The 136,986-nt window shown below is 41.2% G+C and overlaps 1 protein-coding gene across 8 annotated transcripts; it reads left to right on the top strand.

Moving 5' to 3' along the window:
• The first annotated feature begins 23,015 nt into the window (after nucleotides 1-23,015).
• Nucleotides 23,016-121,122, top strand: AHCTF1 (AT-hook containing transcription factor 1). Of its 8 annotated transcripts, none has more exons than XM_031660225.1 (36): nucleotides 23,016-23,381; nucleotides 37,793-37,920; nucleotides 39,829-40,082; nucleotides 43,465-43,645; nucleotides 49,685-49,892; nucleotides 51,821-51,937; nucleotides 53,463-53,547; nucleotides 54,816-54,966; nucleotides 57,311-57,443; nucleotides 57,541-57,722; nucleotides 58,224-58,285; nucleotides 59,386-59,514; nucleotides 62,062-62,152; nucleotides 63,240-63,329; nucleotides 66,423-66,563; nucleotides 67,284-67,388; nucleotides 68,280-68,373; nucleotides 70,447-70,570; nucleotides 70,731-70,787; nucleotides 71,615-71,761; nucleotides 73,583-73,770; nucleotides 82,235-82,379; nucleotides 82,456-82,587; nucleotides 83,375-83,525; nucleotides 91,254-91,404; nucleotides 91,694-91,801; nucleotides 94,369-94,561; nucleotides 96,355-96,549; nucleotides 97,530-97,926; nucleotides 101,575-101,698; nucleotides 104,605-104,702; nucleotides 107,520-107,728; nucleotides 109,280-111,101; nucleotides 116,583-116,716; nucleotides 117,732-117,810; nucleotides 119,204-120,913. In XM_031660225.1, the coding sequence occupies exons 2-36, from the start codon at nucleotides 37,800-37,802 to the stop codon at nucleotides 119,242-119,244; spliced, it is 6,639 nt and encodes a 2,212-aa protein (XP_031516085.1). In that variant the 5' UTR covers nucleotides 23,016-23,381; nucleotides 37,793-37,799; the 3' UTR covers nucleotides 119,245-120,913. The 8 variants fall into 8 exon arrangements, 6 of the variants coding, with proteins under 6 accessions (XP_031516085.1, XP_031516086.1, XP_031516083.1 ...); XM_031660226.1 differs by having other exon boundaries at nucleotides 23,257-23,381; nucleotides 117,732-117,814; nucleotides 119,204-121,122; XM_031660223.1 differs by lacking the exon at nucleotides 23,016-23,381 and adding an exon at nucleotides 23,526-23,636 and having other exon boundaries at nucleotides 117,732-117,814.
• The last annotated feature ends 15,864 nt before the right edge of the window (nucleotides 121,123-136,986 follow it).

Below are 136,986 nucleotides of genomic sequence, written 5' to 3'. Positions count from 1 at the left end.
GTCAATAGTTTCTAAAAAGAAGTTGCTGAATACTGTTGAGGAATAAAAGGTGAATTAAATATGGAGAATAAAGGAAGCATAACACCAGCATGCTGGAATGCACCTGTAGCCGCAGCTGCTCAGGAGGCTGAGGAGGGAGGATCACTTGAGCCTAGGAGTTCAAGCTTGCAGTAAGCTATGATCACACCACTGTACTCCAGCCTGGGCAACGGAGTGAGACCCTGCCTCAAAAAAAAAAAAGAAGAAGAAAAGCATAACATTATTTATTCTAGTCATTCATTCAACAGATATTCATTGAATACCTAATATGTGCTGGATATATGAACTGTGAACAGAACTTTATAGAAGGTTTATAGTTTTTAATATCCTATGTCTGATTAAAGAGGAAAACAACTGGCCGGGCGCGGTGGCTCACGCCTGTAATCCCAACACTTTGGGAGGCCGAGACGGGCGGATCATGAGGTCAGGAGATCGAGACCATCCTGGCTAACACGGTGAAACCCCGTCTCTACTAAAAATACAAAAATTAGCTGGGCGTGGTGGCGGCGCCTGTGGTCCCAGCTACTCGGAAGGCTGAGGCGGGAGAATGGCGAGAACCCAGGAGGTGGAGCTTGCAGTGAGCGAAGATCGCGTCACTGCACTCCAGCCTGGGTGACAGAGTGAGACTCTGTCTCAATTTAAAAAAAAGGGGGGGCTGGGGAACAACTTGCAAACTGCAGGGCGACACAAAATAAATAAAAATGTTTAAATCACCTGTGCAAAATACAAAGCCCACTAAAGAAAATTTGAAATGATCATCTGTGGTCCCTGTTTTCACAGAGCTTCCACTCTGGTGGTAGAAGTGGTACTTGGGGACTGGGCACAGTGGCTCACGCCTATAATTCCAGCACTTTGGGAGGCCGAGGCAGGCAGATCACTTGAGGCTAGGAGTTCGAGACCAGCCTGGGCAACAAGGCAAAATCCTGTCTCTACTAAAAATACAAAAATTAGCCAGATGTGGTAACATACGACTGTAGTCCCAGCTACTCAGGAGGCTGAGGTGGGAGACTTGCCTGAGCCTGGGAGGTCAAAGCTGCAGTGAGCCAAGATCACACATTGCCCTCCAACGTGTGCGACAGAGCGAGACCCTGTCTCAATAAGATGTAGTGGTACTTGGGAAGCCAGACAGTAAATGAAGATAAACTGGTGCTATGAAGAGAAAGCAAGGTAAGAGGATAAAGACCACCCTAGGTAGGGTGGTCAGGGAACCTCTTTGACGAAGCCTATGGGGCTCATTCTGTCCGTTTCTAGTCCCAAAGGGCTGGCCGAGCTCTGCCAGCACCTGCCTTACCAGGTCTCAGCAGTTCCCACAGGAAGGCTCCTTCACACAGAACCTGGCTTTCCTGACAACTTGGATCTTTGTAGCTAAGGACCAGGCCTCTGTGGTTGACCTGAGACTTGCCTCTTTGTTCTAGTTTCTGGTCCAGGAGTGTGTAATAGTCTCCTAAGGCTGCTGTAACAAAACACCACAAACGATGTGCCTTCAAACATCAGAAATGTATTATCTCAATTCTGGAGGCTCAAAGTCTGAAATCAAGGTGTCTTCAGGGCCTGGCTTCTGCCAACGCCTCTAGGGAAGCATCCTTCCTTGCCTCGCCTGGCTTCGGGTAGCCCCAGACATTCCTTGACTTGTGGCCGCATCACTCCAACCTCCACCACCGTTGACGTGGCCATCTCCTCTCCATGTCTCTGTTTTCCCTTCTCATTGGATTAGGACCCACCCTATTCCAGCATGACGACTTAACTAATTGCACTTGCAATGACTCTATTTCCGATAAAGGTCACATTCTGAGACCGGGGGCTAGGACTTCAACATACCTTTTTGAGGAACACAGTTCAGCCCATAACAGAGACCAAGGGTCGAAGCCCAAGGGCTAGGGTGATTTCTAAAATGATGACATAAGGACACATACTGAGGGTGTCTTGGTGCCTCCATTTCAGACCAACTATATGACAACAGTTAAACTGAGTAAAAAGCACAATATTCCTACAATATGAATTGCACTCATTCTGTAATAAAAGGAACATTAAGTCATACCTTTGTTTTATTACTAACTGTATATTGTTTGGTAGTAAACAAGTCGACATGACTTTGGAGAAATAAGGTATACCTGTTTAATATTTTTCAATTTGGAGTGGTCATAAGAATAGCTAATACTTCCTGAGTACTTGCTAGGTGACAAGTACTGCTTTGTTTTACACGTTTACTCATTTAATTTTCACAATAATCCTAGGAGGATGAAACTACTGTCTTTTTGCATTTTACAAATGAAGAAACTGAGACATAGAGTGGTCAAGTACCTTGTCCAAAGCTGCTCGACTAGGAAGAGACAGAGCCAGGAGAGCAATGAAGTGTTAATAGCTTTACAAATCCCTGTAATTGTCATCTGTTTCTATATTGGGTGGATTTGGGGTTTTGTTTGTTTGTTTGTTTGTTTGTTTATTTTGAGATGGAGTTTCACTCTTGTTGCCCAGGCTGGAGGGCAGTGACAAAATCTCTACTCACTGCAACCTCCGCCTCCTGGGTTCAAGAAATTCTCCTGCCTCAGCCTCCCGAGTAGCTGGGATTACAGGAGCGCGCCACCACGCCCAGCTAATTTTTTATGTTTTTAGTAGAAATGAAGTTTCATCATGTTAGCCAGGCTGGACTCAAACTCCTGACCTCAGGTGATCTGCCCACCTTGGCCTCCCGAAGTGCTGGGATTACAGGTGTGAGCCACCACGCCTGGCTTGGGTGGATTATTTTTAAAGGATTATGTATAATCAAAAAGAATGACAAGTCTGAATCTTTTCAGTAATTATTTTTAAACCATTTGAGAGGCCTTCCTAGTTGTATATTCAAGCACAGTCCTTGGTCATAAGCACACACCAATTTTGTCTTTCTCAAATTATGAAACTAAGCAAAAGCAGGAGGCAACCAGTGGGGAAACATATTCTCCTTTTAATCCATAGACTCTTTTATGAGTTACATCAAGAGCTCATGAACTAATTTGGCTTTCAGTAACTGAAGCCTAGTATACGACTTTAGTACAATAAGATTTTATTTCGTAAAATGGGGCACGTCGCCACTTTAAAAATAAAGACACAAATGTCTCTTCTGTGGCATAAGATAATAAAAATATTACTTAAGCAGTAATCTGAAGCCAAATTAATTCCGTATACATTTTCCTGCTGCAGAATGTTACTTTTATATGATTATATTTAAAGACAAAATTGTATGTAATTGATGGTTATACTATATAATAGAGAAGTAATTAGTCTTTTCCGTTTGTTTGCAAAGTAAAAAAATAATATCTCAAAAAGTCACACTGACCACAAACTCAATAGCAAGAAGGTGTGGGGAAGTAAGGGACCTTTGATGAGGTGGAACGATCAGTCACTTTTGGGAACCTGTAAGAATAGAACATGCAGCTCAGTCAGGGAGGAAAATCCAGGGTTCAAGAGATGGAGCTGGAGTGCAGTAGCACGATCTCGGCTGACTGCAACCTCCACCTCCCTGGTTCAAGCGAGTCTCCTGCCTCAGCCCCCCAAGTAGCTGGGACTACAGGCATGTGCCAGCATGCCCGACTAATTTTTGTCTTTTTAGTGTGGGTGGGGTTTTGCCATGTTGGCCAGGCTGGTCTCAAACTCCTGACCTCAGATGATCGGCCTCCCAAAGTGCTGGGGTTACAAGTGTGAGCTACTGGGCCCGGCCGAAGAGATAGAGCTCTTTAGGAGATATTAGTCTCATTAGAGCCAACATAAATGGATTCAACCAGAGCTAAAAATTCCACCTGCCTCTCACAGAATTACTTTTAAAAGAAAATACCATAATATGGTGTTCCCATTTTCGTTGTAGCAGCAGGGCCCTTCTGTTTCATTACTCCAATCTTTAATTATTTTCTGGAGTTCTGGAGTTGCTGTTACCATTAGAAAAGTTTTGCATGTGGTAGCTGTTTCCCTAAACATCATGCAAATATTCTTGAAAGCATCTCAATGCCGTTGAAGTGCAAAAAGGAAACTAATATTCATCAAACACTTACTACTAAATATCTGGCAGTATTCTAGGTGTTTTACATAGGGTATGTAATTTTGTTCTCAGAACAGCTCTGTGAGGTGGGCGCTATTATTATTTCAGTTTACAGATGAGGGAATAGATGCTTAGGGAGAGGCAAGGCTTAGGGTCTTCAGAGCAATGAGGCAAATGGCAGGGTATAAAGCCCTTAGACTCTTACCTCTCTTGTCTTATGAACCTGTTGCTGGTTTTAAACTTGCTTGAAAAGTTTGCTCTTAGTGCTAAATTGTACAACTCAGGCACACTAAAAAAAAACTATTTATTGTACACACATCGTGCCAGACACTTTTCATGGATCACCATTAATTTAATCTCTACAGCAGCCGCCCTGTGAGGTTAGTCTTATTTTCTAATTTTATTGCTAAGGAGCCTGGGACAGAATGTAAATCGAGGTGCTGTTTCCTTCATTGAGAAAGTCTGACTTTGGAAAAAAAGTCAGCCAAATTAAGCAGTGTGTTGAGTGACATGAGTGATTTTATTTTCTGGTATAATCTCCTTATCTCCTTGCAGACTTGTACAGACAGTTTGGGAACCACACTTGGAGTGGCACTGGCTGAGAAAAGGTCAATTACAGCCGGGCACAGTGGCTCACGCCTGTAATCCCAGCACTTTGGGAGGCCGAGGAAGGTGGATTATTTGAGGTCAGGAGTTCAAGACCAGCCTGGCCAACATGGTGAAACCTCGTCTCTACCAAAAATACAAAGATTAGCCGGGCGTGGTGGTGCACGCCTGTAATTCCAGCTACTTAGGAGGCTGAGGCAGGAGAGCTGCTCGAGCCTGGGAAGTGGAGGTTGCAGTGAGCCAAGATCACGCCACTGCGATCCAGTCTGAGTGACAGAGTGAGGTCCTGTCTCAAAAAAAAAAAAAAGAAAGAAAGAAAAGAAAAGGTCAACGATGTCACTCATCGCCTCACAGGTAATGAGTGGTGGAGACAGAATTCCAACCAAACTGTGCTCTTTCCCAATACCACATTGTCTTTCCAGTATTCAAGGAATGACTCTGCAAACGACTCTGCAGAAGTTTCTCCTGCCATAGGGCTTTCCTTGTCCCGTTCCTTGCAATAATTTTGCAGCATATATGTTATATTAGAAAAACAAGAGCTACTTGTTTAAGCGTTCTATTAGAATTATAGAAGGCTGTGATACTGGTACATAGTAATTCATGGAGGTGAGCATGAGAAATTAAAGTAAGGGATAAGATTGTCCTCTGAGGCCGGGCACGGTGGCTCAAGCCTGTAATCCCAGCACTTTGGGAGGCTGAGACGGGCGGATCACGAGGTCAGGAGATCGAGACCATCCTGGCTAACACGGTGAAACCCCATCTCTACTAAAAAAATACAAAAAACTAGCCGGGCGTGGTGGCGGCGCCTGTAGTCCCAGCTACTTGGGAGGCTGAGGCAGGAGAATGGCGTGAACCCGGGAGGCGGAGCTTGCAGTGAGCTGAGATGCGGCCACTGCACTCCAGCCTGGGCGACAGAGCCAGACTCCGTCTCAAAAAAAAAAAAAAAAAAAAAAAAAAGATTGTCCTTTGAAAATAAAACAAGTGGTGTCCGTACCCATTATGGATAGAATTATCCCTCCGTGGGATTAAATCAAGAGATTGTGTGAATAAACATGTGGTTGAGATGCATGGAAACACCACTCACAGTGTCCCAGAAACCATGCCAGGGAGAAAAGCCTGATTGTAGCTTCATCAGCAAAACCCCAATCTGTTGTACTGCGCCCTATGCGGAATGACCTTGTGCTTAGAATGGCAGTCGCAGCTCCAGTGTGGGAAAGGAAGTCAGAGACCCAGAGTTGGCTGTGTTGATCTAGAACAGGCTGTTCTCTGTTGAGAGGCAATTGTGAGTCACCAGGCTTCCTAAACCTTCAAAACAATCCCTACCCCATGTGCAGTGGTGCAGGCCAATAGTCCCGGCTTCTGAAGAGGTGAAGCAGGGGGCTTGTTTGAGCCCAGGATTATGAGGCTGTGCTGCACACTATATGACAGGCATGACAGTGCCTGTGAACAGCCACCGCACTCCAGCCTGGGCAACAAAGTGAGGGTCTGTCTCCGGGAAAAAAAAAACAACCAACCCCCCCCCCCCCAAAAAAAAAACCTTATCACCCCTTTTACTCCTTGATTTCATGTTCACCAAGCAACATTTTGATTACTCAGTTTCCCGCATATCTCACTATCTGAAAAGAGGGTTCTCTGGATCGAGCATACAGGAATCCCAGTTAAGGCAAAGAAGTGTCCACTATTATAAATCAGTAAGTTAGAATTTTCATTTCTAGATACACTTCTTAGGATTGTGGTTCCCCCAAGTCAGTCTCCTTGAGACAGATGAGCTCTAGGAGTCCTGGTATGACCAAGTTTTCTCCAAGAGCAAGACTGGAGCCAGGTTTGTGGTGTCCCCGGGAGAGGGCCTGCCTGGCTGCCAGCCAGATGCCATCTCTCTCATCACCCCTCCTTTCAGCCTTCACAAATGAGTGCAGTTGTTGGCTATATAAAGTGCCAGGAAGTAAGTAAAAGTCCGAGAGGGCATGAAAATTTATCAGAAGGCTAAAAATGAGTAAGAAATCAGATGGCATAAGAATTGAGAACGTAATAGGGACCGTGTGGTTCAGAAAAGACAAAAGGCACACAGGCAAAGGCTTTGGAAGAGAATGAAAGTACATTCACGTTGTAGGGAGAGATTGTCATGGTGTGGATGGGAGACACTCTATCATATAGTGGTAGATAGACTCAAGAAAAATCAGCAATCAAGATGGGGTGGGACGTGGGGATTAGGAAGGTCAAGAGACTAAAATGCAGTGACGGGAGGATGATAGCCTCATCAGGTGTGACGGGCGGAGCATTTTTATTGTTCACTCTTTTGGAGAACGACAATGAGCTGAAAAATAAAAGCTCAAACCTCCCATATTTATGGAACTATTGTATAACCTTAGAGTACTTCATCTTTTTGCCACCTAAAACCTCTCAGAGGCTGGGCACAGTGGCTCACACCTGCGTGAATTTGAAATGGCAAGGGACAGAAAGACTTCTCCAATGGAAACGAGTCTTCAATCAGAATCGGTTTAACACCTCAGCGTAAATCATATCCCAAGGAGCTACTCAGAACCTTAAGCTGCTTTTCTTTCTTTTTTTCAGGGTCCATTTGTTGACCATCGAGCTGCTTTGAAGACCCTGCGGAGGTTCTGTCGCTTCTTGAATACAGTGCCTGGACTCCCTGCTCAGGCGAATTTCCACCAGGTCCAGCTGAGTCAGCCCGAGCTCTCAATTAAAACATGCCTCTCACAGAATCTATTTCTAATGGATGTAAAGGGAAGATTGTTCTTCCATGTTTGTTTCTATTGAGATATCTCTTTTTTTCCCCTTTTGTTTGGTTGTCCTAACTCCATGAATAGAAAAGAAAATGTATTGGCCGGGCGCCGTGGCTCATGCCTGTAATCCCAGCACTTTGGGAAGCCGAGGCAGGCGGATCACAAGGTCAGGAGATTGAGACCAGCCTGGTCAACGTGGCGAAACCCCATCTCTACTAAAAATACAAAAATTAGCCGGACATAGTGGCAGGTGCCGGTAATTCCAACTACTCAGGAGGCTGAGGCACGAGAATCACTTGAACCCAGGAGGTGGAGGTTGCAGTGAGCCGAGATCGTGTGACTGCACTGCAGCCCTGCAGCCTGGCAACAGAGCAAGACTCCATCTAAAAAAAAAAGAAAAAAAAAAAAACGAGACCAGCCTGGTCAACGTGGTGAAACCCCGTCTCCACTAAAAATACAAAAGTCAGCCAGGCATGGCACGCACCCATGATCCCAGCTACTTGGGAGGCTGAGGCAGGAGAATCGCTTGAACCCGGGAGGGAGAGGTTGCAGTGAGCTGAGATCGTGCCATTGCACTCCAGCCTGGGCGACACAGCGAGACTCCGACTCAAAACAAACAAGGAAACAAACAGACAAAAACAGCTGAGTGTAGTGGCTCATGCTTGTAATCCCAGTGACTGTGGAGGCTGAGGCAGGAGAATCACTTGAGGCCAAGAGTTCACAACCCAGCCTGGGCAATATAGGGAGACCCTGTCTCTACAAAAAATTTTTAAAATTAGCCAGGCATGGTGATGCGTGCCTGTAGTCCCGGCTACTTGGGAGGCTGAGGCAGGAGGATCCCTTGATCCCAGGTGTTTGAGGTTGCAGTGAGCTATGATAGCACCACTGCACTCCAGCCTGGGTAAGAGAGTGAGACCCTGAGTCTAAAAAAAAAAAAAAAAACTGAATGCCAACTCTATGCTAGTGCTTTGCTAAACATTGAGGAGAAAAAGATGACGACTTTGTTTGTTTGTTTCTTTGTTTTTTGTCCTAATAAAGCTCACAGTAGTCAGGAAAATAATTTACAAAAGGTAATTAGAACATAGCATGATAGATGCTGTAATGGACCCTTGTTCCATTTCCTATTTCAAGGCACCAGGCTTCTCAAGCATGTGCAGAGAGCACCATGATTCATTAACTGCCTTTGTCTGGAGTGCTTCTTCCATTAACTTGGTGCTAACACATCAGATAATAGTAGCAATTACAGTGTAAGATTTTATTTCTAGTTCATTAAGCTGGAAGTGTTTTGTTTCTCTTTCATATGTAAACTATGTTTTGTTTCCTATCTAATTATCCATGTTGATGTTTTAAAGTGGGCGCGATAATAGATTTTGTTTGCAGTTGTATCATAAGGGTAATTTCTTTTCTTCTAAAGAGGAAAAAGAGAGACAGGGACTGAGGGACCGCTGGTGGTTGTCTGTCTAGGTTTACCAAAAACTAAAAATGATTTTGAGCAAAAATCTTCCCACTGAAACAAGATGGAGTAGGTAATTTTTGTTTGTTTGGTTGGTTTTTTTTTGAGACGGAGTCTCGCTCTGTCGCCCAGGCTGGAGTGCAGTGGCCGGATCTCAGCTCACTGCAAGCTCCGCCTCCCAGGTTCACGCCATTCTCCTGCCTCAGCCTCCCGAGTAGCTGGGACTACAGGCGCCGCCACCTCGCCCGGCTAGTTTTTTGTATTTTTTTAGTAGAGACGGGGTTTCACCGGGTTAGCCAGGATGGTCTCCATCTCCTGACCTCTTGATCCGCCCGTCTCGGCCTCCCAAAGTGCTAGGATTACAGGCATGAGCCACCGCGCCCGCCCTAGAGTAGGTAATTTTTAAGGGCCTGACTCTGATAATCTATTATTTATATACAAAATTATACATTAGTTCGACTAACATTCAAAACCAGTGACCAGCAACTCGAAAGAAAAATCATAATACAGTGACGGACTATAGCCTGACATTTATGTAGAATAATTCATCCACACCAATGGAGAAATATCTTCCATACTATCGCAGTTTGTTGCGTATCAGATAACTCATTGAAGCTATAGAAATAAGAACAATATTTGCTATTGCACATGTTTGGTAGCAGTTCAGCTTACTATGTGTTTTCACACATAATCCTCACAATAGATAAGGAAACTGAGGTAGCTTAAGGTCTTTATCTATGGATGCACAAGTTGCATAGGATAGCATCAGAGATCAAAATTCAAATTTACATCTTTTTTGCCCAAATTTAGGACTTTTCATATTTCAATACACTGTTTCCCAGCTGTTTGAGTGACTCACACCTGTAATCCTTGTGCTTTGGGAGGCTAAGGTGGGAGGGTCACTTAAGGCCTGGAGTGGAGTATGAGATCAGCCTGGGCAACATCGTGAGTCCTTGCCTCCACAAAAAAGTTTGTAGGCCAGGCGCAGCGGCTCATGCCTGTAATCTCGGCACTTTGGGAGGCCAAGGTGGGCAGATCACCTGGGGTTGGGAGTTCAAGATCAGCCCAACCAGTATAGTGAAACCCCGTCTCTACTAAAAATACAAAATTAGCTGAGCATGGTGGTACACACCTGGAATTTTTTTTTTTTTTTTAATTAGCCAGGTATGTTGGCATGTACCTGTAGTCCTAGCTATTCAGGAGGCTGGGGTGGGAGGATCACTTGAGCCTGGAAGTTCCAGGTTACAGTGAGCTATGATACAGCCAGCGGGACAACAGAGCAAGACCCTCAATCTAAAAACAAACAACAACAACAACAAAAAACAATACTTCTCAAAGTGTTTCTTATTTTCAAGGAAAGTATCAGGAGAATACTGCTTTTAAATAATGTGTTGGCCGGGTGTGGTGGCTCATGCCTGTAATCCCAGCACTTTGGGAGGCCAAGGCGAGAGGATCACCTGAGGTCAGGAGTTCGAGACCAGCCTGGTCAACATGGTGAAACCCCATCTCTACTAAAAATACAAAAATTAGCCGGGTGTGGTGATGGGTGCCTGTAATCCCAGCTACTTGGGAGGCTAAGGCAGGAGAATCACTTGAATCCAGGAGGCGAACGTTGCAGTGAGCCAAGACTGCGCCACTGCATTCCAGCTTGGACGACAGAGCGAGACTCCTTCTCAAAACAAATTTTAAAAACTAATGTGCTAATGGGGTTAAGCCTATTGCATTTGTGTTAGGAGTGTGGTCTAGAATAGCACATGGCCCACTCTGAATGTTCTTGGCCTGTGGGCGCCTGATGGTCTTAGGGGAATTGAAGGCTGACAGGAAGTTGGAGATACTGTTTCAGATCTTCTCCATTCCAGGAGGTTGACAGTGTGCAGGTTTGAAGCATGTCCCCCAAAATACGAAGAGAAAGAAATGATTCTAATTAAATAATGTTTACAAAAGCACTTAATTCTTAAGGACTTCACCAACAACTGTCATTGAACATCTTACTGAGATTGATACTATTAAAATGGTTTCTATGATACATCAGCTGGAATTACACTCAAGTTTGCCAAAATTGTTTTTCACACATCATTTTATCCTTTAGTGTTTCTGCAGCATGACTCCATCTGAGTCTCACAAAGTGCGGGACCGTATTTCACTCTTTGAAACCTTCATGATCTTCAAACTGAAAAACTCTGGATTTTTTTTTTTTTTTTTTTAGCAGAGTCTTGCTCTGTCACTCAGGCTGGAGTGCAATGGTGCGATCTCGGCTCACCGCAACCTCCACCTCCTGGGTTCAAGCGATTCTCCTGCCTCAGCCTCCCAAGTAGCTGGGATTACAGGTGCCCGCCACCACTCCCGGTTAAGTTTTGTATTTTTTGTAGAGATGGGATTTCATCATGTTAGCCAAGCTGTTCTTGAACTCCTGACCTCAAGTGGTCTGCCTGCCTCAGCCTCCTAAAGTGCTGGGATTACAGGCGTGAGCCACCATGCCCAGCCAAAACTCTTCATCTTCTTTTCTTATCTTTGAAGACTGTAACTCAAAGAGAACAATTCATAGACTATGGTTCTGGTGTATTTATCTCCGCCCTTCTTTTTTGGAGGTTAAATTTTCCCACTCTCTACTCTCTATTCCGCTGGAATGCCATCTTCCCAGCCTTATTTACTAAAGATTTATCAAGTGTCGGCCGGGTGTGGTGGCTCACGCCTGTAATCCCAGCACTTTGGGAGGCCGAGGCAAGTGGATCACGAGGTCAGCAGATCGAGACCATCCTGGCTAACACGGTGAAACCCCGTCTCTACCGAAAATACAAAAAACTAGCCGGGCGAGGTGGCGGCGCCTGTAGTCCCAGCTACTCGGGAGGCTGAGGCAGGAGAATGGCGTGAACCCGGGAGGCGGAGGTTGCAGTGAGCTGAGATCCGGCCACTGCACTCCAGCCCGGGCGACAGAGCGAGACTCCGTCTCACAAAAAAAAAAAAAAAAGATTTATCAAGTGTCTATTTTCCAAAAGCTGCTCCACTGAAGAGGCAATTTATATTTGAGATAGAATTAAAAGATTGCATAATAGACTGGACGTGGTGGCTCACACTTGTAATCCCAGCACTTTGGGAGGCAGAGGCAGGAGGCTAGCTTGAGCTGAGGACTTCCAGGGCAGCCTGGATGACAGAGTGAGACTCTGTTTCCAGAAATAATAAATAAATACAATTAAATTTGCCAAGTGTTTATGTCGGTGTTGTGGGAAATTAAAAAAAAATAAAAATATTTATTTTTATAGGTTGCAGTGAGCCAAGATTGCACCACTGCACTCCAGTCCGGGCCACAGAGACAGACTCTGTCTCCAAAATTAATAAAAATAAAAATATTAAAATAAAATAAAATTTGCCAAGTGCATTAAACTTTCATGATCTGTAATGAAGGTAATGAAGGGTAGTTACCTAACTTTAAAATTAGGCCCTTTTAAAATAAGAGAATTCAGGGGCTGGGCATGGTGGTTCACACCTGTAATCCCAGCACTTTGGGAGGTCGAGGGGAGGATCACTTGAGCCCAGGAGTTCTAGACCAACCTGGGCAACATGGTGAGACACTGTCTCTATGATTTTTTTTTTTTAAAGAGGTCAATTGGATGTGAAAAAAAAAATTAAACATTATCTCTGACTGTGAAAAAAAAAAAATAAGGAAATTCAGAATCATATGAGTAACAGAAGTCTAAAAGATGATTATAGAGCTGTCATTTGAAAAAGTGCCGCCTTTTATTCAACTGGTGGGGAATTACCCAACCACTTCTAGTGAATTAATGGCTGAACCAAAACCAGAATGTGGGGTTAGAACATTTCTATGACTGACCAGAATGCTGAGTGTTTGTTGTAATTATCAGTAAGATACTTATGAGAGAACTGTAGCTCTCCTTAATTTTAAAGTTGCCTTTATAAAAATATGTCAAACAAAAAAATGTTTTTTAAAAATAAATCAAATTTAAAAGAAGACAAAATGTTTTCATTGAATTATATTGTTCTGATTACTTTGCTGAGGGACACAGACACTGGTCTTCTTAAGCTGTGGCTTGAATGATGCCGACCCCAAATATTCAATAAATATTTGATGGATGAACCACTGAACAAATAATGATATGCAACTGAAACAAAGTAACACTGTACTAAATAAATACTACTATAGAATCATGATTTAGGCTGGGCGTGGTGGCTCACGCCTGTAATCCCAGCACTTTGGGAGGCTGAGGTGGGTGGATCACCTGAGTTCAGGAGTTCAAAACCAGTGTGGCCAACATGGCGAAACCCTGTCTCTACTAAAAATACAAAAATTAACTGAGCGTGGCATCAAGTACCTGTAATTCCAGCTACCTGGGAGGCTGAGGCAGGAGAATCGCTTGAACCTAGGAGGCGAAAGTTGCAGTGAGCCAGGATTGCATCACTGCACTCCAGCCTGGGAGACAGAGCAAGACCCTGTCTCAAAAACAAAAAAGAATCATGATTTAGAGTTTTAACCATGTAATTGTAGTTTCATTAAAGTTCTTTATTGTTTTCTGTACTAATCATGTGGTCTGCTAATAAATAATTCATTTCTAAATCCTAAAGATCTTTAACTCATTTTCAGAAGAGTGGTTTAGGGCATACCAAATTTTATTTGATACATTCCATTGCTGGCTCTCCACATATGGCATCCTAGTTAACGTCTTGTTTTAATTTTGGTCTGTGCACCATCACTCATGCCTATAATCCCACTGCTTTGGGAGGCCACAGCAGGAGGATCACTTGAGGCTAGGAGTTCAAAACCAGCCTGGGCAACATGATGAGACCCTATCGCTACAAAAAATGAAAATGCATACAAATTAAAAATAATTTTTTTCAGAAACAGCACATAGTGAAAAATTGATACTACATCACCTACACTTATGCCTCATCAAATCCGACAAATCTACCCAAAGTTTATTAAAGAACCATGTAGAGGACCCAAGAAATAAACATCAGAAAAGGCGAAAATCAAAAGAAGCCCTACCCCGTCACAGTACAATTTAAACCAATTAGAGATATTGTTTTGACAAGCAATTTAAAATGCATTGAAACCTTAAAACACCATGCAAACACCATAATTAAAATAAGCTGTGTAAGCTCAATAAGATTAAAATAAATTCACCAGACTGGGTGCGGTGGCTCACGCCTGTAATCCCAGCACTTTGGGATGCTGAGGTGGGTGGATCACCTGAAGTCAGCAGTTCAAGACCAGCCCGGCCAACATGGTGAAACTCTATCTCTACTAAAAACACAAAAATTAGCCAGGCGTGGTGGCACATGTTTATAGTCCCAGCTACTCGGGAGGCTGAGGCAAGAGAATCGCTTGAACCTAGGAGGCAGAGGTTGCAGTGAGCCAAGATAACACCATTGCACTCCAGCCTGGGCAACACAGCAAGACTCTGTCTCAAAAAAAAAAAAAGAAAATTAAAATAAAATAAATTTACCCAACAAAATAAGACTGGGACTCTTACCTAATAAACGTGGCACAAAGCATTTGTTAAAATGGGTGACCTGTTCCCTCAACGGAACGTCAGACTTGACTGTCCTCATTTCCATCACTTTCTACTACAGAACCAACTTGTCTTTTTTTTTTTTTTGAGACGGAGTCTTGCTCTGTCGCCAAGCTGGAGAGCAGTGGCGCGATCTCGGCTCACTGCAACCTCTGCCTCCTGGGTTCAAGTGATTCTCGTGCTTCAGCCTCCCGAATAGCTGGGATTACAGGTGCCTAGCGCCACGCTGAGCTAATTTTTGTATTTTTAGTAGAGACAGGGTTTCACCATGTTGGCCAGATGGTCTCGATCTCTTGATCTTGTGATCTGCCCGCCTCGGCCTCCCAAAGTGCTGGGATTACAGGCGTGAGCCACCGCGCCCGGCTGGAACCAACTTTTCTTACCTGGGTTTCCTTAGATAGAGGCAGGGAGCCTCAGGCAGGTGACAGATTTGCAGCTCATGAGCAATGCCTGCAATACCATTGACTGAAAGAAGCTTGTAACTCCCTTGTGCCCTCTGGAATCTAACATAACAATGCCAGAAGGCAAGCATGAGTCTTGAGGTAAAGGTTGAAAATAAATAAAAACCGCAATGGTATCAGAGTACACAGTTTATAGTCAGCAACTGCAGGGCAGTCATACGCTATGCCACTAGGTTTTGGTCAACTACTGACTGCAAATGTAACTATGGTCCTCGAAGATTATAAAGGAGCTGAAAAATTCCTGTTGCCCAGTGACATAGCCATCATTGACGCCGTAGTCTAATTACTTGATTTCTTTATAAATGTAGTGTAGCCTAAGCGTATAGCGTTGATAAAGTCTACAGTAGAGTACAGTAGTGTCCTAGGGCTTCACATTCACTTCCCACTCCCTCACTGACAGCAACTTCCTGTCCTGCAAGCACCATTCCTGGTAAGTGCCCTAGACCGGGGTACCATTTTTTATCTTTCATACCACATGTTTACTGTATCTTTTCTATGTTTAGATACACAAGTACTCACCACTGTGTTACAAGTGCCTACAGTATTTGGCACCGTAACGTGCAGCACGGGTTTGTAACCCAGGAGCAACAGGCTGTCGCATATAGTCTAGGTGTGTAGTAGGCTATACCATCTATACCATTCAGGTTTGTGCAGGTGCACTCTGATGTTTGTACGACAATGAAATTGTCATTTCTCAGAATGTTTCCCCATCATTAAGTGACATGTAACTGTATTTCAAGAGCTGTCATTAAGGGTGTTTGTTGGGTTTAAGTAACGGAGAAATCAGAACCTGGATGGTTTTAGCTAAAACACACAGATTTTTTTTAAAGTAACATTTGAAGAAAATAATATGAAAAAAATGGAGAAGTAGAAAGAGGAAATATTTTAAAGAACAGATTAATTGTGATGCCTGTTTATGACAAATATTACCAGTGTTTGGAAAAAGAAATATAATCTGTGGCTTTTTGGGGAGTACCAACCATGCAAACAATTTTAAAAATGCATAAAGACTATGATGAACGGCCAGGCGTGGTGGCTCACGCCTGTAATCCCAGCACTTTGGGAGGCTGAGGCGGGTGGATCACCTGAGGTCAGGAGTTCGAGACCAGCCTGACCAACATGGTGAAACCCCATCTCTACTAAAAATACAAAAAAAAAAAAAAAATTAACTGGGCATGATGGTGCATGTCTGTAATCTCAGCTACTTGGGAGGCTGAGTCAGGAGAATCACTTGAACCCAGGAGGAGGAGGTTGCAGTGAGCCGAGATCATGCTACTGCACTCCAGCCTGGGCAACAGGGCCAGAGTCTGTCTCAAAAAAGTTTTAAAAATTTTAAAATTTTAAAAATTAAAACTTGGCCGGGCGCGGTGGCTCAAGCCTGTAATCCCAGCACTTTGGGAGGCCGAGACGGGCGGATCACAAGGTCAGGAGATCGAGACCATCCTGGCTAACACGGTGAAACCCCGTCTCTACTAAAAAGACAAAAAACTAGCCGGGCGAGGTGGCGGGCGCCTGTAGTCCCAGCTACTCGGGAGGCTGAGGCAGGAGAATGGCGTGAACCCGGGAGGCGGAGCTTGCAGTGAGCTGAGATCCGGCCACTGCACTCCAGCCTGGGTGACAGAGCGAGACTCCGTCTCAAAAAAAAAAAAAAAAAAAAAAAAAAAAAAAATTAAAACTTAAAAATGTTGAAGGGTGGCAGAGGATGCCACCCCAAAATATGCCACTTTGGCATAAGGATTATTTTGAGCTAAAGGCACTTGAGAAACAGCTGATACAAAAGGCACACGTGGCCTTCCTTGTCCCGGGAGAGAAGAAACATTCTGGTCATCAGAGATGCGGCGTCAAGGCTGAGAAAAATCTGAAAAAAGTTCATTGTTAAATTAACTTGTATCTTTAGCCTCATGACACATGTCCACAACCGTCACTCTTAGTTCAACCTACCATAGAAGCATTTAGTTTTTGTTATGTCTTTGAATCTTCATTTTCCTATGGGGGCTCCCATGTACATGTAAAAATCTGTATACTTTTCTCTTGTTTTGAGACAGGGTCTCACTCTGTTGTCCAGGCTTGAGTGCAGTGGTGCCATCATAGCTCACTGCAACCTCAAACTCCCAGGCTCAGGCTCAAGCAATCCTCCTGCCTCAGCCACCCACGGTATTGGGATTGCAGGTGTAAGCCACCTTGCCCAGCCCTTTTTCCTATTACTCTCACTTGTATCAATTTAATTCTCAAACCCAGTCAGAGAGCCTAAGAGGGTAAAGTTTTGCTGCCCCTACAATGTTTTTTGTTGTTGTTGTTATTTCTTTGTTTTGAGATAGGGTCTCTTGCTCTGTCACTCAGGCTGGAGCGCAGTGGCACAACTACCGCTCCTGCAATCTCGACCTTTCAGGCTCCAGTGATCCTTCCACCTCAGCCTCCCAACTGGCTGGGACTACAGGCATGTGCCACCGTGCCTGGCTAACTTTTGTATTTTTTGTAGAGATGAGTTTTTGCCATGTTGCCCAGGTGGTCTTGAACTCCTGGGCTCAGGCGATCTGCCTGCCTCATCCTCCCAAAGTGCTGGGATTACAGCTGTGAGCCACTGCACCCGGCCTATTTTTTAAACAAAACAAAAAATCCATCCCAAAAAATTTGTAGCAAATCATTTGACAATTCATTTCCCCACCTATAAAATAAGGTGTTTGGCCTAGAATATCTCTAAGGTTCCTTATAATCTAATATTGCATATTTTGCTCTTTTTTTTTGCATATTTTGCATATTTTGCTTTTCTTGCATATTTTGCTTTGAATGATGAATTATTATTTACTCAGTCACTAGACAATTATTTTAGTATGTATTTATGCTCTGGCCATTGTGCCATCACTGGACATATAGTGGGGAACAGGAAAAATATGATTGTTCATTCACCCAGTTTATGGTCAGTTGGAGAAGTCAAGGGTGGGCACTGCTTGCTACAACCAGTCATCTCCACAAAAATGATGAAAATGTACCTGTTAGGACAAAGACAATTTTCTCTATTTGAGACAGATAAACTCCATTTTTTCTGTTGTTAAAGTAATAAGGCTTTTCCTGTTACTTTGCAAAACAATTGGAGATCTAATTCAGAATGCTTCAATGAAGTCCTGAATTCCCTGAAATCAGATGGCTGCTAGTCACTCCCAGGATGCTGGAATGGTATTAAAATATTGCCTCTTGGCCGGGTGCGGTGGCTCATGCTGTAATCCCAGCACTTTGGGAGCCCAAGGCGGGTGGATCACTTGAGGTCAGGAGTTCAAGACCAGCCTGGGCAACATGGTGAAACTCCATCTCTACTAGAAATACAAAAATTAGCCAGAAGTGGTGGCACGGGCCTGTAATCCCAGTGGGAAGCTAAAGCAGGAGAGTCGCTTGAAACCGGGAGACGGAGGCTGCAGTGAGCTGAGATCGTGCCACTGTACTCCAGCCTGCATGATACAGTGAGCTGAGATTGTGCCACTGTATTCCAGCCTGGGTGATACAGTGAGATTCCGTCTCAAAAATCGATCAATAAATAAAATTTAAAAAAAAATTACCTCTTTAATCAAACATTCCAGATGGAAGCATGAGGATTCTTACCAGTTATTATCCATTTCTAGGCCTTTTACCAACATAACTTAGGACCATATAGGTGAAAACGGAATGAGGTTCTAAGGGAGGCACATACTTCCCTTCCATCTTTACAAGAATTCTGCAAAGTGACATGATCTTTTCTTCTTAGCTGAGAAAAAAGGCTCAGAGAGTGAAGTAATTTAATAAAAGTCATGTTGCTAGAAAGTAGTGAAACGCATTAAAACCCAAGTTTGTCTGGCTCCAAATGATTTCATTCTTTTCACCACACCATGCTTCTTCCAGTGCGAGAAAGCTTGGAAGCTGTGTTTACCACAGTCTATTCTCTGGAGCACTAATAAGGCAAAAGATGTTACACAAGCGCAAACGGATGCCATGGTCATGGTCAAGCAACTCTGGGGAATGCCAAGCATAGTGGAGCACTAACAAGGCAAGATGTTACACAAGGGCAAATGGATGCCACGGTCAAGCGACTCTGGGGAATGCCAAGCATATTAAAGCCAGTGAAGTCTTACAAAAAATACATTTGTATTTTTATTTAATCAGCTTTTCCCCCAAACTCATTTGATTACCAAATCTAGATTTTTCTTCATTTAACACTTATTAACATCTCTTGAAACCAATTAAAATAATCTGGTATTGGCTTAGTTAAATGACTGAAAGAGGAAAAAGGGTTGAATGAGAGCTTTAAATTGGAAATTCAGTTTGCGAAGCAACTAAAATAAAAAACTAGCAGTTATGGGGGAAGCATGTTAAGAAGATACAGTCTGTGCTCCCAGCGCAGCTGGGAGATGGAGATAGTGGGTGGATGGAGAGAGTCAGAGGCAAAAAGGGAAACAGACGTGAAATAATTCAGACAGCATATTTTCACTCAAGTTTTTAGTGATTCATGTGGGCTGAAGCTGAAGAAAAGATTGGGAAGAGAAAAGAGGCTTGAGCTGGCCCCTGAAGGATGTTAAGATTTACTCAGGGAGAGAAGAGGCTGGGAGACACTGAAAGAGAAAACAGGTTTGGAGAGTTAAAAAAAAAACAAAACAAAGCGCTCAGGAAGTATATAGGGAAATAAAATAGGACAGGTAGAGCTGGTCTAGATGATAGACAGTGACACAGGCCGGGCCAGTGGCTCACGTCTGTGATCCTAGCACTTTGGGAGGCCCAGTCCAGCAACGTCTGTAATCCCAGCACTTTGGGAGGCCGAGTCCAGCAACGTCATGAAATGTACTGGGAGGCCCAGTCCAGCAACGTCTGTAATCCCAGCACTTTGGGAGGCCGAGTCCAGCAACGTCTGTAATCCCAGCACTTTGGGAGGCAGTCCAGCAACGTCTGTAATCCCAGCACTTTGGAGGCCGAGTCCAGCAACGTCTATGTCAGCTTTGGGAGGCCGAGTCCAGCAACGTCTGTAATCCCAGCACTTTGGGAGGCTGAGTCCAGCAGATCACTTCAGCCCAGGAGTTTGAGACCAGCCTGGGTAACATGATGAAACCCTGGCTCTACAAAAAATGCAAAAATTAGCTAGGAGTGGTGGTGTGCACCTGTAGTCCCAGCTACTTGGGAGGCTGAGGTAGGAGGTCAAGGCTACAGTGGCCCGAGATTGTGCCACTGCACTCCAGCCTGGGCGACAGAGCAAGACCCTGTCTCAAAATAAGTAAACAAATAATAAAAATATAGACGATCATACAGAAATCATCCTGTCGATAAAGATGGAAAGGATTAAAATCTGAAAGACTATGTAGACAGTCAATCTGGATAATATGTGCAATTGAAATAGATTTTTTAATTTCACAACTGGAAGGGCTCTTAGAGCAAAGTTAATAAATGTCTGTCTAATGAATCAGTCAATCCCTTGCTCTACACATCTGATAACTGAAGCCCAGAGAGGTCACTTGATTTTCCTGATGTCACACAGCTCACTAGCAGCACACCTGAGTTGATAATTCATGTCTTCTGACTACCGAGAGGTATAATACTCATGAACTGGGCATAAAATAGTGCCAAAGAAAGTGTAGACGCCGGGCGTGGTGGCTCAAGCCTGTAATCCCAGCACTTTGGGAGGCCGAGATGGGTGGATCACGAGGTCAGGAGATCGAGACCATCCTGGCTAACATGGTGAAACCCCGTCTCTACTAAAAAATACAAAAAACTAGCTGGGCGTGGTGGCGGCGCCTGTAGTTCCAGCTACTCGGGAGGCTGAGGCAGGAGAATGGCGTGAACCCGGGGGGCGGAGCTTGCAGTGAGCTGAGATCGGGCCACTGCACTCCAGCCTGGGTGACAGAGCGAGACTCCGTCTCAAAAAAAAAAAAGAAAAAGAAAAAGAAAGTGTAGAATGTGGAGCATGTGACATAAATCAGCACATCCAACAGAGGGTGGTTTCTGTTTGAAGAGGCCTCTTTAAAAATAATTAAGACAACGAACCCCAAACCTCCTACTGCAGAAGCAGTGCTCTTTTTAACTGTTTCTGTCACAACTTGGTCCAATACCTTGTGCAAACAAATAGGATATGTATGCAGGTTGCTGTTACTAAAGAAACAAAAATTAGAGAAAAAAGAAAATTACATTTCCAAAAAGCAGCATTATCTCCAAAAGCATATGGGCCAGGCATGACATCCATGCCTGTAGGCCCAGGTGCTCGGGAAGCTGAGGTGGGAGGAGAGCTTGAGCCTAGAAGTTGGAGGCAGCAGTGGCACTGATGAGGCCATAGTGCCTGCGAATAGCCATGCACTCCAGTCTGAGCAACATAGCAAGACACAGTCTCTACAAAAATAAAAATAGGCTGGGCATGGTGGCTCATGTCTGTAATCCCAGCACTTTGGGAGGCTGAGGCAGGTGGATCTCAAGGTCAAGACATGAAGACCATCCTGGCCAACATGGAGAAACTCCATCTCTACTAAAAATACAAAAATTAGCTGGGCGTGGTGGCACGCACCTGTAGTCCTAGCTACTCTGGAGGCTGAGACAGGAGAATCGCTTGAACTTGGGAGGCAGAGGTTGCAGTGAGCCGAGATTGCGCCACTGCACTCCAGCCTGGTGACAGAGCGAGACTCTGTCTCAAAAATAAATAAATAAAATAAAATAAAATAAAATAAAATAAATTAATAGGGCGTAGTGGGGCATGGTGGTCCACGCCCATAGTCCCAGCTACTTGGGAGGCTGACGTAGGAGGATCATTTGAGCCCACGAGTTCGAGGCTGCCATGAGCCTTGATCACACCACTGCACTCCAGCCTGGGCAACAGAGTGAGACACTGTCTCAAAAATAAAATAAAAATAAATAAATTTAAAAAGCGTATAGGAAAGGTAACAGAAAAGTAGAAACTTTCTTGATAAAAGAGCATCTTCTTAAAATCCCCACTCTACCTCATGTTATAATCCTTTTATTTACTACTTAGTATTTTTTGTTTTTTTTTTTTTTTTTTTTTTTTTAGACGGAGTCTCGCTCTGTCACCCAGGCTGGAGTGCAGTGGCCGGATCTCAGCTCACTGCAAGCTCCGCCTCCCGGGTTCACGCCATTCTCCTGCCTCAGCCTCCCGAGTAGCTGGGACTACAGGCGTCCGCCACCTCGCCCGGCTAGTTTTTTGTATTTTTTAGTAGAGACGGGGTTTCACCATGTTAACCAGGATGGTCTCGATCTCCTGACCTCGTGATCCGCCTGTCTCGGCCTCCCAAAGTGCTGGGATTACAGGCTTGAGCCACCGCGCCCGGCCTACTACTTAGTATTAAGGACATGTTCCCTATGTGTTTGAAACATGTTTGGCGCTGGGATTCGCTTCAAAGGAAGATACTAACAATAAGAAATTCCACAATGAAAACCCGCAGTGACCAAAAAGATAATAGTGATTTGGGGTATAATTTTGACTAAAAAGATTAGGTTAGGCTGTGCGAGCATTTTTGGCCATGAAAGTACAGAAGGATGCTAGAAAAAACACAGTACGGTGGAAAAAGCGTTTCCCCGGAAGTCTGGGAGCCCACCTTTGGCATGAAAAGCGGGAGCACAGGTTGTAGTGAGCCAAGATCGTGCCATTGCACTCCAGCCTGGGCAACAGAGCAAGACTCCGTCTCCAAAAAAAAAGAAAAAGAAAAAAAGAAAGTGGGAGCACAGAACAGAAAATACAGAATGCAAGCTGCCAATTATGGGAGAAAGATTATCACTCGGCCCCAGCTGGCAGGGCCACACGATAACGTGACAAGAGAGTCCGCCTGCAATCGCAGCCCTGAGGCTGCTGGTAGAGCCCGGCGCGACCCCCCGCGAAGACTACCACTCCCAACTGCGCACGGGGCGCGCCGCCGGGGCCGCCAGGGCGGCTTCACGCGCAAGGCACTGTGGGACTCGTAGTCTTTCTCCCCACCAGCTCCTCGGAGCGGGAGAGACCCGAATTTTTGTAAATGATCCGCCCTTCCAGGCCCTGCTGCTCTTTCCTCCCTTTCCCTCCCACCTCCTTCTTTCACCGAGAGTTTGAAAATTCCCGCGGAGCCAGCGCTCGAGCGCGGAACCATCGCGAGAACTCTGGTCCCTGCAGCCGCGATCTCCGCCGGTTCTCCCCTCCCTCTCCGCCCTTTTCCTCCGCTCCCTCCCTTCCGGGGCGTGTGGAAGTCGGTCTGTCGGCCCGAGGTAATGCGCAGAGCGGCGCCGGCGCTGTTCGAGGCGACCAGGCAGCGTTGCAAGGGGAAGGACCCAGAACCGCGGCGGGAGCAGCGACTGCGTGTTAGCCGCTGAGCGGTCTGCAGGCCCACAGCCCGCGAAGGCACCCTCGGGGGCGTGTGGCGCTCAAGTGGCCGGGGCGGTCGCAGGCGGAGGCCGGCGCGCGGAGGAGCGGCTTCAGCAGGGCGGAGGGGTGTGAGCCCGGCCCGTGGCGGCCACGTCTCCCGGGAGATGCTGTGACGGACCCGCACGGGAGGAGCTCGCGCCTGGCCTGGCGACCCGGTGGACTCGGCCCGCGGCGGCGCGCTCACCCGCCCTGCTCAGGTAGGGGGAAGGGAGGGAGGGGGTTGGGCCCGCGCCGCGGAGGGCGGGTCGCTCGGCCTGGGCCCGCGGCGGCGGCGGCGGTGGGGCTTCTGCTCCGCGAGCGCCGGGCCTAGGCCGGGCGTGCGCGGGGCCAACGGATGGGGCTCGAGGGGGCGAGCGCTGGCGGTGGCGGGTACGGAAGGCTCGGGGGCGCCGGGCTTCGTTACATAACCTCGAACCGGAGGAGCGGCGGCACATGGCGGCGGAGCGGCGCTGGTGGGTTCGCGTCCTGCGCCGGCAGCCGGGTCCTTTCGCGACCCGGGAGGGCCGGGGCCGCGACCCTTTCCCACTGTCCTCCCACGCGATGCACTCGCTGGCGGGCCTTTCCCCGAGGGAAGTGGCCGGCGTGCTGAGCCTGTCCTGTGTTGGCGCGTGTTCCACATGCGCCTGGGCCTGGCCGCAGTGAGTAGTCCGGGCGGGGAGAAGTTGGACTGGGGGCCCAGATGTGAGGCTCCAGCTCACCGATTGGTCGGATCAGGGAGATTTAAAATAAAAGCACATCTTGGGGTGCTTATTAATTTGCCTTCCTTGTTCCCACTTGGGAAGCTGAGGGCCATTACTTTTGCCACTGGTTGCCTGTTTTGGTTTGGGTGTTTTGTTTGGAGAGATGGGTAGATTTTGTTCTCAGAGCTTACGAGGTTCACGCTATCTGTGAGCAGAGTTTTGTGAGATGAGCGTTTATTTCCAAATCATCAGTTGTAGAAATTTTTGGAAGAACTGGGTTCTTCGTAGAACAAAACGTAGATCCTTTGGGGACATCCTAAACGATAGTTTATTCTCAGAATACCCTAAAGAGCCTGTAGATTTGACAACTGTCTTTGGGCGCAGTGGCTCGTGTCTGTAATCCCAGCACCTTGGGAGGCCGAGGCGGGAGGATCGCTTGAGCCCCGGAGTTTGAGACCAGCCTGAGCAGCATGGCGAGACCCCAATTTTTTTTTTTTTTTAACTGTGTGTGTGTGTGTGTGTGTGAGCTTTCACTGAGAGAGTCCCTTAGGAGAGAAGAAATTAGTGGTTTACTCATTTCGGAGGATTTGACCAGGGATGACAAGCCCAGTTAAGCTTAATACTTGAAGGGATGTTTTAAGTGTGCTAAGCGCTATGGGAAGTCTACGTTGTCTCTGTACTGTGACTTTTGGATCCTCATCCTTCAGTAACGTACTACCAAACTGTCACGAGTTTGCAAACAACAATAATTATCTTTAAACACAATTTAAAACATCATGTCAACTGGGCGTGGGTGGCGCCTTTAGTCGCGCGGCTACTCGGGAGGCTAAGGTGGGGGGAACATTTGAGCTTCAGCCTCAAACCGAGATTTCCAGGATTACAGTGAGCTGGGATCGCGCCGATGCACTCCAGCCTGTGTGACACAGCGAGACCCTGTTGCTAAAAAAATAATAAAAATAAAAAAGATCGTTATACGTCAGTTTTGAGACTTTTTTTTTTATGCCTCTCCTTTTTTATAGGTACAGATACATCTTAAGAGGACAGAACATTGTCTTTCACGCCTACCTTTAATATTTTCAGGGACTTCTCTTTCTTCCCAGAATGAAGTCTGACTTCCCTAAGTTAGCTCAAAGCCCTCTACAATAAGTGTATGCTACTGTCTATCCTCATATATTCACAAATTTTATGCTTTTGCTATTCCGGAATCATCACCAGTCCTGGGCCCATTCTGTGGAATGTTTCTTTGCTCATGTTTTTCATCCTGGAGTGCCATCTTTCCTTTTTTAAATTCTCAAATTTCAGGACCTCCTTCGAAATCCCATGTGTTCACTATATTCTTTTTTTTTTGAGACGGAGTCTCACTCTGTAGCCCAAGCTGGAGTGCAATGGCGCGAATTTGGCTCACTGCAACCTCCGCCTCCAGGGCTCAAGCAGTTCTCGTGCCTCAGCCTGGTGAGTAGCTGGGACTACAGGAACTAGCCGCCACACCTGGCTAATTTTTTGTATTTTAGTAGAGAGGAGGTTTCACCATGTTGCCCAGAGTAATCTCGAACTCCTGAGCTCAGGCGATCTGCCCACCTCGGCCAACCAAAGTGCTGGGATTACAGGCGTGAGCCACGGCACGCAGCCCACTGTACTCTTTTATTTCCCTTTATCCCACTTTTTTACTGGGATCTCACAGCATATGCACCTCTATTGTGGCATTTATTCGTTGTGTCTGATATTCTGATAATTGACTATGTATCTCCTTTTCTAGATTGTAAACTCCTTAAAGTCAGGAAGTAGGTTATCTTCTTGCCCTTGCATTCCTTTACTAACACGGTGTTTTAAAAGTAGTTCGTGATTTAAAAATGTTTGAATTAAATTGGAAAGAAATTTCTGAAAGGCTTGAAGTTTCTGGGTCCACTGGTAGTTTACATTTAAATGACAATTTGTGGCCGGGCGCGGTGGCTCAAGCCTGTAATCCCAGCACTTTGGGAGGCCGAGGCGGGCGGATCACGAGGTCAGGAGATCGAGACCATCCTGGCTAACATGGTGAAACCCCGTCTCTACTAAAAATACAAAAAACTACCCGGGCGTGGTGGTGGGTGCCTGTAGTCCCAGCTACTCGGAGGCTGAGGCAGGAGAATGGCCTGAACCTGGGAGGCGGAGCTTGCAGTGAGCCGAGATCGCGCCACTGCACTCCAGCCTGGGTGACACAGCGCGAGACTCCGTCTCAAAAAAAAAAAAAAAAAAAAATGACAATTCGTCTTTTTATTAGTCAAAAAGAAAAAAAGTAAAATTGCATACAAAGTGGTTTATGGAAATGCTTGCTTGGTACAGGTTGCAATATAATTGTTGAACTAGATTAGAGTTCCATTTTCTGTGGTGGAATTCAGTTACTGCAGGAATTTGTGTATTTCACACAGAAAACTGATTTATAGTATTCTGTTTTTAACATCTGGCCTAGTAATTTTAATAATTTTGTTTTGCTTAATACTGAACCAGTGTATACTTAAAAATAATTGGGCTCAATCTTGAGTTTTAAAAAATTGATTTTATTGTTTAACATGGCTATTCCTTGTCCCTGCTAGTGTCCTAATATCCTGCTACACAGTATCCTGTTATCCTAATTTATTACATTTAGGACCTATTAGTCCAAAGGCACTGTGACCTTGTCGAATGCCCAGGAATAAGATTTGGTGATTTTTGCGTTTTAGGAATTCGTAGTGTAGTGGAGAAGACAGGCAAGCAGAAGTAATGAATTTTTTTTTTTTTTTTTTTTTTTTGAGAGAGAGTCTCGCTCTGTCACCCAGGCTGGAGTGCAGTGGCGTGATGACAGCTCACTGCCAGCTCCGCCTCCCTGGTTCACGCCATTCTCCTGCCTCAGCCTCCCGAGTAGCTGAGACTACAGGCGCCCGCCCGGCTAAATTATTTTTGTATGTTTAGTAGAGACGGGGTTTCACCATGTTAGCCAGAATGGTCTCGATCTCCTGACCTCGTGATCTGCCAGCCTGGCCTCCCAAAGTGCTGGGATTACAGGCCTGAGCCACCGCGCCCTGCCGAACATTATTTTATTTAATTAATTAATTTATTTATTTTTCTGAGGCAGAGTCTTGCTCTGTGCCAGGCTGGAGTGCAGTGGCGTGATCTTGTCTTTTTGCAACCTCTGCCTCCCGGGTTCAGCGAATCTCCTGCCTCAGCCTCCCAAGTAGCTGGGACTATAGCCCGCGCTACCGCACCCAGCTAATTTTTGTGTGTTTAGTAGAGACGGGTTTCACCATGTTAGCCAGGATGGTCTTGGTCTCTTGACCTTGTGATCAGCCTGCCTCGGCCTTCCAAAGTACTGGGATTACAGGCTTGAGCTACCACACCTGGCCATGAAAAGCCGTGTTTTCATTCAAAGCCGGTAGAATGTTCCTGCTCTGCCTATCTAGACTTTGGAAAGGAGTTGAAACTTTGTAAATTACTTTCTTTCTTTCTTTTTTTTTTTTTTTTGAGACGGAGTGTTGCTCTGTCACCCAGGCTGGAGTTCAGTGGCCGGATCTCAGCTCACTGCAAGCTCCGCCTCCCGGGTTCACGCCATTCTCCTGCCTCAGCCTCCCGAGTAGCTGGGACTACAGGCGCCGCCACCGCGCCCGGCTAGTTTTTTGTATTTTTTAGTAGAGACGGGGTTTCACCGTGTTGGCCAGGATGGTCTCGATCTTCTGACCTCGTGATCCGCCCATCTCGGCCTCCCAAAGTGCTGGGATTACAGGCTTGAGCCACCGCGCCCGGCTGTAAATTACTTTCTATAGGTTGCGAATGTTGGCATGTCATAAAAGGCTGAGACTCTATTTAATTTTGTACAGTACTGAACGTAGATGTTTCATGTGTGTTTGTGTTTTCATATACCTTTGTTTGAGATATTCTTTCTACTATAGTTTTTTTTTTTTTTAAGACAGTCTGGCTGTGTCGCTGAGGCTGGAGTGCAATGGCACCATCTCAGCTCACAGCAACCTCCACCTCCCGGGTTCAAGTGAATCCCATGCCTCAGCCTCCCAAGTAACTGGGGTTGCAAGCGTCTGCCACCATGACTGGCTGCTAAGTTTCATATGTTTAGTGGAGGCGGGGTTTCACCATGTTGGCCAGACTGATCTCCAACGAACTCCTGACCTTAAACGACTCTCCCACCTTAGCCTCCCAAAGTGCTGGGATGACAGGCGTGAGCCACAGTGCCTGGCCTATTTCTTTCTTTTTTTGAGACGGGAGTCTCGCTCTGTTGCCCAGGCTGGAGTGCAGTGGCAAGATCTTGGATCACTGCAAGCTCTGCCTCCTGGGTTCATGCCATTCTCCTGCCTCAGCCTCCCGAGTAGCTGGGACTACAGGTTCCCGCCACCACGCCCTGCTAATTTTGTTTCTGTATTTTTAGTAGAGACAGGGTTTCACTTTGTTACCTGGGATGATCTCAATCTCCTGACCTAGTGATCCGCCTGCCTCGGTCTCCCAGAGTGCTGGGATTACGTGAGCCACCATGGCCCAGCCATGCAATTGTTTTTGTTTGTTTTGAGACTTGTTTGTTTTGAGACGGGGTTTCACTCTTGTTGCCCAGGCTGGAGTGCAATGGTGCAGTCTCAGCTGACTGCAACCTCTGCCTCCTGGATTCAAGTGATTCCCCTGCCTCAGCCCCCTTAGTAGCTGGGATTACAGGCATGCGCCACCACACGTGGCCAATTTTTTGTATTTAGTAGAGATGGGATTTCACCCTGTTAGTGAGGCTGGTCTTGAACTCCTGACCTCAGGTGATCCACCCACCTCAGCCTCCCAAAGTGCTGGAATGACAGACGTGAGCCACTGCGCCAGGCCCCTATTTCTAATAATACAGTGTTTTGATGTTCTCTGTAGTGTGCTTAAATTGTAAAAGTCTTAAAACCAATTTTGCCCCATAGATTCAAAGGCTGTTAAATTTGGAAAACTTTGATTTATTAAACTTTTTTTTGAACTCCTTTGTGCTGGGCACTATGATGAAGTCTGGAGAAATAAGTACTCCTCTTTTCTAGAAGCTTGGATATGAAAGGGAGGAAGACAGAATATAGTAAAGCACATTACATGTATTATTAAGTGCTAGAACCTGGATTCAAAGTTTGAATTAGAAATATGTTAGCCTGTGTTGCTATAAAGGAATATGCGAAACTGGATAATTTATGAAGGAAAGAGGTTTATTTTGCCTCATGGTTCTGCAGGCTGTGCAGGCATGACACCAACAGCTGCCTGCCTTCTGATGAGGGTCTCAGGCAGCTTCCAATCATGTCGGAAGGCAAAGGGAGAGCGGGATACTCACATGATGAGAGTGGGGAGTGAGGAGGTACCAGGCTTCTTGTTGTTGTTTTTTTTTAAATACAGGGTCTCACTCTGTCGCCTAGGCTGGAATTCAGTGGTGCAGTTATGGCTTACCGCAACCTTGACCTCCCAGGCTCAAGCAATCCCAGTAGCTGGGACTGCAGGCATGTGCCACCACACCTGACTAATTATTTTTTGTAGATACGAGATTTTGCCATGTGGTCCAGGCTGATGTCGAACTCCTGGGCTCAGTCAATCTGCCTGCCTCAACCTCCCAGAGTGCTGGGAGCCACCACGCCTGGCTTTAAAAAGCCAGATCTCACGTGAATTCATTACTCTGGAGAGGGCACCAACCCATTCATGAGGGGTCCTCTCCCATGACTCAGACACCTCCTACCAGGCCCCACCTCCAACATTTCAGTATGAGATTGGGAGGGTACAAATATACAAACCACATTATGTTTATTTTTTATATTTTTAGAAACAGAATCTTGCCCAGGCTGGAGTGCAGTGGCCTGATCATAGCTTACCGCAACCTCCAACTCCTGGTCTTCAGTGATCCTTCCACCTAAGCTTCCCAGAGTGCTGGGCGTACAGGCATCTCGAGCCATCATGTCTGGCCACAGTTTAAATACTGTGGCTTTATTCTCCTTGAGCTAGGACTTCTATATCATCTTTGTTTTGCATTCAAACAAAGTAACAAAACTCACCCAGCCTAAGAAATAGAACATTTACTGTATTTCATTTTCCAGAAAAATGCTCATTGTGTGTTATCCTTTGGACTTTGGATTTTGTGAAAATCTTTCCAAAATTCTATTGGGATGATTTTGATTGAAATACAGGGATCATGGAACTTTTTTTTTTTTTTTTTTTTTTTTTTTTTTTTTTTTGAGACGGAGTCTCGCTCTGTCGCCCAGGCTGGAGTGCAGTGGCGCGATCTCGGCTCATTGCAAGCTCCACCTCCCGGGCTCACGCCATTCTCCCGCCTCAGCCTCCGAGTAGCTGGGACCACAGGCGCCCGCCACTACGCCCGGCTAGTTTTTTGTATTTTTAGTAGAGACGGGGTTTCACCATGTTAGCCAGGATGGTCTCGATCTCCTGACCTCGTGATCCACCCGCCTCGGCCTCCCAAAGTGCTGAGATTACAGGCTTGAGCCACCGCGCCCGGCCAGGAACTTTTTTGCTTGTTATCCATTAGCACTCCTTGGAATCCACTTTAGAAAAAGCTACTGCGTGGAATTCTGAAGGTTTTGGTTCTGGTTGAATTACTTTGGTTTTAAGTTTAGTAGAAAAAATGTGTTAACTTCAGTTCATCATTAAACTGGTTTTATCAAGCTTTGTAAAAGGCTGTCAGAGGGGAAAACAACATAGTAACAATGCGATTCTGGCCTTTTTCTTTCGTTTCTCTAAAAATTTTTTGGTACCTACTTAGTAGGAGATGAATAGGATCAATTTGTATAAATATAACAGCAACTGAGGCTTGAGTATAGGGCCCTCATGAGGGTTTTGTATTGGAGGCTAATGGTCATAGCTTCCTGTTGATGCACACACACTTTGTATTAGGTTAGACTTTTGGATCTGTTTTGGATAATAAAAAGCAGACTTCTGCTTTTAATGACTTGGAAATCTCAAACATAACTTCCTAGGTTTTGTGACTTAATGGTGACATATGTGATTAAGTTTTTTGAAGCAGTCTATCAAGTTTTTGTCTAGGAGATAGCATTTATAGCCTGAACAGAAAATGTTAACTCATGTATTTTAATTTTTTGAGTGAATCTTTGAAATGTTTTCTTCACATAAATTTTTTGCGGGGAGGGGACTCATGGAGAGAATAAGAATGACAAGAAAGAACGTTAGGTTGATTTTTGCCTTGTTCCCATCCTAAGGCTACATAAATATCTTCTGTATTTTTAAAGTTGTATTTTTATTTTATATATATGTATATGTTTTAAGATTCTTTAAGTAATTATTGATTTTATAAGAAATCCAAGCCATACAGAAATGAGCAAATCACAAATTTGCATCACGCAAAAGTAAACGGCACTAATGCTTTGTGAATATTTCAGACATCTCTGTTTGAAGATAAACAGATGGAAGAATTCATAGTGACTGTTGTATGAAATGCTAATTTTTAGAAAAAGTTAATTTTATAAGATAACTGAAAGGAAAGGAATTGTTAAATTTATAATAGTTCTTTTAACATAAATACTTCATTACAAACTTTTATTTTATTTTATTTTATTTTATTTTTTGAGACGGAGTCTCGCTCTGTCGCCCAGGCTGGAGTGCAGTGGCCGGATCTCAGCTCACTGCAAGCTCCGCCTCCCGGGTTTATGCCATTCTCCTGCCTCAGCCTCCCGAGTAGCTGGGACTACAGGCGCCCGCCACCTCGCCCGGCTAGTTTTTTGTATATTTTTTAGTAGAGACGGGGTTTCACCGGGTTAGCCAGGATGGTCTCGATCTCCTGACCTCGTGATCCGCCCGTCTCGGCCTCCCAAAGTGCCGGGATTTCCGGGCTTGAGCCACCGCGCCCGGCCCCGGCTAGTTTTTTTTATATTTTTTAGTATAGATGCGGTTTCACCGGGTTAGCCAGGATGGTCTCGATCTCCTGACCTCGTGATCCTCCCGTCTCGGCCTCCCAAAGTGCTGGGATTACAGGCTTGAGCCACCGCGCCCGGCACAAACTTTTAAAAGCTAAACATATCTGTTAGAAGTGGCTGTTATCCTGTTATTTTACCACAGGTTTCAGTTTGATAGTATTGATTCTCTTCTATGAGAATGACTTGGGCTGAGTGTTAGAACTGAATGTAGTCCTTTCTGCACTCAATAGATAGGCAGAGAAGTGCTGAGAAATGGTGATGACTTGTACCCCGGATCTCTCTTCTGCCTGATTTATATTCTACGCCTTTGGGCCTTCACCTTTCTCCCAAAAAAGCTGCACAGTTCCCTGAAACGTGGGCCTCTGCTCAGGTCCCGTGGCATGGTATGTAATTAGGGACTTCCAGACCTGGAGTTTTCCTGGAGTTATCTAATTCCCCCTTCATTTTACTTCTCCCCACACATGCTAAAGGATGTTAGAATTCTCTGGATTTGGTGAACTCACCTTCTTTCTTCTGTACCTGCTTCTGTGTGCTACACACACACACACACACACACACACACACACACACACACATGCTAGATATCAGGGGAGGAATGTAAAGTAATGTATCACTTCTACTGCTTCACTCTACCAGTGTGTGAAGTCTTTACTGCAGATAAGTAACACATTATACCAGACGTGCTTATTGAATAGTCCACGCGTCCCCTCTGAACTGAAATATCCAAATAGCTTTTTATCATCTGCTGAACTTTGTGATTCTGTGTCTAGATTATCTGTTTCATTGACCTATTTGTCCATTACTAGCCTATATCACATTGTTTCAGTTATTAAATTATTTATTTTTGTAGGGGACAGAGTCTCACTGTCACCTAGGCTGGAGTGCAGTGACACAATTTTGGCCCACTGCAACCCTTGACTCCTCAGCCTCCTGAGTAGCTGGGATTACAGACACATGTCACCATGCCTAGCTAATTTTTGTATTTTTAGTAGAGATGAGGCTTCACCATGTTAGTCAGGCTGGTCTCGATCTCCTGACCTCAGGTGGTCCACCCACCTCAGCCTCCCAAAGTGATGCTGGGATTACAGGCATGAGCCACTGTGCCCAGCCTTTTTTTTTTTTTTCTAACTATTTGATTAAATAAGTTCGTCTTCATTCTCCTTTGGTTGTATTTAATACTAGTATTTGGCTGTTAAGAATACTTTTGATAGGCTGGTGTCTCACACCTGTAATCCCAGCACTTTGGGAGGCTGAAGCAGGAGGATTGCTTGAACCCAGGAGTTCGAGACCATCATGGGCAAGATAGACCTCATCTCTACTAAAAAAAAAAAAAAAGTTAGCCCGGCATGGTGGCACGTGCCTATAGTCCCAACTACTGGGGAGGCTGAGACGAGAGGATTGCTAGAGCCCAGGAGATTAAGGCTGCATTGAGCTATGATAATGCCACTGCACTCCAGCCTGGGCGACAGGGTGAGACCCTGTCTCAAAACAAACAAAACCCAAAAAAACCGCAACACAATACTCGATATACAGTGTACATTCTTGCACACGTCCTTCCCCTTTTATTTGAGGCAGAGTCTCGCTCTGTCACCCACACTGGAGTGCAGTGCTGCAATCTCCGCTCACTGCAACCTCTGCCTCCTGGGTTGAAGCAATTCTGTCTCAGCCTCCAGAGTAGCTGGGACTAGAGGCGCATACCACCATGCTCGACTGATTTTTGTGTTTTTAGTAGAGACGGCGTTTCACCATACTGGTTGGGCTAGTCTCGAATTCCTGACCTCAGGTGATCCACGTGCCTAGGGCCTCCCAAAGTGCTGGGATTACAGACATGAGCCACTGTGCCCAGCCCTGTATTTGTTTTCAACATGGGTATGTAACAAAGTCTAAAATATATCAATATATCTTTATTCTCTCAGGCAGTAAGAAGACTCTGTATGGTTTATTTAAACCCCACGCAGCCATTATTATTGTTATGTAGTCAGTGTTTAGATTTTTTTTCTGTATATGTACCAGTACTTTGACATCATCATTCTTGTTGCCTCTCAGACCTTCTATCTGATCTCTGTTCTACCTGAAGCCTTCTTGAATCCTTTAACATTTCTTTTAGGCAAGCTTTTTTTTTGTCTAAAAACGTATTTCCTATTTGTTAAGGATCCTTTCAGTAATATATAATTATGTTGGCAGTTAAACTTTGGATTAGACTTCTGAAGATATTTCAGAATTCTGATTTCCACTACTGTTGTTGAGTCATTTCTCTTTTTTTGTAGTGCCTAGGATTCATTGGACTTCCTGACTCAGGGAATCGGTGTGTCTCTACAAATCTGGGAAATATATTGCTTCTTCCTATTAGTATTGTATTTTGGGGGGAGATTCTGATTAGGCATATCTTAGATCTTCTTTATATTGTCTATAATTTAAAACTACTCATCCATTTGTGCTGCATTCTGAATAAGGTTTTGGGACTTTCTAGTTTACTTTTTTACTTACCCTTTGAGTTTGTTTTTATTGAATATTAAGTAGGTACAAAATAATTTATTTGGTGAGTGGGTCCAAAAGAATATAAGCTAGAGAAGATCACGGTACAGTGAATACCTGTATACTCAGCACCAAGTTCTAGAGAAAGAACATTACCACTACTTCAGAGTCCCTCATATTCTTCCGCTTTCCCTCTCAAATCCACTTTGGATTCTATGTTTATTTTTTCCTTGTTTTTTTCATAGTTTCGTCATGTTTGCATCCTTAAGCAATATTTTGCTTAGTTCTGCATGTCTTTTTAACCTTATATAAATGTCATTTTGCATGTTTTTTCTGCTGCTTTTATTTTTATTTTTATTATTTATTGTTTGTGTCAGAGTTTCACTCTTGTTGCCCAGGCTGGAGTGCAATGGCATGATCTTGGCTCACTGCAACCTTCACCTCCCAGGTTCAAGCAATTCTCCTGCCTCAGCCTCCAGAGTAGCTGAGATTACAGGCATTCGCCACCACGCCCAGCTAATTTTTTTTTTTGGTATTAGTAGAGATGGGGTTTCACCATGTTGGCCAGGCTAGTCTTGAACTTCTAACCTCAGGTAATCCACCCGCGTTGGCCTCGTAAAGTACTGGGATTATAGGCGTGAGCCACCGTGCCTGCACTTTTATTGTTTGTTTGTTTGTTTATTTATTTTGAGACGGAGTCTCACTCTGTCACCCAGGCTGGAGTGCAGTGGCATGATCTCGGCTCACTGCAAGCTCCGCCTCCTGGGTTCACGCCGTTCTCCTGCCTCAGCCTCCTAAGTAGCTGGGACTACAGGCACATGCCACCATGACCGGCTGATTTTTGTATTTTTAGTAGAGACGGGGTTTCGCCGTGTTAGCCAGGATGGTCTCGATCTCCTGACCTCGTGATCCGCCCGTCTCGGCCTCCCAAAGTGCTGGGATTACAGGCGTGAGCCACCGCACCGGCCAGGTTAATAATGTTTTCTGACATTCATTCATATTGTTGCGTGTAGCTGTGATTCATTCTCATTGCTCCATTGAGTTTTAGTTTTTAATTTTTCATTTTTAGAAATTTTATTATTTTTTCAAATCTACTTGATTTTTCCTTTATCACATTTACAGTTATTTCTTATCAAGCTAAATCGCTGATTTACACAAATATATTAGCCATTTACTTTCTAATCTCTGGTAATTTCAATATCTGAAGTTCTCAATAATCTGATTCTGCTGGCTGTTGATATCCTTGTGTGTTTTATTATTTGGACTGTGAGCTGCTTTTCTTTTTTCTTTCTTTTTTTTTTGAGGCGAGTCTCACTCTGTCATCAGGCTGGAGTGCAGTGGCACAATCTCGGCTCCCTGCAACCTCTGCCTCCTGGGTTCAAGCGATTCTCCTGCCTCAGCCTCCTGAGTAGCTGGAATTACAAGTGTATGCCACCATGCCTGGCTGATTTATTTCCGTGTTTTTAGTAGAGACGGGGTTTCACCGTGTTAGCCAGGATGGTCTCGATCTGCTGACCTCATAATCCGCCCGCCTCAGCCTCCCAAAGTGCTGGGATCACAGGCGTGAGCCACCACTCCTGGCCTCTTGAGGATTTTCATATAACATAGCTTGAATTCTGGCCACACATTTGTATGAAAGAAAATGTTGTCTTTCAGAGTAAGAGACTCAGAGCCATGGTCAATGTGGACAGCTTTATTACTTCCCATCCTGTACAATGGCGATTGTTCTTGCTCACCTTTAGGCTGATGTGGCCTAGTGGAGTTTAATGGGTTTGAGGGAGGCTCTTATTAGTTGTCTTTGCCCTAAGCTTTATGTTTTGCCCCTGGATCTTAGAGTGCCCAGAATAAGATCAGGGTTCTCAGGACTGGATTTGATAGCTAACCAACTCAGATGGCTAAAATCTTTCTGTATTTTAACTAGTATTTTTGGGTATTTATAATGGGAATCTGATCTTCGAAATGAAAGACAATTTTATGCATATCTTTTTTCTGTCCAGCAAAAGATATGTACCAAACTTGATTTCTGGGGTTTCTGTGAATTTACACATTTTTCATGGACTTTCTCCCCCTTTATTGAAGAGGTAATTTTTCTTTTTCTTTTTCTTTCTTTTTTTTTTTTTTTGAGAAAGAGTCTCGCTGTGTCACCCAAGCTGGAGTGCAGTGGTGCGATCTCGGTTCACTGCAAGCTCCGCCTCCTGGGTTCACGCCATTCTCCCGCCTCAGCCTTCCCAGCAGCTGGGATTACAGGCACCCACCACACACCCAGCTAGTTTTTTGTATTTTTAGTAGAGACGGGATTTCACCGTGTTAGCCAGATGATCTCGAGCTCCTGACCTCATGATCCGCCCGCCTCAGCCTCCCAAAGTGCTGGGATTACAGGCATGAGCCACTGCGCCCGGCCTGAAGAAGTAATTTTTCTAAAAGACGCCAATCACTTTTTCTTTTTTCTGTGGGGAGGATGGTGGTAGTGAAGTGTTCTTTGCAAGGAGGTTAGACAGTGAGATGAATTGCACTGAACTAGTGTTTAAAGAATCTAGGGAATAATGTATATCCTTAATACATCTGGCTTAATGACTGTTTACTTTCCTAAAGCTGTTTGGGAAATATTTTCTTTTTTTGTTTGTTTGTTTTGAGACGGAGTCTCGCTCTGTAGCCCAGACTGGAGTGCAGTGGCGCAATCTCGGCTCACTGCAAGCTCTGCCTCCCGGTTTCCCGCCATTCTCCTTCCTCTGCCTCCCGAGTAGCTGGGACCACAGGTGCCGCCACCACACCCAGCTATTTTTTTTTTGAGACGGAGTCTCGCTCTGTAGCCCAGGCTAGAGTGCAGTGGCTGGATCTCAGCTCACTGCAAGCTCCGCCTCCCGGGTTCACGCCATTCTCCGGCGGGCCTCCCGAGTAGCTGGGACTACAGGCGCCCGCCACCTCGCCCGGCTAGTTTTTTGTATTTCTTAGTAGAGACGGGGTATCACCGTGTTAGCCAGGATGGTCTCGATCTCCTGACCTCGTGATCCACCCGTCTCGGCCTCCCAGAGTGCTGGGATTACAGGCTTGAGCCACCGCGCCCGGCCGCTAATTTTTTGTATTTTTAGTAGGGATGGGGTTTCACCGTGTTAGCCAGGATGGTCTCGATCTCCTGACCTCGTGATCCGCCTGCCTTGGCCTCCCAAAGTGCTGGGATTACAGGCGTGAGCCACCGTGCCCGGCCTGGGAAATATTTTCTTGGGAGACGGTAGAATACCTTGGTCCCAGATGCACGTTACTTGTTTTTGAGACTGGCTTTTGCTCTGTTGCCCGTGCTGGAGGGAAGTGGCACGATCCTAGCTCGCCGGAGGCACAGCCTTGAACTTCTGGGGTCAGTTCATCCTCCTGCCTCAGTCTCCCAAGTAGCTGGGACTTAAAGGCGTGAGCGTCCGCATCTGGCCAATACGTATTTTGTAACCAGATTTTAGTTTTTCTTTATTTTGTTGGTGGCTTTTACTGTTTTTCTTGGCTGGAGATAATCTAGTATATTGTTTACAAATGTGTCATAATAATGTTTTTTAAAAATATTTACAGTGGAAGTATGCGAGACTTAAGAGCTCAAGTGACTAGTGGTCTCCTGCCATTTCCAGAAGTGACTCTTCAAGCCCTTGGAGAAGATGAAATAACATTAGAATCTGTGCTTCGTGGAAAGTTTGCTGCAGGTAAACATAATGTTGCTGAACATTTACTAATACAGTTGATTTGTAAGTTAAATAATAAGTATATGTTTTAGTTTCTTTATGTGGAAGAAATAAAAACAGAACCTAAGTGATCTTAAATATATAACATCTACAATTACGTATATAACATTTCTAAGGTCTTGAACACGTTATCAGTGAACCTCTGATTGGGGAGTTACAGTTAATTTTTCCTTATTAAAAGTTTTACGTGTTTTGTATCTTAGTATTATCTATGTTTGGGAAGTAAAAGTAACATGCAACTAGTTTTTCTTTATAATTAGGGAGTTTTATTGGTGATGCGTTTGGATTAGAACTTGAACAGTGTCATGAGTAGAAAAATCTAGGGCCCTAGATGTTATAAAATTTTCAGAAAATCTTATTTTCTTATTTCACTAACCCTGAATAAGATCTTAATATGTAACTTAGATTGTGTAATACACCAGAGAACCGTACTGAAGAAGCCTTTCTCTTACAGATCTTGTTCTAATGAAAGCTATTGCAGAAGACTTTTCTGAAAATAAGCTTCATAGCCATCTTCCCAGCAGGCAGACAGCAAAACATGTGTGTTAGTCATTTGTCTCTTTACAGTGCCATTCTCTTGAATGTTAAAAGGAGCAACAGTACTTTCTATATGCCAGGCATTGTATAATGACTTGATTGGAGTAGGTATAAAACTTTTCTAAGTAGCCGCTGTTCTGTGTAACTGAGAATGAAATGGTTTATTTGATCCCAGTTACACAGGTAAGTGGCAGAAAGGATCCTGGAACCTTGGCATTCTCAGACCCCACTGTGCCATGCTGCTTTCTTAAACTATGGCCTCCCTTAGCTATAAACTTACATATCCAACTAAAGTACTTGGATGCTTGATGGACATCTCAAATTTAGAAGTTATTCATCTGGTTGCTCAAGCAGAAATTCAGAGTCTGTACTTTATTCTTGTTTTACTCACCTCCCTGTGTCTAATTCATCAGCAAGCAAATCCAATTAGTTCTACCTCCAAGTTGAATCTCCATTCAACCCACTTTTCTCTATCCAGTCACCAAGCAGGTGTCATCTTCCACCCACTGCTGCTACTCTGTGCTTCTCCTTGTCCATTCTTTGCTTAGCAGCTGGAGTAACATTTAAAAACATGCATAAATCAGATAGTCACTGACTTGATTTAAATCAGATAGTCACCTGTGACTTTACCTTGCAGGCAGAGTAAAATCCAAACATGACTAGTAGGTGGAGAAGAGGTTCTGATATTTCCTATTGTTATGCTAATTATGTCTTAATTTCTCAATTGGACTGTGAAGTCTTTAGGGGTAGAATAATGTGTTATATTTTATAACTGCCATAACTTCTAGTTTAAATCATTTAAACTATAGTAGTTAAAGCATGAGTTTTGGAGTTAAATGGACTTGGGATCTCCCTCTGCCGGTGCTACTTTTTGACTTTGGGAAAGTTAAACTGTATTAAGGTTTAGCTGCGTTATGTCTGCATTGAGGTGTGATAAGGAATAAATGAGATAATGTGTTCAAGCACATACCATGGTGGCTTTTACTGAATGACTACTATTGTTGTTGTTGTTGTTGTTATTATTATTATTATTATTATTATTTGAGATGAAGTCTTGCTCTGTCGTGCAGGCTGGAGTGCAGTCGCACAATCTCAGCTTACTGCAAGCTCCGCCTCCCAGGTTCACGCCACTGAATGACTATTATTATTGCAATGATAGTTGCTTGATTTAAGTTTGAGGATCACTGTGTTGTATAAATGCTTAGATTTCAATGTGGAGATAATATGTCAAGTTTTATGTAATGAACATATATTTGTATGTAAATGAGCTAACCGTTATTGCATTTTTTGTGTATATACAATACTAAAGTAAGCAATTTTTTTTTCTTCTAGGGAAAAATGGACTTGCTTGCTTGGCTTGTGGTCCACAACTTGAGGTAGTAAACTCTGTAACAGGAGAGCGATTGTCTGCTTACAGATTCAGTGGAGTCAGTGAACAGCCTCCTGTAGTTTTAGCTGTGAAAGAATTCTCTTGGCAGAAGAGAACTGGATTATTAATAGGACTGGAAGAAACAGAAGGGAGTGTTCTCTGTCTTTATGACCTTGGAATATCAAAAGTAGTTAAAGCAGTTGTTCTTCCTGGAAGGGTAGGTACTGTTTAAGATACCCAGACCTTCTCTTTCAAAACTGAACCCCTGCTGGTTATACAGGTGTGTTACTTTGTGAAATTTCATTGACCTGCAACATTACGATTTGTGTACTTTTATGTAAATGTGTTACCTTAGGTAAAGTGTTTAGAATAAAAATGAGGTTAAAGATGATGTTATTCAAGGAACTTAACACTTAAAATGTAACTTTCTTATTGGTTAAAACATTCCAGAGTAAAAATAGCAGTGATGTCTAATTTTCTGATACTCTTTTTTTGTGAAAAGTATCATCTAAATCTTGTTCTTATCTCCAGTTGTGTTCTATGAGGACACTCAAAGTTTTTAAACATGTATTCATTACTATGCAATTTTAAAAATGTTTTTACCTTTTAAATTTGAGACTATAGTCTTGGATTGGAGCATTATGGAAAATATATATTAGATTCCCAGAATGAATAAATTGAACTTGGTCTGTGCTTTTAGAGAGCTTATAGTCTAGTGGGAGAAGACAAATGAGTAAGACTAGCATAAATATAGTGAATGCCTTGATAAACTTAAGCACTCGGAACGCAGAGAATGGATAATTTCTAGTCAAAAGAGTTGGACGTTTTAGATAAAGAGGCTGGAATGGAAACATAATAGTACATGGAGCATTTGGGAAACTAGACTTGATTTAGAATGGCTGAGGGAGGGGTAACGGGGAGGATTTACATTGTGAATGGCCTTGTTTGTAATTAGGGGCTCCTTTGAAATCAACGGTGAAGTAAATTTTTTTTTTTTTTTTTTTTGAGACAGTCTTGCTCTGTCACCAGGCTGGAGTGCAGTAGCACGATCTCGGCTCACTGCAACCACCATGTCGCGGATTCAAGCCATTCTCCTGCCTCAGCCTCCTGAGTAGCTGGGACTACAGGCGTAGCTGGGACTACAGGCGTGTGCCACCACGCCCAGCTAATTTTTGTATTTTTAGTAGAGACAGAGTTTCACTGTGTTGGCCAGGCTGGTCTCAGTCTCCTGACCTCATGATCCCCCTGCCTTAGGCTCCCAAAGTGCTGGGATTAGAGGCGTGAGTCACCACGCTCGGCCAGTGGTGAAGGAATTTTAAGTAGAACCCTCATGTAAAAGACTTGCTTGGATTGGGTCAGAGAGGGTGTTGTGAGAATAGAAACAAAGAGACTGTTGCCATTCAGGTAAATAATGATGAGCTGAACCAAGGAAATGACAGTAGAGATGGAGAAGATGGGGCAGATTCAGAACACATACGGAAGGAAACATGGACCCTCATTGATCATTTGGATGAGGAATTGAGAAGAAACAATGTTCCTGAACTGGTTGCTCAGTTGAATGGATGGTTGTTGTATGGAAGAGAGAATATAGAATAAGGAAAAGATGGGGGAGTAGCGATAGACATTTTCAAAAATTCAACCTACTAGCTATTTTTTGAGTAGGGTGCAGTGTACACTCCTAAATATGGTGGGTTTTTTTTTAAATTTTTATTTTTTTGAGACGGAGTCTCGCTCTGTCGCCCAGGCTGTAGTGCAGTGGCTGGATCTCAGCTCACTGCAAGCTCCGCCTCCCGGGTTTACGCCATTCTCCTGCCTCAGCCTCCCGAGTAGCTGGGACTACAGGCGCCTGCCACCACGCCCGGCTAGTTTTTTGTATTTTTTGTATTTTTTAGTAGAGACGGGGTTTCACCGTGGTAGCCAGGATGGTCTCGATCTCCTGACCTTGTGATCCGCCCATCTCGGCCTCCCAAAGTGCTGGAATTACAGGCGTGAGCCACAGCACCCGGCAATATGTTTATTTTTAACTGTCTTCTAAAATTAAGGTAATATTATTAATCACTTCATATAGTATTTGTATGAGGAATGCAAACTTAGATTTTCTACTCCTCACTGAGGAATTGAATATGCTTTGGTATTTATAGACATTATTATAGTCATTAGAAAAGAAAAAATGATGAAGTTACAGCTTTCAGAATTAGAAACACTAAGTAATGTTTTGTATACTAATACAGAGAAGGAGCCAGGCTTTTGTCTGTAGTAAGTTACAGCCTGAAGAAAACTTTTAATCTTGCTAACACATAAATCATTGATATCAGATATTTTCTTTTCTTACCAGAACATTCGTCAGTACAGGTTGAGACTCCCCTATCCGAAACGCCTGAGACAAGAAATGTTTTAGGTTTCGGGTTTTTGGATTTGGATGTTCAACCTGTATTAGCGTAGAAATCACCAAACATTTTATATATCATACCTAATTAATGTTTATGAATTAATAGGAAATTGAAGGAAAACTAGGTATAAGATATGGATGACTAGTTACAGACATTTAAAATTTGACTCATCTCTGACTCACGAGATGAAGGGGGAAAATATGACTCCATAAAATAGCTAAAGTATAGCTTTCTTTAAATAATAGCAATTCTTGTTAAGTGTCAGTGATCCAGTGACTGCTAGAACTTTATATGAAGTCCAGTAGAAAGAAGGCTAGACCTCTTCAGTCTTTAAGGTATGAAGAGGACTTAAAATACCTTTTTTTGTTTGTTTTATAAAGAGTAAGCAGTAAATTTTTCGAGAATGGTTAGTTTTTACTCTTAGAAGAGTCCATAGAATCCTAGAGTAGCTGTTTAAGAGCTTTAAAGTGAGAACAATTTAGGTTTGAGTTTTTTTTTTTTTTTTTTTTTTTTTTTGAGACGGAGTCTCGCTCTGTCGCCCAGGCTGGAGTGCAGTGGCCGGATCTCGGCTCACTACAAGCTCCGCCTCCCGGGTTTACGCCATTCTCCTGCCTCAGCCTCCCGAGTAGCTGGGACTACAGGCGCCCACCACCTCGCCCGGCTAGTTTTTTTGTATTTTTTGGTAGAGACGGGGTTTCACCATGTTAGCCAGGATGGTCTCGATCTCCTGACCTCGTGATCCGCCCGTCTCGGCCTCCCAAAGTGCTGGGATTACAGGCTTGAGCCACCGCGCCCGGCCGGTTTGAGTTTTATGTGTAATGATTTTATGGCTTGAATAACTAGACTAACTTTCTAAGCCTCAGGTTATTTCATCTTTAAAGAGAAATCATCACACATAGTCTACTATCAAAGCGTTGTCTTGAACATTAAATGAGCCAGTTCACACAATGCCTGGCATATAGTAAGCTCTCCGTAAACATCAATGTTAGTCCAACTGCGTGATTTTTTTCTGTATTGAGTGATGGTGTAATTCCTAGTATATCTGAAGATTTCATTATTCAGGTCATAAGTATCAAATGCAGATTTACTCTATTTGATAATCTTAAATCTATTATAATTGATAACCTGCTTTAACTTAAATTTATTGTGCTATTAATTGTATTTTCTTACTTTGCAGAAGAAAAGCAAATCATGTATTATGTTTTCTAGGTGACAGCTATTGAACCTATAATTAATCATGGAGGAGCCAGTGCAAGCACTCAGCATCTACATCCAAGTCTGCGATGGCTTTTTGGAGTGGCAGCTGTGGTCACTGATGTTGGACAGATCCTTCTTATTGACTTATGTTTGGATGACTTGTCATGCAATCAAAATGAAGTTGAAGCATCAGGTAATCAGTTCTTTACTTGAAACCAAAAATGGAGCACCTGGATATTCTGTTGCAATATTTATTTATTTATTTATTTATTTATTTATTTATTGAGACGGAGTCTCGCTGTGTCACCCAGGCTTGAGTGCAGTGGCGCGATCTCGGCTCACTGCAAGCTCCGCCTCCCGCGTTTACGCCATTCTCCTGCCTCAGCCTCCGAGTAGCTGGGACTACAGGTGCCCGCCACCACGCCCGGCTAGTTTTTTGTATTTTTAGTAGAGACGGGGTTTCACCATGTTAGCCAGGATGGTCTCGATCTCCTGACCTTGTGATCCACCCACCTTGGCCTCCCAAAGTGCTGGGATTACAGGCTTGAGCCACCACGCCCAGCCGCAATATTTTTTTAAATAGCCAAAATTTTTTATAGCAACTGGAGTAAAATAAAAGATATCTTCCTATTAAAAAAAAAAAAGGTATTTTAAAATCTTTTTTATTAGCTGGACCTGAGCACAGTGGATACTTCTTACATAAGATACTGTTTTGTTGATCAGGTGTTCATATGTTCTCAAGCAGGCCTTGAGAAAGGTAGTGATAATTGATTTTGTTTCCATGTACATACCTGAATAAGCTCTATTCTTAAGTAAATGCCAGAATAAGGGCTAAATGTAAGAAATCTTGAGCCTTATCAGCCAATATGAAATTATCCAGCAATGTACGATCTAACATAGTGTTTTTTTTGGGGCATATTGTTTGTGTTTCTGTGGTAACACCAAGATAGAAATAAAGTAATAGGAAATAACAGTAATTAAAAGTCTTTCCCACAAAATGACATCCTAAAATAGAAGTTAATTCTATTCAGAGTCAAAGAAAATGAAACAATTTTTTTCCTTTAAATGCTTGTATTTATAAAATTAATTTTTTTAAGTGCTTTCAGTTTTTGAAAATTATGAGACTGTGGTTTATGAAGAAAGGAAGAGCTAACGTTAAAATGTGTTTTTTTACTCTTAGTTTTTAGAAAAGGACTGTTTGACCCTTTTTAAAACATTTTGACTTTGGCTTTGTGAGGACATTCTTGATTTTTTTTTTTTTTTTTTTTTTGAGACGCAGTCTCACTCTGTTGCCAGGCTGGAGTGCAGTGGCGTGATCCTGGCTCACTGCAACCTCCGCCTCCCGGATTGAACCAATTCTCCTGCCTCAGCCTCCGGAGTAGCTAAGATTACAGGCAGGCTCCACCACGCCCGGCTAATTTTTGTATTTTTTTTTTTTTAGTAGAGGTGGGGTTTCACCATATTGTCCAGGATGGTCTTCGATCTCTTGAGCTTATGATCCACCTGCCTTGGCCTCCCAAAGTGCTGGGATTGCAGGAGTGAGCCACCATGCCCAGCACATTCTTGATTTTTAAAGCAAGCCTAGAATGTCAGTGTAGCTCTTTTCATGTATGGAGCAGCTCAGAAATAGATACAAACTATCAACATTTTATCTAATTTATAATGAACATAATAAAAATTGTCAGTGTATAAAAAAACTGATTAAGACCGCAAGTGGTGTGGAACTGGGATGGAGGTTGCAGTAAACTGAGATCACGAAATCACAGAGGTTGCACTAAACCGAGATCGCACCACTGCACTCCAGCCTGGGCGACAGAGCGAGACTCCATCTCAAAAAAAACAAAAGCAAAAAAACTGCAAGTGGTAAAAACTATACTTAAGAAATGGAAGAGCCAAAATCATTGAACAAAACGTAAATATGCAAAATCAGGCCTGAAAAAATTTGATTTGGCAGAAATAATGGTCATACACGCACTTTAAAAAATTTTCATAGAAGAGCCGGGCACAGTGGCTCATGTCTGGAATCCCAGCACTTTGAGAGGCTGAGGCAGGCAGATCACTTGAGGTCGGGAGTTTGAGACCAGCCTGACCAACATGGAGAAACCTCGTCTCTACTAAAAAATATAACATTAGCTGGGTGAGGTGGCGCATGCCTCTAATGCATGAGGCTGAGGCAGGAGAATCACTTGAACCTGGGAGGCGGAGGTTGCGGTGAGCCGAGATCGTGCCATTACACTGCAGCCTGGGCAACAAGAGTGAAACTCTGTATCAAAAAAAAAAAAAAACTTCACAGATAGAAGCTATACCTTAACATTTGGTATATGTGGCCGGGCGCAGTGGCTCACGCCTGTAATCCTAGCACTTTGGAGGCCGAGACCATCCTGGCTACCACGGTGAAACCCCGTCTCTACTAAAATACAAAACAATTTAGCTGGGCATGGTGGCAGGAGCTTGTAGTCCCAGCTACTCGGGAGGCTGAGGCAGGAGAATGGCGTGAACCGGGGAGGTGGAGCTTGCAGTGAGCCGAGATGGCGCCTCTCACTCCAGCCTGGGCCACAGAGCAAGACTCCGTCTCAAAAAAAACAAAACAAAAACAAAAATTTGGTATGTATACAAACCTGATTGATTAATGAAATTTTTATGTAAAGTTTAAATGAAAAGAATTGATTAGCAAAAACAATAACTAAAAATGAATTTACAGATTATCAGGAATGGTATGACTGCTCTTCATAGAAGATAGATCAAAGAAGTAGGCTTGATGGGCTTTTGTTTCAGAGTGTATTTTGTGGTTATAGGTATAAGGCTAGTTACAATGCTTATATTCATAATGAAAACTCCCTTCAAGTCAATATGGTAACGTTAAAATATCCTTCATTTCAGAGGTCAGTAATCAGTAGGTGCACAAGGATAATTTTGTAGCAAAAGTCTCTGGATTGTGATCAGAACCATTTCTCAATTTTGAAAATTAGGAAGCAGTTGGACTTTATAGCACAAAAAATTAAGCTTTAGGGTTTAATGCAAAATAAATTTTCTTGATTACAAAAGTAATTTATGATTACAGCTGTTCAGGCTTCACTGAAATACACCAAGATAGGAAATGAAGTTCCAAACATACAGCATAAATACCGTTCTGCACCTTCCCCAAACTTGACCGGTTTCTTATATATCTTTCCACATTGGAACCCATAGGGCCTACCCATTTCTTTTGAGTAAATTTGTAGTATCCCATTGTGTGAACTGTTTATTGTGGCAAAATCTAATCACTTCTTTGAAAAAGACATCAGAAGCGGAAGTGATTTGGGGGTGGGGGCCCTGTTCTAGGACAGTATGATACAGTTTTTCCTCTGTTATAACAATGAGAGAATCTGCTTTTGCACAGTGGTTATATTAATATATGAATCTGAGTTTTTTTCTTTTTTTATTGAAGATTTCAGACATTTTCAGATAATTGGAAGAATTCAAGAGTTCTCATATTCCCATCACCCAAATTCAAGTGAAGTTTCAACATTTACTCTATGTGTGTCAGTTTAGTTCATTCCCCTTTCCTCCCTTCCCTCTTTTCTTCTGTGTTAGTTTAAAGCAAATAGGGATATTTTATTCCATCATCATAATGCCAGTAACACTTCTTTGGTATAGTCTGCTATCTAGTCTGTAATCAAATTGATGTGATTATCCAAAGCATCTTTTTACGTTTGGATTGTTTGGATTGGAATTCAAACACGGTCCGCACATTAATTTCATTTGACAGTTAAGTCTCAAGTCTCCTTGAATGTACAGCAATCCTCTTTCTGCCCTCTCTGTTTTTATTTTTAGTGCCATTGACTTGCTGAAGTTCTCTGATAGAATGTTCCGCATTTTGGAATTAACTGTGGTTTCATGTGGTAGCATATTTTCGATTTTCTGCAAATGTAAATTAGCTCTGGTTACAGATTAAGGTTTAACATTTTGGCAAGGTACTTTGGAAGTGCTGAGTACTTCATATTGTATCACATGGGTAGACACATAGTGTCTAGTAGTTTCAATGTAGTGATCAGTGTATTCACGTGGTGACAGCATGATCCATCCTTTTTAAAGTCTCTCATCAACTTTAAACTAGTGGTTCTCAACGAGGGGTGAATTTTGTCCTCCAGGAGATGTTTGGCAATGTTAGAAGACATTTTTGATTGTTGCTGCTGGTGTTACTTGCTACTAGTAGTTAGAAACGAATGATGTGGCTTAGCATCCTACAGTGTACAGGGTAGCCCTCTGCAGGGTAGTCCCCTCTTATCTGTGAGGGATATGTTCCAAGACCCCCAGTGGATGCCGGAAACCACAGCTAGTATTGAACGCTGCACACATGATTTTTACCTTATTAAGTCAAGAACTTTGACCTTTTCATTTAAAGGAAGCACTTTACAGCCTCTCTTTGGCACATCTGAATTGGCAGTATGACTACTCTTGTGCTTTGAGGCCATTGTTAAGTCAAATAAGGGTTACTTGAACACAAGCACTACAATACTGTGACAGTTGATCTGATAACCAAGATGGCTACTAAGGGTGGCGTGTACAGTGTGGATACACCAGACAAAGGGATGATTTATGTCCCTTTGATGGTAGCACATTTCTTCATACCACTCAGAGAAGCATGCAATTTAAAACTTAGGAATTTGTTGTTGTTTTCTTTTTTTAGAGGCTGGAGTGGTGCAATCTCGGCTCACTGCAGCCTCCGCCTCCTGGGTTCAAGTGATTCTTCTGCCTCAGCCTCCCAAGTAGCTTGGACTATGGGTGCATGCCACCATGCCCGGCTAATTTTTTTTTTTTAAGTAGAGACGAGGTTTCATCATATTGGTCAGGCTGGTCTTGAACTCCTGACTTTGTGATCCACCCACCTCAGCCTCCCAAAGTGCTGGGATTACAGGCATGAGTCACCTCGCCCAGCTGAATTTTTTTTTTTGTGTGTGTGTGTGTGTATATATATATGGAATTATCTGTTTAATATTTTTGTATTTTGGTTTACCACAGGTAACTGAAATTGGACAGCAAAACTGCAAATAATGGGAGGGAATACTGTAATGCTAAAATTGTAAAAGCTGCTTTGAACTAATTGTTTCATTCATTAAGATTCTTTTTCTTTTTTTCTTTTGAGACGGAGTCTTGCTCTGTCATCCAGGCTGGAGTGCAGTGGCGCAGTCTTGGCTCACTGCATGCTTCGCCTCCTGGGTTCATGCCATTCTTCTCCTGCCTCAGCCTCCCCAGCAGCTGGGACTACAGGCACCCACCACCACGCGCGGCACATTTTTTTTTTTTTTTTTTTTTTTTTTTTTTTTTAGTAGAGACGGGGTTTCACTGTGTTAGCCAGGTTGGTCTTGATTTCCTGACCTCGTGATCTGCCCGCCTCGGCCTCCTAAAGTGCTGGGATTACAGGCGTGAGCCACCACACCCGGCCTAAGATTCTTGGATATGTCATTTATTTCATTAAAGGCTGCAAAATGATGATTTTTACGTTCTGTCAATGTAAGGCATAATTTTCTCATTAATTAGGGGTTTTTGGTCACTCTGAAACACAATGTGTACAGAACAGGCAGGATAAATAGTATTTCTTAAGTACTAATTTTCAGAGTAAGCAGGTGATACCCAGTTACTTCCAGTTGTTCAATATAAGGTCTTTTGTAGGTGGGGAGGGTAGGCTTCCCTCTTGCCCCACCCCTCTTTCTTTTTTTAATCCCTGTGAATTTTTCAGGTTTGGCATGTTTACTATATTTCATTAATTTTATTGTTTTTGATGCCCACAATGTCCTTTCGTTGTTAATGAGAGCCCCTTCATGTTGTCTGATACATTTCCTTTCACCTGTGATAGCTTCCTAGATTACTGGCATAAGATGTACCAGGCTCATTAAGTATTTTCTTCCCCCTGACCTGGAATCGGCCATTGCTCCAAGGAAGGTATTTAGATAGTAGTACTAAATTTCAATAAAGAAATAATCAGTTTTATTTATGATGGTTAACCCTAAAAAAAATTCTACCATAGATAATATTTGAGATGTACTGAGAGAATTTTTTAATATTATATAATTGAATGTATTTTTTAAATTATGGCATTTAAATAGATAAGGATGGCGATTTTCTAGTTTAACATACTTTTTTGTTATCACTCATCTTTTAATTTCAATTAACTTCATTTGCAGCTTGAATAATGGATGACACATTTGCTTTTCTAGTTTTTTAACTTCATTTGTCTAATTTGTGGTTTTAGATCTTGAAGTTCTAACTGGTATCCCAGCTGAAGTACCACACATTAGAGAAAGTGTGATGAGAGAAGGGCGCCATCTGTGTTTCCAGTTAGTAAGTCCAACAGGAACAGCCGTTTCAACTCTTAGCTACATAAACAGGACAAATCAGCTTGCTGTAGGTTTTTCCGATGGCTATCTAGCGCTTTGGAACATGAAAAGCATGAAAAGAGAGTAAGTATAACTTTTTTCCCTTATTTGGTTGTAGGTAGTTTCTTTTTGCGTATAGCTTGTACTTAGTGCTAATATTTAAAAGTTAGCGTAGTGAGAAAAGGGTGGGTAGATTAATGACTGAATGAATGATTATGACTAATTTTTCATGGCATTAAATCAATGTAATACCATAAAGGGGTGACTTAGCACATGAATTTAGCTTGATTTTTTTTCAGTGTTTATTTAAAACGCATTACAGTCATTGTGTTTAACATGCTAGTAAAGCATGACTTTGTAACTTGACAGTGTTTTGGTCAACAACAGACCTTATATAAGAAAGGGGTCTCATAAAATTTTACTGTATTTTGATTGTACCTTTTTAATGTTTAGATACATAAATGCTTACCATTGTGTTATAGTTGCCTGCAGTATTCCATACAGTAACATGCTGTACAGGTTGGTAGACTAAGAGCAACAGGCTATACCACATATCCTCGGTGGATAGTAGGCTATACCATCTAGGTTTGTGTTACTACACTGTATGATGTTCGCACAATGACTGAATCCCTGATGAGCGTTTCTCAGAACAGATCCCCTTTACAGAACAGAAACATGACTGTGTGTGTATAGTATGAGTTCTTTCAGAAGTACCTTCCCAATCATCATCTATGTAAAGTAAAGTAACAGCTTAATAAAGAATTCTCAGTTGAGAGGGGAAAAAAAGGATTTTTAAAAATCAAAGTTACAAAATACTTGTGTTTTAAATTTTTTATGCTGTCAAAAAGTCCCAAAAATATAATTATATTGATACTTTGTAGCTAAGTTAATTTGTGTTAAGAGTTAAGTAGATGCCTATTTGGCCCTTAAGTTGTCGATTGATTTGTTTCTCCGTTTTTCCCAAGGCATATTGATATATTTTATTGAGTAATTTATCTTATGGGAAGTGTATCTTAACTCTCTTTGCTGTTATCCTTTTATCAGCTCTTTTTTTTTTTCCCTTTTTTTTCTGTTTTTTTTCTTGAGGCGAGGTCTCACTCTGTGGCCCAGGTTGGAGTGCAGTGGCACGATCTTGGCTCACTGCAACCTCCACTTCCCAGGTTCAAGCGATTCTCTTGCCTCAGCCACCCGAGTAGCTGGGACTACAGGTGTGCACCACTGCGCCCAGCTAGTTTTTGTATTTTTTTTTTTTTAAGAGATGGGTTTTCACCATGTTGGTCAGGCTGGTCTCGAACTCCTGACCTTGTGATCCACCTGCCTTGGTCTCCCAAAGTGCTAGGATTACAGGTGTGAGCCACCGCACCCAGCCCCTGGTTTGTCAGCTCGTCTTTGAATTTGCTTCTCAAGAAATAACTGCAGTACCTCTCTTCTACAGTAGTGCCTTCTCTAACACTATCATCTCTTGGTCAATTTTTGCTTTTTTGGCAGTTTATGGGAACTCTTCAGTTTCTAACTCATCTTCTGTTGTAGTAGTGGGGAAACTGACGCTAAACCCAAACAGCTGAAAAGTCTTGTGGCAGTATCTTGTCTCTTTGTAGGGTACCTTTTATGGCTAAGCGGTATGTAGGAGTATACATTGAATATGACTTTTAGGACCAGTTTACACAGACATGAATGCGTATGCTTGAGTAATTCTAACTCTCGTAGTTCTACCTCTCAGGCATTGAATACGACTCTTAGGACCAGTTTACACACACATAAATGCATCTGCTTGAGTAATTCTAACTCTTCCCGGTTCTGTCTTGGGGGGATGGGTGCCATGACCATAGTCTTTGATGTCTTGTGCCCTGTGTATTTTTGCAGATAAGATGACTTGGCCATGACCTACAGATCACTTATTCTGGGGGAATGTATGAACAGTGGTTGCCTAACCCAAATTCTTATATGATGTACCTTTTTCCTTTCTATAAAATAACTTAAAAATATGAAATATGCTAATTTGTCTGTTTCAGATATTACATACAGTTGGAAAGTGGACGAGTTCCTGTGTATGCTGTCACTTTTCAAGAACCTGAGAATGATCCTCGGAATTGCTGTTATTTGTGGGCTGTTCAGTCTACACAAGACAGGTAGGTCTCACACAAACAGTTTTTTTGTTTGTTTTTTGTTTTTTGAGACGGAGTCTTGTTCTGTTGCCCAGGCTGGAGTGTAGTGGCGCAGTCTTGGCTCACTGCAACCTCTGCCTCATGGATTCATGCCATTCTTCTGCCTCAGCCTCATGAGTAGCTGGGACTACAGGTGCCCGCCACCACGACTGGCTAATTTTTATATTTTTAGTAGAAACGGGGTTTCACCGTGTTGGTCAGGCTGATCTTGAGCTCCCGACCTTGTGATCTGCCTGCCTCAGCTTCCCAGAGTGCTGGGATTACAGGCGTGAGCCCCATGCCTGGCCTGATACATATGGTCTTTAAAAATTAGTCAAAAATAAAACAGGTAGTCTGTGTAGTTATGTAGTCTCTTTTAGTGAAAGCAACATAATTCTTTCAGTGAATTAGTGAGTAGTAGTTAAAATTATTTTAAAACTTAAATGGTTGTTTCTACATGCTTGAATAATTCTGAGATAACAGTTAGAAGAAATTGTGCCAATGTATTTGAATATTTTTCACAGATTAAGAGAGCCTTGGAACCTTCCAAGTACCCTGCTGTCTTGTTCTCAATCTCAGTACCCTGCTTTCTTACTCTTCAAATGTACTTGGAGATGGAGAACAAGAGAGCTGGGTACTCAAGCAAAGGACTGAGGAGTGAAATAGTATGGTGTGAAGAACATTAGGAAGGTGTAGTGTGCCAGAAGCCAAATAAAAGAAATAAGAACTAGTAATAGGAATTATTAAGAGGGATCAACTAGTAGTAAGATTCAAATTCAGATGATGTGGCTCTGGAATCTGTGCTCTTAACACTTACTGCATGCTTCGTGCTTGAGTTCTTCACTACAGGGCTGATTTAGTATCTTCACTTTGTGTCCTGATTGTATAGGCCTTGTCTTCATGGTCCAGGGCAACATCCACATTAAAAAAAATTTTTTTCCCCACCCTTCCCCTAGCAGCCCTTTCTCCTTCCCACCCCCCCCCCGCCCACTGTCCTTTGAACCTCTACATTTTAAGTAAAAATAGCAAGATGGAGGAAGAGACCAGGATGAAGCCACAAAGGATATTTTGTTCATTAAGGAAGGTTCTCTGAGGTTACTATGGGGTAATTCTGCTTGCATCGTGGCCACAACTCTACCACAGGGTACTGCACCTAGCTGCAAAGGAAGCTGGGAAATGTACAACTTTAGGCAACCATGTGTTTAAGTAGAGTATACCCATTGAGGAAGGAATATTTGAGAAATAATATTGAGTAGTCAGTCTTTGCCACATACGATATCTCCTACAGTATGCAGTCAGCATCAGTTTAGTTGATTAGAATCAATAAATGTTAGTTATTGTTTCAAAGGACTACATTTTATGAAAATGACCAAATAAAACTAAATTCTTCCCAGTGATCTTAGTTTTGTCACATGCAGTCAACATTGCAAGCAAACTAAACTTACTTGGATAGTAGGAGATGTTTAATGTATTAATGTATTTAGTGCGTCTTGGTTAATTTCTGTTTCAGTGAAGGGGATGTTTTGAGTTTGCATCTGCTGCAGCTGGCCTTTGGTAATAGAAAGTGTTTGGCATCAGGACAAATCTTATATGAGGTAAATGGTCATTGGACTATGGGTTTATATTATTTTGTTGTTTTCTATTTTAAATATGCTGTCTTTGTTTTAAGATATTGAAAAGTGATTCTTTTTGTTTGTTTTTTTTGGGGGATGAAAAATCTCACTCTGTTGCCCAGGCTGGAGTGCAGTGATGCGATCTTGGCTCACTGCAACCTCCACCGCCCGGATTCACGCAATTCTTTGCTTCAGCCTCCAGAGTAGCTGGGATTACAGGCGCCTGCCACCACGCCTGGCTAATTTTTTTGTATTTTTAGTGGAGACGGGGTTTTACCATCTTGGCCAGGCTGGTCTTGAACTCCTGACCTCGTGATCCACCCGCCTCAACCTCCCAAAGTGCTGGGATTACAGGCGTAAGCCACCGTGCCTGGCCGTGAAAAGCAATTCTTATATGCAAATTAATATTGTATGCATAATATAGTAGAAGTAGTGTTAAATTAGAGATCTGTTTTATCTATTTACCAAGGTAGCATTCTTAACTTCTCATATATAATTTTCCTCTACAATGAGTGTATTGGACTAGATTCAAGCTTGTGGCTTAATTGGTACACAGGAAAAATAATTCCACTTTGTTGCTCTAACATATCAAGCATTAAGCCAAGGGGTGATTTTTATAAGAGGGTATATGCATCTAGACTTTTAGATGGTACCTATTTTTCGGCTGAATTCCTGAGGAAGTAGGAGGGGTGCTGCTAATAGCTATATTTTGTACACCCTCACATACCTGTCTCTAGAACCGACTTTTCTTAACCTAATGTTTGAGGGGTATAGAAATGGATTTCAGGGAATCCATAAAGTCCCTGAATTATGTGTTGCATTTTTATGGGGAAGTCTGATAGCCTTTTGTCAAGATTCTTAAAGGTATCAATAAGCTAAAAGTCTAAGAACTCTTCTAGAGCAAGAATTTCTGTGAGAACACAGGTATAGTATTGCTGGTCTGGGATGTATGCATGTATAATTTTGATGGTTATTCCACTTTACGTATCAAACAGTAGTGCATGAGGGCTTCTGTGTTTAATAACAACTTTGGAAGACTTGTTGGTAATTATTTTTGAGAGAGTAAATCTCACTTTTTATTTGTTTTAAAGTATGTAAAATTTTAGAACCTTTTCCCATGATTGGTTCTCTTCAGTCTAAATTGTTTTCTTTGTATTGTGTGAACAATCTTTAAATTTGGAGAATATTTAATTTTAGAGTGACCTTTTGCCTAGAATCAGATTAATATTTGCATGTATTTTATGTTACAGGGGTTAGAATACTGTGAAGAAAGATACACCCTGGACCTGACAGGTGGCATGTTCCCTTTGAGGGGACAGACGAGTAATACCAAATTGTTGGGATGCCAGAGTATAGAGAAATTTCGATCTCATGGTGACAGGGAGGAAGGCATGAATGAAGGTTAGTTAAAGTACTTGAAAATATGTCATGTGAAGGCTGGATTTAAAATTTATGACAGGTATTGTTTCCCAGATTTCATACTCCTGGCAGTTAAGAAAATTAGAATGGTAATTATGGAATTTATTCAGTTCTATATGAGATACTAGATATATCTTGCTCTCCAGATTGCTATGTATAACTAAAAAATAAAATAGATTAGAGTAATGAAGGACCCTTTTATTTTAATCTAGTTCTCAGAACGAACAGGTGATCCCTAGTCTGAACTAGTGTGACTAGTCTTTGAATGAAGTTTACCTGTGTATTTTTTGAGCCATGTATGGTATACATGCCTTGGTTGTCTTGAATGTTTTCTGTTTCCTTAGTATCATCGGTTTTTCCTGGCAATTTTTTTTTTTGCTTAACATTTCAGAGCCCTGCTTCTCCATCTGTAAGTGGGGTCATACAGTTAGACCTTTTGCAGTGGGTCGTTGTGAGGATTAAATCACACAGTGAATTTACCCAACCCAGAAATGCCCTTTTGGCTGGGCCTGTATCTGTATTTCTGATCCAGTTTTCAGATCCAGTTAAACAAGTGAAAAACAGAACTTGTCATGAGCTCACTTCTTTTTAAAACATTTATTTATTTATTTATTTATTTAGAGACAAGGTGTCACTCTGATGCCCATGCTGATCCAGGCCAGAGTGTGGTGTCACGATCTTGGCTCGTTGCAGCCTTGACCTTCTGGGCTCAAGCAGTTCTCTCACCTTGGTCTCCCAAGTAACTGGGACTACAGGCACACACCACAACGCTTGGCTAATTTTTGTATTTTTTATAGTGGCAGGGTGTTTTTTTTGTTTTGTTTTGTTTTGTTTTGTTTGAGATGGAGTCTCGCTCTGTCACCGAGGCTGGAGTGCAGTGGTGTGATCTCAGCTCACTGCAAGCTCCGCCTCCTGGGTTCATGCCATTCTCCTGCCTCAACCTTCTGAGTAGCTGGGGCTACAAGCACCGGCCACCACGCCCGGCTAATTTTTTGTATATTTAGTAGAGACGGGGTTTCACCATGTTAGCCAGGATGGTCTGCATCTCCTGACTTCATGATCCACCTGCCTCGGCCTCCCAAAGTGCTGGGATTACAGGCGTGAGCCACCACACCCGGCCTGATTTTTTTTTTTTTTTTTTTTTAGAGACAGGGTCTCACTGTCGCCCAGGCTGGAGTGCAGTGGCCGGATCTCAGCTCACTGCAAGCTCCGCCTCCCAGGTTTACGCCATTCTCCTGCCTCAGCCTCCCTATAGCTGGGACTACAGGCGCCCGCCACCTCGCCCGGCTATTTTTTTTGTATTTTTTAGTAGAGACGGGGTTTCACTGTGTTAGCCAGGATGGTCTCGATCTCCTGACCTCGTGATCCGCCCGTCTCGGCCTCCCAAAGTGCTGGGATTACAGGCGTGAGCCACCACACCCGGCCTGATTTTTTTTGTTTTTTTTTTAGAGACAGGGTCTCACTGTCGCCCAGGCTGGAGAGCAGTCGCACAATTTCAGCTCACTGCAACCTCTGCTTCCCAGGTTCAAGTGATCCTCCCACCTCAGCCTCCTGAGTAACTGGGACTACAGGTGCATGCCACAATGCCCAGCTAATTTTTGTATTTTTTTTTGTAGAGATGAGGTTTTGCTGTGTTGCTTGGACTGGTCTCGAATTTCTGGGCTCAATTGATCTGCCCACCTTAGCCTTCCAAGGTGCTGGGATTACAAGCGTGAACCACTGCACCTGGCCATGCTCTCTCTTATTCCTCATTCTTTCTGTTTCCTTATAGTAGTGTTTCAGATTTTTACTTTCTTCTTCTCCTGTTGATGTCCCTTACTCTATTTCTGTCTTTCCATTCCACAGGCACCATCCAAGCACTTTTCTTTTTCCCCCTTTACCATATAACTAGATAAGTCCCTCTCAACTAAGGTTCATCATAATAAAGCCTTAATGCCCAAAGGCATCCATTTTAGGTAGTGAATTAACTTCTCTACTACTAGCTCTGTATCATTCTTGGGAAAGAGACTGTTCATTCAAATCATTTTCTACTTTGTGCCTCTAATACCTCAACGTTGCTCAAGTATTAACTGAAAACAAGCAAGGATATAACTTCCAGTAAGTGAGTACTTTTTAATAAGGCCTTAAAATTGAGAAACAGTCAAAATGCAAGTGAATGAATCTGGTCTTACATACAAATGATATAAATGCGTTTTAATGAATCAAGGGGAATATGAGTTAAACCTCTTAAGATCTTGCTATAAGAAGATCTTGCTATAATTCTGTTGAGGTAATTTTACTTTGAGATTCTTTATTCTGTTTTTAAAAATTATCTTTTTTTTTTCAGCTCTATCTCCTGACACTAGTGTTTCAGTCTTTACCTGGCAGGTGAATATATATGGACAGGGAAAGCCTTCTATATATTTGGGGCTTTTCGATATAAATCGTTGGTATCATGCACAAATGCCAGATTCGTTAAGGTATGATTCTTTCTCTTTTTTATTTCTCTCTCCTTTCTCTTTGTGTTTGTATATGTAGCTGATTAATGACTTAGTAATGTTTTAAATTTTCTTTTAGGTCGGGAGAATACCTACATAATTGCTCTTATTTTGCACTGTGGTCTTTGGAGTCTGTTGTAAGTAGAACTTCTCCACATGGCATCTTGGATATATTAGTACATGAGAGAAGTTTAAATAGAGGAGTCCCTCCTTCATATCCACCTCCTGAGCAGTTTTTTAACCCAAGTACTTATAATTTTGGTATGTATTTCCTTAACATTACCTCTTAAGAAAAGTAATGCACAAAAGTATGTAAATGTCTGTGTTGTGTAGTTTATTCATTTGGTGTTATCCGTTTATATCTCACAGTTAGTTAACATATGGATAACTTAGGAAATTAATATATGCACACGAGAAATTTAGTATTTTTGTTTTATAAAGGAATTAGGACTTATTTTGAACCTGCTAGGAAAGATATTAACTATTTCACAGCTGCATTTTATAGTAGTTTTTATTTTTTTGCTGTGTTTCTCTGCTGTGCTCGGAGTTTTTTGAGTTTTGTTTTTTGCTTTTTTCTTGTTGTTTTGCTGTGTAATAGGTTTGTTATCTATTCTTAGGGTGAAAATACCTGGAAAAGTTTATTTAAAGATTTATTATATGTAATAATTTGACACCTTGCAGTCTGTTATTTGGATGAATTTTGTTCTATTAATGCCATTTTAAATATATGTAAGTGGATAATTTTTTAAATCTTTTTTATAGATGCCACTTGTTTGTTAAACTCAGGAGTTGTTCATTTAACTTGTACTGGCTTTCAGAAGGAGGTAGGTAACAATTAGTGATTTCTTAATTGAACCGAATCAGATCTTGGAATATAGTTGATTTATGGATTTAAGTTTGATTTAGTGTTAGTGATATTGACAGTTGTTTTGGCTTAAATGATGGCTTCTGCTAGGTTTATGAGATTAGCAACTAGTAGTATCAGTTACCAATGACAACCTGCCAGATGTATTGAATATTTTTAGCAACTAATTTATGTAGACGCTAGTTACTTGAACCTCAAGCTTTCTGTCTCCTCCGAAAACTTATGAGGAAATGAAGTAATGCAAAGAAGGTACCTAGCACAGTGGTATAGTGCCTGGCACAGGGGAAAAAAAAGAATTTTGAAAAACACTTTTCTCTTTTTGAGACGGAGTTTCGCTCTTGTTGCACAAGCTGGAGTGCAGTGGCGCCATCTCGGCTCATTGCAACCTCTGCCACCCAGGTTCAAGCGATTCTCCTGTGTCCGCCACCTGAGTAGCTGGGATTACAGGTGCCCGCCAGCACGCTTGGCTAATATTTTGTATTTTTAGTGGAGATGGGGTTTCACCATGTTGGCCAGGCTGGTCTGAAACTCCTGACCTCAGGTGATCCGCCTGCCTCGGCCTCCCGAAGTGTTGGGATTATAAGCGTGAGCCACTGTGCCTGGCCTGAAAAATACTTTTCTAGGGAAGCATGATGTGGCAGACCTTTTCATTGATAATCGACCAGGTGTGGATGAATGCCATATTTATACTTCATATCAAATCTCTTTCACATTCGATAAAGAGGAATAGACTGCCAGAGTTTTTCTCTGTGTGTGCGTGTGTGAGTTTTGTCAAGATGTCACCAAACCTGTCAGCTTTAGAGAAGACAGCAGGGTTACACAGTTCATAAAAATATATAAGCTACCTTTTGCTTATATATATTTTGTATTATTCACAACTGGCAAGCATTGGTTAAGCTTAAGAACCTATAAACTGTTTCGTGCAAGGAAATACAGTCTTTCATAATTTCCATTTGCCATCTTTAAATTTTACTTAAATTTTAAGTGTAATTTATTAATCTTAAATTTGATGATTCAAATTGAGTATTGATTGATGCCTTACTAATTTATCTGTTACAGACTTTGACTTTTTTAAAGAAATCAGGGCCATCACTCAATGAAGTCATTCCTGATGGTTATAATCGATGTCTTGTAGCTGGCCTTCTTTCCCCAAGATTTGTTGATATTCAGCCTTCCACTTTAAGCCAAGTGAGATGATTTTTGACTCTTACTGTTTCTTTCGGTTGGATCACGTTATTAGCTTTCTATTATAATAAAAATGTATTAGATAATTTCTGCAAAAATAGGTGAAGTAGTGTAATGCTGACTGTGGGTGATCAGCAGTTGTGGTCTTAGGTTTGGCTTAAAATTCCTACTCCTAATACCCAATAGGCCATAATTTGGCAGCAGGTTGACTTAGCTGTATAGAAGGATATAGGACAGGAAACACCTCATGGCTGCATCAGGCCAAATGCAGTGGCATGGTTCACTTGCTTCAACCGCTTGTGCCTAATGGTTCACTGTAGCCTCAACCGCTTGTGCCTAATGGTTCACTGTAGCCTCAGCCGCTTGTGCCTAATGGTTCACTGTAGCCTCAACCCCTTGTGCCTAATGGTTCACTTGCTTCAACCGCTTGTGCCTAATGGTTCACTGTAGCCTCAACCGCTTGTGCCTAATGGTTCACTGTAGCCTCAGCCGCTTGTGCCTAATGGTTCACTGTAGCCTCAACCGCTTGTGCCTAATGGTTCACTGTAGCCTCAACCCCTTGTGCCTAAGCGATCTTCCCACCGCAGCCTCCCCAAGTAGCTAGGACTACAGACAGGCACCAGTATGCTTAGCCTTTTTTTTTTTTTTTTTTTTGGTAGAGACAGGGTCTGGCTATGTTGCCTAGCTGGTCTTGAACACCTGGCTTCAAATTATCCTCCCACCTTAGCATCCCAAAGTGCTGAAATTACAGGCATGAATCACCTTGCCCAGCCTGTAATAATGTATTTTTACTGTACCATTTCTATGTTTAAATACACATATACTTCACATTGTGTAACAGATGCTTACAGTATTCAGCACAGTAACATACTGTACAGGTTTGTAGCTTAGGAGCAATATATATAGCCTTGATACGTGGTAGACTACACCATCTAACTTAGTGTAAGTACACTCTTAACCATGATTGCACAACAATGAAACACACCTAACGAAACATTTAACAGAATGTATCCCCATCATTAAGCAACACATGGCTGTATGGAAAAATGCAATTCATTTTTTTATTTTTATTTTATATCTACATAATTTTCAAGGTATGCAACCATCAGCAAATAATAGACTTTTTTCGTTTGTTTGTTACTACCTTTTTCTTTTTTTGAGACAGCAGCTTGTTCTGTTGCCCGGATTGGAGTGCAGTGGCACGATCTTGGCTCACTGTAACCCTCCAACCTCCTGGGTTCAAGTGATTATCCTGCCTCAGCTTCCTGAGTAGCTGGAGCTAAAGGCATGTGCCTCCACACCCAGCTAGTTTTTTATTTTTAGTAGAGACAAAGTTTCACCATGTTGGCCAGGCTGGTCTGTAACTCCTGACCTCAAGTGATCTGCCCGCCTCAGTCTCCCAAAGTGCTGGAATTACACGTGTGAGCCACTGTGCCTGACCAGTTACTGACTTCTCTCATTGCAATGTGGTAGAACTTCTATAAACTATGGGATAATAATGTTAGTAGCAGACGTTTTTGTTTTGTCTCTGGTGTTAATGTAAATGGCTTCAGTGAGTCTCCATTTAGAATCATGCCTTCTTGGGTTTTGTGGACCATTATCATGTAATTTCCTCTGTACCTATTTAACTTACAGTCATGTGATTCCTTTTTGAACATCTTTTAATTTGCTCCTGTAGTGAATGAAATCAATAGATTCCTCTGATATTAAACCAGACTCAGTGATTTTCAAAATATCAGCTTTATTGAGATATTTCATATACCATGCAGTTAACATATTTCAAGTATACAGTTCAGTGATTTTAATTCACAGAATCCTGCAACTGTCATCACATTCCATTTTAGGACATTTTTATTACTTCTAAAGAAAGTTCTGTGCCCATTAACAGTCACTTCTCTTCCCTTACCTTCCTGCCTGCCCCATCTTGCCCAGCTTTATGTAACGACTAATCTACTTTCCGTATAGATCAACCTGTTCTAGACATTTCATATAAATGGGTCAAATAATATGTAATATTTTGTGACTGTCTTCTTTCATTTAACATGTTTTCAAGGTTCATCTGTGTTATAGCAAGTGTCAGTACTTCATCCCCTTTTATATGGCTGTATAATATTCTGTTGTATGAGCATACAAATTATGACCATAATTTCTTTATCTACAATTAATGGGCATTTGGGTTGTTTCCACTTCATGGCTATTAATAGTGGTGCTGGGAACCTTCATGTGAAATTTTTGCTTGGGCGTGATTTTTGTTTCTTTTTGGTATGTACCTAGGTGTGGAATTGGAGGGTCATGTGATAAGTCTATGTTTAGCATATTGAGAAGCTGCCAAACTGTTTTGCAAAGTGGCTGTTCCATTTTACATTCCCGCCAGCAGTATATGAGAGTTCCAGTTTTAACACATCCTTATCAATGCTTGTTACTGTCTTTTGATTATAGCCCTTCTCATGGGTCATAATCATTTTTTTAGCCTTAAAATTTTTAAATTCGGAACCAGAACTTGCCTGTGATCTCACCCTCTTTCTTTCCTTTCTATAATGCATGGTTTAGGAAGAACAGTTAGAAGCTATATTGTCAGCAGCAATTCAAACTAGTTCCTTGGGACTTTTGACTGGTTATATCAAAAGATGGATAACAGAAGGTAAGATTCTGATTTTTAACAAGTAAAATGTTTGGTATTTTTAAAGTTATCAATTCGCTATTTGTTGTATTTTTTTTCTTATTTTTATTTTGATATAATGGTAGATCCACATGCAGTTGTTAAGATGCAAGAGAGAGATCCTACCCCCTTTAGCACATTTGCCCGCAGTGCTATGATCTGACAAACCTTTAGTATAGTCAGCACAACCAGGATCCCTCACGTTGCCCTGTTATGGCCATACCTACCTTCCTTCTGCCCCATCCTTAACCCCTGGCAAGAATTTTGTCATTTTAAACATGTTCATAAATGGAATTATGTAGTATGTAACCTTTTGGGGTTACCTTTTTTACTCAGCAAAATTCTCTAGGAACTCATCCAAATTGTTGTGTGTATCACTGTTACTTTTCACACGCATACACACACACACCCCAAACACATGGTTCAGAACCATTTCTGAACACATCTGTTCAGAACCATTTGAGAATAGTTTCTTTTCTGAACCATTTGATGATAAGCCATCATGCTTTTTTAGCCCATAAATATTTTGGTATTGCTTCTTCTAAGAATAAGGATATTCATTTACAGAACCACTTTGTGATCATTAAAAAATCAAGAAAATTAAGACTTTTATCAAATCTAGAGACCTTATTGAAATCCCAGTAATGTCCTTTATTTCAATTTAGAGGGGAGAGAGAGTTCAGAATCATGCTTTGTATTTAGTTTTTTGGAAAGAGATCTAGAATACTTTGTAATTGTTTTTATAATTTCCCTTAATCTTGTACATTTTGTCACTTTGTCTTTCAAAAAATTGACTTTTTTTTTTTTTTTAAAAGAAATTAGGCCTTATTTTATAGTCTGCATGTAAGTTTGTGCCTGCCATCTCTCCTCATGACTAAGTGACAGGTTTTAATTTTCGGTGGCAGTGATGTGCTCTGTGGTGTGATGCGCGGAAAGGTCCCTTCTGCCTCTGTTCAGTGTTGGTGTTCACTCGGTTAGGGTGCTGTCTGCCGTGTTTTCCCACCAGCAATTTAGAATTCTGTGTGTAATTAATAATCTTTATTTTTTCCCTTTTGTATTTACAAATAAGAACAACCAAATTCTGCTGCTAATTTGCGCTTTGTTCTGGAATGGACGTGGAATAAAGTGGTTCTCACAAAAGAGGAATTTGACAGACTATGTAAGTATTAGAAGTCTAGATGTAGGACAGAATTTGATATTAAAATACTAACCTTGGTTTATGTCTTAAGTACATAATTTTTAATCATTTTGAAGTTGTAAACTCTTTTTTTGGTTGTTGTTTGAGACGGAGTCTCGCTCTGTTGCCCAGGCTGGAGTGCAGCAGCATGATCTCGGCTCACTGCAAGCTCTGCCTCCCAGGCTCACGTCATTCTCCTGCCTCAGCCTCCCGAGTAGCTGGGACTACAGGCACCCGCCACCTCGCCTGCTAATTTTTTTTTTTTTTTTTTTGAGACGGAGTCTCGCTCTGTCGCCCAGGCTGGAGTGCAGTGGCCGGATCTCAGCTCACTGCAAGCTCCGCCTCCCGGGTTTACGCCATTCTCCTGCTTCAGCCTCCCGAGTAGCTGGGACTACAGGCGCCTGCCACCTCGCCCGGCTAGTTTTTTGTATTTTTAGTAGAGACGGCGTTTCACCGTGTTAGCCAGGATGGTCTCAATCTCCTGACCTCGTGATCCGCCCGTCTCGGCCTCCCAAAGTGCTGGGATTACAGGCTTGAGCCACCGCGCCCGGCCCGCCTGCTAATTTTTTTGTAATTTTTAGTAGAGACGGGGTTTCACCATGTTAGCCAGGATGGTCTTGATTTCTTGACCTCATGACCCGCCCGTCTCGGCCTCCCAAAGTGCTGGGATTATAGGCGTGAGCCACTGCGCCCAGCCTGAAGTTGTAAAGTTGTAAACTCTTAAAATTTGAAGATGTCCCAAAATTAAATTATTTCTTTTTACATTAAAGTGATAAAAGTAATTTTTTTTTTTTTTTTGAGACATGGTCTCACTTGTTGCCCAGGCAGTAGTATAGTGGTGAGTTCGTGGCTCACTGCAGCCTTGACTTTCTGAGCCCAAGTCGTCCTCCTGCCTCAGCCTCCTGAGTAGCTTGGACCACAGGCACATGCTGCCTCACCCAGCTAATTATTGTATTTTTTGTAGAGACATGGTCTCACTATATTGCTGAGGCCGGTCTTGAACTCCTGGCCTCAAGCGATCCTCCTGCCTGGGCCTTCCAAAGCATTGGTATTACAAGGCGTGAGCCATTACATCCAGCCAAAAGTAATTTTTGATCAAGATTTTGCAGCAGGTCATTAAACTGGCAACATGCTGATATGCCTACAGTAGCAGGTTTTAGGATTATAACTTGTCTTTTTGGTCTTAGGAGTTTAATTTACTACATATACTGGTGATGGAGTAAGGGGAATGTGCTGGGTAATGCTCAGAAGTTTCTGTACTTGCCTTCTATGTAACATATTGATGGAAGTGATGAAGCTGAGTGGCAGAGGGTAAAAGTGCATCACCGTTGCCCTCCATGGACAGATGTCATTATTGTGGTGGCAAATCGTTTTCCTTCCTGACAGTTTTGTTAGTCTCTTGTTCATTTTGATTGAGTCTTGGGGTATGTCATGACTATTAAAAACCTATCATGTCCAGTTAGGGCAAATACAAGGCTGAAAGTACTAGTAGTTAGAGATACAGTTGCACTGTAAGTGCAAGTAAAATTTAAGTTTATTTAGAGGTAAATGTTTTAGTCATTTCTCTTGTGTCATGATGAGTAAACAGATGGACTTTTGAAATGATTTGACTATAGATAGCTTTTCACAATGTAAGTTATTCTTAGTAGAGAATTTTTATACCCATCAAGTTTGTTAGGAAGACATGGAGCTTTCTAGTGTGTTTAGGCTATACTTATGAAACTGTTGTCATGAATTAATTTAAGTATTTCAGTAATCAGTGTGATTGAGGTCTGGAAGAACACTATCAGGTGTTTAGGATCAGAGTAAAAATGTCTTTTTTTTAAAAGAGAAAAATGTTTGTTAGACCTCATGTTTTGTAAAAAGAAACTCAATTCATAAATCGTGTGACTGCTTTGATTCTTTGAGGATAGCGCAGTGTTTGGGAGTTTAACGTGGTAGTTCAGCTGTTGCTGCTTTGAGCTTTATTACTGGTAGGTTGGGTTTTTTAAAAAATAAAAACCTCTAAGAATAATTAAAATACAAAGCATAGTAAGTGTTTTAAATGTATTAGAGATTAGGTGTGGTGGCTCAGGCCTGTAATCCCAGCACTTTAGGAGGCTAAGATGAGAGGGTTGCTTGAGGCCAGGAGTTCAAGACCAGCCTGAGCAATATAGCAAGACCCCCGTCTCTGCCAAAAAAAAAAAAATTCTTTTTTTAATTAGCTGGACATGGTGGCACATGCCTGTAGTCCCAGCTCCTTGGGAGACTGAGCCTGGAGGAACACTTGAGCCCAGGAGCTTGAGAGTGCAGTGAGCTGTGATAATAGTCCCATTGCACTCCCACCTAGGTGACAGAGTAAGACCCTATCTCAAAAAAAGTATTAGAAGTAAAGCAAATTAGGTCGGGCACAGTGGCTCATGCCTGTAATCTCAGGACTTTGGGAGACCGAGGCGGGCGGATCACCTGAGGTCCTGAGTTCAAGAGTTCGAGGCCAGCCTGGCCAACATGGTGAAACCTCGTCGCTACTAAAAATACAAAAATTAGCCGGGTGTGGTAGCACATGCCTGTAATCCCAGCTACCCAGGAGCCTGAGGCAGGAGAATTGCTTGAACCTGGGAGGGAGAGGTTGCAGTGAGCCGAGATTGAGATTGCACCACTGTACTCCAGCCTGGGTGACAGAGCGAGACGCTGTCTCAAAAAAAAAAAAAAAAGCAAATTAGAATTTGATTTGATTTAAAGAAGGATTTTAGAATGAAGACAGTTGTTTTCTAGACCAATAACACATTAAATATTAATGTAACTAAATGGGTCATTAAAGTAAATCCCTGTCTTTTGATGTATACTGGTTGTGAGGATAAGCTCTAGATCTAGATGATTTGAGTTCATATTCTCACTCTTGGCTTTTGCTAGTTTTATATTGAAAGCACTTTTTAGGTTCCTTGGAAGTTTTGCCATGTCTAGCTTGTCTTTATAAATCTTATAATGAATAGAATAATTCTTCTGAGTGATAGCAGTTTGAGAAATTTTGCATTGTGATTCTAATTTATTTAGATTTACTGTATGGAAACTTATCTTGTATTTTATTCTTGAAAGGTGTGCCATTATTTGATGGTTCGTGTCATTTCATGGATCCACAAACTATACAGTCTATCCAGCAATGTTATTTGCTTCTTAGCAATCTTAATATAGTCTTGAGCTGTTTTGCATCAGAAGCCCGAGAGATCACTGAGAGAGGTATCCTCTTTGTTTTATCAATTGATTGTTTTATTAAATTTTACTTTTTAGAGAAACGAATACATTTCTCATGTCTTAGATGGATCATTATGTAAAGAGAACATTATTTCTCCGTGCTAGGGTTTTTGTTTGTTTCTTCGTTTCAGTGAAAAGCTACAGAATGTTGTTAGACATGCCATGCCATAAGCCCATGCTTAAATAAGCTTGGGAAATTCTAAAGTTAATGATTATTAAGGTTAGTGTATTTGCAGTAAAGTTTCAAAGTAAGTCATATGTATGTTTTTTATTCAAAGAAGTCATTATAATTTTTTTCTGTTTTGCAATTTCAAAACCAAAACAAGTCAATTTCATTTACAGGCCTGTTTTGAACAGTCTATCTTAGTGATACTATACTAGTTTGTAATGTGTAAATTTGAGTTCTAGAATTAGCTGAATGAAAGTGTAGCTGAGGTGGAAGTGTATTTACCTAAAATGTCTATTTTAGGGAGTGACTTACTTATTTTAGCATTTTGGAGATTTGCTTGACATCATTTTGGACCAAAGTAAACTAGATACAAAGGTGAATTAGTTCAAGAGAGATACATATATCTTGAACAAATACATGTATGTAAAATATATATTTACATATATATGTAAATTACCAAGTGATTAAGTTTGAAAACTGTGGAGCATCTTGATTTTTTTTGTAAATAAACAACTGATGTTAACTCTTCTTTACAGGACTGATAGACTTAAGCAATAAGTTTGTGGTTTCCCACCTCATCTGTCAATATGCGCAAGTGGTTCTTTGGTTCTCTCATTCTGGGCTTTTACCAGAAGGCATAGGTAAAATATTTGCTTACTCTATAAGTATTAATTAAAACATTCTGAATCTTTATAATTTTGTTATTGTATTCTAATGCTTTGGGTTTCTTTTCTTCCACCTCACTTAATTTTCTCCTTAATTTAATTTATGCTTACCTTCTTTTCTTACATTTTTCCTTACTTTGTATCTTCATCCTGTGCCTGCCACACAGTGCTCATACATGTTTATTGGATTGAATAACATTTAGAAGGAAAACAAATTTGAGAAAACATAGCTCCTGAAAATGAGTTCAGCAGTATTACTAGCTATTATTTATATCCATAGAACTATAGTTTCTATAACTCAGTTTTCCCGTTTCCTGATAATGGTCCTTTTAATATGGTTACTAATATTTCTTCAATTAAATAACCCCTTTTATCTAGTAATTTATGCCAGTACCAAGAATTAGAGAATTCTTGGTATTTGACTTGTGCTATATTTGTTTAGAATATAACTTGTAAAACCTTCGCTTTCTTGCATTTCCAGGAAGCCGTTAGATTTTATTTAGAAGTGCCTCTGCCACTGTACATAATTGTTGATCTTATTTTTTCATAATCCTCTTAAATTTTGATTTGTAGTGAACATGTCTTGCTTTCAAATTATTATTTGTGCCTAAGGAGTAAAGTTATTTAGAACAGTTTCCGGGGTTTTAAGCCACCATCCATGTTGTTAGACTTTCATGACAGATCGTTTTCTCACTTGCGCATCTGAAAATAAAAAGATATGTAGTAATCTTTTATTACTTAAATATAACCACCCTGTGGGTTAACCAGGGGTTGCTGTAAATGTTAAATTACAGTAAAATATTAATATGTATTGTTGAGATATTTTTGAAATATTACCAGCTTTTTTTCCAACTCTTAAAAATCTAGATGATTCTGTGCAGTTGTCAAGGTTATGCTACAACTACCCTGTAATTCAGAACTACTACACCAGTCGTCGACAGAAGTTTGAGCGTTTATCAAGGTACTAGTAAAACAGTTTTAGAAATTACGTCTGGGCCGGGCGCGGTGGCTCAAGCCTGTAATCCCAGCACTTTGGGAGGCCGAGGCGGGCGGATCACGAGGTCAGGAGATCGAGACCATCCTGGCTAACATGGTGAAACCCCGTCTCTACTAAAAATACAAAAAAATAGCCGGGCGTGGTGGCGGGCGCCTGTAGTCCCAGCTACTCGGAGGCTGAGGCAGGAGAATGGCCTGAACCTGGGAGGCGGAGCTTGCAGTGAGCCGAGATCGCGCCACTGCACTCCAGCCTGGGTGACACAGTGCGAGACTCCGTCTCAAAAAAAAAAAAAAAAAATTACGTCTGTAAGAAGTCAAGTTTCTCAGAGCAGTGTTCGTCGTGTTACGAAGCGACTGAATGGGTAGAATTCTCAGTAAAGTATCAGAATTTGCTATTACTATTACTAGTTTATTTCTCTCTTTTTTAAAAAAGAGTACACGAATAGCCTACTTAGTTCCTTTGAAATAAAGAAGCAAAGGTAATAGACAAAGAGTGGTGTTCAGAGTCTTGACCGCACTTCTGGAAAGAGTCATCTTCCTCAAGTTGCAATGACAAAATTACAAAGCATGTAACATTAGAGCAATGATTCACAAACGTTGATTCCAGGTTTCTTACACCCAAATCACCTGGGAATCAGTACTTTAAAATCTGTGCCAGCTACACCGGGCGCGGTGGCTCAAGCCTGTAATCCCAGCACTTTGGGAGGCTGAGATGGGCGGATCACGAGGGCAGGAGATTGAGACCATCCTGGCTAACCCGGTGAAAACCCATCTCTACTAAAAAAAAATAAAAAAACTAGCCGGGCGAGGTGGCGGGCGCCTGTAGTCCCAGCTACTCGGGAGGCTGAGGCAGGAGAATGGCGTAAACCCGGGAGGCGGAGCTTGCAGTGAGCTGAGATCCGGCCACTGCACTCCAGCCTGGGCGACAGAGCGAGACTCCGTCTCCAAAAAAAAAAAAATCTGTGCCAGCTGTAATTCTGATGCATGGCAATTGTGGGAACCAGTGCTTTAGGATGACCAAGTTAGGAGAGTGAGCATTAGCTTGGAAGATTGATTAGGATATTTTACAATTCTAGATCTGTTATTTCTTAAGTGTATATCCTTGGTGCTTTGTTATGCTTTCTAATCCTATTATATAAGTTATGAAGTCAGTATAAAGCTAAATAAATAATGTGTGCAGGGCATCTAGTGCAGTGCCTGACTCGTTGGACAACCTCAAAGAGTAGTAAGTGCTGCCGCTGTTCACAATTAGAAAAGGAAATAAGGGAAAAAAAGAAGAGAAAAGAAAAGGAAACAGGGACAATATTTGCATGTCACATCATAGGCGCTCAGTAATAGATATTTGAGTAAAGGAATCACTGAGGATAAAAGACTAACCCAAGTGATGAAACAGAAACTTTAACTTTCTGTCTTTGAACTTCAGTATTTTCACTATGCTGGGCTTTATACTCTATGGTAGTTTGCTTAATATGGTGAAAAATAGAATGGTCACTGGCTAGATGGACCACCTGGGGACCTCACCTTGACTGACTGGCTTGCTGATGACTGAGCTGGAGGCAACTTAAGGGCTTATCCGACTAACTCTCCTTGATGTCTGTAGTTCTCATCATGCTAACTAGGGTCCAATTCCCAATTCTCTTCTCTCTCTCTCTGTTTAGAGACAGGGTCTCTGTTGCCCAGGCTGCAGTGCAGTGGCATGTGTATAGCTCACTTTAAACTCCTGGGCTCAAACGATCCTCCTTCCGCATCCTCCTGAGTAGCTAAGACTACAGGTGCACACCACCATGCCCAGCTAGTTTTTGTACTTTCTTTAGAAATGGGGTCTTGCTTTGTAACCCAGGCTGGTCTCAAACTCCTGATGTCGAGTGATCCTCCTGCCTCGGCCTCCCAAATCACTGGGATTACAGGCATAAGCCATCATGCCCAGACTCTTCTGTCTTTGATAGTTGGGATTGTTATTTTTACTATTTTGATGCTGGTTGCTTTGATATTAATTAACAGTGATATTAAATAAGTCTTAACTTTTCCCTGATTGCAGAGGGAAGTGGAACCCCGATTGCTTGATGATTGATGGACTGGTTTCTCAGTTAGGAGAGCGAATTGAGAAGTTGTGGAAACGAGATGAAGGAGGCACAGGAAAATATCCTCCTGCTAGTCTACATGTAGGTTTGCAGTAATGTGCTATCACTTAGAGTCTACAAAGCTGGGGAGGGAGGAGACATGCTTAGCTGCGTGTCTGGCACAGACTTGGGAAAACAAGAAGCATGAATGAATGAATGACCTTATAAGATCCACTGAAGGTTTTATCTCTTTGTTTTATAGGCAGTACTTGATATGTACCTATTAGACGGCGTTACTGAAGCAGCCAAACATTCTATCGTATCCTTTTTAGTTTTATCCAGTGTTTATGTATTATTAAAATTATGAAATTTCAAGAGTAGTAGAAACCTGACATATCTAATGTGATCTCAATTGCAAGGTTGAATTTTGGTTTTGTTTTTTTAAGGAGGTGTTAAGCCAGGATCTGTTGTTGGGGCTCAGATGGCCTATGATTAACCTAAAACTATATGCACAATGTTGTTTTATATTTGTTTTTCTAGGTATAGGGTACTTGGGCTTTTATCAGATACTTAAATGTGTCCAAGACACTCAAAAAGTTAACAACAGTTGCTCTAAAATACTACTACCAAGTGGTCTCTCTCAGTGGCGTTAACCTCTGTGCTGGAAATGAATACATTATAAGTTAGTGTGTGATATTACCTTAGGTGTTATTTGAGTCCTGTAGTCTTTGTGATAATATTTTTGTGCTAATGTTAATTACTTAGTCTAAAAATATGTAATTCCATTTATAATTTATAAGCTAGATGATGTCTGATTAAGCTGCCATCTTTTGCTGGATCACTAGAAATTTGCATATATCTTTGTTTCTTATTTACTGAGCTACTGACTTCATAAAAATTCACTTTATCTCCTTTGTGGTGCTGGTAATAAAATACTGAGAATGAATGGAGTTGGTGTGGGACCAGTTTTACCTACATTTACTAAAACTATCCTCTCATTGCTGACTCCCCATGATGGCTTTTAAACACTAAAAACGGGCCTTTCAAGTCTCTTTTAATGCTACATTTTGTTGCTACGTATTGTAAATATATATGTAGGAGGTTTTTGTTGTTGTATTTTATTGTCCTTAATCTGCTTTTTCAAAGACCATTTATTTGCTACTTGATATTATGTATTCCTTTCCCAACAAAACGGACACTCCCATTGAATCTTTCCCAACTGTATTTGCCATTTCTTGGGGCCAAGTTAAACTTATTCAGGGTCTTTGGTTGATAGATCATAATGACTTTGAGGTAAGTCTGTTCACTTACAGCTTGAACTTCCATGAATTACTAGAATTTTAGAAAATACACATAATTTAAATTGATATTAAAAGATATGATACAGTCTACTTCTAAAAATAGTTGAGGAAGGACTCAGTTCAATCAGTACCTTTACCAAGCACTATTTTAGAAGGCAAGAATATAAATGTAACAATTCAGAACCCAAGATTTCTTACCGTTTAAAGAAGGACACTACTAAGTAATTATGATAGTGATTGTTATATTAGAGATATGTTTGGGGTGTTGGGAACCATGGAAGGCAAGATTTGGCCTTGATGTATGAAATTGGTGATGGGGGCCGGGCGTGGTGGCTCACGCCTGTAATCCCAGCACTTTGGGAGGCCGAGGCGGGCGGATCACGAGGTCAGGAGATCGAGACCATCCTGGCTAACACGGTGAAACCCCGTCTCTACTAAAAATGCAAAAAATTAGCCGGGCGAGGCGGCGGGCGCCTGTAGTCCCAGCTACTCGGGAGGCTGAGGCAGGAGAATGGCGTGAACCCGGGAGGCGGAGCTTGCAGTGAGCCGAGATCGCGCCACTGCACTCCAGCCTGGGCGCTAAGCGAGACTCTGTCTCAAAAAAAAAAAAAAAAAAAAAAGAAATTGGTGATGGGACGATCTTATAAATTAGTGTGATACAGTCTCACAGGTGTCAGGTTTTTGATAAGGCTTTTATTCTTTAAAATACAGTTATCACTCAGTATCTGGGCGGAATTGGTTTCAGGATCCAGAAACATACCAAAATTCACAGAGGCTCGTGTCTCTTATATAAAATGGCATAGTATTTGCATATACCTTATGCACATCCTCTTGTATACCATCGGCCCTCTGTGTCCATGGATTCCACATCCGTGGCTTCAAGCCACAGATCAGAAATACTCGGGAAAAAACTGGGTCTGTGCTGAATATGTACAGACATTTTTCTTGTCACTATTTCCTGGACATTACACTGTAACAGTTATTTACGTGGTATTTACATTTCATTGGGTATTTTAAATCATCTCTAGATCACTTATAGTATCTAATACAATGTAAATGCTGTGTGAATAGTTTATTCTGTATTGTTTTTATTTGTATTATGTTTTATCGTTGTACTGTTATTTTTTATTCTTATTTATTTATTTTGAGATGGAGTCTCGCTCTGTCACCCAGGCTGAAGTGCAGTGGCGTGATCTTGGCTCACTGCAGCCTGTACCTCCCGGGTTCAAGCGATTCTCCTGCCTCAGCCTCCCAAGTAGCTGGGAATACAGGTACACACCACCCTGCCTGGCTAATTTTTACATTTTTAGTAGAGGTGAGGGTTCACCATGTTGACCAGGCTGGTCTTGAACTCCTGACCTCAGCTGATCTGCTCACCTCAGCCTCCCACAGTGCTGGGAGTATAAGCATGCGCCACTGCACTTTTTAATTTTTTTTTTAACTTACTTTTGTTTTTTTAGAGACTGAGTTTTGCCATGTTGCCCAGGCTGGTTTTGAACTCCTGAGCTGAAGCAGTCCGCTTGTCTCAGCCTCCCTCCCAAAGTGTGGAGATTGCAGGCATGAGCCTCCGCGGCCAGCCTTATTTTTGCAAATGTTTTCTGTCTGCACTTGGTTCCGTCTACAGATATGGATCCTGTAGATACTGAGAGGCAACTCTATATACCACAGATTAAAGTAGATTTTTTCAGCTTATATTTGAACGGTCTTACCTTGATTTTTGTGGTTTTTTAGTGTTTTTTAGTGTTAGGTTTAGCTGCTTTGTCTAAATGTATAGGATTATGTTTATATTTAACACTTTTCATGTTATTTCCAGAGTGGTTTGGATCTTTTGTTTCATCCAGCTACTGCGAAACCTTTGTCATGGCAACATTCAAAGATTATTCAGGCATTCATGAGTCAAGGCGAGCATAGACAAGCCCTCAGATATATTCAGACAATGAAGCCGACAGTGTCCAGTGGTAGCGATGTTATCCTTCACCTCACTGTTTTGCTTTTTAATAGGTAAGTACATCTTTTGAAAGTATAAACTCCTTATCATATCTGTTAATAAAATGGAATTGATGAAATAGATAATGGCAATACACAGTTGGCCCTGAAGTCAGTAAAGTCAGTCCTTTGTATTAGTGGGTTCTGCATCGATGCAGATTGAAAATACAGTATTCATGGGATGTAAAACCTGCATATGTGGAAGGTCAGCTTTTCATATACATGGGCTCTGCAGGACCAACTTTGAAACTTGAGTATGGGTAGATTTTGGTATCCTTGGGGATCCTGGAACCAGTCCCCCCACGGATACTGAGGGACAACTGTATAATATTTTACTTTGTTGCATTACTTATTGGTCTTTCAGTGTTAAGGAAAACATACAACACCTTTTATCTAGAATAAGATAAGTACCTTGAATAAAAGGAAGGGGTGCCAAATTGAGATTTACAGTTATATTTGTTGCTAATTGACAACATTGACAGTTGTCCTGCCTGGACAGCTGAGGGTTTAGTATGCTGAAAAGGAGTCAGGAATAGAGAGGAAGAATGAAGTGATACAGAGTTGCAGATTGAGAATTTGTATTCAGTAATGGTACGCTGATATTTTTGTTAATATTAGTTGTTTGAGTATTGGAATTCTTTGTATTTGAATTTTGTCATTGCATTTGCCCTATTGCATCCTCACAGAAAGAAAATCTTAATTTAAGAAAGTGTCTGATTTCACGTCTTAATACTTCAACCAGATTTGAGCAAGTGATATCTTTGTTTCTTCTTTTTGCAGATTTTAATGTTCTCTAATCAGTGTATTTGCCATTTACATAATAATGATTATTACAGTCTCACCTACATAGTAACTGAGAAAGCTAAATGGCATGATTGGAAGTACAGTGGTGTGGTTATTGGGTTTTCTTATGAACTAAGCTGGAGACATTGCTTGGAGCTGAAATTCTTACTAGGCTTACTTTATACCACTTTTATTGGTTTTATTCAACCCTATTGATCGTTTTTATATTTTTAGAAATTACTTTACCTCACTGTATTATATATGAACCAATTATCAATTCTGCGTCAGCACTCTGAAGGTTACATTTTCTTGGTTCTCTTTGGTTAAATAGCATGTACTTCTAAGGATAAGAGGGTAAGATCTACAAATTTCAGGCAGAAGAAAAGTTTTGAAGTTTAATAATGGATTGATTAGACATAGAACCTTAACAGTAATGAATTAGCAAGTACTTGTTGAAATAATCTGGCTTGGCAAAAATGTTTAGATAGCTTAATAAATCTAGAATCAATACTGAAATTTTTTCTGAGATCAAAATTGTAGTTTCGAGAAGATTTACTGTAAGAACAATAATTTAAAGAAGCTAAATGTGATAACTTGAATAAATGGGTTAAGCATTATAGTACTGGGTTGGAAACCAGCCTATAAATTTTTTTCATTTGCATATACCTCTCACTCTTTAGTGATGTTAAAGTGTTGATACTTATCACTAATACTTACATCAGAAGGGCAGGTGTTGGAACTTTGGAAGAAACATGTTTGGAAGTTTGCTGATTTTTTTCCTTCTTTTGATTCCAAGTGTCCTTTTTTAATTCATCCAGAGCATGTTTCTCTGATTTGCTGGGTTCTCATTTCCTTTACCTTTGCCATATAGTAAACGAACACTAATAAATAGTTTAATTTCTAAACCTTATTTCTCTTAAGTTGGAAAAAGTCTCAGTTATCGATTCCCCAGAAAACTAGCGCATTAAGACTCCTATACATTAAATACAGAAATAAAAACAACCACTCAAAATTCTATTTGTGAGATAGCTTGTATTCAGATTTAAGAAATGTTTAAAAATAATTACTAGTCCTGTAAATAGAGAATGACGTGAGTGTTGCTAAAAAGTCAGAGAACGCTGTTGAAAGTGCAGGTGATAGTTTTTATTGAAGCACCTTAGGAGAAAGCTGCTTAAATGTTTGAACTGATAGTTTTGCAAAAGGCAGCCGTGTTTATTGCTCAGGAGATTATATAACAGCATACTTTACACTTCACTTTTATCAGAGAGAAGCAAATAAGAAAACAAGCTGATTTACAAGGACTTATTCAAGAAAACAAAGTTTCTGAGTATCTCCCGCGGTCATACATAATCACCTAATTTGTTCAAGTACCTACAACTCTAGTCCAGCAGTGTTTAATCAGTATGTCCTTGAACCATGGATAGAGGTTACATTTGGGAAATTTGAACTAAAAGTCAGAGAAGTTAGGCTGCATCATGGTCTAACACTCAAATGATTTGATTGCATAAAGACAGTTGAAATGGCTGAAAAAGTTTTAATATTTAAACCATCAAACACTAACACTCTCCCCACACTCACCGTCCTGACGGTGCACCCTCACTTCTGACCTGAGGAGGTTTTGCCCTGTTTTGAACTATTTATTTATGTTAGTGATATTGTTTATTAATTTGCACCCTTACAAATAATGTTATTGAAACAGCCACTTATTGTAGCAAAGATGTTAAGAGCAAAATCTTTGGACTCAAATAGATTTGGATTTAAATCTAAACTATGCCACTTTCTGAAATAGAATCAAAAGCAGTTTAGTTACCCTCTCGGATTCTGAGTTTCCTCATTAAGAGCATCTTTGCATTTCTCTAAAACTTCACGCTGCTAGCTTTTCAGTTTTATGAGCTGTGTGTACGGACATACCATCGCAACTGTGGCGTGGCTGTTTTACGTGCAAATTAACCATGATGCACTGTACAGTGACAGACTGATAAATAAAGACTATAGATAATTCAGCTACTAACACTGATTTTTCAGTCTTAGGATTATAAATGTACAAGAAAGCTGAAAAATCCTTTTGTATAGGCATAATTTTTCTTCTTTCTATGTTATGTGGGTTTATTTTGCTGTACTTTTAACTCAGGTTGGGTGATTGTTTCATTTTCAGCTTTTTTTTTTTGGTAATACAAAAATATAAATCGAATGTCCTACATAGCACCTTAGCAGCATCCCACCATTTTAATAGATGATTCTGTTCTAAATATTTTTAAATTTTCATTATGGTTATTTATTTTCCCTATGATTTAGAAGTTTTAATTTACAAATAATGAGTTTTAAAAATTGTGTTGTTGGCTAATTGTATTGTAATCATATAATGTGATCCATATGGTACCTGACCTGTAAAATTTTGCTAAGACTTGCTCTGTTTAAAAGTAATAATAATAAAGGCCAGGCACAGTGGCTCATGCCTGTAATCCCGGCACGTTGGGAGGCTGAAGTAGGAGGATCACTTGAGCCCAGGAGTTCAGGACCAGGCTGGGCAACATAGGGAGACCCTGCTGCTTCTCCTTTTTTTTTTTTTTTGAGACAGTCTTGCTCTATTGCCCAGGCTGGGGTGCAGTGACACGATCTCGGCTCACTGCAACCTCTGCCTCCCAGATTCAAGTGATTCTCCTGCCTCAGCCTCCCGAGTAGCTGGGATTATAGGCGCCCACCACCATGCCCAGCTAATTTTTGTATTTTTAGTAGAGACGGGGTTTCACCATGTTGGTCAGGCTGGTCTCCAACTCCTGACCTCAGGTGATCCGCCTGCCTCAGCCTCTCAAAGTGCTGGGATTACAGGTGTGAACTTCCTTGCCCAGCCAACCCTGCTTCTATTTAAAAAAATTTTTTTTGGTAAGACTTGATTTACCCACTGATAAGTACTCAATGTATTCTCCATTTAACAGGTGAAATGTCAAATATATTTGTCCCCATGGTCAAGTTTGTTCGTTGCATGGTTTTAATCTTTCTGTGTCCTTCATAATTTTTTTTCCTGGTCTGTTCTGTGCGTTACTGAGTACGCGAAGTTGCTGACACTAATGGTGGATGTCTCAGCTCCTCACAGTATTGCCAGCTTTTTGTATTTTGAATATTAGGTACATAAGAGTTTTAGTTTGTTCTTTTTAAAAATGACTTTTAAAATTATTATATGGTAACCTTCTTTATCATGAATAATTGTTAATGTAGACACACAATCTTTTTAATTTATATCCTGTATGTGTCTTTCCCCAGTCTTTTTTTTTTTTTTTTTTTTTTTGAGACGGAGTCTCGCTCTGTCGCCCAGGCTGGAGTGCAGTGGCCGGATCTCAGCTCACTGCAAGCTCCGCCTTCCCGGGTTCACGCCATTCTCCGGCCTCAGCCTCCCGAGTAGCTGGGACTACAGGCGCCCGCCGCCTCGCCCGGCTAATTTTTTGCATTTTTAGTAGAGACGGGGTTTCACCATGTTAGCCAGGATGGTCTCGATCTCCTGACCTCGTGATCCGCCCGCCTCGGCCTCCCAAAGTGCTGGGATTACAGGCGTGAGCCACCGTGCCCGGCTCCCCAGTCTTTTTACTTTACTCTAGTCACGAGAAATCAGTGCTTGGTTGTTTACCTCTCTTGAATGTCTTTTTGTATTGTGGTCTCCACCATGCATTTTATAATGCATGTTTATATTTCGTCTAGCACGTTTAGAGAGTTTGCCACAGGATGGGTTTTCAGTCTGTCTTTGCTGTATTGCTGAGAACCCCCATGCATTCCTTATTAAAATGACTTCTATATCTTTTACTGCCAACATGCTAGCCTAGCCTTTCATAAATTAATTTTCTTTTTTTTTTTTTTTTTTTTTTTTTGAGACAGAGTCTCACTCTGCCGCCCAGGCTGGAGTGCAGTGGCTGGCTCTCGGCTCACTGCAAGCTCCGCCTCCCGGGTTTGCGCCATTCTCCGGCCTCAGCCTCCCGAGTAGCTGGGACTACAGGCGCCCGCCACCTCGCCCGGCTAGTTTTTTTGTATTTTTTAGTAGAGACGGGGTTTCACCGTGTTAGCCAGGATGGTCTCGATATCCTGACCTCGTGATCCGCCCGTCTCGGCCTCCCAAAGTGCTGGGATTACAGGCTTGAGCCACCGCGCCCGGCCATAAATTAATTTTCTTACTCTTCTTCCTAGCATCATTATTGTCTTCTGTAGGAAGAAAGAGAATAGTTAGGATTTGGAGACTTTGTTTTAAAACATTTGCTAAGTGTTGGCAATGAATTTCTTGAAGTTGAAAGTGTTTTTCTGCTATGGGGGAAACTGGGAAAGAACATAGTCATTTGTCATTTGTTGTTAAAAATACTCTGTATACAATTATTAAATATTTGGTAAATCATAAAGGAAGTTTCTTATTCCTGCTAGTATGTCTGAGCAACTGGGAGTAGATATCACAGTTTAAAGTGGAAATTTTTTTTTTTGAGTTGGAGTCTCGCTGTGTCCACCAGGCTGGATGGAGTGCAATGGCGCGATCTAGGCTCACTGTAACCTCCACCTCCTGTATTCAAGTGATTCTCCTGCCTCAGGCTCCTGAATGGCTGGGATTACAGGCATTACCACCATGCCTGGCTAATTTTTGTATTTTTAGTAGAGACGGGGTTTCACCATGTTGGTCAGGCTGGCCTCGAACTCCTGACCTTATGATACGCCCACCACGGCCTCCCAAAGTGCTGAGATTACAGGCGTGAGCCACCATGCCCGGCTTAAAGTGGAAAATTTAAAAAATATATAATGCCTCTGGGCTGGGGGAGAGACATATTATTTATTTTTGATGATAAGCTATTTACATGCTTCAGTGTTTTAAGAGGTAAGAACGATGACATAGTGAATTCCCAACTGCCTGTTTGCTCTTAGTACCCAGTACTGTGAATAACTTCTAGTGTATTCTTCCTAAGATCTTCTAAACAAATGTTAACAAATGCCTATATGTTGTCTCCCACTAAACCCTTTTAACAAATAAAAACAGCACACTGTAAACCCTTCTGACTGTACACCCTTGTGCAATATACTTTTTTTCACTTTAGTTTGGTGCTAATTTTATAATTACATAAAGGATTTGCTTTTTAACTGTTGCATAGTAGTTCATTATTTGGATGGCTGTACCTTTATTTTTTAAATTAGTTCTCCCTTTTTTTTGGCGGGGTTGGGGGAAAAGAGTCTCACTTGTCACCCAGGCTGGAGTGTAGTGGAGCGGTTTCGGCTCACTGCAACCTCCGCCTCCCGGGTTCAAGCCGATTCTCCTGCCTCAGCCTCCCAAGTAGCTGGGATTACAGGCATGCGCCATCATGCCTGACTAATGTTTGTATTTTTAGTAGCGACAGGGTTTCGCCGTGTTGGCCAGGCTGGTCTCGAACTCCTGACCTCAGGTGATCAATCCACCTATCTCGGTCTCCCAAAGTGCTGGGATTACAGTCTTGAGCTGCCACACCTTGCCCTAATTATTAATAGTTCTCTGTAATGAACATTTAGGTTGTTTCAACCTTTAGCCATTTTAAACAATGCTATGATGAATAACCACACATATTGCACATGTGCCAATTTATAGAATAAAATCCTAAGGTGAAAGGATGTTTGCCCTCGTAATTTTGGTAGTTTAATTTTGACAAGTAGGGCAAATTGCCCTCCATCAAGGTTATGCCAACTTAATCCTCCTCTCAGTTACCATGTGCTATGTCTTTTATCAACACAGTGTACCAGGTATTTTTTGTCTCTTCATCTCATAGGTAAAAATGGTAGTTTTAGTATGTTTGGTCTCACTATAATAATAAAAGTATCTGTTTTTAAAAGAGCTATTTCTTTTTTGACCTGCCCATTAAAATCTTTGGCTTTTTTTCCTGTGTTGTTGGGATTTATCTTACTGATTTATAGCCGCTTTGTATACATTAGAGAAATCAACCTTGTTGTGAAATTTAATAATGAAATGTTCATTTTATTCTCTGTTTTTCTTTGTTCAAAAATGTTCTGCTTTTAAGGTTTCTAGATTTTGGTTTAGGGAAAAATGACCATATTTCTGTGCACATGGACACACAGATGAACACTCTTCTACACTCAAGTTATAATGATTCCACTGTCTAGTAAGAGAAGTACAAGGCAATTTCGGATGTAAATTTTTAGGGAATACCTCTACACATTGTGCTTCTTGACTGTTGGCCTGTATAAGCCCTGTGGAATATGTGAAAATATTCTAGTCCCAGAACAACAAAATTAGCAGATGGCCCTGATCTGCCAAGAGTGGTACCGTTTGCTTCCCCGAGTAACTGTGTTCACAGACAGTCTGGGGCGGTGCAGGCTTGCCATTTTTATTCTGCCTTGGAAGTCGTCAGCCTCTCCAAAAATTTTAACTGCCAGAGTGATCACTACCATTCTTAGTGTATATCTTCAGAACTTTTTCTTTTCTATTTAAATAAGTATGTAAACAGAAGTTTTATTGGTTAATTGTTTAAATTATCATTTTCATACTGTTTTTAACTTGCTTTTTAAAAAACTAATGATTTTCCAAGTTAATACATATTTTCCTCATATAGGGCTACATCATAATTCATTGTTTCACCATATATTCTTTTTTTTCTTCTTCTTCAAAAAGAGAATCTTGCTCTGTCTGCCAGGCTGGAGTGCAGTGGCATGATCATAGCTCACTCCAGCCATGACCTCCTAGGATCAAGCAATCCTCCCACCTCAGCCTCCTGAATAGCTGGGACGAGAGGCACACACCACCACGCTGGGCCAATTTTTGTATTTTTTGTAGTTAGGGTCTCATCACATTGCCCAGGCTGGTCTTGAACTCCTAGGCTCAAGTGATCTGTCCGCCCTGGCCTCCCAAAGTGTTGGGATTACAGGCATGAGCCACTATGCCTGGCCCTCACTATATATTCTTATACTTAATCTTTATGCCATTTTTGCTGGTGTTTCTGTAGACTGTATTCTTCGCATTGGGATCATTGGGTCCTGACCTATATCTAATTATAATTTTTATAGATATGCTCAAGTGAACCTTCAAGACAATGCTGTTGGTGGGGTATGAGTTGAACACTGGCATTTAAACAAATAAATAATAAAAAAACCTCCCACCTGATTCTGGGAGACTTCTGTGTAAGAAACACTCCTTCATTTAAATGATCTTATTGCCCACCAAAGGACGTCTCAGCAGCTCTGCATGGTATCTGAGACTGCCAAATTTAACCCAAGTTCTCCAATCTGATCTTGCTGCCAATCAACCAAAAACCATCTGCTGCTAAGCTCTGCTCTCCCTTCCCCATGAACACAGCGTGCTCGATTCCACGTGTAGGTCTCTGTCTTTCCCACACTTCCCACTGAGCGTCACTGCCTTAAAAGCCTGACGTTCCTCCGTCACTCCACACCAATCATTCAGCTCTCTCCAGGCCACACTAGTTTTTTGTCTTCTTTGAAGCTTCGTGTACTTTGCATTTTTATTATTTTATGTCTAAAAAGCAGCACAAAATTCTTTAAACATGTCATTTTACTGACATTATTAGCAAGATTCTTTATGCAATACTTAGTATTCAACAACTTTTTTAAAGTACTTTTAAATTATTTGTAAAGATATTTTACAAAGTATCTTTGAGATTCTACGTTTAGATTTCTTGTTTTGTACATTTAAATAAATTTTTCTAAAACTAAACTTTGATAAATACGCTTTCAGATGCATGGTTGAAGCCTGGAGTTTTTTGCGGCAACATTGCAATAGGTTGAATATAGAGGAGTTACTAAAGCACATGTATGAAGTCTGTCAGGAAATGGGCTTAATGGAAGATTTACTGAAGCTGCCGTTTACCGACACTGAGCAGGTAATTACTTACCCGTGTAAACTTGTCAGAAATTCAAGGTAAATTGGTAGTTGACAGTCTATTTTGTTCTTTTTAGGAATGTTTAGTGAATTTTTTGCAGTCCAGTGCCAGTGTTCAGAATCATGAATTCCTTTTAGTGCACCATTTGCAGCGTGCCAATTATGTGCCTGCCTTGAAGCTGAACCAAACTCTGAAGATTAATGTTATGGTATGATTCAAGTTGTCTTATTATGGGGGATAAGAGAATAAGGAAAACTGGAGACTTTTTTGGTTTGTTATGTAAGAGATTACAGTTTGGTAACCACTGTGCCTAGCATTACTTTGAATCCTCAGTTATCTCTGTAACAGAATTGGGAACACGGTATTACTACCTGATTCTTTTATGTATGCCATTTGTGTTCTGATGTCTGCCTACAATAATGCCATTTCAGTCAGGGAAAACAAGAGGAAGATGTAGAGGCCAGCAGTAGGAGTTACATAGTACAAAGATCATTGTGTGGTAGAGGAGGACGTAGAGGCCAGCAGTAAGGGTCATATAGTACAAGATCATTGGACTTCGAGGGTCAGACTAATTCTTCATTCACTCTGTGTGCTTGGGACACACTCTCAGTCTTGGTTTTATCAACTATAAAATGATAACGTCTCCTTGTGAGGTGGTTTTGAGGATGCACAGAGATGTGTGTAAAGTAGAATGTTGCCTGACACGTATGGAGGCTTAATAACCATTGTTTTTATTAGTTGTGAAGAACAAAGGCTTGGTAGCAGACATTTGGAATTTATTGATGGGTAAGGATTGATAAAACAATTAGATATGTGGATGAAGTTCTTGGTTTGGAAAAATGGATATGTAGGTAGGAGGAAGATATTTTTGGATATTCGTAGTTTTATTTTAAATGGTAGAATTTTATTTATTAAATATATTTTATTTTAAATATAGAATTATAGCAGCTAACATTTTGAAGGTTAAATTTCTTATCAATTTTGATATTTAATAGAATGATCGTGATCCTCGTTTGCGGGAGAGATCACTGGCTCGAAATTCTATATTAGACCAGTATGGAAAAATCCTTCCTAGAGTCCATCGAAAATTAGCTGTTGAACGAGCTAAGCCTTATCATCTGTCAACATCATCAGTTTTTCGATTAGGTAAGAATTTCATTGAAGAATATCATAATCTATTGGATCAAAAACGATACTGAATAATTACTTTTCTGAAACTACCTTAAATTTAGCTACTTTCGCTAACACTTACAGGCATGCCTTGGAGATATTGCTGGTTTGGTTCCAGATCACTGCAATAAAGTGACTATCACGATAAAGCTAGTCTTCTCAATTTTTGGTTTCCCGTTGCACAATGTTTACACTATACTTTTAAGTGTGCGGTAGCATTATTCTTAAAACCAGTGTGCATACCTTAATTTTGAAATGCAATATTGCTAAAAAATGCTAACAATCATCTGAGCCTTCTGTGAGGTGTAATCCTTTTGCCAATAGAGGATCTTGTCTCAGTGTTGATGGCTGCTGACTGATCAGCATGGTGATTACTGAAGGTTGAGGTGGCTGTGACAGTTTCTTATGACGACACAGTGAAGTTTGCCATGTCAGTTTACTCTTCCTTTCACTAGAGTTTCTCGGTAGCATGTGATACTGTTTGATAGCATTTTAGCCATAGAACTTTCAGAATGAGTCAGTCCTCTCAAACCCTGCCTCTGCCCTGTCATCTTAAGTTTATGTACTATTCTAAATGCCTGTTGAGTAACAAACTACTCTATAAGAAGGCAGGTTTTGGTCAATCGGACTTTTTATTATTTGGCTTCTAAGTAACGAGGACAACACCGGGAGGATTCTCCAAAGCAGTGTCCAGCTGAGGGAGAGTGACAGGAGGGTTTTCTGGAGAGGGGAGAGGTTGTGTCGTTGTATGTGAAGGAGTGGTCCCGGTTGTGTAGACTTAGTTATTATGTCAGTATATAGGTCTCTGTCATGGTAAGGAAGCTGTAGCACCTCCTGGGCTGGAGACTTCAGTATGGTGGTAAAGAAAGTTCATTCTGGTTTATCTATAATATAAGTTGTTGGCCTGTCAGGAGATGGTTTTTTTTTTTTTTTTTTTTTGAGACAGAGTCTCGCGCTGTCACCCAGGCTGGAGTGCAGTGGCCGGATCTCAGCTCACTGCAAGCTCCGCCTCCCGGGTTCACGCCATTCTCCGGCCTCAGCCTCCCGAGTAGCTGGGACTACAGGCGCTGCCACCTCGCCCGGCTATTTTTTGTATTTCTTAGTAGAGACGGGGTTTCACCGTGTTAGCCAGGATGGTCTCGATCTCCTGACCTCGTGATCCGCCCATCTCGGCCTCCCAAAGTGCTGGGATTACAGGCTTGAGCCACCGCGCCCGGCCCAGGAGATGGTTTTAACAAAGTAGGTCACTAATATTTTACATAGGGTTTAGGAAGAAACCGGCTAAATAGCAGGAGGCTGTAAAAAGGCTGATAGTTGATTAAATTTCTGTAATCCTGGGAAACTCTCTCTCTGTTTACAAATTTTCTCCCTGGAGATACGTCACTCGTCATTCTTGAGGGCTGAGAGATGGAGGTCAGTTTTTTTTGTAACTTTTTAATGTTGGTCAGGGATGCGTGTCTAGAGATGTTAAAGGAGTGAACATTTTTAGATGCTAAATTTAAACATATTTCAAGATCTCAGGATAGGTTGTAATGGCTGGTATTGTTGTAATAAGAGCAGCTATAGTTGAATTTTTTTAAATTTGGAAGATACAGATTTTATTGAGAGGTTCAAGACGTAGGGATAAGTTCATGTTAAACAGGGTGAAGGGAAGGAATCCAAGGCAGCCTGGCAGTGGGGTATATATTTTTTTGGGTGGCCGTTTCATGGCCACCATGTCAGGTTGGTTAGAAAAATGAGCCACCACCCTTTTTAGTGGTCCTAGCATTTGAAAAGTGCTCCCCCAGCTAGCTATTTCCTGCCATTTATGGGACAGATAAGTCAAAAGGTTTAGCAGGTTAAGCAAGGCTACAGTGGGAGCAGTAGTCACTTTTTGTTTGCTTAGCATGTAGAGGAATACATGCCTCAGAGGGACATGTATTTGTCTGAAGATAGAGACATTTAATAGTATGTTATTTGGCTTTAGGTATCATCTTTATATAAGGGAGACAGAGGCCCACATCAAAGATAGTCTCAGTCTCTTTAGTCAGCTGAAATTTTATCATAAGTTGTTGGCATGTCTACTTGTATATACTAGAAACTGGAGTTTGGCACTCTTTGTCGTGAGTTTTATTTAGTGGGTTGTCTCTATTATTAAAAAATATTTTAAAATGCTAAATATTTTAAAATACTGTTTTTAATATTGAAATATGAATGGTGATTGTGTCAGGACAGTAGTGAGTTGTATTGAGGTGGCAGGTGGTAGTGTCAGAAGCAGCAGCCGGTGCCTCCCTTTTGGGTCAGACTTACTACACTGACAATGTCACTTACTACACTGACAATGTCAGTGTAGTAAGTCTGTGTTGAAAGAATATCATAGTGCCTGTATATTTGACCTACAGTTGAATAGTTTAGTAGGACTTACACAGTAAGTAGTATTTACTATAGATGTGTTAGTCAAGGTGACATAAGGAACGTTTTTGTGGAGGGGATAACTGCAGGAAAGGGGAGCTTGCTCCAGTTTTGTGGGGTGAAAATGAAGTTTGAGGTCACCACAAATTGCATGGCTTGGACAAGCTAGGCTTGTGGGTGTCTATCGTATATTCAGTATTGGGACAGATTCTTTCCCTTTGCTGTGATGCAAGAGAAATCGACTAGTGTATTGTCTCTAGTATATTTAGTACTGGGACAGATTCTTTCCCTTTGCTATGATGCAGGAGAAATTAACTAATGTATTGTCTTTCCAGAGACCATAGTCACAGTAATAAAAGGGACTGAACAGTAGAGGGAGAAAGAGTTTATTTTTTATATGGTAATTTATCACCAGTTAAGATTTTTTTTATTTTACAGAAGAGTAATGAGTATGGAGAGTTCTGTAAGGGGGAAAGTTTGAATATATCGAGTATGGCAAGGGCACGTTTTACTTAATGTGTAATATTCCTTCCCCGGGAGTCAGAGACTGGCTTATAGGAATAAGTTGAACCTAGTAGAGCCTGATCTGAGGGCTCTGGTGCAGCATCACTCAGGAATGATGGTTTTTAGGGTCTGAGCCCCTGAATTTTAGGAGAAGAGTGAGTGGTTAATAGCACATGGTCCAAACAGAGTTTAGTTGGTCCGGAGGTGATTAGGATTTTTGAATCTTACGGTGAACCCGGTCTGTAGGTTAATATGGGTGAAGCTTAACCTCAGTGGGAACTAGTAGACTGTGGTTTCACATATTTTGAGAGTTTGTATGTTTTAAAATCGACAGCATGTTTTACTGCCCTCTCGGTCTCAACAGCAGCTCACGTTGAAGGTTCGATCATGCCAAGCAAGCTCTTCTATATAGTAATCGGAAAGGGCCAAGTCCCACTCCCTTTCAGCACCCGTGATAGTGTGATGGGAAGGAGCTTTAGTCAGTTTTTGAGTTCCCTGGCATAGTTTGGCTAGCATGACCCTTATGGTGTTATTACTATGCTTGACCTTTTTAGATGACTGAGATTTCTTAAGTTGTGTGTAACCTCCTCTATTAAATTTCCAGGGCAGAGGACACCCCCTGAGTAACTTTGTAAATGAAGACAGTTCTGTTGTCACTCTGGTTTGGTCAGAGTAAGCCAAAAATCCCAAGACGATGTCTTTGATTAAAACTCTGACAACCTTGTTTGTCTTTTTGTGTGTGACAAGAGAAGGCTTTTATTTAGCCAGTAAAGGTGTCTACACTAGTAGGTACCTGAAGTTTTCGGGTGCTGGGGCATCACTGTAAAGTCTTCTTGTCAGTCTTTTCCTGGCATGCCACCCCAGCTGACAGCTTAGGTTAGTAGAGTCCCAAGGGAGCCCGATCTGGGTGTTATGTTGTACAAATTGGAGACACCTGTTAGATCCTTGATGTTTTATCTTTTAGATCAGGTATCTTTATTAACTAATTGCATAAGATTTGTTTTGTTTTTTACCATGATGTGATGATCTATGACCATATTTAGTTATAGACCACCCTAGGTTTTTGGGAATCTAGATTTTTTTTTCTTTTTTTTTGTCATTAATAGTTCGTCCTTCTGAATCTAAATGTGGAAAATACCCTTCCCATTTGGCTTTAATTCCAGAGATGAACACTTGCGGAGTAGGATGTCTGGGATCAGGGTCATTTGTAAAGTTCACATGTTTGGGTTGTCTTTTTAGTAGCTGTATCTTTAGGTTATTATTATTTTTAATAACCTCAAATTTTTATTTTTTATTTTTTTGGTGACCCTGGCAGTAGGCCATCGCTACCCTTTTAGGTAACTGTCCTGCTGCCTCTAATAGCTGTAATATTTTTAATATGATTAACCTCCTTATTGTCTGCAGTCAGGAGGCCTCAAAAAAAAAATGCACTGTAGGCATGGATTACAGAGAAAGCATACTTAGAGTCTGTGGAGACGTCCTGAAGACAAGGCTCTGTCTAGTCAGGGATTGTGGGCTGTTCGCCTCCTGAACTCCAGGTGAGGACAGCGTGTATGCTTTGTTTTTCTCGGCCCCTTTTTATGATGTTACTCTGATTTACAAACAAAGACTTTGTTAACTTCAGAGTTCTGAAAGGGTTTGTTTTTTAGGTCCTTTTGAGGAGAATACATTTTACCACCAGTGGTGGAGGATTTGTGTAGGGGCAGTTCCTGATTTTAGGTCCTGTTGAGGAGAATACATTTTACCACCAGTGGTCGAGGATTTGTGTAGGGGCAGTTCCTGGGAGGTGGGCAGGAGCATGGCAGGGTTAAGCATCTGGCACACCTTGATGTGGCTGCCTCTTAGTTTAAGTTTCTGTTGTAACATCCTCCCCTCAGTAAGCAAATGGTGTCTCTGTTTTTAGCACTCTGGATAACTGAGGACCTAGACCATTAATGTCTGACCCATGGTTTGTTTTTAAGCTTTTCTCGTTACTAGGCAACTTGTAACCACTGTCCTAAGACATGGGGGCCATTTCATGGCCCCCATGTCAAGCTGGTTAGAAAAATGAGCCATCACCCCTTTTAGTGGTCCTCGCATTTGGGTAAGTGCCCCCCGCTGCTAGCTATTTCCTGCCATTTATGGGACAGATAAGTCCAAAGGTTTAGCAAGTTCAGCAAGGCTACAGTGGGAGCAGCAGTCACTTTTTGTTTGCTTGGTTAGTTGTTTTTAGTTTTTTGAAGGCTCAGTTGTATTGTTTATCTCATTTAAAAGGGTCTGATTCCGGCTCTTGTAGCTTTTTATAAAAAGGCTTTGTTAAAATACCCAAATTGGGAATTTGTATATGACAGAATCCGGCCATTTTCAAGAATTTTGGGTTCTGAGGAGGCGGTATTTGATACACAACCGTTTTCCTGTCCTGGGAAAGACACCCGGTCCCTGAGAAAGTAAATAGCCTCGGGCTTTTTTTTTTTTTTTTTTAAGGTTTTATACCCTCTTTTAGCTAGAAAGTTTAGGGTATTTTTACCAGATTCCTCTTTAGAGGAGCTAGTAATTAAAGTACCGCTTACGTATTATATTTTTCTCTTTTAAATGTGAAATTCCGGTAATCCCTGGAGACCCTCCATCTGTTTACACTTTATCATTTCAACACTGTAGATTCCATCTCAAGAATCCACTTGTCTATCTGTAAGAAGCAATTCCTCATTTATTCATGTTTTATCATGAGATTACAGCAATTTATCACATCTTTAGTCTGTTTTTGTTTTTTTTAAGAGACAAGGTCTTAGTCTGTCACAGACACTCTAGTACCGTGGCATGATCATAGCGCATTGTAGCCTTGACCTCCTGAGCTCAAGTGATCCTCCTGCCTCAGCTTTCCGAGTGGCTTAGACTACAGGTGTGTGCCACCATGCCTGGCTATTTTTTGTAGAGAGGGCCTCACTATGTCGCCCAGGCTGTTCTCAAACTCATGGCCTCAGGTGATCCTCCCACTTTGGCTTGCGAAAGTGCTGGGATTACAAGCATGAGCCATCATGCCTGGCCCAGGCTCTGCTTCTTTCTAGTTGTCTTGCTCTTCCCCCCATATCTGCGGTGGTTTTCTCCACTGAAGTCTTGAAGCCCTCAAAGTTATTCATGAAAGATGGAATCACCTTCTTCCAAACTCCTCTTATTGTACAGTTTGACTCCTCCCAGGAATTAGGAATGTGCTGAATGGCATCTAGAATGGTGAATCCCTTCCAGAAGGTTTTCAAAGGACTTTGTTCAGATCTCTCAGAGGAATCACTCTGTGACAACTGTAGCTTTATGAAATGTATTTCTAAATTATATCTTGAAAATCGAGATGACTCTGTGATCCAGGGTTACAGAATGGATGTTGTGTTTTCATGCCTGCTAACAGCATTCGTCTCCCTGTACATCATCAGAGCTCCTGGGTGACCAGGTGCATTATCAGTGAGCAGTAATATTTGAAAAGACTTTTTTTTTTCTGAGTAGTTCTCAACAGTAGGCTTAAAATATTCGGTAAACCATGCTGTCAACAGATGTGTTTTCATCTAGGCTTTTTCCATGGATAGAAGGCAGGCATAGTAGATTTCCCATCATTCTTAAGGGCCTTGAGATTTTTGGAATGGTGATTGCTTTTAATTTAAAGTCATCGAGTACATTAACCCCTAACTGCAGAGTCACCCTGTCCTTTGAAGCCAGGCATTGACTTCCCATTCATGTGTTCACTGAAGTAGCACTTTTAATTTCCTTCAGGTTCTTTTTTGCATTTACAACTTGGCTAACTGGCATAAGAGGTCTAGCTTTTGATTTAAAGTCATAGACATGCGACTCTTCCTTTCACATGAACACCTGAGGTCTTTGTAGGGTTATTTGTTGGCTTAATTTTTAGATACTGTCGGTCTCAGGGAATAAGGGAGGTCCTTGGGGAAAGGGAGAGACAAGGGGGAACAGCTAGTCAGTGGAGTAAGTACATGCTGTTGAAAAAATGGTGCCAGTAGACTTGCTGGACACAGGGTTGCCACAGACCTTCAATTTGTTTAAAACAAAACACATGGCTGGGCACGTTGACTCATGCCTGTAATCCCAGCACTTTGGGAGGCCGAGGCAGGTGGATCATGAGGTCAGGAGATTGAGACCATCCTAACTAACACGGTGAAGCCCTGTCTCTACTAAAAAATACAAAAAGTTAGCTGGGCATGGTAGCGGGCACCTGTAGTCCCAGCTATTCGTGTGGCTGAGGCAGGAGAATGGCATGAACCGGGGAAACAGAGCTTGCAATGAGCTGAGATCGCACCACTGCACTCCAGCCTGGGCAACAAGAGCGAGACTCTGTCTCAAAAACAAAAACAAACAAAAAATACAAAAATTAGCAGGGCATGGTGGCGCATGCCTGTAGTCCCAGCTACTCAGGAGGCCGAGGCGGGAAAATCCCTTGAGCCTCGCAGGCAGAGGTTACAGTGAGCCAAGATCATGCCACTGCACTCCAGCCTGGGTGACAGAGCAAGACTCCGTCTCAAAAAAAAAAAAAGAAAAAATTAGCCGGGCATGGTGGGTATGCGTGTAATCCCAGCTACTTGGGAAGCTGAGGCCAGAGAATCGCTTGAACCCAGGAGGCAGAGGTTGCAGTGAGCCGAGATCATGCCACTGCACTCCAGCTTGAGTGACAGCAAGACTGGTCTTAAAAAAACAAAAATTATATATATAATTTTTAGCTACTCTTACCACGTAATGTGTGGTTGTTTTTTGTAATCATTCTTTCATATGCTTTTATTAAAATCCTGTTTGTTAGAGATGCAGTTAATTCTAACATTCTTCATTTTACAGTTTCTAGACCCAAGCCATTATCAGCAGTTCCAAAGCAAGTTGTGACAGGAACTGTGTTGACAAGATCTGTTTTCATCAACAATGTGTTATCTAAAATTGGAGAAGTCTGGGCAAGCAAAGAACCTATAAGTAGCACCACACCTTACAATAGGTATGTTTTCTTACATGTTTCATGGTCATGCTGCTTGTTAATCTTTACTGGACATCAGCATCCACTCTCATTGCCTAAGTTTATTAGTGTTAGTGTATGTAAAAAAGATAAACTCTGTTTCTTAGAAGAATTTTTAAAAACCTTTAAAAGTGAAATGTTCATTGTTATTTGTAAGCAATGCGGAAATGTACAAAGTAAAAAAAAATGAAAACCCTTTGTTCTCCCATCTAATCCACTTGTTACCAGTGCTCCTTGTGATACATTAGAAGTTAAATCTTTATGTTTGTAGTTCAAAAATAGAAGAACCATCTCCTATAGTGTATTCGCTCCCAGCTCCAGAGCTGCCTGAGGCGTTTTTTGGAACACCAATTTCAAAAGCATCACAAAAAATTTCTAGGTAAGAATTTATTAAATCATTCTTAGAGACACAATGTTAGTTGGTAATTACAATTATAATTTTTAATTATCTTTAACATTTTATAGACTATCTTAAATTATTAAATGAATATTTTAATATTTGCTTTTTATTATACTTTGGGCAGCAGTAATTTTAGGAAATTTTACATCAGGTAGTGTACTTAAAACATTTGTTTAATAATTTCAGACTGCTTAGTGGACAGGAGTGAAGTTTGTCTCATGAGCAAACTATTAACTTACTTTCCTTGTTACCTCCTTGTTACTAGACCTCTAAATGAAGGTTGTTTTTATACTTAGTTACAAATTAATCTTGGGTAGCTCACTGAAGCTTTCTTCTGTTCAGCATTGCCTACTAAAATGTCTTGTGTTGCTTCAGATGCAGCACTTTTACATCTTACCTGTGGTGTTACAAAAATAGTCAACTTGAAGTTTTGTATCCAAGATGAAATTGTGATTGCAAGTATTTACTTACGAGCATTGGTTAGTTGAAAAGTGTTCATAATTATCTACCACAGAGAACAGAGTATGTATCTTAATGTATTGATTATTCTTAATATGCCCAGGATCATTGCAAATTTTTTATTGTTTTATCATGGACAAAATTACATTGTTTAAAGTATTCATAATGATTATAGATAATCATTACAAGATTATCTGAATTTTTGATACTAAGAAAAAGATACTTGAGGTAAGATCATAGAAAGAACTGAGGCCAAAAGTATAGAGTGTAATAATAGACATATTTTAAAGGTTGAAAGGATTTTTAATGGCCTCAGGTCCTTAAAGAAGTGTTATGAGAATTTTTTAAAGCCAGCATTAGCTCAGATGGAAGAGAGCCAATTGGGTTTTGAATATTTACCTTATGTGTTTTTCATACTGATTTTGCATTACTGGGTAGACAGTATATCTTGCAATGAAATACAGCAAAATAGATAACATCCGTGGGTACATCATATAGTAAGGCTAAAGTGTTGATTTAGGAAATTGATATTTTTATGTGATATAGGATGCATTCTTTATATGGATTATAGTAAAAAATATATTAGCTCTAACAAGTAAAAAGTTACATAAATCAATTTTTTAAATACCACTGTAGATTTTTGTATATAACCTTGCAGATAGTAATGACATCAGAAAAGGTTAGTTCTGAAAGAAGATTTGGTCTCAGGATTGAAGACCTGAGACCTAGTGCAATATTTCACATTTCATTTAGAAAATACCTTAAGAAGATTTTCCTTAGAAGCTTTAATGTTAAAATACTAAGTCTGGTTGATGCAGGAGTTTTGCTTTGACTTGGTAGGTTGCTTTTGTTGCACAGTCCTTGCTTTTGAGAAGCAGTCATTCATAAATAGGTACCTTAACACAATGCAAACATTTAACAATGTTCCTTTGGGATAGCTCAGTATAAAAGTGAACAAACTATTTTCCAAGTTTGAATTGAATCCAAGTACAGAATTTAAATGCAAATGAGATAGAGAAAGAAGAGAATCTAGAAGAAAAGAAATGTGTAGCAGCCTGATTAGATATTCTTGGTTTGGTAGAAATCTAAAAGCTGTGTTTGATACAGAATAACAAGTGGGAAGACCTTTAAATATTTCCCCACTGTCACCTGTGTGGGTCTACCGCCCTGATAGATAGAATGACAAAGAGGGTCCTGCAACTACAAGTTTGTATTTCTGGGCTCCAGAGCATGCTCTGCTTTTCTGGTTATTCTCAGGTGAGCCACGTTGGCATTTGGGGGAAATAAAAAGGGATTGTTTTTACTGCTAGGAAATACAACCATAAGATAGACGGTTTATTAGGAAATCGAGAAAAGAGTGACCTGTGCAAATGGTCCACCAAAAATTACCACCTGAAAACTCGACTTTTGAGTTGAAATTTACCTGTATATTAAACTTTAAAACTTACTTGGATTATACATGCTCACCACAAGTAATCAGCGGGATCAGTTTTATCACTGGGACTAGCACATTATGGAAAACCTTGTAGTAGAGTCTTAACGTTGTACTTTGTCACCAAACTCACTGATTTGAAAAAGTTAACTTCTGGTTGTGGGGAGGGGCTGGTCAGTCTAGTCTTTATTGTAGTCAGAACCATAAAGGCAAAATGAACCAGTTTTCATTACATATATTACATGTAAGTGAATGGATATTTTGCATGTTAATGAATTGTACTAAATGAATTGCCAGGGAAGCTTTGTCCTGTTTTTCTTTAGTGTTTTAAATAATTGGCAGTTCATCTTCACTTGAAAATAGATGCTAGGCACATAGCGAGAGCTCAGTAAATATAGGTAAAGGGAAGGAGGACGACACAAACTCTTTTTAAAAATCAGTTGCTACATGCAATTCTTAATTCTGTTTTGCTATGAATAATTTTCTGACTTTTTGAATGCATGGTGGCACTTTGGATTACATTAATATACTTGACTGAATTTGTATTTGCATGTGGCTGTCATAGTTACCAGTGAATATAGAGGTCTGATTAAATGGGGTACTAAATTCTTTTGGTTTTTCAGTATAATTCAATAAATGCACATTCTGATTACAGACTGCTAGATTTGGTTGTTCAGCCTGTGCCCCAGCCTTCTCAGTGTTCGGAGTTTATTCAGCAATGCTCCGTGAAATCTCCTTTGTACCTAGTATCCCGTTCACTGTCCTCAAGTTCGCAATTAAAAGGATCACCTCAGGCTATCTCCAGGACTTCAGAATTACATTTGCTTGAAACTCCTCTTGTAGTTAAGGTTAGTATTTATGCATCTAGCATTCACAATGAAACTGGATTGCTCTTATTTTTCAAGTAGCAAGGAGAAAAATAAGCAATTTATAACTGATATTTTGGGGAGTGCTGGGAAATGCTTTAAGCATCTTTTTATATTTTCACATCTTCTAAAAACAGAGCTGATTAAATTTATCCCTTCCTGCTTAAAGTTAACAATTACATTATTTTCTTAAATGTAATATAAGGTTCTGTGTGGTTATTGCAAATTTGCCTTTGTCATTTGTAATACTTTCAGGTTCTTGAGTTTGTTTGTTTTTTTTTATTTTTACATAAGCTCCATTTCTGATATTATGCTGTTATTTCTTCTATCAAATGCTATTTAGTTCTTCGGTTTATTTGTATTTATTTAAATTATTTGACCCCTTTGACAAAACTGTTACTCCTTCCTACTTTGGTATCCCTCTTTAAATTGCCTTTTCCCATCTCATAAGTTATTAGCTGAGAAATCACAGCACTCAACTTGTGATATCTGCTAGTGGTGGTCTTTTTAAACCTTTCCATTTTAAAAGTTTTTTTTTTTAACATACTGTCTTCCTAGCCCCTTGACTAATGTTCTGGATTGAAACCCAGAAGCTTTCTTTCTCCCTCACCCCTCCCCATTGTCCCTCGGTTCTCTGTTTGGATATCAAGCATTTATAGCGAAGCTAGGGAATCCTTATTTTTCAAGTTGAATAAAAGATACCTCAATTAATGCTCTTCCTAAAATAGTTATTAAAATAAGTTGAAAAGAAGATTAGGTTTCAATAAGTTAATATTCAGTATAGTATTTTTCTTCATTTGTCAAAAAAAAAAATCCACTTTGTATCCTCTGCAGCTAGGTTCAAATGAAATGAAATTGGAGTAATTTTATACTTGCTGCCAGAATAGTCTAGAAAAAAGAATTATGATCTTGTAACATGTCTAACAGAATTTATTATAATCTAATGGGATTCAGTAATTTGTTTACTAGACCTTTAGAGGCTAAGTGAAGGAATTATCTAAATAAATTTACATGCTAATTTCAGATTATTTGTATTCATTATACTAAATCTTCAGAGGATTCTGATACATAATTTGGTTATTATTGGATTTGTGTGATGAAATTTTTTTTCTGAAACATACTACAGTCTTACTGTAGTTTTCTGTAATGGATTTGTATAATTCTATAATGTTAAGTAATTTATCTTACTAATTGGCACTTTATTTTTTAGTTGAATTTAGGTTGGAAATAATGCTTTTAGAAAAATTATGGATGCAGTTTTATGTTTCGTAGACTTACATATAAAAAGCTCTGGAAGAATTTTGTATTTTCTTTGCAGAAATCCGGAATAAATATTTCTGTTGATACGTTTTTTTTTTGTTTTTTTTTGTTTTTTTTTTGAGACGGAGTCTCGCTCTGTCGCCCAGGCTGGAGTGCAGTGGCCAGATCTCAGCTCACTGCAAGCTCCACCTCCCGGGTTCACGCCATTCTCCGGCCTCAGCCTCCCGAATAGCTGGGACTACAGGCGCCCGCCACCTCGCCCGGCTAGTTTTTTGTATTTCTTAATAGAGACGGGGTTTCACCGTGTTAGCCAGGATGGTCTCGATCTCCTGACCTCGTGATCCGCCCGTCTCGGCCTCCCAAAGTGCTGGGATTACAGGCTTGAGCCACCGCGCCCGGCCTCTGTTGATACGTTAATGGAGATGAGAATATAACCACTATTGTGACTCAGTTGACCCAGTCTGTTTTTATATAACCACTTTTCATGGTGTAATTCCATTTGCTCTTTACCACAGAAAGCTAAAAGTTTGGCCATGTCAGTTACTACTTCTGGATTTTCTGAGTTCACTCCTCAGTCCATCCTGAGGTCTGCTCTTCGATCAACACCTTTAGCATCTCCCTCTCCATCACCTGGAAGGTCTCCTCAACGACTTAAAGAAACTAGAATTTCATTTGTGGAAGAAGATGTCAACCCAAAATGGATTCCTGGAGTAAGTTTGATAATAATTGGGAGAAAAGACATTTTTTAATAAGAATATATTAGCGGCCGGGCGCGGTGGCTCAAGCCTGTAATCCCAGCACTTTGGGAGGCCGAGGCGGGTGGATCACGAGGTCAGGAGATCGAGACCATCCTGGCTAACATGGTGAAACCCCGTCTCTACTAAAAATACAAAAAACTAGCCGGGCGTGGTGGCGGGCGCCTGTAGTCCCAGCTACTCGGAGGCTGAGGCGGGAGAATGGCGTGAACCCGGGCGGTGGAGCTTGCAGTGAGCCGAGATCGCGCCACTGCACTCCAGCCTGGGCGACAGAGCGAGACTCCGTCTCCCAAAAAAAAAAAAAAAAAAAAAAAAAAAGAATATATTAGCTCTGACAAGTAAAAAGTTACATAAATCAATTTTTTAAATACCACAATAGATTTTCGTATATAACCTTGTAGCTAGTAATGAAATCAGGAAAGGTTAGTTCTGAAAGAAACACTGGGGCCATTGGCTAAACCAAACACGTCATCTTACAGATAAATAGGGCTCGGAAGCACCAAGTTGGCTGTAGTCAACTAGATACATGGTGGTAGAATTGGGACTAGGATTCAAACCTCCTAGTTTTTAGTCCTTCTTTTATGTTTGTTTTTACCTTATACTGTGTTGTTTCTAGCTGGTTGTATATTTAGGAGGGTGTGTCTTTAGATCCACTGTAGATTAATAGGAACCTTCCAGTGACTGTTGGTCATCTAGCCTGTTCTGTGCTTTAGTCTTCTGAAAATACTGGTATATTACCAATTAGGGAAACATTAGCCACCATTAACTTTTATGTACCAGAAGAGAATGGATTTAGAATAAATGAATTTTTATTAAGGAGAAAGTTTGGATAAAAACAGCAAAGAAAGCGTGGGTATGACTGGGATGGGTAGCTTAGGACTAGACTTAACTGTGATATTTATTAATTTTTTTGTTTTCAAAATCTTACTTTACAGGCTGCAGATGATAGCAAATTAGAAGGATTTACTACGCCTAAAAAATGTACGGTTCCAGTAGAAACTGAATGGCTGAAGAGCAAAGACAGGACCACATCTTTCTTCCTGAACAGCCCTGAAAAGGAGCATCAAGACATGGATGTGGGGCCACAAAGTCCAGAGAAACTGGATGTGAGCAAAGGAAACAGCAGCGTTTCAATCACATCCGACGAGACGACCTTAGAGTATCAGGATGCCCCGTCACCGGAAGACCTTGAAGAGGCTGTTTTCAGAGTCTGTAAGCCCAAAAGCTCTTCCACTACACTAACTACGAATGTAACTGAACAAACTGAAAAGGATGGAGATAAAGATGCATTTGCGTCAGAAGTAACTCCTTCAGACCTGCAGAAACAGATGGGTAAGAACTCATTTCTGAATACTCCAAATTGTTATTAATGTCCCTCAATAAAGTTTATAATAGAATTTTTTCCACCGTAAGAAAAGCATCATAGCCAGGCACTGTGGCTAATGCTAGTAATCTCAGCACTTTGGGAGGCTGAGGTTGGAGGATTGCTTGAGCCCAGGAGTTCAGCACCAGCCTGGTCAACATAGCGAGGCCCTGTCTTTACAAAATAAAAATTTGAAAATTAGCCAGGCATGGTGGGAGTGTTCAGAAGTTTGAAACCTCAGTGAGCTGTGATTGCACCACTGTACTTTAGCCTGCATGACAGAGCAAGACCCTGTCTCAAAAAGAAAGCGTCAGAGTTAAATATTATACACTCACAGTGTTCTAGTTCCTAGACATAATGCACAGATCTTACTCTTTCGGCTTAAAAAGTGTGGCTTACCTTGCTTCATGAGTAGGTATGAGATTTCAGAGGAGAACTTAGGTGTTACATTTTTTATTTGGCCATGAAATTTAGAAAAGAATAATAGTATTTAAGGAAGGAAATGTAAGATGCCATTGTCTGACTTGAAAGTCCTTCCAGTAGCTATGAGAAATAACTTTACAGAACAAATTATTACAAGTTTTATGTATTTATTTTTTGGAGACGGAGTCTCACTCTGTTGCCCAGGCTGAAGTGTAGTGGCGCGATCTGCAACCTCCCCTCCCCCGCAACCGGGTTCAAGCGATTCTCCTGCCTCAGCCTCCTGAGTAGCTGGGACTACAGTCACCCACCACCACACCCGGCTAATTTTTGTATTTTTAGTAGAGACGGGGTTTCACCATATTGGCCAGGCTGGTCTTGAACCCCTGACCTTGTCATCCACCTTCCTTGACCTCCCAGAGTGCTGGGATTATAGGTGTGAGCCACCGCGCCCTGCCAAATCGCAATTTTAAACTTATACAGCAGTCTTACGTTTCTAGAATTCCATTCTACTCTCCGTCCTCACCTCCAAAATAATCACTGGATAATGAAAATAAATGTTCAGGCTGGGTACAGTGGTTCACGCCTGTAATACCAGCACTTTGGGAGCCCAGAAGTTCAAGACCGGCCTAGACAACAGAGGGAGACCCCATCTCTACAAAAATTTTTAAAAATTAGCCGGGCATGGTGGCCTGCACCTGTAGTCCCAGTTACTCGGGAGACCCCATCTCTACAAAAATTTTAAAAAATTAGCCGGGCATGGTGGCCTGCACCTGTAGTCCCAGTTACTCGGGAGACCCCATCTCTACAAAAATTTTAAAAAATTAGCCGGGCATGGTGGCCTGCACCTGTAGTCCCAGTTACTCGGGAGACCCCATCTCTACAAAAATTTTAAAAAATTAGCCGGGCATGGTGGCCTGCACCTGTAGTCCCAGTTACTCCGGACACTGAGAGGGGAGGATTGCTTGGACGCAGGAGGTTGAGGTTGAGGATGCAGTGAGCTGTGATTGCGCCATTGTACTCCAGCCCAGGCAACAGAATGAGACCCTGTCTCAAAAAGAAAAAAAAACTAGTTCAGTGGCTCATGAATTTATTATCTTCATATTCTTCTACCTATCAAAAAATGTTTTGAGTTCCTAATGTATGTATTCCTGTTAGCTCCTTCTGTGTTTTTTCTGGGTGTTGAAGATCAAACAGTGAGTCAGGTAGAAATGGCACCTGCTCCCTTGTCACATAGAGTATGGTGGACTATATTGACAAACCCTTATAGTCCAGTTTGGTTAACAAGAGGGCCAGGGGAACCCTAGTTAGGGGGAAAGACTTGACCTAGAATTGGTGGATCAGAAAACAGCCTATTTATGTTTCTTACCCTACACACAGTTTTAACAAGGTTATTTAAAGGTAACTCCTAACTCTAAAGCTGTAAAACCACATACTTACATAAAAATCTGCATCTTAAGTAGTTTAAGATGAGAGTCCACTGAAGTTTGGACTATGATATCTTTACTTAGTAAGCATGGGCATTATTAATTGCTCTAAGCGCTATGCCATAAATAGCATATGTCTAGAAATTTACACTGCCTTATTTATATCAGGCAGAGTCTTGCTCTGTCACCCAGGCTGGAGTACAGTGGGGCTATTTCAGCTCACTGCAACCTCCGCCTCCCGGGTTTCAAATAATTCTTTTGCCTCAGCCTCCCAAGCAGCTGGATTACAGGCATGCGCCACTGCTCGTGGCCTACATTGCTCTTTAGATGTGCCTTGTTCTACTAACATGTTTAAATGGTAGCTATTAAAAGAATGTTCGTAGCATTATCTTCACTGATTATTCTTACAATATGAGGCAGTCTCAAATAGAAATCTATTTTTTTTTGAGACGGAGTTTCGCTCTTGTTGCCCAAGCTTGAGTGCAATGATGCGATCTCGGCTCACCACAACCTCTGCTTCCCAGGTTCAAGTGATTCTCCTGCCTTAGCCTCCTGAGTAGCTGGGATTACAGGCATGCGCACCCACACCTGACCAATTTTTGTATTAGTAGAGGTGGGTTTCACCACGTTGGTCAGGCTGGTCTCGAACTCCTGACCTCATGATCTGCCTGCCTCAGCCTCCCAAAGTGCTGGGCTTACAGGCGTGAGCCACCGCGCCCGGCCAGAAATCTGTTTTGTTTTTGTGGTGGGTGGAGTTTCATAAAACACAGACTCTAGAGTGAAGCAAGCTAGATTTTAATCCTAGCTCAGCTACTTACTGAGTACGCTTCATGAGCTGGGATAGGCAGTATAACCTTAGGCTTCAGTTTTCTTACCTACTTTCTTGGATGTTGAGGATTAAGTGAGTTAATATATGTAAAACAGTTGCATTAGTGCCTGTTCAGCAAAAAGTGAAAAGCGAGAGGTTAAGGAGGGGGCTTTTGAGCTAGGTTCAGAGAATTCAAAGAAGAAAGTGTTGGCGGGACGCGGTGGCTCACGCCTGTAATCCCAACACTTTGGGAGGCCCAGGCAGGCGGATCACGAGGTCAGGAGATCGAAACCATCCTGGCTAACACGGTGAAACCCCATCTCTACTAAAAATACAAAAAACTAGCAGGGCATGGTGGCAGGTGCCTGTAGTCCCAGCTACTCGGGAGGCTGCGGCAGGAGAATGGCGTGAACCCGCGAGGTGGAGCTTGCAGTGAGCCGAGATCACTCCACTGCACTCCAGCCTGGGCAACAGAGCGAGGCTCCGTCTCAAAAAAAAAAAAAAAAGAAAGTGTTAGCAGTCTGATAATACAGCAGCAAACCTAAAAGAACAAAAAAGCAGACCCAACAACTTTTTTTTTTTTTTTTGAGACGGAGTCTTGCTCTGTCGCCCAGGCTGGAGTGTGCAATGGCCGGATCTCAGCTCACTGCAAGCTCCGCCTCCCGGGTTCACGCCATTCTCCTGCCTCAGTCTCCCGAGTAGCTGGGACTACAGGCGTCCGCCACATCGCCCGGCTAGTTTTTTGTTATTTTTTAGTAGAGACGGGGTTTCACCATGTTAGCCAGGATGGTCTCGATCTCCTGACCTCGTGATCCACCCGTCTCGGCCTCCCAAAGTGCTGGGATTACAGGCTTGAGCCACCGCGCCCGGCCCCAACAACTTTTTAAAAAGTAATAATGCAAGACTATCAGTAATCACTAAATATTTAGCATAAATAATATTCTTATTTGTATGACTTATAGGCCATTTAGAAGATGCAGAAACAAAGGATCTCTTAGTTGCAGCAGAGGCATTTTCAGAATTGAATCACTTAAGCCCTGTTCAAGGAATTGAAGCTTCTCTTTGTGCACCATCAGTCTATGAAGGGTAAGTTGATGGAGAAAAATTCAAATACTTTTTAAAAGAAATTTAATGAAATCGTGAACCAGAAATAAAATATTCTGTGCATGTTAGATCTCACTTAGATCTTTAACGTCTCCATTTTGGTAATGAGTTTTTTGTTGTTGTTGTTGAGACGGAGTCTCGCTCTGTCGCCCAGGCTGGAGTGAGTGGCGCGATCTCAGCTGACTGCAAGCTCCGCCTCCTGGGTTCCCGCCGTTCTCCTGCCTGAGCCTCCGGATTAGCTGGGAGTACAGGCGCCCACCACCATGCCCGGCTAATTTTTTTTTTTTGTATTTTTTAGTAGAGACGGGATTTCATGTGTTAGCCAGGATGGTCTCGATCTCCTGACCTCATGATCCGCCCGCCTCAGCCTCCCGAAGTGCAGAGCCACCGCGCCCGGCCTAATGTTGGCTGTTTTAAAAGAAATTTAGTTGTACAGTTGTGTGTTATTCAGTAGTTACTATGAAGTTTTGCAGTGCTGGCTGCTATAGACATTTCGGAAATATACAGAGACACGATAAATTGAGGCAGAACTCTGGTGATTCTGTTTTTGTTGAAGACCAAAATTTCACTCACAGCTGTGCATACCTCTGTGCCCTCTGCTTTCCTGTGGTTTCAGGATGATCAGGCACAGGACTCTTCATAGGTAGACCAAAGTAGAACACAGGGGAGATGACAGTTTTATTTCCTTCCATCTGTTCAATACATGACTCTTAAGTTTGTGTGTTTTCTTTGTTTTTTGTTTGAGACGGAGTCTCTGTCCCCCAGGCTGGAGCGCAGTGGTGCGATCTCGGCTCACTGCAAGCTCCGCCTCCCGGGTTCACGCCATTCTCCTGCCTCAGCCTCCCAAGTAGCTGGGACTACAGGCGCCGCCACCGCGCCCGGCTAGTTTTTGTATTTTTAGTAGAGACGGGGTTTCACCGTGTTAGCCAGGATGGTCTCGATCTCCTGACCTTGTGATCCACCTGCCTCGGCCTCCCAAAGTGCTGAGCCACCGCGCCCGGCCTAAGGCGTGAGCCACCGCGCCCGGCCTAAGTTTGTGTTTTTTAAGGACTAGTTGAAACATTATATTCTCAAATAATTTTCATTGAATAAGTCAAAGTGTGGTCAAGCAGATTGTTGGGAGTGTCAGTTTATGTTCTGCAACAAGATAAACAGCTTGCCTTGGAATAGAAATCAGTGCACTGCTTCCTTTATGGAAAGTCAGCTGGACTAATCAGTATTAGTGAAGCAGTTGATTCACCTTCTGGCAAGAGCTCCTTATCTCATTGCAAGACTGACACAGATTGCATGTCAGCACTTTGAATAACACCGTGGTAGAGGATACAGAAAAGGGACGGCTTCAATTATCAAGTGGTAGGAAGGGTGACTTAGTAAAATTAACCGGCACAAAACATAACTTACAACGTTATAAATGGTTCATTACTTTATAAATAACGAACGGGACTTACGAGACCGCCTATACAATTCAGTGTCATGATAGTCACCCCTCGTACCTTGAACTAAATCACATGCTTTACGCCTGAAAAGAGAAATCTAGGTTAGCTGGAATCTTTGCCAGGCCTGCATGGAAAAAGTAGGAGAAGCCAATATGAAAGGATTATCCAAATTATGTTTTTGTTGTAATGTTTTTTGAATTTTAATGAAAACTAGTGTTATTTATTGCAATGGCTTTGATGGATAATTGCAACAATTGCAAAGCAAAGAGCAGTCACGGCCGGGCGCGGTGGCTCAAGCCTGTAATCCCAGCACTTTGGGAGGCCGAGACGGGCGGATCACGAGGTCAGGAGATCAAGACCATCCGGGCTAACACGGTGAAACCCCGTCTCCACTAAAAATACAAAAAAAAAAATTAGCCGGGCGCGGTGGCGGCGCCTGTAGTCCCAGCTACTCGGGAGGCTGAGGCAGGAGAATGGCGTAAACCCAGGAGGCGGAGCTTGCAGTGAGCTGAGATCCGGCCACTGTACTCCAGCCTGGGTGACAGAGCGAGACTCCGTCTCAAAAAAAAAAAAAAAGAGCAGTCACATGAGAAGGAATCACATGAGAATTATCAGTGAGAACCCAGGTGTGTATTCACTATCTTGGCTAACTAGTTCCTTTTAAAATGTAAGCTTATTTGATATTTTGTGGTGATGTATCACTGTTACTTTACCTTTTTCTTGAATTTACTTTAAAATACTATTTGTCCTAATTTATTTTTTTTTTTTTTTTGAGACGGAGTCTCGCTCTGTCGCCCAGGCTGGAGTTCAGTGGCCGGATCTCAGCTCACTGCAAGCTCCGCCCCCCCGGGTTCACGCCATTCTCTGGCCTCAGCCTCCCGAGTAGCTGGGACTACAGGCGCCCGCTAATTTTTAAAATTAGCATGCTTTAATTGGGTTTGGAGAAAGGTCAGATTAGAATATTAAAGGAACACTGTCATCATATTCCAGGATTTATTTTCACCATATGGATTAATACAGGTTTCATTGGTCCCGTATTCTGAGTCATTTATCAGTCTTTCCAGGTAGCATTAAAATATTGAACCTTGCCTCTACTGAGTTCATAAAAAATATTCCATAATATTTGACAGACTTATTTGAAGACTGTGGCCACAGATTATTAAAAATTGGCTTAAATAGAATGTATACTGACAGGCATTTTAAAATCATTTCATTTCTACTTTAAGGCCATGCCATTGTTGCCAGAAACATTAGAAAATGGGAAAACAAGTACAGCATTGTTTCTGAATTCACTTTTAAATTTTCTGATTGTTCAGAATGAGCTTGAGTTGTAATGAATTCTCTGAACCTCAGTTTACATCACCAAAATGACAGGCTGGGCAGTGGGACTAAAGCGGGTTAAAGCAGATGGGATCTTCTTACACACTAAGGTATGTATTTCTTTTTCTAAAGGAAAATGTTCACCCAGAAGTCCAAGGTACCAGTGTTGGATGAAGGATTAACATCTGTTGAAACCTACACCTCTGCAATTAGAGCAAATGACAATAAATGTATGTATTATTTTGACTTTAGGATTATTCCATTTTTGTGTTTTGAGTGAAGAGTTTTCTATTCTTAGAACAAAATAATCTATTCTGTTGTTCAGATTTTTTCTTCCTCAGTTATTTTCCTCTCTGGTCAGCTTTCTTGGCATAGAAGTATTCTAAGATGTATAAGCTGTCAGACAGTGGGTTGCTTGTAAGGCATTCTGTGGCTCTAATATTGAAAGTCTTAGAATGGTTTTTGTGGACATATTTTCCACAAAAAATATGAAAAAAGAACAAAATAAATTACTAGTCCACAGCCAAATGCATCCCTGCTGTTTGATCTTCTTGGACTCAGAAGAGTTTTTATTTTGTGTTTGTGATAACTTAAGGCCACGGTTGACTTTTCATTATTAGAAAATAGTCACAAATGACTGAATATGCTCCAGGGAAATTAACAAATATATGGAATTTTTTTTTTTTTTAACCCAGTGAACATTTTTGTGAAGGCCTATTCTCAGGCTGTACAGAGATGAGGAAGATAGGTTTTTAAGGAGCTTGCAGTTGGATTCAGGGGAAGCAGACACCTTGAATGTCTGTGCCCAGAATTGGTCTGATCATCTTGTATCTATTACAATTTAGTCCTCACAGCACGATACTGTGACATAGTTGTTACCTGACTCAGGAGCCCACGCTCTCAACTGTTACGGCTTTGTTCCTGGTACATTATGAATGGGGCTTAGGGAGCGCTTCAGCAGGCTTGTTTTTGTCCCATGATTAAGGTAATACATGATTACAGAGTAATCCAGAGAGAATTGTCTAACATGTAAAGTAAAAAGCCCATCACCCATTTTAGGGGTCCATAATTAACTAAAGTGTCTTTCCTGAATTCCTGTTTTCTGTGCACATTTCCCCCAGTATGTTGAAAGAGGAGACACGATGGTGCCTAAAGAGTGCAGGCGCCTGAACCCGAATGTTTGGGTTCCTAACCCAGTTCTGCACTCAGGGGCTATACCTCTATTTTTTTGTTGGTAAAATGTTAAAAGTTTTAAATGGGAGTATTGTTAATACCCATTTCATAGAGTTGTCAGGATTAAGCCACTTGCATGTAAAGTGTTTTGTGTAGCGCTTGGTACCTGAAGTTTAGTGAATGTTAGCTGTTAGAAATAATCATCAGTACATTTATTATTTAAGACATTTTTCCTGTCAGGAATATAAATTAATCCTGTTCTTTTTTTTTTTTTTTTTTTTTTTTTTTTGAGACGGAGTCTCGCTCTGTAGCCCAGGCTGGAGTGCAGTGGCCGGATCTCAGCTCACTGCAAGCTCCGCCTCCCGGGTTCACGCCATTCTCCGGCCTCAGCCTCCCGAGTAGCTGGGACTACAGGCGCCCGCCACCTCGCCCGGCTATTTTTTGTATTTCTTAGTAGAGACGGGGTTTCACCGTGTTAGCCAGGATGGTCTCGATCTCCTGACCTCGTGATCCGCCCATCTCGGCCTCCCAAAGTGCTGGGATTACAGGCTTGAGCCACCGCGCCCGGCCTCTTTTTAACAGCTCTAACAGTGTTCTGTAGTGAAGATGTTACATGCTTAACTAATTGCTTATTTCTGAACATTTGGGCCAGTCACCATTTTGGGGTTCGTTTTGCTGTTTCTGCAGTAAATATTCTTGTGTCTTTGCACATTACATTCTATATCAGTGTTTCTTTTGGGTAGATTCCTAACCATGGACTTGAAGTGTGTACAGATTTTTTATTTTTATTTTTATTTTTTTGAGACGAGTCTCGCTCTGTCACCCAGGCTGGAGTGCAGTGGCGCGATCTTGGCTCACTACAAGCTCCGCCTCCCGGGTTCCCGCTATTCTCCTGCCTCAGCCTCCCGAGTAGCTGGGACTACAGGTGCCGCCACCACGCCGGGCTAATTTTTTTGTATTTTTAGTGGAGACGGGGTTTCACCATGTTTGCCAGGATGGTCTCGATCTCCTGACCTTGTGATCCACCTGCCTCGGCCTCCCAAAGTGCTGGGATTACAGGCGTGAGCCACCACGCCTGGCCAGATTTTTAATATTTTATTGTTGTATCCAATAGTTTGTATACTACTTTTATGTATTTGATGAGAAGCCCGTAAAGTGGTTTTTTTCATCATTGTCTTTTTGCCAAACAGGAAAACATTTTTCATTTTATTCACATGATAGGGATAACAGCCCCATTTTCCATTGAAAGTGTAGAAATAGTTTTTCCTAGTTCATCTTTTATTTTTGTGCTTTATTGATTTTTTGTTGTTGTTAAGCACTAAAGGATTTTTAATTGTTATTTTCCCCCCTTGTAGTATTTTGTGTCATTCATAAACTTTACACCCATATATTAATATCACCTATGATTGTTAATGACATATTAAACTTTAGCAAAGAGGAAGATGAAAGAAGGAATTTAAGTGAGCCCAAATTTTTTTTTTTTTTTTTTCTAGTCATATCAAAGCCCAGATTGCATGTCTCTCATGTAATTCTATAATTACTCTACAGGGATAACTGGTTGTCTGGTAGTCACCTGGTAAATACAGTTTTCAGATTAATAAGGAACAAGCACCTGAACTTCCTCGAAGCAGTTGGTCATCATATTAAACGTTTCCTGATATCATTTATCAGTTATCAGTTTTAAATGTGAAATTTTTCTGTTTTATCTCTGTGGAAAGGTGTGTACTGTTTAAGAAGTTGCAGACTTTCTGTCATTTTGATAGTTTATTAATACACTATTCAAGTGCAGTGTAGCCTTTTCCTTTCTATTTGCTTCCTTAATTGTGTGTAGATTTATCAGTTTAAATGTAAAAATTCACCCATTTTTCTTTCAGCTGTGGCTGGTATCCTTGGTGATAGTGGAAACTCTTCGCTCACTATCTCTGAAGGTCCTATTATCTCTGAGCGCAGGCTTAACCAGGAAGTAGTGTTGAACTTAAAAGAAGATGATGAAGTAGAAGTTGATGTACTAAAAGAAAATGTTGACTTACCAGAAGAAAAGCTTCCAATTTCTGACAGCCCTCCTGATACTCAAGAAATTCATGTAAAAAAATTAATTTTTTACTTCTTTGTCAGTCTTTCAGTTTTGGTTTAGTTGTTTCAAGACAGTAGTTCAAACCTAACACATTCATTTATTTGACTGCTATGTAAAAACTTATTTATAAAAATCTGGGTTCAAAAAATAAGTGTGTAAGTATTTTGTGGAATATAAAAACACGTCCTTTAAGAAATTGGCCTTCAAGGTGGGTGCTGTGGCAGTTGCCAATAGTCCCAGCTACTTGGGAGTTTGAGGAGGGAGGATCCTTGAGCCCAAGAGTTTGAGACCAGCCTGGGCAACATAACAAAATCCTGTCTTGGGGGGGAAAAAAAGAAATTGGTTTTCATGAAAGCCAAAAGGAAGTGTTAAGCCATGGTTTTATCAATTTAATTTTGCTGATCTGGTTCAAATGAAAGGTCTTTTTAGTCGTAAGATCATATATTTGAAAATATATGGATACAGTTAAACAGGATTTCCCTCTACCCCAGGCATCCTTGTGGGAGAATGATAGTCAGCTGGTTGGTACTGAACATCCGTACACTCGGAAAAGGACTTTTTGCTACTTAATATGACTTAGAGTTTTTAGAAAAAATTATGCCAAATCTTTTATTACCAGCAGACAACTTTTATATAATAAATTTTGAGATAAAAAACCAACTCTTCTAATTATTTATAGAAATTTGATTGTTTAGAATTTGGGAAGTTTCTTAACTCATAAAAATGTCATAGTTATCCATACTCATCTTAATGAGTATTCCCACTGCCATGTAGATGAGCAAAGTTGTGGGGATGGTGTAAGTGGGAATCCTCATGTCTGGGTTATTTCCAGTCTGCCATCTCACTGAATGTTTGGGGAGTGGGAAATGTCGTTGTCTAGGTGGGTGGTAATGTTCTACCTTCTTGGTCAGGAGATCTCTGTTACTTTCTGCCTCCTCCTTTTTCTCCCCTTCCCTTACCAAAAGGTAAATGCAAGGACCATTCCTTCTTCCACCAAACCCTTGCAGGAGAGGTACTGAACTTGAAAGCCTTAGGAATTTCATGGTTTATGCAGCCCCAGCAAAGGGAAGAGGATTGAGTCTAGCCCAAGGGAGCTTATGTAGGTGAATTGTTCTTCAACTTATGGGGATCATGCTGTGTAGAAAAGTGTGGCTAGTTAGGTAATTTGGGGAATATCATTAAAACACAGTTTGGGGGTTGTTTTCTCCGGTTAACTTTTTTTCTTGGGTGAGAATAGAATAAGTTCTTAAATGTTCTCAGAACTGTTAGCGTCATAATTTTCAAGCTTTTGTTGACTGTCTTTTTAGCCAGGGAAATGTGGAATTTCTAGTTAAATTTCAGTCATAATCTCAAAATCTTTCTCTCTAGTTATTTTGACTGAATGAGAGTCTGATTGCTTAAAGGGATAATTTTGTAAAGTAAACCCATAAGTATATGCCATATTAAATATAATTTATGTTTTAAAAGGCACACAGCCAAGGGTCATCAGAAGCCTGTATGCTTCAAGTTAAAACATGTATTACAATTCTTTAACCAGTCTCTTATCTTTAATTCATTTAGGTGATTGAACAGGAAAAGCTTGAAGCTCAAGATTCAGGAGAAGAGGCTAGGAATCTTTCATTTAATGAGTTGTATCCCTCTGGAACACTTAAGCTTCAGTACAATTTTGATACTATTGACCAGCAGTTTTGTGACTTAGCTGATAATAAGGACACTGCAGAGTGTGACATTGCTGAAGTAGATGGGGAACTTTTTGTGGCTCAAAGTAACTTTACCTTGATATTGGAAGGTGAAGAAGAAGTGGAGTCAGGCGATTTTGCATCATCTGATGTGTTACCTAAAGCAGCTAACACAGCAACTGAAGGAAAACTTGTATGCAGTGGGGAAAATGATAATCATGGACAAGTTGCAGATTTGCCATCTGCCATAACTAGTGACCAAAAGTCCCAAAAAGTAGAGACTTTACCATATGTGCCTGAACCTATTAAAGTAGCAATTGCAGAAAATTTACTAGATGTAATTAAAGACACAAGAAGTAAAGAAATTACTTCAGATACAATGGAACAGTCCATTCACGAAACGATACCTTTAGTGAGCCAAAACGTAATGTGTCCCACTAAGTTAGTCAAATCTGCATGTAAGACTGCTCAGGAAACAAGCACAGTAACTATGAATGTCAGCCAGGTTGACGTGGTTTCCTCCAAGACTCGTAGGAGAGGACAACGTATCCAAAACGTGAATGTTAAATCAACACAACAGGAAGCATCAGCAGATGTTGCTACTCCTAAGATGCCAGGGCAGTCAGTCAGGAAGAAAACTAGGAAGCCACAAGAAATTTCTGAAGCTTCTGAAAACACCTATTCTGATGTCAAAGGAATATCTGAGAACCAGCAAATACCTCAAAATCCTATTACGCCTAGGAGAGGAAGGAGAAAGAAAGAAGTTAATCAGGACATACTAGAAAATACCAGTTCTGTGGAACAAGAATTACAGATCACTACAGGTAGGGAATCAAAAAGATTAAAATCATCTCAGCTGTTGGAACCAGCAGTTGAAGAAACTGTTAAAAAAGAAGTTACGGTTTCATCTGTTACAAAAAGGACTCCTAGAAGAATTAAAAGATCTGTAGAAAGTCAGGAAAGTGTTGAAATTATAAATGATCTAAAAGTTAGTAATGTAACAAGTCCTAGCCGAACGATCAGAAAATTAAGAAGTGCTAATTTAGATGCTTCTGAAAATACAGGAAATAAGCCAGATGATAAATCCAGCGATGAGCAGCTGCCTATTAAACGTATTAGACGGGTCAGAGGGAGAGAAGTTAGTCCATCAGATGTGAGGGAAGACTCCAACCTTGACTCATCTCAGTTGAGTCTTCAAGCAGAATTGGATATGTCTGCCACACCTAGAAAACGTGGTAGACCAAGAAAAATCCATCCATCTGAAGATGTAGGATCTAAGGCTGTTAAGGAAGAGGGAAGCCCCAAGAAGAAAGAAGCTCCCAGCATTAAAAGGAGATCTACAAGAAGTACCCCAGCTAAAAGTGAAAATACTGATGTTGGAAAACCAGCTTCAGGAAAATCCATTTTAGTGCCAAATAAGGAACTTTCGATGGTGATGAGCTCTAAGAAAAAACTTACAAAAAAGACTGAAAATCAAAGCCAAAAAGGTTCATTACACTCAGTATCAGAAGAACGCACAGATGAAATGACACGTAAAGAAACAAATGACCGAGAAGAAACACTGCTTGCCACAGCTTCCTTCACTAAATCATCCCGCAGCACCAGGACTCGGTCTAGCAAGGCCATTTTGTTGCCGGATCTTTCTGAACCAAACAGTGAGCCTTTATTTTCTCCAGTGTCAGAAGTTCCAAGGAAAGCAAAAGGTACTTTTCTTTCTCTGCAAAACAGTTTTTCATCTCACTCACTCTTCAGCTTAAAATTGGGTTAATTATTTGTCCTAAGAATGGTTTTATAGGGAATTTTTCCCCTTCCGCCTCAAACCAAAATTGATCTTTTAGTAGTAAAGTTTAAAGGTTTCATGTTTCAAAGTTTGAGTTCAGTTATTCAGTATGGTTAACATGACTTCAGTCCTGTAACTCAAGTAACATAGATTTATTTTTTAGAAGAGTATAATTTCTCTTCTGTGACTTTTATAAAAAAGTGACCTTTAATTTTAGTTTCTTCCAAAATAGAGTCAGTATTTTTAATCTCCCAAGTACTGCTGCATTTGGCTCACACCCCACTGATATCCACAACCTGAAATTGTTTTGAAGGGAAACACGAGTAGCTTTTTATTAAGATACATAAATTATTTCAATCCATATTCACTATTGCCCACAAACTGGTGCATCTGCATGCCCTCATCTTCAGTGAGGCCATTCTTCATTGTCACTGGTGAGCTGAGGACTGTGGTTGGTTGGTCAGACCTTCTCAGCAGGGGTGACCTCTCTCCCCAGAGGGAGCACGTACGTGCGTTAAGTATACAAACAGATACACAATAGATCTGCAGTGATAAAATGTCCATGGGGTGCTTTAAACATGTCTAAAAAGCTAAGACACTGGTGTGACTGAAGAGATCCCATTAGAGTAACTCTCTGTAAAAGTGTTAATGGTTAGGTAAACAAAATACAGGGTTTGTGTTTTTTGTTTTGTTTTTTTGTTTTGAGGTAGAGTCTCGCTTTGTTGCCCAGGCTGGAGCGCAGTGGCATGATCTCAGCTCACTGCAACCTCTGCTTCCCGGGTTCCAGCGATTCTCCTACCTCAGCCTGCCTAGTAGCTGGGATTACAGACCTGGCTAATTTTTTCTGTTTGTGGAGACAAACAGAAAAAATTTCTGTTTCTGTTTCTGCACCCGGCCATGTAGTTGATTGTTTAAGTTACAGTTTAATGTTTGAATTTCAGCAAAGCAGCTCAGGACCTTATAAATAAAGTAGATGACTTGGCCGGGCGCGGTGGCTCACGCCTGTAATCCCAGCACTTTGGGAGGCCGAGGCGGGTGGATCACGAGGTCAGGAGATCAAGACCATCCTGGCTAACATGGTAAAACCCTGTCTCTGCTAAAAATACACAAAAAATTAGCCGGGCGTGGTGGCGGGTGCCTGTAGTCCCAGCTACTTGGGAGGCTGAGGCAAGAGAATGGTGTGAACCTGGGAGGCAGAGCTTGCAGTGAGCCGAGATTGTGCCACTGCACTCCAGCCGGGGTGACAGAGTGAGACTCTGTCTCAAAAAATAAAAATAAAAAAGTAGATGACTTGTTGTACTTGATATAGTTTGAGCCCAGGAAAATGCCTCTCCCCATAACAATTGATCATTTGTCCTAAAAATGATTTGTGGCTATAGGGGATCCTCTTCTCCCCTCCTCACTCAGAAAATTTTTAATTAGATCTTCGATTTTGGTAGTATAACTTAATTTCTTCGTGGTGTTAGAAAAGTGTGCATGGTTATACCTGTGTTTTGCATGAAGGAGAATGAAATGACAGAATGTGTGATATTTTAGTTACCTTTTTAAGTTCATTTTATTAGGATGTTATTAAAAAGTTAAAAAGAAAAAAAAGTTAAAATGAAAATCATTTGATTGGCAGGAAGTCGTTAACATATAACTTATACACTCCTCAGGACTTGGATAAATGTAGTAAACACCAACAGTGAGAGCTATTTTGTTAGAGCCTAGCAAACATCTCAGTAATTCTGATTTTTGTCATCTTTACATATTTTTCATTTCTGTACCTACTAATTTTAACTGTTTTCTGTTAAACTAAAAATACATGGCAGCAACATGGCCAAAAAAAAACCATCTCTACAAAAAGTACAAAAATTAGCCAGACGTGGTGGCAATGGGCTTATGGTCCCAGCTACTTGGGAGGCTGAGACAGGAGAATCACTTGAGCCTGAGAGTTTGAGGCTGCAGTGAGCCATGATCGTGTGCCACTGCACTCCAGCCTGGGCAACAGAGCAAGACCATGTCTCAAAACAAAAACAATACATGCCTACTTAGCAAAAACTAGAAAACAGAAGTTTATAATCCAGCCATCGGAAGAATCACCATTCACATTTTCCTGTATCTCGTTCCAGATACGTGTGTATGGTTGGTTTCTAAAAACCTACAGTTTATGTGCATGCATATATTCTGCTTTTTTCTCCCTATTTATTTCATGATCATTTTCAGTTCCTTTTTGTTGTTGTTGTTGAGATGGAGTTTTGCTGCTGTTACCCAGGCTGGAGTGCAATGGCACGATCTTGGCTCACTGCAACCTCTGCCTCCTGGGTTCAAACAATTGTCCTGCCCCAGCCTCCCCAGTAGCTGGGATTACAGGTGCCTGCCACCATGCCCAGGTCATTTTTTTGTGTTTTTAGTAGAGATAGGGTTTCGCCATGTTGGCCATGCTAGTCTCAAACTCCTGACCTCAGATAATCCACCCACCTTGGCCTCCTAAAGTGCTGGGATTACAGGTATGAGCCACTCTGCCCAGCCTCCAGTTAATCTTAAATATTCTTCAAAATCCAACCAGCCTGGGCAACTTGGTGGGAACCCATCTCTACAAAAGAAAAATTTTTAATGATTTGGGCATAGTGGCTGGCACCTATAGTCCCAGCTACTTGGGAGGCTGAGGTGTGAGGATGGCTTGAGCCCGGGAGGTTGAGGTTGCAGCGAGCCATCACACCACTGTGGTCCAGCCCAGGTGACAGACTCAGATCCTGTCACCTCCCCCCGTACCCCCCCAAAAAATATATATATATATATGTTTCAAAATCTTAAACGTAATTTTTTTTTTTTCATAGTGGCATTTCATCTCACAAATATGCCACAGATTGTTTAAACCCTCTTCTGTTGGGTATTTGAATTACTTTCAGATTTTTTAATATTAGAAATAGGCACCTTCTAGAATGAGATGATGGGATTGGAGGGGATAAGAAACTTGGGATTGAGATCTCTCATTTCTGCCAGTTATTAGCTGGGCAGAAAATCATATAACCTTTCTGAGCCTTGTTTCCTCATCCTAGAATGAATGTGGTAGTGCGTACCTTACAGGGGTTCTTATGAGTACTCACTACTTTAGCAAAGCAATGACCACTCTGGGACATAGCTTCCTATCTTCCTCTGCCCTTTATACTGTTACCATACCTTGTCCCTTGTGCCTATTTATATTCTAAACTTCGTTTTTACATAGGGATGGAGGTGCAGAGAAGACTGGGTGTAGGTATACTATATGATTGGAAGGCTAGAGGTGGTCCTTTATTTTATTGAAACATAGCAAATTATCTTAGAATTTTGTGTTTTACTAAATGAATATGAAACTTCACATTTCATACAGCAAATATTAAGAAGGGCTTGCTGTATACCTAAGGCCATGCTAGATACATGACGTTCATATATCATTTGATTCCCACTGCAACCCAGTGAAGTATATATAGGTACTTTTACTTCCTTCTATCCTCATTGAGGAACTTGAAGTTCATTGAGACTGAGCGTTCACATCACCCAGGGAATAAGATGTGTTGTCCTGGAGCTACTACTGCTGCTACTGGCTGGTAAGAGCCAATTGTTAAATATCCAAGAACTTGTAACCCAGCCATGGTTTGCACTGGCCACAGGAGGCACATTTATACCTTAGAAATCAGCACATGCTGTACATCAGCGCTCTCTGAATTCTCAGAGTCATTTACTCGCACACAGTTGGGTTTGAACCTAGGTCTTTTGAACTCCTTAATCCTCAAAACAGAGATGGGTGAAGAATTGACACACACTCAAAGTCTCATCTGTGCTATAATAGAAGCATATGGAAAAAATGATGGAGGCTATTTTTGCATGTGATAGTATATTTTTGTATTTCTTTATATATTCCTTTGAAATGGAGTAGGAAAGCTTGGTGAAGATTATGAAAAGTGAAAGAAATTGTTTTTTTCAGGTAGTCTAAAAGAGAGTTGTAGAATGTATAATTTTCATTATAAAAATGTAATATTTTTGTTCATCTGTTTCTTGAAGCCAAAGGAGAGACCACTAGTAGACCATTGCCATTTCTGCCATTTACAAACTGGGAGCAGAGATTATTTCTGATAGCAACTCTGTTACTTCTTTTTTTAAGAATCATACGCTTATATATACCTCCTGTGTACCCACAAAAATTTTTTTTTAAAGAATCATATGCTTTAAAAGCAGAATTTGATATCTGATAGAACTCTTGACTGTCCCAGTAGCTAACATTGAACTATAATTTTATTTCAAGGGTTTATAAATGAAATGGGATTTATATAACAAATGCAAACATGTGTAGGCACTTACCACTACCATGCCACACATTGTTCTACTTCTTTCGTCCTCGGAACAATTTTGAGATCGATGCTATTACTAACCTTATTTTGTAGAAACTGATGCACAGACAGCTTGAAGTTACTTGAAGGTGGGATTTACTCTGGCAGACTGATTAAACTGAACTGTGCTTCTCTGTAATTACATTGATGATTGCTTTTAATATAGGGGGCCCTTTAGTTTAAAAAAAAAAAAAACAGGTCTGTGTGGTAAATGTTTTTAATTCCTTATTTTAAACCAATTGTTGTTTAAACCATTTTTATTTATCTATGGAATATCTTCCTGTTAGCTTTTAACTCTGTTACCCAGGCTGCAGTGCAGTAGCACAATCGTGGCTCACTGTAGCCTCAACTTCCCAGACTCAAGCCTCCCAAGTAGCTGACACCATAGGCGTGCACCACCACATGGGCTGATGTTTTTAGAACTTTTTGTAGAGACAGGGCTCTCACTTCGTGGATCAGGCTGGTCTTGAACTCCTGGCCTTAAGCCGTCCTCCTGCCTCAGCCTCCCGAAGTGCTGGAATTACAGTGGTGAGCCACTGCACCTGGCACTTTCTCCTTTTGTGGACATGAACTTTTCTGTTTGACTGGAACAAGTAGTTCAAAAGGAACTGGCTAGAGTTTCTCTTTTTTGAGAATAAAAAACCTACTTTGTAAATAACGTGTCTGGAATAGCAGTAGTTATGGCACAGACTAGTTCAGGTTACATATAGGATTAATGCTTTCCCTCCCCAGAATGCTTGAGGAGCAGTAAGGACTAAAAGAAATAGACTAAACAAACAGTTCTGTACCTGCTTTCATGGCCTGTCTTTATATTGTAGCCCTTTTTAGTTTGAAGCATTAAATCGTCCCACACATTTGGCATACCCAAATGATGCTGGGATTTTTCCTGTCATTCCTCTGCTAACATGGATAATTAGGTTACAATACTGATGGTTTCCAGGTTTGGGGATGTTTGCATCTTTCTAAAGTACATCATTTGTTCCAGGTTTTTATTGTGGTTATATATTTGCACACATATATAAAGATACAAATACAGTTTTTTCAACTTTTTTTAGCTAAAAAAATAGAGGTTCCTGCACAGTTGAAAGAATTAGTTTCGGATTTATCTTCTCAGTTTGTCATCTCACCTCCTACTTTAAGGAGCAGACAAAAAAACACGTCCAGTAAGAACAAGCTTGAAGATGAACTGGTAAGAAATGCATGATTTTATTTGTGTTTGTTAAAACATACTTTTATTTTTTTTTTAATGTTTTGTTTTAATTTTATTTAAATTTTAATGATTTTAAATTTTGTTTATTATTTAAGTAAATGTCTTAAAGATAACAGTCATGTATACTAAAAGCCAAAAGTGGTCTTGTCTGCCCCTTTGGAGACCCTCCTTACCTTTAAGACACATCTGTGGTATGTTACCGATGATATTTTACTGGCAGTTCTAGTTTAAATTACCTGTTTGTGGAAAGGTTTTTAAATTCTAGTGTCCATCAGAATTACGTGGGTGTTTTTTAAAGAAATAGTTGAGGGATTGAGTGGAAGTCCCTTATGTTTATAAATGTTAATTCATAAGCATTGATTGAATTGTCTGCCATGAGTCTGTTACTCTGTAAATTACACAAAATAATTCAGGCAAATTCCTTGTCTGTCAGGCACCTACAGCTGAACTGAGATACACAGTTTCGTTGAAGAGATGAAAACAATTATTTCAAATCATTTATACTCAAATACTTTGTAGACCAAGGTTAGAGGAGACAGGCATTCCTCCTGACAGAGTAAATGGCAGAGGCAAAGGCTCAGAGCATGGCAGTAGCAGGCAGATGAGGAGTGTTCATTGTGAATAGCCATGTGTATATTGCAGGTAGTTTCTATGAAAGATGAAATGTGGGTAGGAGAGAATAGTCTCTGGTTGTCTACTTAGAAACCGAGAGCCTGGATATGGACAAAGGGAGTGGGTACAGAAGGCAGTAGACAGTGGAGACATTCAAAAATAAAACTGATCATAACTTGGAGATGAGTTGAATTGTAGGAATAAAGAACAGGTCTACATGACTAAGGTTTCTACTAAAAAGTATGAGAAAAGGAGTCAGTTTTGCACTGGCAAGTTTGAATTCATCAGCAATGTTTGGCTATAGTATTCCTTGTCTCAGTATAGAAGTTTTAAAATTAGTTTCGTGTTTAGTACTTAACTTTTTAAAATGTTTAACCCATAGAAAGATGATGCACAATCAGTAGAAACTGTGGGAAAGCCAAAAGCGAAGCGAATCAGGACATCAAAAACAAAACAAGCAAGCAAGTATGACTTTGTGTTCTGTTCTTGATTGATTGATTGATTGCTTGAGACAGTCTCGCTCTGTCGCCAAGGCTGGAGTGCAGTGGTGTGATTTTGGATCACTGCAACCTCTGCCTCCCAGGTTCAGGGGATTCTCTTGCCTCAGCCTCCCAAGTGGCTGGGACTTCAGGTGCTGCCGAAGGTGGATTTCTTTTTATATATATATATATATATATATATATATTTTTGAGACGTGAGTTCCCCCGCTTCTCTCTGTCACTTCAGGTTGGAATGCAGTGGTCGGATCTCAGCTCACTGCAGCCCGGCCTCGGGTTCACTTCATTCTCTGCCTCAGCCTCCTAGCTGGGACTACAGGCCTCCCACCTCCCCGACTAGTTTTCTGTATTTTTAGTAGAGACGGGGTTTCACCTTGTTAGCCAGGATGGTCTCATCTCCTGACCTCTGGATCCTCCCAGCCTGCCTCGTGGCCTCCTAAAATGCTGGGATTACAGGTGTGAGCCACCGCGCCCGGCCGATTTCTTTATATATTAATAGCATGAAAGCCCAGTCCTTTTAAAAGGAGCATGGGAGGAATAAAAATAAAATAATAAAAGGAGGATGGTAGGGTGGGGGCAGGTTAGTTCCCAGTGGATCTTTCTGGTTTTTGCAGAAAAACAAAGTAGGGGAGGAAGTGTGATGGTTTTACCTCTTTGTTAGGAAAATTAAGTAACTATTAGTAAAAAATAATGATACATTTTAAAATCCTGCAGTTATTTTACAAAAAGCAATAAAACTGCATCCATGGGAAAATTACTCCATTTCAGATATATTTGTTACACGGAATCTTGTTTATGCTGTGCTTAGTAGGCATGGTTGAATTTAATAAAAGTACAAGTTGATACATTTTATTTAAAAACTGATTTAATAACACTATAACTAATATCACTGTTTACATATATATATACTGGCGTATCTATTTGAGAAACTCTTGTTTGTGAAATTCTATGGATCTTTGCTAATTGCTGGTGTTTGATCATTGACAGTTCTGATGGGCCTGCGGGGCTCTCATCCCCTGGGCTGACTACTGGTATTCGGCCCATCCTTGTAATCCAGCAGTATTTTTTCATACATTTGAAACATTTAGAGGAAAATTCAGTAATTGAATAATTGTTTGTAAATATTCTAATCGAAAAGGAAAAATTCCCCTTAATGAAACCTTAACTCTGCTTCTGATTAGCTTATATGACTTAAAGCTTCACTTCAGTTCTCTCGAAACCATTACATCTTTTATAAAATGAAAGCACTAAGCAGTCCCTAAGGTTTCTCTCAACATGTTGGGAAGCCAGTTTTATTTTATAGCATAATGTGTTTATTCTTACTTGATCTTTTTTTTTTTTTTTTTTTTCTTCTCAGAAACACAGAGAAAGAAAGTGCGTGGTCACCTCCTCCCATAGAAATTCGGCTGATTTCCCCCTTGCCTAGCCCAGTTGACGGAGTCAAGAGCAAACCAAGAAAAACTACAGAAGTGACAGGAACAGGTCGTGGAAGGAGCAGAAAGAAACTATCTTCGTATCCAAAGCAAATTTTACGCAGAAAAATGCTGTAATATCTTGGGAAGTTTTTAATGTACACCTATTTGTAAAGTCATCAGAATAGTGTGGATTATTAAATATCTAGTTTGGAAGAAAATAATTTATATAAATTATTGTAAATTTTTATGTAAACAGAAGGTCTTCAGTACGTAAGTAACTCCATATGGAGTGATCGTTTCAGTCCAGGCAGTTTTTCTATTTTATATTAAGACTTCATACATTTATATAATATGTAAATATGGCTTCTTAATGGAGTGTTAAATAAAATGTATACTTCACAGTCGTTTGTGTCTGTTGGTTTTTGAAAGGGAGGGGTATCTGTTTGGATAGTTTTATATGCTCATTGGTCTCATTTTCTCTATAATGAAAATATTAGACCAGTCTTAAAATGGGGATGATTGAACTATTGATATTTCTTTTTACAGTTACTATTTTATAATTTATGCACTTTGATTCTGTGATTCAGATTTCTAATCATAAAATTTTTTTTTTTTTTTTTGCTTTTGGCTGTTACTATGTTAAAATTAAATTATGGGCATGTAATTTTGCCATCTTTGTAGTTTCACAAATTTTGTGTAATCTACCTCAAATGAATAATCCAAGTATTGGTTAACTATAATGTTGGCATCTCTTATTCAGCAAGCTTACAGACCCTTCAAAGTCTTAGTCAAAGACTAATCCAGGTTAGATTGACCGGTTCACTGCTCACTTGCAACCTTATCAAAGGGTTTCAAAGGGAAATGTAAAATAAACCTGTTTATGGATATTGAGTGCATCTTGTATGTGCCTAATATTGATAGGATGAGATGTCTGAACAAATTTTTATAATATTGCTGTGAAGGAGCTTACTACCGAACCACAGAAATCCCTTAATATTCAGGTTTTAAAACTGGCAAATTCTCACAGAACCTCAGGCACAGATTATTAAGGTTGGGAGAGAGTGAGTAGATGTAGAAAAGGAAAGAAGCAGCACACGCCCTGTTCTCTACAGTACAACTACAATTACGCAATGATACTTGGTGTAGGCTCTAACATTCATCAATAAATAAGTGTTGTAAAATAATTTATAACAGGTAATTGATAGTGTGTAATGAATGGACTATTAATAATTGATCGCCTAGAAACGAACTGCTTTTGTGGGCTAAGCTTTTAATGTTTTAATGTGAAGCAGAAGCAGTGTGCTCTCTGCATTTATTTTTCTACCAAATAATCTGGATAATGAGAAACTGATGAAAATGCCTACGCCAAGTATGGACAGTGTGAAAGTAGCAGTGCGAGTGCGGCCTTTTAGTCAGGTTAGTGATGGATGTTACGCTGCCTTGTTGAAAATTTCACTGACTTTGATTTTACTACTACTTTTTTAATGATAGTTATCAAACTTGTATAGTAAGCTGCTTGTCATTTATGGAATATTGAACTTATTTAAATGAACTTGTTAAATGAATTAATTTAAAGATCTAAACATAATTCAGCAAACAATTTTACTCCTTTGCGCAAGTAGCACAATAAACATGGATGAAATGTTTGTCAAGTTAATGCTTTTTTAAACCAACGCAATTTGGTGAATATAGATGTGTGGTACCTGTTTTTAATAAATGTACTTTTTCCCCCTCTGTGAATGTAGATCATAAGCAAACAAATTGCCTGTTCTAAATGAACTTTATATATATTTTAAATGAATGTATGTACTTATGTATAAATGTCTTTATATAGCTTGAATAAAAACACTGCTCATTAAAATGTGTTGCTACAGCATTTTAGGATAGCACATGAATGATATTCTCGGACCTTGTAGCAACTATGTATCTGATGATAACAGCACTGGTTAAACTAAGGTATTTAGTATCATAGTGAGGTAAACAGTAGACTCAGATCAGGTATAGTTAATTCTGCCTGGATAGATATTGAAGGCTTCCTACATGTAGATAGAAGCATTTGAGAGGACTGTAAAGGCTTAGTAAAATGTCAGTAAAGACTTGCTCGACAAAACAATATGTAAAGGCCTGGTCCTGAATGGGCTACAATGGAATGACCTTATATGAGGTCTTCCTGCTTTTACCATTATCAATATTACTTTGTACATCTTCAGTTGGAATCAGTTCTGTCTGTGCTGTGCCTCTGCATTCATCTATATTGTGGAGAATAGTTCAACAGCTAGGCACAGCTGTGTAATTACGTAACCAGGTATATGTATAACTAGATAAGTGTAGCTGCTATTTAAGGATTCGAAAGTAGCATGGTTTCTAAGGCAACTGATGAAAAAATACCCAAGAATGAATTTGTGACCAGTATATTAACTGCTTTGGCCCAAGCAGACCTTCAGCAACAACGCAAGTGGTTATTCCTGCTGTCATTTTCACTGACCTCTAATATTGCCAGGATGAGTAACTCTAAGTTTTAAACAGCAAATAAGGATTTGTAGGATTAGGCACTAAAACAGTCATGTATTTACAGAACCTTTAGGTTCCCTTTACAAAAAGATTGCATTTTATTCAAGTTCACCACCAAAGTTGACTAGCTTGGACTAGAATGGTCTAAGCAGGGAGTACAGAGGATGGATTCGGGAGATAGCTTGCAGGTGCAGTGCTTGCTCTGTATCCACAGGGGCTGTGTTCTAAGGCCCCCAGTGGACTCCTGAAACCACAGGTGGAACCTAACCCTATATATACACTACCTGTTTTTCCTGTACATACATACCTATGATAGTGTATAAATTAGTCACAGACTCTTGTACTTTGGGGCCATGATAAAAATAACGGGCATAAGCACTGCAGTGCCACCACGGTCATCTGGTAACCAAGATGGTTACTAAGCGACTCTACATGGATATGCTAGACAAGGATGATTCACGTCCAGGCAGGACAGTGGGATGGCATGAGATTTTCACACACTTAGACTGGTGGCACAATTTAAAACATACAAGGTATTTCTGGAATTTTCCATTTCATATTTTCAGATTCTGGTTGACTGCTGGTAACAAACCACAGAAAGTGAAACTGCAGACAAGGGGGGACTACCGTAGACAGAGATCATCCTGCCTAGACAACTGCAATACCTCCTACATGAACTTGCCACCCCCGATCCATTCTTTACCTAGCAGTAAGAGAAAACTACATGTAAAACTATCATGGAGCTCTCTGCTCAAAACCTTTCAGTTTATTGAAAATAAAGTTTTACAGTTTACGAGGCCTAGGTGACCTGGACACTGCCTAATTTTCTAACTCCATATCTAATGCTTATGTTCATTGTGGGATCAGAGAACCTAGTTTATGGCACTTTCATTATAAGAAGCAATATATTGCTGGGTACAGTGGCTCACCTGTAATCCCAGCACTTTGGGAGGCCGAGTTCAAGACCAGCCTGGCCAACATGGTGAAACCCCATCTCTACTAAAAATACAAAAATTAGCCAGGTGTGGTCACGCACACTTGTAGTCCCAGCTACTTGGGAGGCTGAGACACGAGAATTATTTTAACCCGGGAGGCGGAGCCTGCAGTGAACCAAGATCACACCACTGCACTCCAGCCTGGGCGACAGAGTGAGACTCTGTTTCAAAAAAAGAAAAAAGGCAATATATTCTTAGACAGTATATTCTCTGGGCCTCAGTTTATCTGTAAAATGGGCTCGACACTTCCCAAGATTGCTATCGTAAGTAACAGAGGAAATACGTACGTATATCGCAGAGCACAGTGCCTGACAACTATTTCAGCTGCTACGGTTTTCACCATAATCTCTCTTAAACAACTTTGAGGTAATACAATTCAAAGTATACAATTCAATGGTTTTAAATATGTTCAGGTATGTGCAACCATCACCACAGTCAATCTCAGAACATTTCCTCACCTAAGAATTTCTGTACCTTTTAGTTATCCTATTTCCCGTCCCTAAGCAACCACTAATGTCCCCTGCAGATTTCCCTTCCTGGGTGTTTCCTATGAGTGGAGTCATATACAGTCTTTTGTGACTGTCACACAGCGTGTTTTCAAGGTCCACCCATGTTACAACCTATATCAAAATGTCAATATCTATGGCTGGTGAATATTCAGGATTCTATTTTGTGGATACACACGGTTTTGTTCATCAGCAGGACACTTCGGTTGGTTCTGCCTTTTGCCTATTATTAATGACTGGTACACACATTTGTGTACAAGTTTTTGTGTGGGCATGCTTTCATTTCTCTTGGTTATATACGTAAGCATTGAATTGCTGAGCCATACGGTAGCTATGTTTAATCATTTGAGATATTCCCAGATTGTCCTCTAAAGCAGCTGTACCAACTTACATTCCCAACGGCGGTACATAAGGGTTCCAAATTGTTCACATCCCTGCCAACACCTCTTACCCGACTTTCCAATTACAGTCATCCTAGCTGAAATGAAGTGGCATATCGTGGCTATGATTTACATTTCTCTAGTGACTAATGGCATCAAGCATCTTTTTAGGGGTATTTATTTGTATATCTTCCTGGAGAAGTATCAATTCAGATTCTTTGCTCATTTTTTAAACCGGATTGTCTTTATTATTGAGCTGATCTTTATAGATTATGAATATGAATCCTTATCAGATACATGACTTGAAAATTTTTCTCCCATTCCGTGGATTGTATTTTTCACGTTATCGGTGTTCTTTGAAGCAGAAACATTTTAAATGTTGGCAATTTTATTGCTTTGCTTTAGATGGCATATCCAAGAATCCTTTGTCCAATCCAAGGCTATGAAGATTTATTCCTGTTCTTCTAAGGCTTTTATAGTTTTAGCTCTTACATTTATGCTTTTAATTCGAGATAATGTTGTATATAGTAAGAGATCAATTTTTTTTTTTTTGAAGAAACAGTCTCCCTGTGTCACTCAGGCTGGAGGGCAGTGGTATGATCATAGCTCACTGTAACCTCAAATCCCAGGCTCAGGCACTCCCCGTACTTCAGCCTCCAAAATAGCTAGGGCTATAGGTATGTGCCACTGTGTCCAACATTTTGTTTTTTTTTAATAGAGATAGGGTCTCACTATGTTGCCAGGCTGGTCTCAAACTCCTAACCTCAAGTTATCCCCCTACCTCAGCCTCCCAAAGAGTTGAGATTACAGGCATGAGCCACTGCATCCAGCCAATTTCATTCTCACATAGCTATCCAGTTCTCCCAGTATCATTTCTTAAAGAGGCTCTTCTTTTCCCCATTGGATGGTTCTAGCAGGCTTGTTGAAAATCAGCTGACCATAGATGTCAGGGTTTATTTTTGGACTAAATTCTATTAATTTGTATGTCTGCCCTTGTCAGTACCACACTGCCTTCATTACTGTTAGTTGGTATTAAGTTGTGAAATCAGGGAGTGTGAATTCTACTTTTTTCTTCATTTTCAAGATTGTTTTAGCTACTATGGGTCCTTTGCAATCCATATGAATTTTTGAAGCAGCTCATCATGGCCAGGCATGGCGGCTCACGCCTGTAATCCCAGCATTTTGGGAGGCTGAGATGGGTGGATCGCCTGAGATGAGGAGTTCAAGACCAGCCTGATCAACATGGTGAAACCCCATCTCTAAGAAAAATACAAAAATTAGCCAGGCATGATGGGGGGCGCCTGTAATCCCAGCTACTCAGGAGGCTGGGGCAGGAGAATTGCCTGAACCCAGGAGGCAGAGGTTGCAGTGAGCTGAGATCCGGCCACTGCACTCCAGCCTGGGCAGCAGAGCGAGATTGTCTCACAAAAAAAAAAAAAAAGAAAAAAAAAAAGAAAAAAAGTCATACAGCTTTCAGAGTGTGGTTTGTACTTCTTTCATTAAATGTATTTCTATTCTTTTATTATTTATTTATTTATTTTTGAGACAGTTTTTCACTGGTCACCTAGGCTGGAGTGCAGTGGCACAATCTCAGCTCACTGCAACCTCCGCCTCCTGGGTTCCCGCCATTCTCCTGCCTCAGCCTCCCAAGTAGCTGGGATTAGAGGCACCCACCACCACGTCCCACTAATTTTTTGTATTTTTAGTAGAGACGGGGTTTCACCGTGTTAGCCAGGTTGGTCTCGATCTCCTGACCTCATGATCCACCTGCCTCGGCCTCCTAAAGTGCTGGGATTACAGGCGTGAGCCACCGCGCCCAGCCTTATATATATTTTTTAATTTTTGTGGGTCCCCATGAGAATGAACTCTATGTAACTGCCTCACAGTTAAAGGGAGGCAGAGCCACACGAGGAAGTACCAAGAACAGGCAAAAGAGAGGAGAGAGCAGGACTTACAGCGTTTGCCGTGGTTTCTGCAGGAAACAATGGGCAAGGCAGAGGAGACAAGTTTGACAAGTTTAGGACTGGATAGTATGAATAATTTTGGTGGGCTCTGACCTGTAAGAGTGGTCTTTAGTTGTTTAGTACCTGGCCTTGGGGGTGATTTAAAGCAGGGAAAGTACTGGCTTCGTGTATAGGAATTAGATAGAGGAGGTAGTAGGGGATGTGGGCTTTGATTGGTGTATAGGAGTTAGACAGAGGAGGTAGTTGGGGATGTGGGCTTTGATTGGTGTATAGGAGTTAGACAGAGGAGGTAGTTGGGGATGTAGATTATAAATTAGAGGGAAGTGGAATGGGATGGACTTCTGGTATAGAGTTAGATAGAGGAGGTAGTAGGGTATGTGAGCTTTTGATTGGGTGGCAGAGTTAGACAAATAGTTGGGGGGATGTGGGTGTATAGGAGTTAGAGGAGGTAGATGGGGATATGGACTTTGATTGGTGCATAGGAGTTAGATAGAGGTTGAGATGTGGGTGTATGAGGAGGTTAGACAGAAGTGGACAGGGATGTGGGTGTATGCCGGAGTTAGACAGAGGTAGTTGGGGATGTGGGTGAAGTTAGACAGATTAGGGATGTAGGTGTAAAGGGAAGTTAGACAGAAGGAAGTGGACGTTAGGGGATATGTAGAGTGTAGGAAGTTGGAAGAGTAGTTGGGGAGGATGTAGGTATGTAGAGTTAGACAGAGGAGGTAGTTGGGGATGTGGGTGTAGAGAGTTAGACAGAGGAGGTAGTTGGGGATGTGGGTGTAGAGGAGTTAGACAGAGGAGGTAGTTGGGGATGTGGGTGTAGAGGAGTTAGACAGAGAGTAGTTGGGGATGGAAAAGGCAGTTAGTTTGGTTTTACATGAAAAGGCAGGGTGTTTACTATCAGTAGCCCTGAGTGAGCTGAGACGTGGCTCAAAGTATAGATCTCCATAGGATGCCACAGTGAATAGTGCTATGTTTTCCTGAGGAGATATAAGACGTAGCGACTCATAATCATGACATAATCATGATTGGTAATGTGCGAAAGTAAATAAATGTCTCAAAGCTTCTATATGTATGTATGTATTTTTTTCATACATACAGAGAAAATTTTTAAATACAATTAATACAGTAATTTCCATTGTTGAACCAACTTTGAAGCCCTAGGATAAATTCCATTTGGTCATGGTATGCAATTCTTTTTGTATGTTGCTGGATTTAGTTTCTTTTTTTTTTTTTTTTTTTTTTTTTTTGAGACGGAGTCTCGCTCTGTCGCCCAGGCTGGAGTGCAGTGGCCGGATCTCAGCTCACTGCAAGCTCCGCCTCCCGGGTTCACGCCATTCTCCGGCCTCAGCCTCCCGAGTAGCTGGGACTACAGGCGCCGCCACCTCGCCCGGCTAGTTTTTTGTATTTCTTAATAGAGACGGGGTTTCACCGTGTTAGCCAGGATGGTCTTGATCTCCTGACCTCGTGATCCACCCGTCTCGGCCTCCCAAAGTGCTGGGATTACAGGCTTGAGCCACCGCGCCCGGCCTGGATTTAGTTTCATAGTATTTTGTTGAGGATTTTTGCATGCATATTCATAAGAGATAATGGTTTGTAATTTTGTTTTTTCTTTTTGAGATGGAGTGTCGCTCTGTCACCCAGGCTGGAATGCAGTGGCGCGATGTCAGCTCACTGCAACCTCTGCCTCCCGGGTTCAAGCGATTCTCCTGCCTCAGCTTCAGTAACTGGGATTACAGGCGCCCGCTACCACGCCCGGCTAATTTTTGTATTTTTAGTAGATACACGGTTTTACCATGTTGGTCAGGCTGGTGTCAAACTCCTGACCTCGTGATCTGCCTTCCTGAGCCTCCCAAAGTGCTGGGATTACAGGCGTGAGCCACCGCGCCTGGCATGTATTTTTGTGTTTGTTTTTTGTTTTCTTGAGACGGAGTCTTGCTCTGTGGCCCAGGCTGGAGTGCAGTGGCTCAATCTTGGCTCACTGCAAGCTCTGCCTCCCAGGTTCATGCCATTCTCCTGCCTCAGCCTCCGCAGTAACTGGGACTACAGGCGCCGCCACCACGTCCGACTAATTTTTTTGTATTTTTAGTAGAGACGGGGTTTCACCGGGTTAGCCAGGATGGTCTCGATCTCCTGACCTCGGGATCCGCCTGCCTTGGCCTCCCACAGTGCTGGGATTACAGGCGTGAGCCATTGTGCCCAGCCAGCATTTCTATTTCTATGTCTTCCCTTGTTCTAGGTCTATTTAGACTTTTTTTCTTGAGTCAATTTCTGTTATTTCTGCCTTTGTAGGAATTTATTTCATCTAAGTTATCTAATTTGTTGGTGTTCAGTTGTTCAAAGTATTCCTTTATTATCCTTTCTTTAATCATAGTTTTCTTTCGTTCTGTGAATATGTTTATAATGACTACTTTAAAAGTCTTTTTCTGATGAATCCTGCATCTGGTCACTCTGTTTTTGTTGCCTGTTTCTTCCTCAGTGTATGGATCATACTTTCCTGTTACTTTGCGTGCCTCCTAATTTTTCCTTAGAAACTGGACATTGTAGATGTATTGTAGCGGCTCTGGCTACTAGCTCTGCCTCTCCTCTGTGGCTTGTTCCTTTTAACTTTTATTTGCCAGTTTGTTTAGTGACTGGCTGAATTGTTTTAGGAAGTCTCTTATGTCCCCCAGCGCCCACCATTGTTCCTTAGGGAAGCACAGTTTTGGGTCCGCCCCAGTCACGCTGGGAGAACAATGGTTTTGGTAGGTCCCCCTTACTGTCTTTCCTTGCCCATGCCCAGCTGTAAACTTCACTCTTTGCTGTCTGATTATTGTTTTCAACAACGTCCTGGGGTATAAATTGCTTTACAAATGAATCCCATCAAATTCTTTCTTTGAAGAGAATAGTTTCTAAAACCAGTGTTTGATACTTTTGACCTTCCAACTATCTTATTCTCCAGTTCGTCCCTGCCAGTTAGAGGGCGTACACTTTTACTTGTATGTGACTCTCTTCTCTGCTGTCTTTCATCCCAACCTCCACCACTCCCCAGGGCATCCTCAGGCTTGAACTTCCCCAGTCTATTACAAATGAAGTCAGTTCCTTTAGGAAGAGATGTTAGGCACCAGGGGTTGTATGGCCTAATTATCGCCTCAGGCAAAATCTCTAAGCCAGAACTCTGGAAACAGATGTGTGAACAATAGTCAACTGCTCTTCAGATGACACGTCTGCTCTCGGAGCAGAGTACTCCGTGGAGGTGGGGTCCTAGCCTAAGGTCCTCTCAGCTTGTCTCCCCGGGTGTTCAACCATCTCAGGACCCAGGGCAAAAGTAGTCAGTACTCCAGTAAGCTCAGCATGCTGCAACCAAAACAGAGCCTCCATTCCTCGAGTGGGAGCTGGGTGTGAAAGGGAGACCCCCAGTTAACCTGACACTTGGCCTCACTAACAGGTAGAGAGAGGCAGAATGAGAAATGCTAATATCTCCATCTTCCTGGGAAGAAAGTCCTCCAGCTGGGATCTGGAGCAGAGACAGAACCCTGTGTTACTGGCTCCAGACGTCTCGAGTGGAATCTCCACCTTCCTGAGCTGGCAAAGGAAAGGAAAGAAATGATCTCGCTTAAAATACCACAAACTCTTTTCTTACCAAATTTTAGTACATTTTCTTGAATAGATGCTTTTTTTTTTTTTCTTTTTGAGACAGAATCTCACTCTGTCACCCAGGCTGGAGTGCCATTGTGCAATCTCAGCTCACTGCAGCCTCCACCTCCCAAGTTCAAGCGATTCTTATGCCACAGCCTCCTGAGTAGCTGGGATTAGAGGCGTGTGCCACCACACCCAGATAATTTTTGTATTTTTAGTAGAGATGGGGTTTCACCATGTTGGCCAGGCTGGTCTCGAACTCCTGACCTCAAGTCATCCGCCCGCCTCAGCCTCCCAAAGTGCTGGGATTACAAGTGTGAGCCATTGCACCTGGCCACGAATAGATGTTTCTTCACGTGCTGTTTGTCCTTAGGACCATTTCTAGAGGTTTAAAAAGGTGTTTTTTCTTCCATTTGTTTGTGTCCTCTTTTATTTCACTGAGCAGTGGTTTGTAGTTCTCCTTGAAGAGGTCCTTTACATCCCTTGTAAGTTGGATTCCCAGGTATTTTATTCTCTTTGAAGCCATTATAAATGGAAGTTCATTCGTGATTTGGCTCTCTGTTTGTCTGTTACTGGTGTATAAGAATGCTTGTAATTTTTGCACATTTATTTTGTATCCTGAGACTTTGCTGAAGTTTCTTATCAACTTAAGGAGATTTGGGGCTGAGACAATGGGGTTTTCTAAATATACAATCATGTCATCTGCAAACAGGGACAATTTGACTTCTTCTTTTCCTAACTGAATACCCTTTATTTCATTCTCTTGCCTGATTGCCCTAGCCAGAACTTCCAGCACTGTGTTGAATAGGAGTGGTGAGAGAGGGCATCCCTGTCTTGTGCCAGTTTTCAAAGGGAATTTTTCCAGTTTTTGCCCATTCAATATTATATTGGCTGTGGGTTTGTCATGAATAGCTCTTATTATTTTGAGATACGTTCCATCAATACCGAATTTATTGAGCGTTTTTAGCATGAAGGGCTGTTTCCCTGTTTAATAAATGGTGCTGGGAAAATTGGCTAGCCATAAGTAGAAAGCTGAAACTGGATCCTTTCCTTACTCCTTATACAAAAATTCATTCAAGATGGATGGGAGACTTAAATGTTAGACCTAATACCATAAAAACCCTAGAAGAAAACCTAGGTAGTACCATTCAGGACATAGGCATGAGCAAGGACTTCATGTCTAAAACACCAAAAGCAATGGCAACAAAAGCCAAAATTGACAAATGGGATCTCATTAAACTAAAGAGCTTCTGCACAGCAAAAGAAACTACCATCAGAGTGAACAGGCAACCTACAGAATGGGAGAAAATTTTTGCAATCTACTCATCTGACAAAGGGCTAATATCCAGAACCTACAAAGAACTCAAACAAATTTACAAGAAAAAAACAAACAACCCCATCAAAAAGTGGGCAAAGGATATGAATAGACATTTCTCAAAAGAGGACATTCATACAGCCAACAGACACATGAAAAAATGCTCATCATCACTGGCCATCAGAGAAATGCAAATCAAAACCACAATGAGATACCATCTCACACCAGTTAGAATGGCAATCATTAAAAAGTCAGGAAACAACAGGTGCTGGAGAGAATGTGGAGAAATAGGAACACTTTTACACTGTTGGTGGGATTGTAAACTAGTTCAATCATTATGGAAAACAGTATGGCGATTCCTCAAGGATCTAGAACTAGAAGTACCATATGACCCAGCCATCCCATTACTGGGTATATACCCAAAGGATTATAAATCATGCTGCTATAAAGACACATGCACACGTATGTTTATTGCGGCACTATTCACAATAGCAAAGACTTGGAATCAACCCAAATATCCATCAGTGACAGACTGGATTAAGAAAATGTGGCACATATACACCATGGAATACTATGCAGCCATAAAAAAGGATGAGTTTGTGTCCTTTGTAGGGACATGGATGCAGCTGGAAACCATCATTCTCAGCAAACTATCACAAGAACAGAAAACCAAACACCGCATGCTCTCACTCATAGGTGGGAACTGAACAATGAGAACACTTGGACTCGGGAAGGGGGACATCACACACTGGGGCCTATCATGGGAGGGGGGGAGGGATTGCACTGGGAGTTATACCTGATGTAAATGACGAGTTGATGGGTGCTGACGAGTTGATGGGTGCAGCACAGCAACATGGCACAAGTATACATATGTAACAAACCTGCACATTATGCACATGTACCCTAGAACTTAAAGTATAATAATAAAAAATTAAAAATAAAAAAAGGGTTTTTTTGTTTTCATTTTTTAATTGATAATTTTTCACTAGTTTTACTGAGGAGTTTACCAGTTATGCAGGAATTCAGTGTCTCCACTACTGTAGTTATTGTTATTAGTATAGTTGGGTGTTAGAGAGCCAGCTGTTCTCAGAAAGTTAGTATGACTAGAGACAGCCTTTCAGAAATTCCGAGGGAGCGCAGGAACAACTGCTTGTCGTAACAACTGCTAGAAGTAACACAGTTAGAGAACAAACTGAGGGGAGGGTACGTTTCTGGCTTAACTTCTTAGTAGGTATGAAGACTTGCAAAACAACGAACTTGGATAACAAAGAGACACTGGAATGATTGACTCTGAATTTGTAATTTGACTGTAGAGAGAGAAGAATTCGGGGAGCAAATGTGTGATTTCCATACATTCCAGAACCACCACCACTATACAGGACCCTAAGAACCCAGAGCATGTGAAGACATTTACTTTTGACCTGGTGTATTGGTCTCACGATGGATTTCAAAAGGATAAAGATGGTGTCCTTATTTCAGCTGATCCTAGTAGTAAATTTGCAGGCCAGGTAAGTTGCTTTAAAACACAGCTTCACTGTCAGTTTTTTGTTATTTTTGATGATGTGTTCACAGTGTGAAAGTACAATAATTTTATGCAAGCATAAATATATGCTTCCACATGAGAATTTGACTTTAAATTTACTCCTTTTCTATGCTGAATATGAGGTCCAAAACTACAGCTATTGCCTAAGTAATTTTTAGATACTCAAATCAGTTCATTTGCCAACGTACTGACATACCTTGAAAAAAGCATGATATGACAAGCAAAATAAGCAAACTGTATGAGGCACTGAGCATCTGAGAACTTCTGTTTTAATGAGCATTTATCATGTGCTGTGCACTGTTCTGCCTTAAAGTTGCTCACAATTTGGTTTGGGGAGAGAGGCAAGAAAAGTGCACTCAGATGTTACAGGTTCCGTGATCAGATGTATGGGATACAGCAGGGTACGAAGGTGAGGTGGTCATTCAATCTAGACAGGATATTTGGTGAATGGTTTAATAAAGGCTGTGATGTTTAGGCTGAGTTTTGACAGACAAGGAGAAACAGTTACGGGGAGGAAATGAACACAGCCTCAGTGACCTGTGGGACAATCTTAAACTCCACACGTCACTGGAGTCACAGAAGAAATGGGAGGGGTGTGTGTGCAAGAAATACTTGAGGAATTTATGGCTGAAATTTTCCCAAATTTGATGGAAACTACAAACCCACAGGTCTAAGAAGAGCAATGAGTCCTAAGTAGAATAAACACAAGGAAAATCACAGTAAGCCCCATTTTAATTAAATTGCTATAATCCAGTGATAACATCTTAAAAACAAGTGAGAAAAGATGGAGGAACAACAAGAATGGCAGCAGATACATTGTCAGAACTTTGTGAGCTAGAACACAAGGGAGAGACTTAAGAGCTGAAAGCAGTTCTCAGGCTTGGGCAGGAGCAGTGGTTCATGCCTGTAATCCCAGCACTTTGAGAGGCCGAGGCAGGTAGATCATTTGAAGTCAGGAGTTCAAGACCAGCCTGGCCAACATGGTGAAGCCCCATCTCTCCAAAAAATACAAAACAAAACTAGCTGGGCATGGTGGCACATGCCTGTCATCACAGCTACTCGGGAGGCTGAGGCAGGGGAGTTGCTTGAATCCAGGAGATGGTGAGCCAAGATCGCACCACTGCACTCTAGCCTGGGTGACAGAATGAGACTCCACCTCAAAAAAAAGAAAATAAATTCTCAACCTAGAACACTGTGCCCAAGAAATGTTTTTTCTAATTTTGAATCTTTCAGAAAGATCATTGATTGTCAAAGCAAGAATAATAAATTCTGTTAGGATTCAAAACAAATACAGAAATAAAATATGACAACACTAGAAAAAGGAGACAGGTACCAGAAGTATATTAAGACTTTGCATTATATAGGAAGTAATATAATATTTGAAAATAAAATATTTTAAAGAAATCTATTGTAACCCTAGAGCCCAGGGTTTGTTACAAACACAGGGTGATGTTTTATTAACATCAGTTAATAAACACATTAAAAATCCATTACTAGTAAACATACATAATATAAAAATATTTTTATGAAAAGTAATTTTCTTTTTATTATTTATTTATTTTGAGATGGACTCTCCCTCTGTCACCCAGGCTAGAGTGCAGTGGCACAATCTCGGCTCACTGCAACCTCTACCTCCCAGGTTCAAGCGATTCTCCTGCTTCAGCCTCCCAAGTAGCTAGAATTACAGGCATGTGCCACCACACTCGGCTAATTTTTGTATTTTTAGTAGAGACGGGATTTCACCATGTTGGCCAGGCTGGTCTCGAGCTCCTGACCTCAAGTTATCTGCCCACCTCAGCCCCCAAAAAGGCAGGTCCTCTCAGCTTGTCTCCCCTGGTGTTCAACCATCTCAGGACCCAGGGCAAAAGTAGTCAGCTCCCCTAACCCTTTTGGTGGAAGAATTTTTATCCCTTTCTCAAATATTACGTGAACGTTGGTTATTGTCTATTGTCCTCAGGTAAATCACACTACGTTGGTGTGTGCATTTTCCCCAGACACATGAAATAAATTATACAAATGTATATATTGTAATAAATGGAATATCTAATGCTTAGTGCTTTACCATTGCTATTAGAGAGTAGGAAGAAATACACGCTTTGAAACAGCCTCAAGTAAGAGAACTATTGCAGTCGATGGCCGCAGCCCAGGTGGTAAAAGGAGCCAGATCACATCCCCTCTCTTTCAGCAACTGTGGGCACAAACATTTCTATTTTAACTTAAAAAAGGGGGATGCACGTGTGTGTGTTTCAGAACCACTGGAAAGAGTAGAAAAAGAGGAGACGTCACCAGAGAGGACTAAAATGTGTGTGGCTATATTGTGATGTTATTGTTTGAGTTAACGAATAAAGTAGTCGAAAATGCTTTGACTGGTTTCTGTGCCTTGACATTTTTATCTAATTGCTTAATTTTAAAGACCTGGCCCATGTTTTGGCAAGGCTGTAAAGTCCGCAATTTCATGGCCCGTGGGGATTCGCTAGTTCAGGATGTCCCCGATGTGATCCGTGAAGGTGCATGATCAGTGTTTTCCAAGTGACAGATCCCCTTTGTTTTCAGTTTCACTCCGCCTGTTCTAAGCTGCATCTGAGTTGTATTTCTTTCTTTTTTTTTTGAATCAGATGCATTTTATTTTATTTATTTATTTATTTTTCATTTATTTATTATTATTATACTTTAAGTTGTAGGGTACATGTGCATAACGTGCAGGTTTGTTACATATGTATACTTGTGCCATGTTGGTGTGCTGCACCCCTGAGTTGTATTTCAAGCAGGTCGTATGGTATGAATTGAGGTGGGATTTTTGAAAGCCAGGATATTTATTCGGATTTAAGAGGACTGAGAAAGCAGGGAAGGGGAACCCTGCATGCCACTGACTCTGCTGGCCACGCCACCTGTCGTCTTTCCAGAGAGACGTCTTCCACGACCTTGGCAGGGGAATCCTGGACAGCGCTTGGCAAGGTTATAATGCAACCCTCCTAGCCTACGGCCAAACTGGCTCCGGGAAAAGCTATTCCATGATTGGGTTTGGTGCAAACAAGGGTATTATTCCAACTGTGTGTGAGGAGCTGTTTCAAGCAATTGAGAACCAGGGGAGAAATCATGAACACCAGGTGCGTATTCTCGAATCTCTCTAAGGGATTGTATTTTTTCATCCCGAACCCCTCCCCCAGATGGAAGTTCTCAGCGTCTCTATTTTAGGATAATGTTTGTTTTTCATACCAAAATGCTTATATGATTACAAAATCATGTTGCAGCTAAGTAAGATGGTGGATTTTTCTGGTTATATGGAGGCAAATCCAAGGAAAGTCACTCTGGTGTAATATGCTAGAGTCAGACATCTTAATTGCTAACACTAACAAGGGATTGTTATTGGATATTATTATTTGGTTTATAAAACAAAACCTTAGCCGACTCACGTCTGTGGCTGCCTTTGCCACCCTCTTCTGCCAACGTTGTGGCTCTATGCTCGTCTTCATCAACGTGTTTTTAGTGCTGAAGAATATTACTTTGTTTTTAAATTGTTTTTTACACAGAGCATAGCCTTTTACTTGCCCTAGCACACGAGACCCAAGACCAAATTTTAGATTCACTGAACGTTGGTGATATTTTCAAGATGGAGCGTACCATTAACATAATTAGCTTTAAAACATGACAGGAGAATGTCAACAAATGCCTGTAAGCATAGTTCATGGTTCTGCTTTCCTAAAATGGTAGCACCGTTTAAGCTGGTGTTATGAAAACGCAATACTGCATATTTTTTATCTTATTTTTCTGATGTTAATGGTAACATGTTCAAGTTAGAGACTTTTATATTTATAATATCACCTAACTACCACTAACATTTCAGTACCTTTCTAATATTTATTCATTTAGATTTATATATTTTGTAGAGATGGGGTCTTGCTATGTTGCCCAGGCTGGTCTCAAACTCCTGACCTCAAGCAATCCCTCCTCCTTGTCCTCCTAAAGCTCTGGGATTACAGACATGAGCCACTGTGCCCGGCCTCTAATTTTTAATTCAAATATTTTCAAAGGAATACAAGTCCAGTTTAAAACCTCAAATAGCCAAGAGAAAGAACATGTCCACACAAAAACTTGTACATGAATTTTCCATGGCAGCATATTTATAATAGCCACGAAGAGGAAACAGCCTAACGCCCATCCACCGATGAACGGTTGAATAAAATGTGGTCTATCCTTACAACAGGCAATTCAGCCTTAAAAAGGAATGAAATTCTTTTTTTTTTTAATTTTTTTTATTGAGACGGAGTCTCGCTCTGTCGCCCAGGCTGGAGTGCAGTGGCCAGATCTCAGCTCACTGCAAGCTCCGCCTCCCGGGTTCACGCCATTCTCCTGCCTCAGCTTCCCGAGTAGCTGGGACTACAGGCGTCCGCCACCGTGCCCGGCTAATCATTTGTATTTTTTAGTAGAGATGGGGTTTCACCGTGTTAGCCAGGATGGTCTCGATCTCCTGACCTCGTGATCCACCTGCCTCAGCCTCCCCAAGTGCTGGGATTACAGGCTTGAGCCACCGCGCCTGGCCAAAAAGGAATGAAATTCTAACAGATTACAACGTGGACAAACCTTGGACATGTCATTCTAAGTACAAGAAGCCAGAGACAAAAGACCACACACTGTATGATTCCATTTGAAGGAAACCTCCAGGATAAGAAAATCTAGAGATAGAAAAGAAATTGGCAGCTGCCTTGGGCTGGATGTTGTGGGGAGGGGAGAGGAGGGGAGAAGGTAGAGAAAGGGGAGTAACAGTTTTGTCAGTAAACAAAATATTCTAAATTTAGGTTGTTGACAGTTTCACAGCTCTGTGAGTATACTAAAAACCATTGCGTGGAAAGCTGGTGAATTATACGGTATGTGAATTATATCTCAATTAAGCTG

The sequence above is a fragment of the Papio anubis genome, chromosome 1 (assembly GCF_008728515.1).
Source record: "Papio anubis isolate 15944 chromosome 1, Panubis1.0, whole genome shotgun sequence".
NCBI classification, from domain to species: domain Eukaryota; kingdom Metazoa; phylum Chordata; class Mammalia; order Primates; family Cercopithecidae; genus Papio; species Papio anubis.
The sequence above is the reverse complement of the archived record's forward strand: the minus strand, read 5'-3'. Positions and strand labels throughout refer to the sequence as shown.

Bases quoted from the DNA above. Each gene is read 5' to 3' on its own strand.
- AHCTF1 (XM_031660205.1), top strand. From the start codon at position 23,617: ATGGCGGCGGAGCGGCGCTGGTGGGTTCGCGTCCTGCGCCGGCAGCCG. The intron at 58,286-59,385 runs GTAGGTAACAAT...TATCTGTTACAG, and splicing joins GTACTGGCTTTCAGAAGGAG to ACTTTGACTTTTTTAAAGAA. The intron at 82,380-82,455 runs GTAATTACTTAC...TGTTCTTTTTAG, and splicing joins CGTTTACCGACACTGAGCAG to GAATGTTTAGTGAATTTTTT.